This window comes from Pangasianodon hypophthalmus, chromosome 23 (genome assembly GCF_027358585.1).
Source record: "Pangasianodon hypophthalmus isolate fPanHyp1 chromosome 23, fPanHyp1.pri, whole genome shotgun sequence".
Lineage (NCBI taxonomy): Eukaryota > Metazoa > Chordata > Actinopteri > Siluriformes > Pangasiidae > Pangasianodon > Pangasianodon hypophthalmus.
Genome location: NC_069732.1, coordinates 11,673,978 through 11,786,436, shown reverse-complemented (window position 1 = coordinate 11,786,436; position 112,459 = coordinate 11,673,978). Strand labels below are relative to the sequence as shown.

Here is a 112,459-nt window from a genome sequence, read left to right as displayed (position 1 = left end):
AAAGCACTGATTTACTCAACCCAGTCTGGTCCAGTCCAGTACAGGCAGGGGCCAGGAGCAGAAGAGCTCCATCTGTGCTTGGAAAAGTCAAACAAGCATCACAAAAAAAAAAAAAGCTCCTCCACTGTTTACAGTGCATTTTGGCTCTTCCTAGATACCAGTCCATGTATCTATCTTATCTGTGTTTAGCTTTAAACCCAGTTAAATTTCCACTGACTCACATGAAATAAAATACATTAACTAACACCTCCAACATAGTTATGTTCAGAGAAGAAATATCAGGTTAGCACCCAGCATTAGAGGGATGCAGTCATTCAGCTGTAATGGCTAAAATTATAGCTGCTATACATCATCAGTGCAGAAGGAATGTACAGAGGACAGTTAAATCACAGTAAGTTGATTACAAGTGCTTAGGATGAGAGCAAATATTTTAACCTAATATAGCTGAATATATCTGAAGAATCCAACAAAACAAATCAAGCATTATGCAAAGGTAGTTTTTTTTTTTCATTTTAGAACTGTTGGTTCCAATAGTAGAAACTTGCAACTTTAATATAATGGTAAAACATTTCAATGTTAATATAAACCACAAATTATGTTACAATTTTTGGCTTTATTTTCAAAAATGATGGCTCTTGTGAAGCTTGTATGATTTGAGTGGAGAGCATCTATATTTTGGTGAAAATTACATAGCAGTATGGAAGGATCTATTAATAGACTCATTTTTAATATCAACATGAATGTAGTGTGGCATTCTTGGTAACAGAAAGTTTTCATCCTCATTATATCATTATATTTAGTTTTAATTTTGAAGACAGAGAAAAGTAACAGACCAGATGCAATGGCACATTTAGCCCAAGCCCAAGAAGCAGCTTGAGGTTGTATTCAAAACACAATGTAGGAAAAAGTACAATAGAGAAGTAGAACAAACAAAACACAAAAGTAGACGTGTACTAACTCAGGCTGTAATTAGAATAAAGAAAGGACTGGGTTAATGTCCGAATTGAAATTTTGCATAGAATGCAATATATTTTTCTTACAACCATTGGTGGTGCTATTATGCTTGGTTCCACAAATATTCAAAATAGACCACTTTAAGAAATTTATTAATAGCAAATAATCTGATATGGATGCTATAAAATAAAAGCTTACCTATATTGCTGTTTTTCTATCTTTAAAAGCTAGCAACACATAAGAATGTGCTTTTGACAGATACCAAAAGGTTCTTGTGAACAGGTTTACGAACTGCACTGCTCTGTACTACATAAACCCCACAACACTTATAGTATGAGCAGGTACACAATGGGAGAGCCAACATAGTGCTTTTGGCCTTCTCAGATAGTAGTGGCAAGCTCAGCTCTACACCATCATAACCCTATTGAAACCAGATGAGCCCTGCTCCATTTCCCCATCACTGACTCCCATGTGGTGTGCCATCATTCGCCTGCGTTATTCTTAGTTTCTGCTTTATAGCTTCACTCCACTGTGAAACAGCAGAAAATAGCCAATTCATGCAACGATGCAGTAAGAGTTCAAGCAAATTTTCTTTTGAGGTATTTTCATAATTGAAAATGAAAGAATTAATGTCCAAAGCAAACACACACACAATGCTTTATATCCATTTATAGAAGTTAATAAGTATAAACACATGTGTGATTATAAGGGAAGGAGATACTTTCTGATTTTGTCTGCTCCTTGGGTCTGTGCGTGACTGTGAGATAAGTAGGTTGTTAGGTCTTAGTTTGTCACGTGAAGTGAAAAGTGGCAGCTCATATTTCACCTGTTGAAATCTGCCTGTCATTCACAGAAAGTATGAGTATGTATTTTTCCTGCTCAATGAGCAATGTATAATCCTCTTGGTTTTCCCATCATTCCTTCATCCAGATTTCTGTTGCTAAAACAGAAATGCTACGTAAAGTTAATTATAAACAGATGCTAACCAGATGTCACCTGATGGTACGACAGGCAACTACCTGAGAAACCTGAGCAAGCCCTGGAAAGGAATAGTGAAGAAAAACAAGACATGAGACTGCCAGAAAACAAGGGGAACAACAGAAAAGCTCTGTCTGAGAGCGACGAGCAAGGCGGAGAGGGGTGTGTGTGGGTATGAGAGAAAGACAGAGAGAGAGAGGAGGGAGAGTGTGAGAGAGGGAGGCAGTCTGTCATTGTGAAACAGCACTGGCTGGAATACACGTGTGAGTTTGCAGTTCCTCTTTGCGGAGTTGAATAGAGGCCAGTGCAGTCCTGGAGCTGGAGCAGACAGAAGGGGGAGGACTGACCAGCATGGAGCTTCAGTCACCCCGAAAGAGCTGAATAAACAGCACAGCAAAGCTCCGACGAGACGGAGAGAACAAGGCAGACAAGAAAAGAAGGGAAGATCCCCTCAGGAGTGTTCTTGTATGTATGTAGTATGTATGTATTCATGTCCACCAGCATGTAAATGTGAAATATTTATGTTAGAGTAGAAAAGATCCTTAGTATATAATATATAGAGTCTGTAATATATCACTGTGGCTGTATTTAAGCTTGTGAACATAAGTTTTAGTGTTTACGGGTGGGTTTGGGGATGATTGTTTTGTACCGGGGGTGTGTTCAGGAGTGTGTTTCTCATTTGAGCAGCTCTCATTTTCTGCTTGTCTGATGCACACAATTGGATATTGCAGAGGTCGAGCTGTTACACTGTGTAAAAGCTGCATCACTCTGCTCTGAGAGATTTTTGCCACAGGCACTATCCTGCAAAAAACAACGTGCTTGTGGCAAAGCTAGGAGTTCTCTACTACATACCTCTGACAGGGAGGGGAGTTTTTTTTTTCCTGCATTTTTTTGTCCCTTCCTTTCTCCCATTTTGTTCTCTTTCCTCTGTTTTTCCAGTTTTCATGACATAAATGAAATTAGGAGGCTTAATGAGAAGGCATTTTTCTTTAGGATGACAATATTGCTGAGGCTACATTTTGCACATACTGGAAATACTGGCTAAACAAGGACTCACAATCAGCTGAACTGAACTGCATGTGAGCCATGGACAAAATGCCTGTCCCTCAGTCTCTCTCACATGTTCTTCTTTCTGTGGCGTAATACAGACATGACACAGAGCACTAACCTTTGGATTTGTGGTTATTGCTTGAACAAGCTAGCCACAAGTCAGGATGGACAGCATTCCTGAATTTTTGGTCCCTTACCACTCCTTCCCAATGTTTGTCTTGACTGTTCTGTTAATCTGTTATCCATAAAGATGAAGAAAAATCCTTGCACTCAGGCATTTTAGCCTGGGCAGCAGGTGTAGCGTGTGCATGTGAAGGGATAGTTGTGTTTTGAATAGCTTCCGTCTATCAATATCACTGACTATACTTTTACAGATGTTTACAGATGATTAAAAATAGACCATTTTTCTTTTTTTTCCACCAATGCAACTGCTATAACAGGTGACAGGATTGGAGTAAGCGACAGGTGAGGATGTCCAGGAGCAGCTCCACAGGGGACCTGGTGCCCAAGGACATCACGGAGATGCTGGCTCTGCAGAATAAAATAAGCAAGAGCAGGAAGAAGCGTGGCTCATCTCTGAGTCGGACTTTCAGCTGGTTTAAAGGCAGTAAACCAAAGAGAATTGTCAGTAATGGTCAAAGTCGGTCAGGGAGGTTGGGTGGTTGGACTGGAGAGTGTACTACATTCAGACAGGCTGCTGACAATCATGATGTTTCCAAAGGTAAGTCACATTTCAGATGGTTTTGATGTGTAATCTTCATAGTGGTTTAATTTGTCTTCTCAGGCCCTGGTACAGTATGGCAATGCCTGAGACATTTTTGTGACTTTTGAGAAAAATATTATACGCATATGAAGATATGTGGTTTGTTTGTGATCTGGTTGCTCATTTGGTTTAGTCTTGTTTCAGAATGTTGTTATGTCCCTTTAAGGAGCATTGTTGATTCGAAGTGCGCAAAGCCCGTATTTCAGCCAGTGATGACACAATATGGGGACCTCAGAGCTCGTCTTTGAGAGTCATTCTTAAAAACCTGCTTGGTGAGCTTGGTGGACTAACCAGAACAGTAGAAAACTATTCACAAAGATGGCTCAAGATTGTTTTGTCCTGTGGGGTGAAATATACAGTCTAGATGTTTGAAAAAGACATACATTATAAAATTACTGAGCTATTCAAATAATAATAAAGCACTGTCCATGGAATGGACGAAGAAGGCTTGAAGGTTTACCTGGATGCTCTCCATGAGTGTAAGATCATATTGGAGGCATTAGGTTTTTGAGTTAACTTCTTATACTGGATCCCGATCTTCTATTCAGGATGAAAACTTTGATCCAGGCATGCAGTAGAGAGCAGGCAGTGTGAGCCAAAATGTCGACAGGGCTATGTGAGAGAGGAGGGAGATTAAAGACACAATGCTGTATTGATCCAAAGAGATGAGAGAGTGAAGTCCATATTAAATGCTTTTTTTTTTAATTAGAGCACACTCTCTCTTTCTCTTTCTGTCTCTTTCTTTTTTTCCTCTCTGTTCTCACAGACATTACAACTCCTGAACTGCAGAATTACAGGGAGGTAGAATTACACACGCATACAGTTAGCCAATTCAACTATTCATTACTGCTTATTATGCTATATTGTTTACCCCACTGCACATTACTATGTTCTTTGAACCCTGGTGTGAGGTCTAATATGGTTTAGGTTGCTAATACACTCGACAAGCTTACACTGGTAAGATAAGGAAAGGAAATTGCTAAATAAAAGTCACAGCATTGACCTCAGTGTCTAAGCAGAGAGCATTTGTTTACCAACTGATGGAAGTGTTTGAGGCAGGATCTGGTTGATGATGTTTAGTAGATTATCAACTTATCCCTTTTTCTTCTGCCTTGTCTTGATAGTCAGGTTTATGGTTGTTGATGTTTAATAGACAATCTATAGGCTATCAACTTGTTCCTATTGTATAAATCTGTCTCCAAACTACTTACAGTTAGAGCCCATTACCAAGAGAAAGAAAAACAAAATCATGCAGCATTTCATTTTATAGAAATAAAAGAATGAGCATTTGTATCAGGGAGTAAGTTCCTTAATCATCCAACATTAAAAATTCTGCATTAAATTAATTGTTGTCTGGACACAAGAGTTTTAACATGGAAGAGATGTGTAAAAAAGTTATTACGGCCCAATGAAGCTAATCCCTTCTATACAGGGCTATAGAAGATGATTAACAATAGAGCATTAAGGTACAAATTGGACTTAATGACAACTGTTGTACCTTTAAGAGTACAGTATGATACTTATTTTGATACACAGTATGATACACAGTGTAAGCAGACCTGCTTTGTTGGTCATCTCTCTATCCTGAGAGTCCACCGCTCTGTCCTGATTCAGGCAAATGCAAGCACAGCTATGGGCTGTGGGCTTGATAATGCAGTGCTAAACCATTGCATCAGCCTTGTTTCATTGTGCTTGGTCTCCATCCACCCCTTTCCTCGCCTCAAGGGGCTCTATCCAGTCCAGAGGCTTTTTAAGGGGTGAGATCACTGTGTGTGGGATTCCCTCAGTCTCTGTCCAGGTTAGGACATGTTACACCCACACCCGTAAACACAGATCATTTGGATATACATACTGGTTGTTGTAGGGATTGTAGATCAAGATGTGGAATGTACTGATGACATCGTTTTTTTCTTCAACCAAGTAGGAATGATGATAAGCTGTAGGCGTCATCAGTGTATTGGAAATGTCAAATGGAGCCAACCGGAAAGGTGATAATGGCTTTTGTTACAAGCAAATGCAATATCTGTTTGTTATCAGTTATGGGAACGTCACCACAGGGAGGAGATCTGTGCTCAAATGGAAGTGGAGGAGGGGTGAAATGTGACCGCTTGATAATTACACTGGAAAAACACACAGCTGAATGTTTAATGATGTCTAGTGACAGTGATATAGATGCTCACAATACGTCACCGAAAACAAATATGTAACTGCATACAGGAGATGAAAGACTCGGAGAACTCAGAGAACTCCAAGAATATAATGTGTTTCTGTTTGATACAATGTTAAACTTGTTGTAGAGAGCATGTGGAAAGAGTGTTAACATTTATTTATTATGCTATTTAGGCCTAGTGTTTAAGCACTGAAGGACACTTTTGGATGTACTGTATGAGCAGAATAACATATTATATATTTTAAATATATGGAATAAATATAATCATATCGTCATTCCCCCAAAGTCTGTAAGGGGATGTGTTGGCTTATATTAAAAAGTAAGTGGATTGTCTAAGAATGTATAGTAATGTATAGGAATACCATGAGTAAAAAACGATAAGACTTTATACCTTTAGTGTGTTTACAGACAGAAATTGTTAATAATCAGGCCTAAAAAATTTAAAGTTGATAGTCTTTTGTAATTAATTTGGGATTTTGTGTAGACAATCTGAGAATTGAACACACTCTAGAGAGCAATAGAGATAAAAGTGATTTATGTTAAATTACCGTAATGCTCTCAACACTGCAAGAAATGACATCTAAGCAAGGGAAAATACCTTGAATTGAGTCAAATGTGTCTAGTATTTCCCATTAAAAGGTTACAACAAACCAAATATATGATTACTAAAACCTTTTTTTTTTTTTACTAATTTCAAGCTTGAAATAGTCTTGTTCTATCGGCATTTTTTAATTTTTGCTAATTTTAAGTATTTATTTCTATAAAGAAGCAAAATTATCTGCCAATAAATTTTTGAAGTGAGTGAATTTTGAAGTGAGTAAAAAATGTCTAGTAATAGGTTTAATAATCTTATATTTGGTTTGTTGTAATCTTATAATGAGGAATACTAGATAAATCTGACTATATTCAAGTTATTTTCACTTGCTGTCGTTTATTTTTTTGCAGTGAGGTGATTTGGAGGTGATTTACATCTTATATTTGCCTAAAAGTCAGTGTACACTGACTGTCCATAAGTGTGGATAACATACATTAAAGGCCTAAGGTTTTGAGCTAGGTGCCATCAAATCCCAGGACTGCTGAAAGACCACAATTTCGGACTTATTATCCCGTCATTCATCTTAAAGCCTATTATTCAGTACCTACTAAATACATTTTCAGTAACTACAGAAAAAAATAAAAGGAAATGGATATAGTTATGAGAAGGAGTAATGTGAATCAGGTCCTTCCAATAAAAATAGGTGAAAAAAAGCTAAAAAAAAAAAAAAAAAGAGGCTGAAAGATAAAGAGAAAATAATTGTTCCTTTTAAGTATAAAAAGCATATCCTGTTCTCTTTCTTTCTGTCTTTCTTGGAGTTTTACAATAACACAGACTTATTTGGAAGTTGGAATGATAGAGATGTACTGTATGTTTGCTGTGTAAGCTTTGGAGTGCAACTCCAGCTCATCCTGGTCATCTCATGTGTCTCGCTCTGTGTGTGGGGGGGTTTTGTTATGTAACTCTCAGTAATTAATACACCTGGTGACACATGCACTCTTACTATTTACTTCACCTGACCTCTCTCACTTTGCTTCTTTCCGCCACCTGCTTGGCAAATCGACTCGACTGTTGTCTGTAAGTGGTATGACTCACTCCACAATTACTTAGGAAGCCATTAAGTCTTCTTTTTACTATAAACCTCTAGTGGAAACAAGGAGTCAGGGCTCTTGCACACCTCTTTTAATGTCAACAGTGGGAAAAACTGAGTGGGTAATCCTTTTGTAGTTAGATTTTATGTGGCTTTAATCCATCGGCTGGTCTGGTGTTTGAGGTACGGTGACTGTGAGCTGTGATGTTAGTCCAGTGAGACAGAGGAGGTAACAGTGTGAACGGATTGAAATAGTTCAGCACTGCAGGGGATAATCACAGTGATGTGGAACATGTATTAAACCAAGCTGACAAGGTCACAGGCGAAGTGGCCTCAGACAGGGTCATGCTGGATACACCCATAATTATATGACACATACCCACACATACACACAAACACACACACTTTTAGACCAGGCTACCAGACCAGACCCTTGTGACCAACAATAACAGAGATCACCACAGAGACAATAAACTCCCTTCCTGTTGTCATAGCAATCAGTGTGTTACCTCAAAACCACCCTCCATCACACACTCGCTTTTTTTTCTCTCTCCCATTTTAGTTTCAGGAACATCCTGCTACTTTCCTATCTCAGTCATCTGAAACACAGTGGCTGTTAATGAAATGGGCACAGGGCCAAGACCTGTGGATAAGACAGAGCAGCACTGTCATGGCCTTGACAAATGTGCAATGAACTATTTATTCAATGTTTCATTTAGGGCCATTGAAACAGAACTGTAGACAAACTTTTAACTTTTATAACTTTTATATACACAGTGACATTCGATGGTGGTTTCAACTACTGTAATACACCAAGTTATGAAGTCTAACAACAGAATGGTCTATAGTGTGCTGTTTGAGCATCCAACAGAAGCAGAACAGACAAATGTCTGTAGCAAGTCTACTACCATGAGCTATTAGCTATTGTCAAAAAAGTAGGTTATTCGATTTCCAAACATTTATTTTTCAAAAAAAAATGTATGATACCCAGATATTTTTACATGCTGCTAAAGAAAGCATCCCCTAGATGCTTGTAACAACTTATGAAACTGGACAACACTTAAGAGAATAGATGCCTGTTTGAAAGGCAAGCAGTGGTCACATCAAATGTTTTAATTTTTTTTTACACTCACAAACACTACATTCTTTTCACTCACTTTGTACTCACTTTCTCCTGTCATTGCACCTGACCAGCTGTGTGGTTTAATCATACTGAATGCTGAACGCCTTGCCTTTCCTTGCTCCTGACATATCATATCACATCAACCTTGAGATTTTCCTACCTTCCTGCTCATAGCTCAGACCTAGGCATGCCAGGAATGGAGACAGGACACAATGGACACAAAGATTTTCTGGAAGAAAAAAAAAATCATGCTACCGGCGTCAAGCCAGAACAATGCCAGCTTGCGTTCAGGAATCTTACTTATCAGTTCCTGATTCTTTTAGTTACTCACAAATGCCAGTGGTCATGAATACCACAGCGAGCAGCAATGGAACTAGCTGAGAAACAAACCATTGTCTCTGAGCCTCTGAAGGAAGGCATGGAGAGGTGCATGCTGGCACCAGGTGAGTGCTTGGAGAGTCTGCCAATCTCTGAACCTGCTGGAATGCAGCTGGATGGAATTTCGTATCAATTCCAGCTGCGTTTCGACCCACATTCCAGCACGGCAGATTTCCAGCTCATTTAACACAGTAGCGGATTTGAGGGTGAGAAAACATTTAATTTACCTGAATGTTGTAGAAGGATTTCTGCCCAGTTTGATGTTCCAGAAAACAGAAAGCATTCTGTGATTTTAGATAACTCTGCCAAGCTGTGTGTGCCTCAACCAGAAGAGGGCAGTATGAATCAAAACACTCCATCAGTAGACTGCAACTATGCCAGAAGGACAAACTTCTTGTTCACAGCTCATTTTTCTCACTTGCTCTCCATGGACCATCTCTTCCCCTGGCATTAAACATACACTGGCTCAGGCTGTGTTCAGGTATTTTAGTAGCCTTCTGGATAACTGGATTAAAGCAGTGGGGTAGTGAGCTAGGGTTAGCATAGATATGGGTGAAATTCTTGAAATGTCATTTGTCCACTTTGATCATTGCCAGAGGATAATTCACTAGTCTTGATCACTATGGCTAAATAATAGATTCAAAGTTATCTGTCATAACCAACAGAAGTGCTGCTTTTCATGCATTTACAAAAGAATGACAATTGTGACTTCTCCATTCCACCTCAGACTTCTGCGAGTGTCTAAACTCTATAAATGTATAAAGCAATGACTTGGATACATATCGCTTTTAAATTTTCATGTTCGTTTTCAAATTTTCATCAACTCCCTGAACAATTATGCCTAGTCTTTAGAGGTATAATAAAAAAAAACTGCCCATAAAGCACACACAGCATATACCCCTGGGTGAAATTTAGATATCTGGCTGGCATTTTAGAGCCAGCATTTTTTTTAAAGAAGGCTTCATAAGTTAGATCAAGAAGGCTATTCTAAATAAAGCACCATGCACCCCTCAGGGCATTAAATCTTTGTCATGCAATATCCACTTCTTCAGATCACAAGCCAACTAAAATACCAGTGTGCATTTTCTGGGCAGGAAAGAAATCAATAGGGAAGAGAGAATTTAATGAAGCAGGCCTGCAGTGGAGCAGTGATAGGACTGAAGAAGGCTGGCCTTCTGGATAGAATGTAATGTAAAATCCTAAATAGGCAGCATCTAGGTTGTATTTATATTACAAGCCTGATTGCTTGATCCCCATTTTCTTTGTCAGATCCAATCTTTCTGTGTTTGTAAGACAAATATCTGGCTTTAATGCAAACAGATCCCTGCCCTGAAACAACACACAGGCTTTCAATTTACTAATCAATAACATCACGTGCATGTCCATGCATCAGTACATGTGAGGCACTCCATCAGTGCAGTAGTGAGAAAATCAACTAATCATCAGCACAAGCCTTTTCAAAGAATGTTCACTTTGGAGAAACTATGAGCTTACGTGCTACTACTGGAACTTCTTGTGAGTGTGGTGGTGAGGGTGTTTTTGTGTGGAAGAGGATCCAGAAGTGATATGTGCAGGTGTCATAAAAAAATCAGTACCAATCTGACCCTACTGATTAAGATCACAATCTTACGCCCATGGCTTCTGTCATGTAGTATAAACATCCGAATCTAGAAGAAGTTTATTGGTAAAGTAAATTATCGAGGAAAAATTTCAAGGAATGTGATTTGCCAATGAATTTGGCAGTTTCTCCATTAATGCACACTAAAATTAAAACAGTAAAAATGAAATAAAAGAAATAAAAATGTAGGAAAAGTGCAAATAAAGATCAGTATATACAATTACAGCACATGTACAGGACAATCATTTGAACAGTGGTGCAGATTGAACAGAGGTGTAAACATTATAAAGGTCACATTCGTACAGAGATTTGCAGAATTACAGATAGTGACCCAGTCACTGACTGTATTTATATTGAGACATGTGACACTTTAATTGCACATAGGTTGAATTCTTTCAACTAATTATGTTACATCAAATGGAAAATGGTTTTGAACAGAATTAATTTGATTTCAAATATATACCATTTGGATTGGTATAGTTTCTCCATTCAGATGGAGTATGTTGAGAAGAGGTGCATGTATACTTGTTAAAGGACTATTTTCTCAAGTGAATTTTTATTGCAAGTAGTGGTAGTGGACTACTGATTAAAAAAAAAAAAAGAGCACCCCTAGCTGACAGATCTGGGATGTTCCTGTGAAACAGCACCACATAAAAGCATTGGCTAACAAGGTCATTGAAAGCTGAAAAGCATATTAGATTACTTGACCACAGAAACAGATATGGACAGAGAGAGAGAGAGAGATAGAGAGGGAGAGAGAGAGAGGGAGAGAGAGAGAGAAAGGGAGGGAGGGAAGGAGGGAGGGTGGGTTAGGCATACAAGAGAATGGTAACAAAGATAAATGAAGGAAATACGAGATCCAAAAACAATGTTCTAGTGAACAGAGAATAAATGGATATAACCAGGAACAGGAACATACTGGTTTTATAACAGATAAGATCAGAATGACAGGACATAGGAACATCCTTGAACACACATGATTACTCTGATCTTCTTCTAAATGCTAGTTAAGCTAACCTGCATAACATGAAAGAAGTGTACATGTGTGGCATGTGTGTGTGTGTGTGTGTGTTATCAGGGGTGGGTAGGGCCAGAAAGAGCTGGCTGCAATCCCTCCTTCCTCACTAGAACGATCCGTAACTGATCACCGCTGAAAGGAGAGTGTTCTAAACAAGGAAGAGAGGGTGGTGTTCATACACACCATGCACACAAGCAGCCTGGATTGCTGGCACTGCACATAGTGTGACCGCACTGTCCTCCATCTGCAGCTGGAGTAGAGAGTCATCAGGAAGAGAAATGAGGAACTAAAAGAGTAGGAGGCTCCAGATGTGGCAGATGTTCTGTACACTTTGGGAATCTAGTGCTTTTGGGAGGCTACAGTACTGTCATGGGAAACCCCATCAGCAAAAAGAAGGCAAAGGCCAATTTTATCACCAACCACCACCCAAGTAAAGTTAAGGCTTTCTGGAATATTGGACATGTGGACAAGTTAAAACCAGGTAGGAACAGACTGGAAAGTGCTTGTTTTGGGGCATTTTATTGACTTCTTATCATCCGTTATCCGTTATCATTGTATTTGGTTAAGATAAGATAACATAAAGCTACCAGTTTTGTCAAAAATGAAGCCTGATCCCAATCCTTAACTCCCCCTTTTAATTCATTACCAAATTATTTTAAAACCCTAACAGATACATCCAGAAATTAAACTGGGAGGAGCTTAATGGAAGAGTAGGAATACCGAAAAACTAAATGTCTCATCACATGACTGTAGTTAGTCAAATGAAGATAAAAACAACTATTACTACATATGACAATAATAATAATTGAATGGCACTTTCACAACATTGTTGGCATCCATGAAAGCAGTAGGGCTCTCCCAGTGCCAGTGTGACCTAACATTTTTCATGGCTGTTGTTAATGCCTCAGGAACCTAAAGTAGTCACATTTTAATGTTACTATACAATATGCAGAGGCTCCTAGATTTTTGTGCATACTATCCAGTTGTCATATGCTTACACATCCTTAGTCAGCTCTACAAAGGTAAGACAACATCAGCAGTACCACATAGGCACCACTTCTATGGCATCATGGTGCTTGTGGTTAAATTAATCGATAGTCTAGCCAGTAATTCTGAATATGTTATTATTACTATGTGAGTCAGTCGAGGACACGTGTGTGTGTGGGTTTCTCTTTAAACCTGCCCAGTGTCCATCGCTCAGACTATCTCTTCTGCAGCCAAATAATAGCCAACAAACAGGTTCACACTTTCAGGCTACTCACACTATTGTCTTGCTATCAAAGGCCCTGTTTGTTCTCTTTTGCTATGTTACTTAATTAGCTTATTTACGAGGTTGTTTGTGTGTAAGTTGTGCTTGTAATAGACAGGAGATCCACTATAGTAAATCTCGAGAGCTGAGAGCCTCCTCTAAACAGAAAATCAAATAAAAAAAATAGAACAAATTGCAAAATCACATGACCATGACTCCAGTCTATACATAAAAATACTTTTTATTACTGTCTTTTTATGATGTCTTTCTTTTTAAGAATGCTTTGAAGCATGTGTGAGAATATTCCAAGCCTCAGCTGTAACGTTTTAGCCCTATTCTTTCATATAATTTACTTTCTAACAGGACTCACTGTTTTCACAGTACATCACAACAATGAGGTTTTTAGGAAATATCTCATTATGAGAGAACAAGTAGTAAAGCATTAAGGTTTGCTTCAATGCTTAGTGATAATTGTGTGTGTAAAGAGCAGTGTGTGGAAAAATGTGGGGTGTTTCCTGTGTTTTCACCACTCAGTTTCCACCAAAAGTATTTAAGGGAAGTACTTATTTAAGGGAAAATCTGACCTTTCAACTAGGCTCACCAAAAACACTATTTATTAGGCTTGCAATAATAATAATGATAAGCTCTGTTTAATGCCAGGGGCTGTAGTGTATAGATGTATCCCCTGCTTGTCTTTGTTCTCTGCATAGCTGATCCTCATTCAGAGAGAAGGGCTGAATCCCAGTCTGACACCTCACACATGACTGAACACCTCACACAGCAGAAGGTCATGTCAATATGTATACAGTATATCCTCAGAACATGAAACCAGAAAACAGAACATGTATAATGGTTTAATTGCCTGTAATTTCATCACCTTCTAAACTGTTCAGCTAATGATTGGCCTTTATCAGAGGTTGAATAGATGTTAACCTTAATAAGTTCTTAATGAAGACAGATGGCTTTTCATGGTCATGACTGGTTATGATAAACACTAGGAACACTAGCTGCTGACACTTTATCATTTTTTATGGCTTTAGTTAACATTAATGCACCATGAAATTAAGACATTAACAGTAAGAAATGATAGCAAAATAACTCTAGAATTCATTGTTGTTTGATCCTCTGAAATAACTACTATTTATTCCATAAGCTCACAATGATACACCAGTATACCATAATGCATTAATTAATTGACTTAATTAATTCATTGACTGTGCTTTTCTGTATTTCACAGTCCAAACATTAATATGTTCTTAGTCATGGATGAAATTAACATTAGCTAATTATGATGTTTGTTATTTAGTTACTAATTAAACAAACATAAAATATGTCTTAAGTACCTTGTTAACACACATTGTATTAAAGCTGATTTCTTTTAGTTTAATAAAGACTTAATATAAAGCATTTTCCATTATCTCTGACTCATCCTTATACTTAGTATGCAGAGAGAGGAGACCTTGAATGTATATAGGGAGGATTATACTGCCTTCTATCAGGAAGCCAGAGAGAAATATGAGGACACAAAGCAAATGGATTTATTTGTCTTTTTTTGGCAAGGTTAAAGATGGTGTGACCATGCTGAAATAAGCCACTATAAAAGACCATTACTGAGATTGCATCTTATCCAGATATACAAATGACTTCTGCAGGATGCAATACAGACAATCTGATCACCCTGAATTATATGTAGCACATCTCTACATTTGCATGTTTTAAAAGCCAATCTTAAGTAAAGGAATTCTTCTTCATTGATTTTATTTAATTAAACATGCAGTACTCATTATAGCCAAAATACTGCCAGAATTACAGATCAAGACATACTGAGAGAGAGAGAGAGAGAGAGAGAGTGAGAGAGAGAGATTTTACTTAAGGTTGGCTTTTCAGTAGAAACACATAGAAAGTGTTATTTGCAGAAAGTCCTCCTGAACAGTCTGAATAAATCCCAGGGTCAGCGTGTGTGTGTGTGTGTGTGTGTGTGTGTGTGTGTGTGTGTGTGGTCCACATTATGGCATTCCTCACAATCCAAATTCAGGAATTTCACTTGCTCAAAATCCTCCTGAAAATCTCTCTGGTTAGCTCTATAATATTCAGTGTTTTATGTTTCACTAAATATTAAAACTCCTGTAACAACATGCCTCTTCTCTAGAAGTGGGCAGTCATAAGATTCAATGTGACTCCAACTTAGAACCTGATGTTTGTCATTATTCTGACCTTATTTATCTCCAGTCTAAAAGTATAAGACTGAAAACATGATGCAATGCTCTACTGAGGTCTCATTGTCACTCTCTCATGGACCTATTCTCCAAAATGTCTTATTAAACATATTTAATACTGTTAAATGTCTGACACAAATGGCCAGCCAGACACTGACTGTGAGAAACACTCACTGAGCAACCAGCTGGACTGAGGCCTACTCTTAGCCATGGAAATGCACTCAAGAATGAGAAAGCCTGCTGGTTAATGTGTTTGAAAATTGATGATCCCTTTTAATGAATGTTTAAGATCACCACTTCCCCACACCGATAAAAAACATTTCGTATTTTCCCACCTGTGATAAACCCACCCTCAGAAAACTCTTGGATCCTCACAATAAGTCACTAAAGTTAGGTTTTAACAGGATATGACTAATGAGCCAAATAAACAAAGCTAATATATAACAAAGTAGTCAAAGAGGCTTATTCACTTAAGCATCTTAGTGAAGAATAAATTCTACAATACAGAGAGGAAAACATGTCCAACTTACTTCAGCTCAAACTTAAAGATTGCAAGAAAACTTTATCATAATTTCCTTTTACTCATTTGGTTTTCAGACGGCCATCCCATGTTTTTCACTCTGTACAACTACTTTCATTTTGTGAGTTAACTTCATGGATGTCTGAGGAACGTGGATGGCTGAGGGTGAACACATGTCCTCGTTTTGCCCTAGGATGTGTTCACAAAGTGCAGACAGGCTCCAGAGTTGTAAGATAAACAGTGTTCATTAGGGGGTGTAGAGAAAACATGAGTCATTTTTGTCTGGTGACTTTGCCTTTAGGAGGGACAGATATTTGTTCCTTTTCACACCCCGTCACTTTCTTGTGCTGCTTGGTAACGAGGCTGGCCTTGACCTGGACCTATTCAATACAACAGTATGTTTTCATTAACATTTTTCCAGATAAGGTTCATGGCTGTTAATGATAACATTTTTAAACTCTGTCTTGCGTCCTTGTGTATTAACTCGCATTAAGACAGAATCTGCAGTGTGTGTGATACTGTGTGTGTGATACTCTGGTTAGTCAATGCAAAAGATTACAAATTGAGAATAAAGGGGAAAAAGATGAAGGACAGTGTTGGGACAGATATTTCATTATCCTCTAGAAAAAAAATCTGGTAATATTCTGATTAAAAAAAAAACAGTTTAGGAGCTCATCCTTTAGGATTGCTGAAAAAGAAAAATAATGCATAATAATTGCCTTCAAGTGAAAAACTGACCAAGGAATACAGAACAGGCACTTATTACAGCAAAGTGAAAAAAAACAACAACATTAAAAGTCTGTCTTTTAACATTTTGTGTTATTCCTAAATGTCCATAAAAAACACATCACAAGTGATTTTACTCTGAAAGTCCTGCCAGTATATTTTTAATAAGCTAGAGTGCTTTTTTCTGCTTCCTTTTTTTCTCATTTTTATTGAGACTACCCACTAGTCATTAATATTCATAAAACACATCCAGTATTGCAGTACATTACATCAATATATTAGTTATGTTATGAATCTAATGTTATGAACCAATGTGCAATCATACTGATCTGGTTTATCAATGCTGTCCTGAAAGCATAAAGCTTTGCCTGAGTATAAGAACTCTGTATAAGGAGTATAAGGACTGCAGTTGGAGGACTGATGAAAAATTCACATTCCACACAAAATTGTTTGAGGAAAAAAAAATGCAGAGATTTATTTTCTGCCCCAGGCCCTTTTCACTCATAATTTTGAGCTAGTTGAGTTTGCTTGTGTGCTTACTGAATCCCAAAGCACACACAAGTGTAATAAATAGTATGTCAAATTTGTTAGTTGCCATCTGTTACTTCTTATGGTGAAGTAGCCTACTAGTTACAATAACAGTATGCAGTTTGTGTGTGTGTGTGTGTTGCATGTTCTGTATGTTGATTGACAGCCATGTATAGTAAGTTATAAAAAAAAATTAATCCCTAGTATGATGTAGATAAATTCAATGACTTTGAAGGATTTAGAAATTTTAGCTTTTCACAGCGCTAAACTGAAGAAACTACACTAGATACAGATTTTACATTTTCTATATAACTTCTATATATTCTAAAATGACCTGCAGACCCCCTCTGCACAGATTTATTTTATTTAAGTATTTTAATATTAGCCTGATTATTCATTTGTATATAATAATATTCCATAAAAATCTATTTATTCAGACATAATAGGCGTAAACCTATTATACCTATTTAATTAAAGGGACCAGTCTAATAAGCTATTAACTATAAGAACTCAATAATAAGTAAAACTTAATGGTGGGTTGTGATTTCCAGCGCTGTAGCAGTGATGATTGCTGAGTGTTATCAGTGGCCTTGGGGTTGGGTTTGTTTCTATAATGTTCCAGCTTAACAGAGATGGGGGAGTTAGCACACTGAGCAGTGAAGGAATAAAACACGACAGGGTATGCTGTCATCGGAAAATAATCAATGACGCAGTCATGTGTGTGTTTTATTCCTGTTTTACAACAGTAACAGTAATATTTTTTTATTTATTAAAGAATATCGCTGACAGCTACAGATTGCTGTCACTGGAGACAGTGCATGTTTTTTACTGTTTATTACTAGGCTTAGATTATGCAGAGTCCACCATACAAGTCCCTGTGAATTATCTGTTACTATAGAAATGATAAAATATTAGAATGACCACACTAATATAAACATGTGATTTGAATTACACATGGCATTACTGTCAGAGCTGCTGTTATAGAAAATGAATACCTTCTGACCAATCAGATTCAAGGATTCAACAGTAAATAAACAATATAAATACACATACACTATGCTAATAGGAACAACTTGTTTTTGGATATTTAGAATTATCAGCTGGATCTTTTCGGAGGAAGCAAAGAGAACGAGTGCTTAGCTAGAGAAGAAGGTTTCTAATGCAAAGCCCTCTGTGCCTGGCTGTAATGGTGCCCAGAGCAGCCGCTTCCTTTCCTCCATTACGCACAAATTGAGTTAAGATAGAGTTAGAGTCCAGGAGACAAGACAAGCACCAATTCATGATAATTTGTGCATTTGTACCCATTCGAATCATGCCCTCACACTGACAAAGCAGATCTTCTTTTTTAAAACATCTCCACCATGAAAATATAGCTGAAATATATATTTCATTTATGAAATGTAATCTAACACCAGATCTCTTGCCCTCTGCAGCTCTAGCAAAGCACAGCATTACTGGAAACCTCTTGATTTAGTGTTGTATAAATGGGTGAGAGGTGACTAAGGGAAATTCAGATGTTAAGGGTCATTTGCTTTTCACTTTTTCTCACATCTCTTGTCATTAGCTTTGCTGACTCCTTAAAGCAGAACCTGCAGTTTGCAGTTTCTCAGCATCACCAACTCACCCTGCTTACCTGTGAATGTCAAAATGAATCACAGGATTGAACCTGAACCCTGGAACAAGGCTGTATGTGATACTGTATGAGCTAAAGCTCTGAGAAATCTGATGCATTAATCAGGTTTATTTTTGTGTCCTGACGCAGATGAAGTGCAAATGTAGTTGTAGATCTGTAAAATATTCCTTCAGCACAGTCTGGTACTGCAGTGCTCTCTGTGTCAAGCAACCTCCACTGAGTGGACTACATATTAACCAGGGGCACTCAGTGCTGCTAGTCATCACAACCATTTGGATGATAATTCCCCCTCATTAGAACCATCTGCACAAGCTGGGGTGAAATTAGATATTTTACAGTTTTTTTTTTTTTATTTAACAATCTGTTTTCCTCATGTTTTAGTGAGCAGACTCAAGATGTTATTGTGTTACAGATGAAAAATGCAAAGACTTGTTTAAAGTTAATTTAAAGGGGTAATGATGAGGTTAGTTTACTTGGGCAAATAGGAATTTGGTGCTTTCTGTGGGATTGCAAATGCTGCAGTTTGATCGTGCTTCAACAGACTAGCAAACAAAAAAAAATCTAATGTGATTATTTTTATGTAGATCACTATGGCTTTTTAGCAAACATGAGCCACAATGTATGTGTGTGTGTGTGTGTGTGTGTGTGTATGTCCTGGATAAGAATCACACCATGGCCATTAGCCATGAAGATATCTAGCGTCTATGTTAACAAGGGAAGCTTACACATCAACACATACTCTTACACGAGATGGAAACAGAGGTTCTGTTTCTCATTAGCATAAGTGGTTGAATTTAATTTTCCTCTGCTTCTCTGAGTAGCAAAGGTTCACCAGATTTTGCCAAGAACTCATGGGTCACATGAGATTTTTTTTTTAACTCTCAGAGATACAGAAAATTTAAACCCTTTTAGAGCACACGTAGCATTTTTGAAAGATTGAAAAAATGTTTAAAAAGGTCCAAACTACTTTTATTACGAACTTGGTTGAACTGTATAACTGCCTAATTGCCTGGAAGCTTATGTAAACATAAAAGACAATTAATAATTAATAATCTAGCCTTATCCGGTTAGTCAGATCAATAATTCACCCATAGACCACAGCTATAAGCATGTGATTTTGTTTTATTTATATTATTATCGGACAGCTGATGCTGCTTTTGTGCTTTTTCATTTTTACCTAATTCTGTCATACAGGAGGAAATATTCAGCATAGTAAACCATGCCATAGTAAAGGCATGAACTGATAAGAAAAAGCACTTACTTCAGAAGCATTATGACTGTGTTTCCAAATTGCTGGTACATATGGAATGCTGTTAAGCTCTAAAAATTATTAGCTGACAAGCTCTAAAAATAATTTATACATATTTGTTGTAATTCTAATTACTCAGGTGTAATGCCATTGTGAACAACAGGCTTTCATTTATGTAGACTGTTATGGCAGTAGATAGGGTGTGGTATCATGCCTAGAGTTGAGCTCCTTTACTCATGCTCCTTGTGTGTTTTATTGTACTGTGAGAGGTTCACACCCATTACTCTCACTAAAGCTTCTAATTCAGCCTAGGAAGCTGAAGCACTCCATTAACTAGTGTCAGATGATTTTAAGGCTATGATTTGTTGAATCCAAATTTATCTTTGTTCCGCAGAGCAGGTCACCTCACAATTACAGGGTCTTAATGGTAGCATAGCTCTGAGCTTTCTGTACCAGTATTTAACTGTAAGTCTCAGACTAACTACCCAGATGTCTCAAAGACATGACAAGCTTAATGTCTTGTCTGTGTAGGGTAAAAGTTTAAATAGGCCCTGGGGAAAGACTGGGGGAAGACTAACAGTCTTCATTTTCATCGAACTAAAATAGCTTTGTGTTCCATACCACTGTTCCCTTTTTTTTTTTTTTTTTACTAAGTTTGGTACCCACAGGGCTGGGTGGTATAAATGGGTTAACAGGGCTAAGCCCTCCATCTCTGTCTAGGAAAAATACAAAAAAAAAATAAAGCTCATGTTTGGCATCCACATAATCTATTTGATGTTAACAAATGGCTTTTTTACTTTTGTCGAACCAAGAGCAATGTCACCATCAATGGTTATTATCAAAAATACACAGAATAGCATGAAGAAGTGAGGCTGAGGCTGATTTCTTTCTAGCCCAGACTGTAGATTCATAATACCTATCACTTACAGTTGTGTAAAGTGAATAAACATGGTAAAACCTACTCTAGATTTGGTGTTCCTCCTGGACTAATTTAATCCTGCTTTGTTGACACATCCAAAACAAGTTATCAGCAGTGATTGAGAAGGTCCATGTGAAATACAATAGTGGGTGTAATGAATATGAACGAGGTAGATCACTATTTCTGTCATTCATTTTCAAAATATCTTTGGAGGAGGAACTAGAAGTAAATAGACTAAGCATGCATTGTACAATCAAAGTACAAATTACACAAAGGGACAATGACAGAACTGTAAGTTTTGTGCATTTCAACAGCAAGCACACCTTTTCTGTTTTCCATGCTTGCTATTTAAAAGAGATATATCATAATAATCGACGTGAAACACTTGACTTATAACAGAGGAAGCATGGGCCTGTCATGTAATGAATGTGTTTGAGTTCCTGTGTGTATATGTATTAATATTATGCCTACAAAGGTATAAGGCTCAACTGCAATCATATATTTTCATAATAGTAACAGTGAGTTACTGATAGACAGTAGAATGCCTTGTTTGTGGCTTTGGGGTTGAGTGCAAGTTCTCTCTAAATATTAAAAAGACCCTAAGTAAAATATGATATAAACAAAAAACCTAGAAATAAAATAAAGGAAATGCAGCCTGCTAGTGTGCAAAAGCAAAGTCACATGCTAAAAGAACCATAGCCTGTCCACAATAGCTTGCTTTGGTGTTTATGAGGCTATAATTATCCCTGAATTAAAGTCTTTCTTAGACTGCTAGATGCCTAAATCTGCATGGGACAAACATTCAACCACCACGGAAGGAATTTCTTATACTTTTTATAGCTTTACAATCACTTTCTCTCTCTTTCACTTTTATTGTGTCTGGACAATATTGCCATGTGCATCGCCAAAGTGGCAGACTTTTAAAAGGAACTCCACGCAAGTAGATTTATGAGTTTGTTTGTGAAGGCCTGCATGATTGAACAAATCATGTTGAGTATCCAGTATCACACAATAACATAGACTACAGAGAATGTGGACTCCTATAGTTTGACAGGACTAAGAGGGTGATCTAAAAGAAGCACACAAGCGGCATACTTAGACGCTTCTGTTTATCTACAGTGTACACCTTCTATCTATGCAGGGGTGGACAAAGCTCATAGCTTTATTAGCTAACACACTGGCAGAGTGAAAGCTCCAGTGTACTTGCCCAGTCCCATGTTGTGCTTGCCTTGACTAAAAATGGTAAAAACTCGAAAATATGTGAGTAAATTTATTATGTTCAATAATACAGACTATGGAAAATAAGAAGATACCTGAGTGGGTTGACTTTATGTATCCATAGTCTTTATCTTTTCCTGATAATGTCTCTGCTGATGAAGCATATTCTGTTTGTGGCCTCGACACAAAGGCTGACAGTCTTTGGCTAACATTTCGTGTATGACCTGTGCTGTTCTCTTGTCACAAGTAATGACATTATTTGGGATTAGGTAATGACATTATCTGAGACTGGCTAGCGTCTTCATTTTGCTTGATGACGTGTTTAAATGCAAGGTGACTGCATGTTGTGCTAGCATTTGAGTAATATAACCGTTTTTCCATTTTTCCATACTGTATTTTTCTCAGTTTACTCAGTGTCTTCACATCCCTTCATATTCCTAATTCTGGAAAGATTGTCTAGCATCCATCCAAGCTAATTAATATGCCTAGCAAAAATGGTTCCTAACCAACAGCCAATAGCCAGACCACATCCTCATTTTGTGTGTGTAGTGCAGCAAGAGGTGGGATTCACCACAGAAGCAAGGTGCTTTGAATGAGTGGGAAAAGAAAAAAAAAACGGTGCTGATGTTATATAAATGGCCTACTGAACCGGCTTGTCTGCCGGGGAACTTTAAATGAAAAACTGATACATAAATCCATAGCCTGGGCTTATAATTTATCCTCCCCTGATATGAATAACTTGCTTAGAATAAACAGATTCAAGATCACTGACACACAAATGGACCATCTTTATCGATTATATCAGCGCTGTGGTGTTTGGTGGTTATGGAGATGTTGACACAAACAAGTGATGAACAGAGACAAAAGAAGCAAAGGAGTCATCACGCTGACAAACAACAGCCAGTAGTGCTGCTTAACCTGTGGAAAAAAAACCTTAAAATTTTAAAATATGCACTGTGGTGCATGGAGAAGAAATGGCAGACACAATGAGAGCGATAAAGGATCCTGCAGGATTAGTGGGTTCCATATTGAGGGTTTGGTGCCAGACTAGACAGCAGTGCAAATTATAGGCTAAATATAGCTAGTGAGTTAGTCCAGTTGATTTTGTTTGTGTATTTCTATTCTTTTCTTAGTCTTGGAACATCACACAATATCCTCCCTGACATACAATCAAAGATTCGTTTACACTGGCATACTGACATAATGTAATTATAAAATAGCTAGCTTTGTTTTTTTTCCAGTTACACTCTTTCCCCCCTAAATAAATGTTTCTTTCCAGTGCTCAAATTAGCACTACCGCCCTAAAGTAGAAAACACAGTCAGTGGCTTCATCCTGATTATGAATGCTAGCCTCTCACTACTAAAGTATATCATTAAAAATGGCAGAAAATGAGATGTGGCTTTCTCCTGCAAGGCTGACATTTACAGCATAGTTGATTTATGCACCTCTTTGTTATCTCAAAGATGCACAAGAAGGCTTTTATAATGTTTTAGCAATCTGCTCAGCATACATTTACAGAACACTGCCAACATCTTAAGTGATTGGATGCCCTTCAGATGTACACTATCAAATCAACTAGATGCAATATTAAAGGAATATGCCAGCACATTGTAAACCTAATCTCGACATACTTCATCTCTAGCATATGGATGTTTACAAGAATTTTGACATTACTCTGTACTGAGACCAAAAACCGTGTTAACTTATAATGGACGTCTAATGGAAGTTTTTGAAGTACACATTTCAAATACATGACTATATATTTCAAATCCAAAACTGTAGCTATGATGAGACCAGTGTGAGATAAAGCTTACCAAAGCTGTTCTTTTGTACTTTAATCCAACTTTGACCTGCACTGGAACCGTAGAGTAAAATGTCATTTTAGTTGAGTTTTATCTATACACCATCGGACCGACACAACTATGTATAAACACAGAGGTAAAGTTTACCAACATGGATAAGTATTCAGTGTGAAGGTTTTTTGGTAACATGATAAGCTGATTTTTTTTTGTTGTTTTATTCAGTTGTAAGTGATAACATTAACTAACTTGTTTCACATGACGTCATTCTTTAATATATAAAAAATGTTAGTATTGCTAAACTGTGGTATAGGAGGAATAAAAAACTTCAGAATCTGATGCTATTGGAAAATAATCAACTTTGTGTCAGACTGTATCACACCACCCTGTTGTTGATTTTTTTCCCATAACAGCATGCCCAATCATATTTTATTCCATACTTAGATTTCTTTAACTGAAGAAATTCTGAAGGCATATATTTTTAAATATATTTCACAAAAAAAGTTTCTTGTTTGCTCCAACAACTGTCCTTCCCTTATAAGTCAAGGTTTTTTTTTTTACTCATACAGGGAAAATGTTGAAGTTCTTGGCTTTGGTAATCTCCCAAAGGCTACAGAAGTGGTAGATAGAGATTAGGTTAAAATAATGCTGGGGCATTCCTTCAGATCATGTGTTTAAAAGCATTACAGTAAAACCATTCACCATCAACTTTCCAGGGTGACTCACCGAAGGAAGGATTTGATAGATACTTTTGAAAAATGAGAACAGGAGTATGAGTGTTTTCAGTTCCAATCCTTATGCTTATGGGTTGAATCTGGGTTTTATCTGCAGTACACCAGAAGCCACATTAGTAGAGTTTTTAGTGTGAGACATTTTGAGATAAAAAAAATTAAACAAAACATAATACCATGTGGAACATTTCAAGGCTAGAAAGCTCGACACTGATTGATTCTCTGTCTGGATGCAAGCCATGCTCAAATGTCACTCAGAGATGCACAGAAGATATCACCACCAGTCAGTGTCACAATACCAGTTATTAATAGTATACTAGTGATGAAGCTTTCAGCCTTGATTGTGTTTGTGTAGGAGGAATAGAATTAGGATTATGTTTCTTTTTTATGACATCCATAATATAGTTTAGGATGGCAGCCAGGTCTCAGTGAGAATAAACAACTTCATGCTGATAATAACTGTGTGCTGCTGTGGAGCAGGCTGAACTAAAATAAGCCTGATGACTGAGCATTATTGCTATAGAGACACTGTGGAGGAGGGAGTCGGTCAGAGATGTTTCATCTGTCCCCTAGGTATTGGAAAGTTGCCCTGATATATGCAATATGTCTCCTCCTATGGGCCTGGGAGTTGCTTTCAACATTACTGTCTTCTTCAATTTGCTAAAGACATGGTTTATGTAGTCACATGGAATGCATTTAGGAGAAGAATGACATCCAGAACTTTATATCTGGGAATAATGTTTGTTTAGTATTATTTAAGAAAGCCATTCATAGCAAAATGCAGTGCAATGAAACAAATAATAATAAAAGACACACCCTGGCAAAAATGAAGATGTGTCAGGTCTTCACCTGGTATACATACAGTGCTGTTTTGTAGTGCATAATGAACAAAACAGAAGGTATCGTGTGTTTCTCAGTAGTACATTAACTTTCTATTGATATCCCCCAGATTGTCCTCCATTATTACTCCAATGCAGGGTAGAAGGCATGTCCACAGCTTTCTGTTAGCGTAAAACACACTGGAATGTGAAGTTCCTGTAACAATGCTCTAACACAATGTGCTCATGGATTGGGATTTTTCCAGTCAGGGTCATGAGAGGGTGGAGATCTGCTTTGTTATGAGCTCAGAGTCAGAGCTCATCTGGCTCCTTTTCATCACCAGCAGATGTTCCTCTATCCCACTGCCTCAGTCTCAGCAACACTGCCTCATGGGAACACGAAGACCTCACCAGACCTTTCGCTCTCCACTAAATAGTTATTTTTTCTGGTAGATGTTGTTGCTCATATTGATACTAATGGATTTTATATAGAACATATTTGATAAAGGCTGAGAGTACAAGCTTATATGTGTGTTATATGCATCAGAGACAGAGAATTAGGTTAAATGTTGTATTAGGGGAGCATGATTCAGTGCTGTCTGCATCCCAAGCCCACTCATGATATAAAGCTAGTCTTAGCTCATTATGAGCTAAATAAACTGGTATGTGTGTTTGACATCATAGTCTTCCCATGAAAACTTATTTACTTAACAGCATATCTACATACAAGAGGTTTGATAGCTTTTGTCAAGAAGGAGGCCTGGCCTGCCCAATCAAAGAAGCCCACTCAAATTCCATCATATTCTCATAAACACAAGGAGAGAGAGATGGTTGAGCAGATCTGTTAGTGAACCCTTGAAAGCATGAACAGTAGTACCACCTAGTGGACATCTTCTGGTAGTCGTGTTAGTAGCAGTCTTTCTAATGAGCCAAATGTGATCAAAACCACACACTAACCTTGAACAGTCATGGACATTGCACTTTTGGGTAAAGAGGTGAGGCTCTCTTGAAGTTTGTCTAGACTGAAGAAGACCTCAGTGTAGACTTAAAGACTTAAGACTTAAGTAGACTTAAAGTCTTAAAAGGGCATTTTAACTTGTATGATTTTGAAAACTTAGTGCTTAAATTGGATCATCTTTAATGGAAGTCCTTTCAAAGTATTGTAAGTTGTGGTTAGAAATAACTGTGTGACATGTATAAACCTAGCAAAATGCAATGTAGTATTTGTATTTGGAAATGTGGTTTTGATTCTATGCTCAAGCACATTAGGTTTGGAATTATAGTTAACATTCAGAATGTCAGTTTTACAGATTTACACACAGACACACACAGACACACACACATAGAGTGAGAGAAAGAGAGTGAGAGAGAGAGAGAGAGAGAGAGAGAGAGAGAGAGAGAGAGTAATATACTGAGGCCAAGAACAAACCATCAAGGTGCCAGTGCTTATTATGGAGTCTGTACCCAATCTCAAACCATTCAATACATTTTCATGGCAATAGGTCCAGTTCTTCAAAACACTGCTGGTGTGGAGCATTTCCATTTTAAAAAGATATGAGCAGCACTGGAATTTTTAAAGGTTATTAAACATTGAATCCGTGAAGTGTGGTACGGTAACTGCTCAACCCAGGACAGCAAAGCCTTGCAGAGAGTGGTGTGCTTAGTTGAGCACATCTCCGGATCTGCTCTCTCCTCTCTGCACATTATCTGTACTAGGAGATGCAGTACAAGAACTGCTAAAATCATCAGGGACTCCACCCACCCAGCTAACTGTCTGTTCATGTTGCTGCAATCAGGCAAGCGCTTCCGTAGTCTAGCTAAAACTGAGAGGCTCAGGAGGAGCTTCTTTCCCAAGGCCATCAGACTCCTCAACATGGACATGTCCACCATATAGAGCCCTCAGGACTCCATAAAGACTCTCCAGTCACTTCGCGCTCGACTTACATTCAGTGCACTTTGCACTGTTACTACACCTAACATACTTGCATATTTTATACATTCATATTTTGCACATTCCCTGCATATCTTGTACACCCCTTTTTTTACATTCCTGTACATATATTTCATATTTCTGTACAGTCTAAAGAGGTAGGCCAGGTTCTCATTTCACTGCAAATTATATACTGTATATAACTATGTATGTGACAAATAAAAATCTTGAATCTTGAATTGAATCTTGAAGCAGTGATCCAATTGACAACTCTTTTGCTGGCAGTTGCACCAGCACCGTAAAAGGGATGGCAGACCCATGTTACAGTCATAATCAGTGGATAAAATTCTGAAGAGAAGTCTTTTAGAGAGATAAGGCAAAGATTAACCTTGGCAAATGTGAGAGAATAAGGAAAATTAGGAGGTGAAAAAGGGACTGCTTAGGATTCAAACCATACCACAGCATGTGTGAAACAGATGTATGGCCGCCAGTGGAATTAGTTCAATTCTCTTTATTTACCACAGAAGCAAAATGAATTCCGAAGTCCCCAGAATCATGGGGACAGTGATATTATTAATATAGCTAGCATGGCATTTTTCATGCCAAAATTTTAATGTTTTTTTTGACCAGCCAAGACAATGATCCGATCCCACTAAGCATTGTATTTCACCAACTAAAGGTAAAATTAAAAGTAAAAAGTCTGGAAAACAGCTGCACTACAATAGGAAATATATCCTGGGTCTGTTGATATTCTTGAGTCACAGACTTCAGGCAGTGTATGCACAATCAAGAACTAAATGTACATTTACTCTGCTGGGAAAAAAAAATAAAAATGGGCCAAGCCCAAAAAAAAAAATCATAAAATTGTTTGATGTAAAATACAATAGTAGTTTTTAAAAAATCCTTTAACCTTCACTATTTCATTTAAAGTAGAGTTCTGTGTGAGCCACAGCCACAGCCAAGTAATTTAGCATAAAATAGCCCCCATGGGTCATTTGCAAAGACTGCTGTGTAGACTTGGCTGTGTATAGAAACTTGGGGTCTCTTTGCTGGTCTCATAAGTATGCCCCACACCCTTTATCATGTGCCAGATGGTGGCTTTAGGATCTCCTGATAAATATTAATTGGGCTTGCATGAAGGGACAACAGCAACAGGAGGCACACAATTTGCATTTGGTGTGGCTCGCCTTCAGTTTTCAAAAATAACACCAACTGTGTAAGTCTTTATCAATAATGCATATCTGTACACTAGACCACAGTTGTTATATATATATGCTGTATATGAGTCACAGCTACAGACAGAAGTGCAACAACTTCTCACGCTCAGCAGAAAATTCTCTGAGAAATAGGAATTAGAGAAATAGGGAGCTAAAATCAGACAACACTGACCACACTGATGGCTAAAAGGATACAAGGTGAAGGGAGGAGTGAGACGTGAGAAGTGTGAGATTGAAATGGGAGGCGAGGCAGTGAAAAAAACACACAAGCCAAAAGGATTAACCCCTGGATAAACCAAGTGTTGGCAACACACCAACCCAAATACCTCCTTTTGCATGTCTTTTTGAAATGGTGCCCCTTTTCTGAGCCAAATCCACTTGAGCCCCAAACCAGTGCCAAAACCAGTGTCTGTGCAGCGGAGGCATTGGGAGGGTGGATAAATGGTTCAAAAGTGTGTCCCTCCTGTTAGGCTAAAGTAAACCACAGCTGTACCACCTGCAGAGATGCATCATAAGGAAAATTACATTGTGTGATGGCTAATGAAGCTCTGATACTACCAATGAAATTATTCCTTTACTATTATTAACTTGCAAAACAGTATAGAATTGTCACTAATTGGACTAATTTAGTTTAATTAATTTAATTTAATTCAAGACTAACACTAATGAAAATGAATCATGTGTTTTGTGCAAAAACAACAATGCGATATTATATATATTTTTTTCTAAACTGTAGTGCTTGTAAACTATCTTGTAAACGATAGTTATTATGGTATATCTGTCGAGTATTACTACTTAAAAAGGGTTTTCACAGGTTCTTTGGATAGTTTTTAGCATCCTAAAAGGGTTTTCCTTGGAACTCTCTGTTCTGTAGGATTATACTGTATATAGAAGAAATTGATAAATACACTCCGAACCAAAGCACTGAATATAGACAATGTTAACAAAGCTGTGGATTGACCAAGAAGGTCCCCCTATGGAATTTAGAAAAATAAAAGAAATATAAAAAGAAATTGGTTCTTCGTTGGGAAATCAGATCCCAAGTTCAGTTAGAGTGATCAAAGAAGCAAAAGTGGCCAAACCCCTCAGTGGTCCAGGGGTAGTTATGTGTGACAAAAGGAGGGGGAGTTGTTTAGAGGAAGGAGGGAGGGCAGGGAGGGAGCTGGGATTGAAACCAAGCAGCAGCTCATATTGTTTTCGCTTGGTTTATCCTTCATCAGTCTGCTGCAAATCAGCTACATCACAACATCCTTTCTGTGGCATCTCCAGTTTAAACTTTGTCATGATGATGGAAGCACCAGTTAGCTTTAGGTGGACCTTTGATGAACTCAGTATTTCAGAACTTTGATGGCATTCAGTAGAGTGACCAATTTGTAGTTTTTGGTCCCAAGGAAAGGATGGTGGTTTTTCTTGGTAAAAAATTTCGATCGCTACTGTCAGTCTTCAAGAAGAAGGGTGAGTAGAAAAATATTCCTAGAAACTTTTTACTTTTTACTACTACTATTTTCCTAGAAACTAGTTACTAAATGTAATATTGCAAATTAGGATTTTATATCATTATATTATTGATATATCTAAGTGAATCTGGACAACAAATAATTTTCTAAAATGTAACCTACTCTAAAAATAAGGCAGTTTTGACGAGAGAAAGAAAAAGTTTGTGTGTTAAGAGGGTAGTGTCTACGTATTTCATGATTTTCATCATAATTCATTATAATTTTTTTGGGGTGGGAGGGGCAGGGGGGATGATTTAAGACCTTTGTTTTATTAGGAGTTAGCTTAGGTTAGTGTTTGAGTTTGAATCCTTGGCACCACCGTATACACTGCAGTTCATCTCTAATCATCCATCAACTTCAGTCTTTTATCCCTGAGGCAAAAGGTTTGGATGCAGGACATAGAGGCCTGTTCCCTATTAGTTTTGCTTTACTGTTTCCTTGGTTCTTCAACCATTCTACTCCCTTATAAAGATCACTTAAAGCTGATGGATTTGCTACTTTAGGAAGTCTATAGGAAGTATTAATATAACACATAGTAATGTTGCGATATCCTTGTTTACCTTCATGTAACACACCTGCCCATATTAAGTTTTTTAAGCCCTGCATGGTATCAGAGTCACTGTCTTCACAGTTAAGTTACCTGACACCCCCATGGGGTAGCTGCTAATCCAGACACTTAAAAGTCGATGCCTGGTAGGCGGTTAGAGACTGTAATAAAAAGCCAAGGGGATTTTTTTTAGGGAAACCTCCCTTTTTAGGCAAAAGCCTTTCATCAGGTTTGCATCCCAGTGCCTTCACAAGGACAAGAGCTGAATTTCAGTTCTCAACAAGAGTTAAGGTACTCAGGGGGACATTAGGAAGCTGATAGGGGGGACCAGTATGAAGCTTCTTACTGTTTCTTAGACAGTGTCCAAAGGTCAACTTGAAGTTTCATGTTTCTCACTATTGTCCAACTAACAGTCAACTACCAGTCAGGAAGCATGGCACAGTGACCAGCAAGGGCAAGACTGCTAGAGTGATTAAGAATGAGGATGTCTATTTACTCTTCTAGTATGCATGTTTAACATGTCTTACAGTCTTATTTAAAAGTAGTATAACGAGAACCATAAATGCAGTATCAGTGATTGAACCTTCTACAGAATCATTAAAGGTCAGGAGGATCTAGACAGATTATTTTATGTAAGTGTCAGGGCTTATAACACGTTGAACATCTAGACAATTATCCATGCATTATTGATTTGCTAGAAAAACTTCATGCAAACAAAAATATATCTTCATGAAACATTCATTCATTCATTTATCTTTTGGAACCACATCATCCTGATCAGGGTCACAGAGGATCCAAAAAATATCCGAAGCAGGAGAATTCAATCCTGGATGGCACACCAGTCAATCGCAAGGCATCATTCAAACACATTCACACTAATGGGCAATTTAGCATTGTTAGTCATTTTTTGGCAATGGGAAGAAACTGGAGAACCCAGAGAAAACCCATGTGGACACAGGGACAACATGCTATATTCCAACATGAGCTCAAGATCAAAGACAAATCTAATGTTTTATCTAAAAAAAAAACAGCATGTGTGGTGATTGTTTATGAACCTGATTTATTTCACAACAGGGTCACAGAGGCAGTTCTGTGTGCTTGTGTATATTTGAATAAAGTGAAAAATCCCACTGACATCTAACACAAGCTACTCTCTCTATCTCTCTCTCTAGCTGGACAAAAGCAAGATGAGCAGACAAAACTGACAGTGCATTACACAGCCTCCCAACACTACCAGGAGAATGTGTTCATTGAAGGTAGCAGGCCAAAGTATCTGGAAGATCTGCACACTGAAGCCCAAGAAGGACTTAAGATACTACAACAAGAGGGTGAGCATCTTATACAACCATAATAATTCGAAATTCGTAATTTATTACATATTGCCATATCAGTGAAGCTGAGTTCTGATGTGCATGTTTTCCCAATTTTGAATACAGAGCATAAAATTGCAAGGGACCTTGAGGATGATCAGCCTGTCGTAAGTTTTCTTTTCATCAAAACAGAGTACAACTTTTATTAAATTATTTATTAAAAAGTGACTTCATATAACCTTACTCATTTGGTTCTTGTGCAGTCCACAATAACAGCACAGCAAGAAAATGATGTCAGCTGTGAAGAAAGAGATGGACATCTGAGATTTGACAGCAATGCTGATCAGTCCATTACATCAGTATCTACTGTATCTGCAGTGTCCTCAAGACCTGTGCTAACACGCCAAGGTATAGTACATGCACTGCATTAAGTAAGGAATAAAATGTGGTTATGTGAATATAATCATTGATGGGTAGTGTGAGGCAAAGCATAATGTTACCAACCCAAAGTTGATAATGTTGTTTCATTGCTGTTATAGAAAATGAACTCTGTGCCTTCTGACCAATCAGAATTGAATATCTAACAGTGGTAAAAACTGGAACAACAGATTATTTAAATTTCATTACATTTGTAAATGCATTCTATATACTTCTTAGGTTCGACATTTAAGCCTTTAAACACTGTGAAGAGGCTGGACAACCCCAGAAAAAGGAGTAGAAGAACAACAATTATGGGCATACCACAACAGGTTCATAGAGAACTATGTATGTCATTTAACTACTGATTTAATTACTACTCTATGCTGAAACAGTATATGGAAAATGTTTTACCAATTTTTAAAAACATTCATGGTTTTAATCAACACAGGTATGGGGAGGGGAGCCTTACTACAACTCCCAACTGATGAAGATGATGATTCATCTGGTAGAGTCATAATCCCAAGAATTGATGGAGAGGTGCCTATTACAAATAATGAAGGGGCACGTGTACACCTACAGGATATTGAAGCCCTTCAGGTTTCCAGAGATGATCAACTTCTCAGGCACCACATACAGGCTGTGTACAGAGATGACTTCCTTCTAAACACCAAATCTGGACTACAAATATCCCTGAGACCCAGGTCTCTTGCTGTACCAGGAATAACAACTTCCTCTGCCCTATTGCAAGAACCACAAGGTCCTGTGATGTCTATTTCACCACAGGCTACGTATTTATCCACAATTATTCCTAATGCAATCCTACCTTCTGCAATAGATGTGATAGAAATTGATAGAAGCTGCAACAGGAGGAGTGTACGTACAGTTAGCAAGAGCAGCTTAGCACCTGCAAGTCCAGTTTCTTCACGCTCAGGAGGTGGTACTCATGATGAACCAAATTCCACCGGCTCTAAATGGAGCCATTCACAATCTTCTGAGACTATTGTCTCCCACCCCTCCACCATCTCCTTCAAAGGAAGCATGCCATCTTCACATCTAACAGACAGCATGAAGGAAGTCACAGATTTAAATGAAGAACAGATGAGTCTTAAGAGCTCAGTCAGTTGGTCAAGTTCCACCAGTAAAGCAGGCAGTCAGAGACTGGATCAAGGGGAACTAAGTGATTCTGCCGAGACTGCCCAAAACAGTCGACTGTTCTCTCGTAATCTGTCAGTAATCAAGGCTAAACTACCACCAGCACCACCAAGGAGAACATACTCTTTACACCATGAAAACCTTAAGCAAAGGCCAAGGGAACTGGCAGACACAAAAGATTTGAAATACCTAGGATCCAATTGCAGGCAACCGGATGCAGATCTTAATACGAAAGAAGATCCTACATCATCCTACACTGAAAATATCTCTACCCTGTCTCCAGTATCACCATTGTTTGATGACTCTAACTTATCTGTGACAGCCAGTCCACACAGACCAGTTCAAGACTCTATTGAAGCTCAATCAGAATCAAATAACTCATCCCCACAGGACATATTTGAAAGAACACTATCGCCTTCAAGTGGATACTCAAGTCAAAGTGGAACACCCACCCATTCTTCTAAAGACATCTGTCCTACCTCTCCAGGAAAACAGAAGTTGAAGCCTCCAAAGCCAGAGAGGGCAGGAACACGAATTTCTCCTGCAGTATCCGTCTCATCATCCCTGGTTTCCCTGTCCTCAAATGTATCAGATCCAGCCAATCAGCTTACACAAACCCACACCACTCAATCACAGCCATCAAAGATCTCCCCTGCTGTAAAAATAAAAAACAAAGTGACTCCACCACCTATGGCAACCCTCAGGGAATTGTTTAACATTCCTCCTCCACCTAAGGTAAAAGCGCCTTGTCCCCCACCACCTGAAACCTGGGCTCACAATGAACGCACAGCTGAACTTTTATGTGGTCCAAGTCCAAATGCCCACAGAATATATGAGCTCCAAAAACATTATCAAACAGACATTTTATTGATGAGAAATCAGGCCACAGCCGATACCACTAACCTAACTTCTGCACAGGGACAGATATCAGTAGAAATTGAAACAAATGGAACTCATACAGAGAATAAAACACCAATGTCTGAGGGAAAGGATGAGCTCATGCCAGTGCAAGAACAAGCTCCTCTGGATGAAAGGGAACAAGTGAGTCATGTTGTACACAAGAGAGAGCATGAAAACTCAGAAAGGCTAAAAATAGAGCAAGAAAGTCCAGTAAATTCCGAGAAATTGCAGTCAGCAGACAAGGTTAATGAAATATTGCTGTTAAAAGAGCAATTTGTCAGTGAGTCAGGTCAGTCAGGTCAAACTGATGGTTTGCCAGAGAATGACTTTTCAACCCCAGAGACAGAGAGAACTGACGCAGAAGACCAATGTTTTGTCAAACACTCCACTGATAAAGAGATCTTCAAACATACACCCACACATAATCTAAGTGTAGAAGGTCCTAGAGCCAGTGGTATCTCTCCACCTCCCTCTCCACCTCCTCAACACTCTCCTCCTCCACCACCCTCTAAAATGTCTTCAGTATGCTCAGTGTCTGTACTATTACAGGAGGAAGAACTACAGCCTGAGACAGAAAAAGAACTCCTCACTCTGGAGCCTTCCTGGCCTCCACCACCTCCACCTATGGACGAGTCATCTGATTTGCTATTTGAAGGACAGGATGAGACAGACTTCCCTCCACCTCCACCACCAGACATGCAAGAATCGTTTATAGTCATGACACAGCACTACAAGGTAGACTCATCAGGACAGGGAGACAGTGTGGCTCCAGAGAAGTCACCTGATTTATCATATATAGACAGTCACACAAAGCAAAATCCAGACCCACAAATTATTCAGAGCACAACATTAGTGGAGAAAACATTAAATGAATCTCTACCAGTTGATAGCATTCCAAATGTGTCAGATGACAATCTCTTTGATCAAATACATGCCAAACCACAATCTTTTGAGAATGTTTCACAAATTTGCATTGATCTAGTTGGTTCAGAAACTACTGTATCTTCTGAAATTTCTCTGAAATCTTCCAAATCACAGGATATACCTTTACAAACTCTGCCTCAAGAAACCCCTCGTCCACCTCAACATGATCCTCTAAATCCATCAGCCATATTACCTAAAGATTTATCACAGCAAACGTCTCATGCACTCTCTGCCGATTTGAAAATTATACCTCCCCTTCCAATGGAAGATCAGTCCACAGTTAATTTCAAAAGACAACCAAGTCTAATAAGTAAAGACAGCAGATGCAAAGGACTTTCGTCCACACAGAAATGTGCACCTATTACAAAAGAGGATGCGAACATTCCCCTTGTCACACCATCCCTACTTCAGATGGTACGTCTACGGACTGTAAATGTTGAAGACCAAGTTAACCTTCTTTCACAAGAAGTTACAGCTGGTACTGAGACCACCCCAGACCAAGATCTGTCTGTGTCTAATCAAGTAACTCCACAAAAACCTATTCGCAAATCCTGCACAAAATCGATGGAGTCTCCTGTGAAGTCATTCTCTGCATCCTCGGGTCCTTCTATGCGCCTTCAAGAGGCTATACGTATGAAGACAGCTGCAATGTCTTCCAGTAGCTTTCCAGCAAGGCCCAGTCTACGTTTGCCAACCCCCACTGCAAACAGCAATGATGTGCCTGTACTGTCCCCTAAGACACCTGATGATTGTAAGTCCCCTGCCTCCACAGCCAGCTTCATTTTCTCCAAGAGCACAAAGAAAGTTGTTATTGAAACAGCAACATCTCCAGAGGCCCAGGCCAGCCTCAAGCAGAGCCTTGCAGCAGAGCTCATGCAAATTTCTGATCAGCATAAATCAGTGGTTACAAATGGCACAAAGAAGCATCACAAGGTGCCACCACCTGTTGCAAAGAAACCAGTATATGCAACAAGTCCATCAGAGAAAGTTGGAACTGTCACAACTGTTACAATAGTGGGCTCTTCAATTAAGCAAAAAAATGGAGGAGCAAATAATCAACAGACTGACAGAGTGCAACCTGCTGGCCAGTGAGTGCCTTCCACCACAGGTAAGAAATAAATATATTATCATTACTTATTGTATGTTTCAAATACATTGAACAAATGTCCTTAACTTTGTTTTATGCATTTATGTTATTTTATACTTATGATGAGTTTTGGACTACATATAAACAACTCTTTTTCAGGTGAAGAAAAGACTACAAGGTGTCTTGAGTAATGCTTTGGCAGAACTGTTCAACACCAGGAAAACAAAGTTAGCAAAGACAATGTGTAGCAATCATGGACAATGTCACTGTTCTATTGTAAAAGCCTTAGCCTGACCATGGCCTTCATATTTATGCAAAAAAATTGGAGTTGGTTCCAATTCTTTTGATACAATAGCTTTACTGTAGCTTTGGCATATTTTTCTACACAATAAATTTTTTTTTTCTCTTTTGGCAAGTTTTAAACCACCATATGTTATTAATGGTGGCTGCTGCAGTTAGATCTTGTAAATTCCTAAGTTTATTCTTTGACTGCAATGTTAATCTATTATCTAGTGGTTATAATGGGTAGTAGTCACTGCTGATCAAAGACCTCTTTTCCAACACAAGTACGCATTTTTATGCTCACAATTACATTGTTTATCCTCCATTTACATTATAAGGCCCAATGTTTGTAGACACCTGACTATCATACCCATATGTGCTTTTTGAAAATTCTATTCCAGATTCCCCCTTTGCTGATATAATAACCTCCAATCTTCTGGGAAGGCCTTCCACTAGATTTTGGAACATTTGCCAATTCAGCCACAAGAGCATTCGTGAGGTCAGGCACTGATGTTGGGCGAGGAGGCCTGGGGTGCAATGTGCCTTCCTTTTCATCCCAAAGGTGTTCAGTGGGGTTGAGGTCAGGGCTCTGTGCAGGCCACTAGAGTTCTTCCACTCCAACCTTGACGAACCTTGTCTTTATTGTCTTCACTTTGTGCACAGGGGCATTGCCATGCTGGAACAGGTTTGGGCCCCTTAGATCCAGTGAAGGAAATTCTATACATTTGTTTGCTTCCAAATTTGTGGCAACAGTTTGGGGAAGAACCACATATTGGTGTGATGGTCAGATGTCCACATACTTTTGGCCGTACAGTTTATATGTGAAGTGGCTAATGCTATACTAATACATTTTGAGTATGTATATATTTACACAATAATCAATTTTAATTTGAATCTTACAGAATTAGCCTCTTGCATCTGTATAATTGTGTATGATACACATGCTTAAAAATCACAGTATATACTGAATGTGCTTGAGAGATGGAATTAATGTTTATTACATTAAAATGACCTTTTATTATTATTATTTCTAGAAAAAGCACTTTGCAAGCTACAAATGCTGAACTATTTCTAATGAAATGACCAAGGCAGTAAAAATTTCTGTATGTTCCCTGTAAAACTGATGCAGAAAATAGCTGCTTCCTTATTAATGTCACAGCACAAATAGTACTGACACTTTGTGAACAAAGCTGCATTAAAATATTTGGCTGTTAAAGTATTTGGCTATTTTGGGTTTACAAGGTAAATCATGAATTATTTCTGGAATTGTGGAGCCTATTTTACAATCTTTCTTTTGAAACTTATTTTAGTGAACCACTTCTTTTCAACACCACTGAGTATTTTCCAGTATTTTCAATTATATGCAATGTATTTTCTCTACTCAAGTAAAAATATCATTTCATATTCTATAAAACTTGTTGAATGTATCTTTTGACATTTTTTTATTTCTTGCTAAATTGATCTTTGTCTTTTACACTGTAAATACAACTAACAAAAATTCTCAAAATTGTTAGTGAATAACACAGTAAAACGTGTGCAAAATCATTTGAACAGGAAACAGAAAAACAGGGAGGAATCAAAATGGAAAAATGGAAACAACTGTTATTATTTTTTTACATATTTTTTTTATTTTACTTTATGTTTATTTCATACTCTAATAAAAGCAAGTCAACATTGCCATTACTAAGTTTTTAGTAGTGACAACATGTGATCAAAATCACAGGACATCACAGATGTAAGGTCATGTGGGCGGGCAAGTTCTACATACCAAAAGCAAGGTAAGATGAATGACAACACTAACTTTGCTAACTTTAATTCTAAGGTTGTAAATTTGCCAAAAAAAAAAATTACATACATATAACATTCACATACTATAACATAGTGAATTGCTGAGATTATGGTTGCTTTTTTATTCTTTGAGAGGTAAAATACAAGAGTTTATTAGACAGGAAATGAGAGAACAAAAAGTCATGTTTTGTTTGTAATGTTACTTTCCTTTCTTTTTTTATGTAAACATACAGTTTGTCATTATATAACCATAATATCTTGTTTGCATTTGAATATTTAGGATCTTTAGAATCCTAGACTAGGTACAAGGAGTTTTTACTGCCAGTTTATGATGTGCACCAACCTTGTTGTGTTTGCGCCTCCTTTGGCTTTCAGAATTGCATAAAATAATCTGTGAATCATGGGTTCTACAAATGCATTGTGCAGGAATGTTGTACCATGCAGAAATAACTGAAGTTGTTATGAATAATTATGCAGTTGCTGCAAATTGAAAACAGCTGCACAGTCTTACTGTGGAGGACATTTTCAACCTCACTTCAGATATGCTCAATGGGGTTGAAACCTGACAACTAAAGCATTAGACACTCACTGTCATATTCCTGAAACCATTCATTGGCAAGGTACTATGCATATTATGCTGGAAATAACCATTCAAGTGTAAATAAACTGTAGCCACGAAGGGATATTGTTTGGTAAGATACACCATGCTGGTTAGACTTCATTAGGTATCAGGGTCCCTGACAAATACAAGAAAATCATTCATCACAGCATCACACTAACACCACTGGTCTTTAATTTTTTTCCACTAAACTAGGTGGTTCCTGATTTAAAACCTGAATTCAGCTGATCAGGCTGCTTTTTTAACTTCAGTGGTCCACTATTGATGCTCTTGTGCCCACTGGAGATGTGCTTTGCTTCCAACACCGACACCTAGCATGGTCTTTGGCTGCTGTAACCCATTCAAGGCAAAGTATGATAAGGTGTGTGCTGAGATGACATGCTACACACCAGAATTCAATTCTAATGTGATTTGCATTTCTCTGGCCATTTGATTGCTTGCATGATTCATTATATTGTCATTTGCCCCCCAAGATTTTGTCAGTAGGATCACCAGGCACTGGTGGTTCTTTTTTCTTTACACACCAGTTATAATTTACCCTTAACATTGCCATTGTTATGAGGAGACATAATGAGGCATAAGCGTATCCTTTCCCTCAGACATGGCTGAATAGGTTCCATTTGTTTCAATTTCTACTGATATATCTTTGCCCAGAAGTTAGGTTAGTGGTATCTGCTCAATGCAATAAGCAATATTCTCTGATTGACTGGAAATTTTGAATTACTGTGTGCAATGTTTATTTTAGGTGAAGGATGAAAATAGGTCTGGAGGGCAAGGTATGTTAAGACAATTGTGTTACCACTTAAAAATAATATTAAAATAATAATTATATATTTATTATATATATTTATATATAATTATTATAACAGAATATCCACATATTTATGGCTTAGGACCTATGAATATCTCACAAAATACAAAGAAAAGTAACTATGTATTAACACTAGGACATGTAACAAACATATGTATTCACTATGATTAACTGAAACTTTAAAAGAAAAAAACTTTACTCACCTTTACTCTCATAGTCTGAGGTATGAACTCAACCATAAGCTACAATCCACATACACTCACGGTTGTTTACTACATATTACCAAAGATGCTCTAGCAGTGGGCAGACGTACCACTGAGTGTTTGGATGCATTTGCAAATATTAGTTATCAACATAGAAAGGTAACTTCCAGATTTTTGTACCCCGATTAAACAGATCAATCATCATACTTTCAGCAGCTATTAATCCCTTTGAACAAAAATGAGAAAAATAGCATTTCTTAATTGAACATATTTATTTTGTATGGGTTTGGTTACATTATGATTTCATATCTTGAATGTAAGTACGCAATGCTTCTGTTTCCCTGTACTTTAACATCTTCATACCTTTATTTACTCATTAATGGAATCTGAGGTGACTTCTGATGTAATGCCACTATAAGAAAACCTGTCATGACAAGTAACAGATTACACATATTACCTAATCCAAACACGGGATATTATGGACATCGGTACAAGCGATGTGTGGCATAGAGTTTCAGCATGATGTTCAGATCAAGTGCTCTTAGATTGTTTTAGCAGCAAGTGACATAACAGTATGTGAGAGATGAACGAAGCTCTATGAAGACACTTTACCTTCACCAAGTTATTATCCTTGATTTTCATAAAGGCCTGAATGATGTGCATTATTATGGAAATGAAAGATTTGAAGTTTTGAAGATTAGGTGTTTTGAAGAAAAGGGAAAGAATATTTAGCAAATGCTGCCACCCTTCAATGTTTTACAGGTGATTTTTCCTAGTTTGGTCATCAAATCTTTCTTGCTCCATTGAGCTATACACTCATCTGAGATCTTCATGTCCACCTGAGGAGATACGGACAGACGTGTAAAACTCAGCACCCTGCCCACCATCGTCAATGCAAGGTCATAGTTTGCTTCAAATTTCACCTTCACATACCTGAATCTTTTCAAACACCTTCTTCTTTGGCTTGAGTTCATCATCTGGTGTCCCTGACGAATATCCGTCTACAAAGACACGTTCCCCTGGTGCTGATCCTTCAGGTGGATCCAAAGGCTCTATTCTTTTGGGCTCACCCTCACTGTTATATGCAACGTAAACAAATAACGTCTCAACATACTGTACATCATACATTTAATAGGTTAAGACAAGTCTACGAAAACACAAGCCAGACAACATGGGCCTTATTAAATCAAGAGGTTGTTTGAAAAGTTGAACAGCATCAGCTTGTTTTAACCTGGATATCGGGAATACTCACACTGACGCACAGAGCAGCATAGCCTGAGACTCGATCCCCCGCATCTTCTGAGGCTTCAAATTGCACAGCACTACCACAAGTCGGTCCTGTAGCTCCTCCTGGGAAACGTAGGCCACCAGTCCGCTCACAACAGTCCGAGGCTGCTCTTCTCCAACATCAATCTTCTCTAAATAAAGAGTGTCTGCATCTGGGTGCTGCAGAGTTGAAGACAAGAATTGAAAAGCATGTAAAGCACTGTAAAGTAAAGCAATTCGCTGTCAATACTCTGCTCCTCAATCAATACTCAGTATTCATTTAAACCATTATATTTAAAGCTATAAAGCTCCAGTGGAAATGTGAACAATTGATTGGTTAACTCTGGAACATTTACTGTGATTAACAGTCTTAAATCAAACAAAATACTAGATACTACTAGATACATCGGACATACCTTCTCTACACCAACAATTTTGCCCACTCGGAGATCCAGTCTGGATGGGATGATCTCATCCTCCTCTTCTGCCTTTTTGGGGTTCACTTTTGCTGCCGTCTCTATAAAACAGTTACAAACTCTCCATCAGGCTGAATGAAAGCACCTTACTCAGAATGAACATTATCCACAGATACTGTGAGTGTATACTACATTTTTGTGTTGTATTGTACTTACTGTTTTTTGAGGGATAGGCTGAACTGGACAGTTTCTTCAACTCTGGTGTCTCAAACTTTTTCCTGATGGGATCCAGAAGTTTGTTCAGGGCCACCTCTACTGATGCCTTTAAATCACCAGGATGGATTTGCTATGGATCAAATGTCCAGAGAGTGTTACTACAGAAGACACACCAAGCACAATATGCAGTCACCTTGCAGTGAAACATAACAAGAGAAAATAAAGATGCTAACTGGACACAACTAACATTTTTACTTGAGAGTAGAAAACATCAGAGCTCGCAAATGTCTGCCAATGGTGTGCTACATGAAAAGGTTTAACATTAGAGGATATGAACTATGGACACTCAGTTGTTCCCCTGGCCATATATTATTATATTATGTTAGCTACCACACATCACCCTGGTCATTTAGGTTTCTGGGCCCTGGACACTGGAGCTTTTACTTGCCCTTTAGGCCTAGCTAATAAATTTCTCATTGGTCCACCCCTGGGTATGTATTTATGCTGTCCTCTCAAAAATAGCTGCACAACCTCATTCTGAAAATTAAAAAAAAAAACTATTTCTACAAATACAACCTAACATGAACAACCATACTTGACAAAAAAAAAAGGAAAATATGAACTCCACCTACCTCCTCAGCAAAGTCTTTCTCTACTTCCTCATATGACGTGTAAACTTTGTCTCCACCCCATTTAGGATCTCTTTTAATCACAAATTCTAGTGAAGAGAAAAAAGTAGATCATTAATGAACCATTTTAGTGCAGACTAAATATTTCTAGCATTGTGAATTTGCTCACCAGAATGCAGCGGGAAGAGGACATGCTTGACAAAAGAAAGGACTCCATTGTTTTGGATATTGCCAGGTTCGCAGAAGGCCTTCTTCAGTTTCTTCTTTACATCCTCTTTCTTGTCAAGTAGGTCTATCTTGGATTCCTTAGATTGTCAAAGCAAAGGTATGAAAATGAAATATTTCCAAAGTTTATGGAAGAGCAACAGTAAAAGGTTCTCCAAGATCCAGATATGGCTTTAGTTATACAGATCTGTACCTCACCTCTTCAGAAGAGCTCATCTTGGCTCCAGTTAGGCCGGGCACCATGGGGTTCATCATGTGGATCCGCTTAGCGTAACCTAGAGAGGGGAGGTACTGCAGAAAAAGAGGAAAACACTAAGTCAATTTAACTGTACATACAGCAACCACAAAGAGAATTTGTTGTGAAGGACAACTGTGTCAAAAATTATGGCTTGGCAAGTTAATAAAGAGCCTAAAAATTCATACCTTTTCAGCCAAAGTGAAGATCTTCCTCTGGTCCACGCCACCAAACTGAGCATCTACCTTTAAGTACTCCTCATCCAGTGCCTAAATACCAATATAAAACTATGATCTCAGGATTCTGACATCAAATTTAACAGAGTTTGTGTAGAAATTTATACAAGCTTTACATGTACAGTATCAGTTCCAGCTAAGTGAAGTTAAGCACCTGTAATCCGGGGTAGAGCAGGCCGCTCAGGAGAGGATGCTCCACCTGCTTCACTACTTCAGCCCCAGCCTTTTTCGCATCATGCTCAGTCACCATGGATGAGAGCCGGTACACATCTAGTGTGTAATCCCTGCATGACAATGAAAATAACAGTGCAGGAGGTGAGACAGAATGAAAATATTTACTGCAGGGACAGCATCATGGTGCACGTTGCCGCCTCAAAGCTCCAGGGTTCTGGATTCAGTCCTGAGCTCAGGTTATGCCCTCTCCGTATCCGCATGGATTTCTCCACTTTCCTTCCACTTCCCAAAAAAACACAGGAATATTGTCTATGCTAAACTGCCCCTTTGTGTGAAAGACCATCCAATTCAATCCAGGGTGTAATCCCGCCCAGTGTTCCTGGGATAGGCACTGAATGCGCCACAACCCTTACTAGGATAAAATGCTTACTAAAGATGAAAGAATGAATGAATATTTATTTCAATGAGATGCACACACAGAGTGCCTTATCATATGCATGTTGGGATTTTGAGTTTTTTTTCCTGTTACAAAACTCAATGTGTGACACTTTGTCTAGTGCAGCATTCACCAATTTTATCCGCGCAAATAGGAGTTTTCAATCCAGGCAAATAGAAGCTGCAAGTGATTCCACCTCAGTATTCATCTTCTAGCAACTATTATGTGCAAGCCCTATTTGGATGGAATGAAAACTGGCAACCACACCAGAATATACACCGATCAGCCATAACATTAAAACCACCTGCCTTGGTGCTGCCAAAACAGCTCTGACCCGTCGAGGCATGGACTCCACAATACCTCTGAAGGTGTGCTGTGGTATCTGGCACCAAGACGTTAGTAGCAGATACTTTAAGTCCTGTGAGTTGCAAGTTGGGGCCTCCATGGATCTGATTTGTTTGTCCAGCACATCCCACAGATGCTCAATCAGACTGAGATCTGGGGAATTTGGAGGCCAAACCTTTGAACTCTTTGTCATGTACATACAAAAATTCCTGAACAATTTTTGCAGTGTGGCATGTTGCATTATCCTGCTGAAAGAGGCCACTGCCATTAGGGAATACCATTGCCATGAAGGGGTGTACTTGGTCAGCAACAATGTTTAGGTAGGTGGTACACTGCCTCTGCCAGTGCACATGCACCCGTATGTCCACATGATGTAAAAGAAAACGTGATTCATCAGACCAGGCCACCTTCTTCCATTGCTCCATGGTCCAGTTCTGATGCTCACGTGTCCATTGTAGGTGCTTTTGGCAGTGGACAGGGGTCAGCATGACCCACTCATCTAGCCATCACAATTTGAACCTTATCAAAGTGGCTTAGATTCTTATACTTTCCCATTCTTCCTGCTTCCAACACATCACCTTTGAGAACTGTCTGTTCACCTCCTGCCTAATATATCTCAACCATTGACAGGTGCCACTGAATCAAGATAAACAATGTTATTCATTTCACCTGACAGTGGTTTTAGTGTTAGGGCTGATCAGTGTATGATTAACTCTTATTATATTATTATAACTATTGTAATTTGTTTAATTTTATATGGTGTGTGTGGTGTATCTTGAGCACAAGACAGCAGTCTCTCACCTGTTCAGCTGGTAGTCTGTGCCTTTGACAAACTTTAGTTTATCCAAAGGAACTCCAATACTCTCCAACATGGCCTTAATGACCTGCTCATAGTATTGAACCCGGAGCTCGAGCAGCTCCCAAGGCGCCTTCATGTTGTCCAAGTAGGCATGAAGGTCAGCAAAAAGGATAGTCACCTATCAATCACAAATGAATGATAAAGTGTGTCCACATCAATAATGCATAATCTGACATAGTTACTAAATAATAATACTTTCATTTCCAATATAAGAACATAAAAAATCTTGTTAATGATGATTAATAATGTTAATACATGCTAATGCTGGTAGAAGTAGAAAGAGAGATTAGAGTCTGCTGAATTAGCCTTAAAGATTTATTTGTAGATCATTTATGTTCAAAAGAATTACGATTAAAAATGTCAGCTGAACATATCCACGACTGACTGGCTGACTGATGCTTAAAGTCCTGGTAATCTTGATTTGTAAATTTTTATTTAATTAATGAGTGTTATAGAAATAGAAACTGCTGAATGTTACTATATCTATAACACTCTAACACTCTATAACATTCCATTGCTATAGAAATGCAACGGTCTCACAATAAATGCATCATTATCAGTCCAAATGATCAGCGTGACTACTACAATCATAAATAAATTTATAAAGTAAATCCTCCAGAGAACACATCACCACATCACAACCCACCTCACAGCCAGCTTTCAGGAAGTCTGCAATCTTAGACATGGGGACAAAGTAGGCTACATGAGGCTTGCCTGTGGTTGCTGTGCCCCAATACACCTTTAACTCTCTTTCCTTAAGAATGAGCTTCAGCTTCTCCTCCCCCAGAACCTCCTGAAGATAAAGTGACCCATAAGTTTTGTTCACATATTGCATATAGATGCAGAAGTATAAATTATATCCTGTAAGCAGGACATTACATGCATGCCATACGTTAGGACAGAAGAGTATGTAGCAGTAACACTGTATAAAATTGTCATATTTTATTAAACAACACCATCGTGAATTACGTAAATCATAGTATAATTTGCTTTAGGTGGTCTCACCTGAAGGTTCCGAGTGATGAGGTTAAACTTCTCATCAGGACTCAGCTCTTCGCCCATGGTGCCCTGCCTGCCTCTACTCGCTGTAATATGCAGAAAATCATTATTCACTGAAACCAACTGCACTGTACACTTTAGTGTTTAAGCTCCTCTGTCCAGATTTGGTCTTTCTCATACTGCTAGCAGCATTATTTCAACACGAATAAAAATTCAATATGGTATGAAAAAAAAAAAGGGATGCACCCCGTTTATTATAAGCTGCTTCACAGCGGTAATGACAGTGAAGGCACACAAAGCATGGACAATAAATCATCATGATGTGTGTAAAATACTTAATGATAAAAAATGTGGAAATGAATGCATGTGTGTTCATATCAAAGCTTTTATACTACTCTCATCCCACAGAGTGTTGGTTAATTTTCTAACAGCAGCAGCTCTGACTAGTCTTGGCTGCAAGGCGTATCATACAGTGGATATAAAACCTCCACAATCCTGTAAAAAAAGGCAGGTTTTTGTGAAGTAAAAGAATAACACAAAGATAAATCACGTCAGATCTTTTTCATCATTTAATGTGAAATTGCAAAGTATACCAATAAAGTGAAAAACAAATCCGAAACTTTTTAGGGAAAAAAGAAAAATAAAAAAACTTACAATAACCTAGTTGCATAAGTATGCACACCCCTAAACTATTACCTTGTTGAAGCACCTTTTGATTTTATTACACCACTCAGTCTTTTTGGCTAAGAGTCTATCAGCATGGGACATCTTGACTTGGTAATATTTTCCCACTCTTTCTTGCAAAAACATTCTAGATCCATCAAATTGTAAAGGCATCTCCTGTGTACAGCCTGCTTCAGGTCACCCCATAGATCTTTAGTTGGATTCAAGGCTAGGGCATTCAAAACATTGATCTTCTTTTGTATGCTGTGGGTCTTTGTCATGCTAAAAGGGGAAATTCCTTTTCATCTTCCTTACTAGCAGATGCCTGAATGTTTTGCACTAAAATCGACGGTGAACATGAGCTTCGTGCTTAATGTGATTGGCTGATTCTGAACACAGCCACATCCCAAAATATAAAAGGGCGTGCACACTTATGCAACCAAGCTACTGTGACTTTTTTTTTCCCAATGTCTCCCTAAATTTTTTGTGATTGTTTTTCACTTAACTTCACTTAATGACATGATTTATCTTGGTTTCATTTTTCATCACCAAAACATGCCATTTTAACAGAGGTGTGTAGACTTTATATCCACTGTATATTTAGGTTATTGTTTTAATAAGTTGTTTCTATGGGAAAAAAATCATTCACAAGGACTTTTACATCAGATGCTGCACATAATCTAAGGCTAACAATAAATATATTTAAAAGACCTTGCCATATAGCCATATTCGCTGATATGGTAAAGGTTCTGTAAGGAGACGGTTATTTAACATTTTTAGTAGGAGTCTCGAGTGTCAGCACTTCGTAATTAGAAAGTAGTCCTCCGTAGGAAAGTCTTCAGGATAGAAGACTTTGCACTTTATGATTTTTCGGTAACATAACAACCTGCATTTATTCGTCTTATTAACTTCAAGAGATTGCTCCTATAACGTGTTAACGGAGACTAGCCAGCTAATAACTGCTGGTTTCCAAAACATTTTTGGGATGATAGTTTTTGGTTTCTGAAACACACTGAGAACACATCTTTTTGGTTTTCTTTTATGTTTTTTTTTTATGGAAATGTAACATCCCCATATAAAAGCCCTTGCTCATTATGGTTCAGAGAATGTTCCCATAACTTTTAATCATCCTTGCAGTAACCTGCAATGGTTCAGAGAACATCCCTAAGAAAGTAGGATTTTTTTTCTCTATCCTAAATATCCAGTGTTGGCTTTACAGAATACACAATCACGTCTGTAATACAGAATATTGGATTGTACTATCTATTTTTAGTTCTATGTATATGTTTTTCTGAATTGGTCTTCTGTACCTGGAACGTTAGTTTGTATACAAAATAATAATAATAATGATAATAATGATAATGATAATAATAATAATAATAATAATAATAATAATAATAATAATAATAATAACTTTGCTGAACTCCTTAAGAGAACATTATGGGAACGTTCCTGGAATGTTAGTCTGTAGTTGTAGTCATCTGTCATATAACCATAAGAAAACACTGTGTTTTAAAGTTCCCAGAATGTCTCACACCACTGACTTTATCAACCAAAACAGAATGTTCTCAAAACGTTATGAAATGGTTCCGATCCAAACAGTAACTATCAGACAGCTAGAAGCAGGTAAAAGCACGACGTGTATGAACGGGTAAAAGCGAATGCTGTGGTATAAGACAAAATGCTGTGGTATAAGAGGAATAAAACACTTCAGGATGTGCTGTTATAAGAAATATAATTACTCCATTGTGAATTATTCTTTACTTCAATGTTAATCTGACTTCACTAAGCATGATACAGCTTTCAGTTTAGACAGTGGATTACAAAATTCTGCTCTGAGAGGCCAGGGTCAGAGCTCGAGTCAGCCAAGTGAAACAACATGAAATAATATGCACAAATGTAAAAGTAAAAGATGATTAGAGCTTATAACATTGTAAGCAAATATGATATTGTTACATAAGTGGCACTCTTTTCCTCTCTGTTTTATTTTATTGTACTCTGGCACCTGTTATTTTCTCTTAGATTTTTTTTTTTTTCACATTTAAATGAATGTTTTTCATTGTATTTGTATTGTATATGGTAATAATAATAATAATAATAATAATAATAATAATTATTATTATTATTATTATTATTATTATTATTATCATATTAATATACTACATAATTAAAAATCATCATAAATTCATAAAAGACATAATATGGCTAAATCCCAAATGCCTCCCTATTCACTGCATAACATAACGGTTTAAAACCCCTATTTAGTGCCCTACATGACAAACAGACAGATTTGGGATTCAACCTATAATCACATCTCATTCATACGATCCTACTGCACATTTCCTTCGTTTTCTTTCGCATTTCTGATTTTTTACATCTTCTACATTGCACTTATTTTACAGTACATGTATTGTTATAAATCATAACAATCAGGTTTAAACCTGCTGAACCTTCATTCAGTTAGCATATGCTAGCTGGCCACAAAGCTAACAGTCCGCCTCTACGCTATTTAGCATCAGATGTCTATATACAGTAACTAATTCAGTAAATATGTTATGAAAACTGATATATAATAACTTATATGTAACACACAGATAAGTGAGGAATAAATCGTACCTGAGCCTCTGTGGTTTAGGAAAACGTGTAGCTTAAGCCGGTGACACACGCTTCCGGGTGTGTTACGTCATCGCCTTCAAAATAAAAGTCTCTCATTGGTACAGAATACTTATAATAATAACTTTTAAGTAAATATCCATAAGGATGTTGTGGAAAATATCCAAGGTATACACGTGCTTTTGTGACAGTTTAAAAATCTAATAATTCTATTTATAGCTGGATAAGTGGATATTTATACGGAATGGTTTGAAATCATGATAGTGTTGCATCAGCGCTGTATAATCAATTGTCGAGTCAACTAGCCAGGGTGACTAATCGATGAAGATGCTGCTGCTGCTCTGCTCCAGCCACTAGATGGACCCCAAATGCAAAATTTTGATCGTAAATGGCTTCAATCACTTGAATAAGTCAGTTTGTATATGAATTGATAATGATTAGCATTAATAACAACACAACTTGCCATATTTTATGTCTGTCAGTCTTTATATTTATATAATTTACTTTTGATTAGAAAAAAATCCATTGGCAATATTAACTTGGGAATGTTCAGATATTATCACTTTTACCACAATCTGAATATACAGTATGGCTGTCTGCTGATGCTCTACTTCTGCTTTGAGCTTTCTAAACTTGACTTATGACTGAATGATCACACGTGGATATGGGGGGAAAAAGTGCTTCCTCATAACAGTTCATGAAGTAATGGTGTAGTGTCACCCTTACTTCAGTGGATAAACTGGATAGTGTAGATTTGGACCTAAGAACTTCTGCTGTAATCATAAAGATTGTCCTGTGCTCGTGCCAGGATTCTTATTCACAGTAAAGTTATTTCAACACTTAATACTGACTTTATAGTATACAGGATGATTTATAATAACCCTACTAGGTGTACCCCAGAAGAGGAAGGGTTCTTTTGAGTCTGGTTTTGCAACTTATGAGCTCCAGTGTATATTATTAAGGATAACTTGAAGATCATTGAAGATCATACACATACGTATAAGCAAGATGATTTTAAATCAAATGGCACTGACATTTGACAGCAGCACACAGCATCTGCATTACTTAAATCAATATAACAATCAGAAAGTCGTTTTATTTCTAGACGCAGACAAATTCTTTAGATTTTTTTTAATAATAATTTCTGAGTGTGGTCTTGATGAAATTATATATATACATATATATATATATATATATATATATATATATATATATATATATATATATATATATATATATATACCATATATATATATATTGCTGATTGAAATACTCAGCAAACTAAAACTGACATGTTCAAACTTTAGCAATCTACTAAAGTCAGATTACTTAGAATGTGACATGAAATGTGACATGAAGCTAGTCAGAAATAAAATTGTGGGTTAAGGTTAGAGTTTGAATAACAGTCAAAGTCTCCACTCTCCAGACATGATTCGAAGAAAGGAGGGAGTGACAGCAAGAACTTTAAGACAAGTAGAATTCATAGAGGGAGATACTTTTAAAATGATATGGTTTTGTTGAACATTTTCATATTTTCTCTACTTGTGATATTGAAGGGGCATCTGTGAAAACACACATACTAAAAGGTCTTGCTGCTATGAACTATATTTGTTGCAAATTTTTTGCACTTCTTTGTAATATACATAGAGGAAAAACTACAGTTAAAAAAAAAACTTACAAAGATCATACAAAACTATAAAGAGTTAATTAGCATTTATTAATCATTTCATTGGCAAAGACTTTAAATAACTTCACAAATGAGTTATCTCTTTCCGCAATCATTAACACCTAATACATTTAAACACTGTACAAACATTCTATACATATATACATATAAATATGTACAAAAACAGTCCTCAGTTGAATTCTTCTAGCAGTAAACCATTATGAACCCCATCGCTGGTTGAAAGTCAGCAGAAACAACAAAAACAAAATCTTCAAGAGATTCATATGACATGTGACAACATACAAATGTATATTCAGAAGTCATCTCAGGTCTGAACAAAAAGACGAAATGCACAAAAAAATAAAAAATTCTGCAATTTAGGATCAAATCCAAAGTTGGCTTTTAAACGTCACAGCAGATGCTTTCCTTCGGTCCATGTTTACAAAATCACTTTTAAATAAACAGATACAGATAATGGGATTTGAATCCATTATAACAATACTTAAATAAAACACTAGTGCTTCCCTTATGGCATCTAAGAACTTTTGGCAAGCCAGCAGATTCACATGTACATGAAGAACAAACACAATGAAATAACAGTGATGAGACGCCACAAGAATCTTAAATGTAGAGACATCAGTTAACTCCGGGAGCATTTTTTTCTTTCCCTTCGAGAGGCATAACACAGATGTTGACATGACCAAACCAACACAATATTAAAAATATTAAATAATTAAAGAGCTTCATTCTCCTCATATTAGAGGCAGTCGACTATGCAGGACCAACACTGTCCAAGTCAATACACCAAGATTCAACATCCTGGTAAATGAACTGGGGGAAAGAAACTGCTTTAACTGTGCAAATGCTGGAATTTAGCCCACAGCAGGGTGCGGTTTAAACTTGTCTTTTGTTCAAATCCCACAATTGCTATTTGCACAGAGATCAAATGTTGTTTTGGAGTCCAAACTAGACTGACAGTGTACTTTGTTTGTCTACAAAAAAGGTTGGGGATTTGAATTAAATATGCACAGATACTCCGTCCTACACACACACACACACACACACACCCCTTTATTCTGTACACTGTAACAATGTAGTGTAGTATACTGCTTGTATTTTTAACACTACACAAGTGCTAATTATTCCTTGTAATGTATAAAGTTGTTTCATGTATTAAAAAGAGGTATCCTGGATTTGATGAAATATACTTGAATTTCAAAAAAGAACCATAATGTTAAGTTTCTCCCCATCATCAGCCAGGTGGAGAACAGGTTAGTGCAGTGTGAGTGCTTTGTGCTTTTCGAGTTCAGGACACTTTATAATTCCATTCCGAAGAGTAGCACTGACATAGGCAACATAAACCTCATATCACATTTCAAGCTTTTGTGCATGTTTACAAGGGAAAAAAAATTAAGTCTTTTGGATTGCATGTAGTTGAGCAGCTTTCAGACACTGAAAGGCAATGTGACCTGGATCTTTCAGACCCTCCATTTGAGGTTCTTAAGGAAGCAGTTGTCACGTGAACACCATTGGGTAAACACGATTGGCCTGAATGCCTCTGTGGACGATTCATTTGCCTCTGAGGGTCCCGTAGGTGGTCGTCCAATTTGAAGGCCCTCTTTAGAGTTCTGTGATGTTACAATACATTGACCAGCTCAGTTTCTGACGAGTCTGCTTCTGACTCCATCTCCCTAAAGCAAGAGATAGAGAAATCATCAGATAATGTTCATAATATTCAAAATTTGCAAAATGAAGTAACATTTTAGTGGTCCTACAACTGATACAGCTCAGCAGTAACATTATCTTTCTAATCGCTCTAAGAATGCTTTCACACATTTTTGCTTTCACACTTTTTTTTATTTGGACAAAAAAGCTAGCCAGAGCACCATCTGTACTGATATGCATGACATGCATACTATAATCATAACTATCTTATCAGCCCAGCTAGTACTGGCTAACAGATTTATTAAATATTTATTAAATATGATTAAATAAAATTGGTTTAACTCTGGCAATGAAAAAGCAAGTGTGAAAGCACCGCACCATAACTCTAATATATACAGTGGAATCTTTAAAAAAAAAAAAAAAAAAATGTAGGAAAGGCGTGTGTGTGTCTGCGGATTTTACCTTTGCTCGATGAGCAGTTTGCGGTTCCCCTGCCTCCTCTCTTCATTAATGGGATAAGTGGTAAATATGATCAGTCCTATGATGATTAGTGCAACTGGAGCAGCAGAAACCAGAACTTTCAGTGTAACATCCACCGCTGTTGGTTGTGTGCAGCCTCTCGTTACATAACCAGCAAAACTTTTGGAAAGAAAAAGAATGATTTAAGAAGGATTAGTTACATATTAATGCTCATCCAGTTTAAGCTAATCTGATGATGAGTCATACACAACGGTGGGTTTCGTGTGAAAATGTCTTCACTGAGATGCAGCGTACTGATCGCATCTCACAATCTTGCATTTTTCACTAATCTGATTGAGATCAAAATCAACTGCCCACGTTTTAAAAAGAATTGTGATGAGCCTCATCAGAAAGACAGCCTTCCATGTAAATGCTTTTAGAGTAGTTGTATTTCTACTAAAAAAAACTGGATGGGGCTTGCATCATTTTGCAGTAATATGCATTTTCAAAAATTATATCATAACCTGATAGAATTTGACCACATTAAATCACGCAAAGACACATGTAAAAAACAATAAAAGATTTCTGTGAGCAAGAGACATCTCTTGTTCCATCACAATTACTATGAATAAAGCTTGTCGTTCATGTTGCCTCCTTTGGCAGAAGAAAATAATATGTATGATAGAATAAAATAGCAGCGTTCTCCAATTCATCCAAAAACTGGAGTCCAGCAGAGTTTTGTGATTTTCCTGCTCAAAGACTTCTGATTAGACTCCAGGTTAAGCAGTGAAACTAAGCTGGACTCTGGCCCTCAAGGACTGGAACTGGGGAACCCTGGTCTGTGCCAATCCTACTTTTGACATCTAATTGACTTCTCAGACCTAACCTAGCTAGCATTTTTGCAAATAATACTGAAGCATTGAGAATTATGTATGTTTATTAATACAAGGTCTAAATGCAAGAGCCGATCTTTCATTGCCCAGAAAAAGATTGCGTGTGAATACGAGTGTAAATTGAGCCAAAAGTTGAATCACACAGCTTGTCAGAACAGAAGTGGCATAAAAGGCTTTTCATCTGCTCAATATCCCTGTAAAATCTCATTTCAAAGGCTCTTGAAGGCAGAGAAAATTAGAAGAATTGTTCAGGATGTGTGATTGTGCAGACTGACTCACTCGAGGCTTAGAGTTGAAATTCCCAAAGAAACTCCTGAGGCAAACTTTGTGAAGAACACGTAGAAGGAGTAGAAGATGGCTTCATGCCCCTGAGATTCAGGATTCTGCACTTTGAAGTCATCAACCACATCAGGAAGCATGGACCTACATACACACATATACACAGATTAGTTTACGGCAGCAGTCTTGGTTAGCATCAACGGTTCCCTTACTGACTGACACTCACCAGGGTAGGAGGAAGGCAGCAGCAATGCTGACTCCAGCAGCAAAGGCATTAATGTATGTCACGATGAGATTACTTTTCAAAAGGACCACTGCGATCAAGAATGGAATCACGATCTGCAGACATCACAAACATGAGCACTGAGAATTACTACCTTCATCAGGCATGAAGGCCACCACATAGTGCTCCGAGATAATTAATCTTGGCCAACTGCAATATAAACAATCACATCCAAAACTACGCTCACTATTTGTAAACACTGCCACACCTCACACCTGTTAAATGGTCCTGCCAATACTTACTGTAGTCCCAACATAGACGGCGGTTTTCTTTCCAAATCGAGTAAGGAACCACTGCCAGAATGGGATGGTGAGTGTGGCGGAGAGCTGGAGACAAAATGGAGTAGAAAAGTTTAGAACAAGGCTAAGACTGTTCATTTCCCAGATCATGAATTTACTTTTAAGAGCTTCATAACTGGCTTTTCATACTAGTAAAGCCACTGGGAGGAAGACAGTAATCACATGGTGAGGTTAGTAATGTTGATGTACTAGAACTGGTGCCTCATTCTTGGTGAAATTATGCTCAGACATCGGCTGTGCGTTTCCTTTGACTAAAACCTTTGTGTCAAAAGTGTCCGTGTCTACTCAACATGCGGCACGCAGGTAGAAAGGATTCTGTTGTAAACAGAGGTCCGTGAATCCAAATTCCATGCTGAAACACTACATTCGCTGTTAAATGGCTTTAAATCAGAAGTAGTCTTTCAGCAAGTAGTCGCTTGCAGCAACTAGCCAAACCTGATGTGTCACTTAGAGTTTACAGTATTATAGATCTACATGACATGGAGAGGCTAGAATTTAAAGTGAACCTTGATGGAGTTACATAGAATGATTATTTAATGTGTTTAATGGCCAAATAAATATCCTTAACTTTCACCAGGAAAGTCTCTATTTTACATACATATTTTATTGTGTTAAGATATTTGATCCAAACACTCATCTATAACCATCTAAGAGCAGTTAACCAACTAAAGTCACATTTCTGAGTTCAAAGGCATCCTATTTGTTTACTCCTTGATTTAAAAAAAAAAAAAAAAAAAAAAAAAAAAAAAAAACCCATGGTCTCAGCTTCCTATACACATGCACAAGATGGTCACAAAGCAATATGTTCATTTCATCAAATGCTGGCTTCAAAAATTGTGCTATGAACTTAGGAATAGCGCTTACCATGACGACTAGTAGGATGTTCTGAAAGTCATCTCTGAAGCCAAGGGTGTAGGAACAGAACAGAGCAAAGTTGCCCTCCAGGAGCTGCACAAAGAAACATTAAGACTTATAAAAACCTACTTGCAAATCCTAATTAAATAAAACACCAGCCAAAGATAGCTAAGAGGTGCCATGGTGGTCTGAGGCTTTTGCCCCAAAAATGAGGCCAAAAAGTGGCTGAACCAAATCCCACAAAAACAAACACCTTCCTGTAAAGCAGGAATAACACTCACCATAAAAGCCAGAGAGGTGAAGAGAAAGCCCATCACCAGCTTGGCGTATGGACCATGGCCCATTACTAGACGGATGCCACGGAAGAAGGACATGCGCTCCGTTCGGACCTTTGCGGTTTCTGCCAAAACAAGACAGGACATTTTAGAGGCTGCGGTTGTGGTTATGTTAAATGTAATTAATGTCAAATGTAATTGAGTCTCAAGCTCACCCAAACTCTCTTTATAGCATAAATACTAACACACTGTGTATGTGTATGTGCATGTGTATGTATATGTGTATCCATCCAACAGCATGTGAATTATTCAGCAGTAAACACTCTTGACTGAAGGTATACAGATCCCATTCTGTGCTCTCCTTTGCCCTGGGCTGATCCTGCTCTACAAAGACTACTTTGTTAAAAAGTTTTAGCTCAAAGTGTCCTGAAATAAACTAGCAAACCGCAGCACTATCTCTTACAGTGGACCCCTTTTTCAGATGCATCTCTGTCAATGAACTCCTCTCAGTTTTCCCAGTGCCATTCTTAGGCCCCAAAACTGACCGAGGGCCAGCCACTGCCTCAGAGTAACCTGAGACCTGTGGAAAAGCCAGAGTCCACCAAACAGAAGATGCGGTCTGAATTAAACCAAACTGATCCCTACTTTAAACCTGTGGGTATGACTTACTCTCTACGGAAACCATCTTTGTTGATGTCCAAAGAATATCAGGGTGTGGATGGGTACACTGAATGAGAAATAATGCTGTGGAAACATTGACAAAACTTCTGGCTCACCTTTGCATTCCTTTACACCACAGAAGAGTGTGATGGCACAGAGGACATACATGGCACAGATAACTCCTGAGGCGATCATGTAAGCCTGTCTCTGAGAAAAGAACATGGGTGGGGTTACGTGTTAAACATTTCCAAGCAAGGATAATACAAATCTTTAATTCAGGTCACTCTTCAAAAACTCATAACAAAGCCTCAAAGCTCTGGGACTTACTGTGTCTTCCAGGGAAATATGTGGTTGGCTGATGTTGACTTCAAAATTCTCAGAAGTGGAGTTGATATCATTTCCAACTGGTATACAGGGTGCATTGGCCATTCCCACGATCTGGCCTTGGATTCCAGTGCCAATGACAGTTCCCAAAACCTCCACAGTCATACCTGAATGGGAAACGGCAATGATGAGGCTATGTATGGAGCAGAAAGCTAATGCATTATCACCGTGTGATATCTATATATCTATATATATATCTATATATATATATATATATATATATATATATATATATATATATATATATCTCATATATATATATATATATATATATATATATATATATATATATATATATATATATATATATCTCTCATATATATATATATATATATATATATATATATATATATATATATATATATATATATATATATATATATATATATATATATACACACACACATAATTATATACACACATATACATACACACACACACACACACTGTACGTATAGATCACATTCTCAAATGTGATGTCAGAATCACCAGATAGTTTATATTAATGTGCTCCTTCTAATAGCTCTTCACTGGTAGCATTTCCATAATAACAGTGTTTATAACAATTATTTTGTGAATCCATTTAAATATTAATGAGCCTACAGAATGAACCTTTTTTTGTAATTATGCTACACTATGCTTCTATATCACATAAATCACAGAAGATGAAAACTGTCACTTATTCAAGCAAGAAAAAAATGTCACTGATGACAAACATACAGACTTCACATGTCTTAAGCTACCAGTCTTCACATAGTTAGGCTAAATTCTATATGGCGTCCTATTCACTACAAATGTAGGGAGCACCGCACAGCCATTGTAGAAGTACACTATACACTCATACATACTATACAGAACATCATTTGAGATTTAACAGAAAGATTCTGTTACGTACCTGTTGGAAATTGTTAACTACTACCACTTACATAATTTTTTTTTATTATTATTATTATTATTAAATTAGAATAATTAAAACTGCAAAACCTATGCAATAAATGACATGCATTTACAAATGACTTTTGGCCAAACGGTTCAAAAGACATGCTTCAGTAGCAGAATAGCAGAATAATGTGGAATCTTAAACATCTGAATGTGGGTGTGCTGCTCTGAAATACATAAAACATGTTCTGACTGCCCTGTCTCAGCGTAGTGTTTTATGATGAATGAAAACATTGGGCTTTAAAGGGTGGCTCTCTGAATGAAAATTGTATTTAAGCATGACTCAATCCCTCACTGTTACTGGCACGTTGAAGTACTTACGGTAGGCTGTGGCTGAATCTCTCTCCTTCTGTTCTGAACTGATGAACATGGTGAGGGCTGAGTATGGCACATGGAAGCACTGTAATGCAAAAACAGGAAAAGAGAAGAAAGTTAGTTCTCATTCAAGCATGCACTACAGGTAGTTTGCATGCAGAAGAATAGCGCTGGATGATACACACCGTTTGCAGACTCTGGAAGAGGCAGTAGAATATGAGGTACCAGAGGACTTTGCCCTGATCAACAGGAGGCACGTACCAGATGAGAAAGTAGGATATGACTGCAAATGGAGTAGATAGAATAATCCTGCAAAGAAATGGATATGAGTACATTGCAACACAAGTTGTATGAGCATTGCAATGCAAAACCTGAAAACCATTCAATCTTCAGACAAATCAGGGTTTAATTGTCAGATTTAATTTGCAGATGTAATAAATCCGCTTTAATTTGCTTTACTTCCATTATACAAATTCAGGAAAAATTCACAGACAGCGCACAGCATATATCCCAAAAAGGAGAACCGTCCAAACCCACGTGACACTAATGCACAATACTGTCCATTTTGTCATGTCCTGTGTCTACTTAGATTCAGACGTAACATGGTCAAGAACGGTAACTGAACATTTCATTATGAGAAATGTCCTGAGTCACATCCTGCAATTGCTGCATATTTCCGATGGCACAACACTCATCTCGTTGTACGTGAAAGTAGAGGATGTAGGAAGTAAAGTGAAGGGTGGACTCATTTCACCATGAGGAGCAAACGTTTAGGTGAGTACAAGAAACTGGTTTAGTGAACAGGTTTGTAAAGGATGTATTAGGTCAGGGACAGAAATTAACATACAAGCTTGTGACTCACTTGCTATAAAAGGATCAAAAGATATTCTCTAGCTGTTTTTGGCTAATACACACAGACACAAAAACCCCACAATGACAGTACTGTCTAGCATCTGTCTGTTTCACATAAAAGCAAGTCTGCATTTCCCTATGAGTTTATCCTCAGTCACATATAAAATAACACAAGCATGTGTTAAACTGATTATTGCTTTATTGAATGCACTGATTTATTACAGCTCCTGTAGTTTCAGACATTGTCCTGGCATTCTGTGTAAAAATTTGAAGCACTACAGTTGCATATCAGCCACACCCACACTTTTTTGTTCTCCACCCTCCTCAAATTCCACTGCAGCATGCAGATTGGAGCACGATGGTGCATTTTAGTTTTCTTTTCCAATATTTATTCACTAAACCCTTAAAAGGTACCTAGTATTTAATAGATCCTGCCCTAAGAGAAAAAGGCACAGGACTATGTTTAATTGTTGCTACAGCTACTCGCTGTTTGATGACTAACATCTATGTGTCGTATTATATTTGAACTAAAGTAACCCTGCAGAGGCTCCTCCTGCCTTTCGAAAGTCCATGGCTTTGACTGCCTCTGGTTGGAGGAGAAGCAGTGGTGTGTTGTAGGCTGGACCACTCATGGCTTTGGAATTTGAATGCCGTCACAGTGCTCATCCCCCCCTCCAAAATGTAAATCTCTCTCTCCCCGCTCCCCCTCCCTCTCTTTCTCTTTCTCCCTCTCTCTCTCTCCTAAACCAAGCAGCCTTAGTGTAGTATCTTGTATCGGTCACATGACTTCTTTTCAGATTTTCATATGCTGATGTAGAAAGCTGGAAATACCATATTTTTCCTTTGCATATTAAATACTTTAAAGTAAAAAAAAAAAAAAAAAAAAAAAAAAAAAAAAAAAAAAAAGCTAGTATTACAATATATCTAATCAGAATTATTCACCCTTATTTAAACCGCATTAATTTCAAACAGTTATTCCTACAACCATAAATGCGATTCCATAAAACAGGAAAGAAAATCCTATTTGTGCTTTAAATCGTCTTGTCCTACCTATGGAAAATGAATGGAGCAAGTGATTGGGAGAGCTTTGAGAAATCATTCACTAATTTTTATGCCCGTCCATTCCCCAGAAACAATTAGCACGCCAACGGCTAGCTATATGTTCCATGAGTCTGCTAATGAAACAGGCGTGTTTCTGTGGCTAGAATGAATCAGAGAAAGGGGGATGGGCACTTCCAAGGTCGGTGACCTCGGCACAAAATTGGAAGCAGTAATGTGGAAAAAGCATCAACCCAAGCGAACAGCTCTGTCCTTATCCAACTCACAAAGCCAGGCAGGTCCTTTTAAATGTTCCAAGAGCATTCCAGTGTTCTCCAAACCAGATGGTGCACTGCCTCACGACTTTCCCCACATTTTTTGTGCAAAGGATTAGAAATTAACAAAGTTTGTTTAACTGCCACATTCCATTAAAGTGGACAATACACCCATACTCTAGCAAAACTAAAGGCTATATCCAATCCCTAAACAGTCTTCTCACGCAAGTATCAGGTGCAGATATTTATTTTAGCACTAAAAGATCTGGCAAGACCCAGTGACTTGGCAAAACCTTTGTTGCCCTGAATGCAATTTAATCACTACTAAAAAATTCCTTTCCCCATCTCCAGTCCTCTCAACCTTCCAAAATCTATAACTCAGCCTCTAATGAGCTTTTAGTCTTTTTCACAGAGTCAAGGCCGCCAACTAACACTCTCCCATGACATTTCAAACCCAATGGAACGTATGAACATATGTCAAGTTTGACAGAATCATGTGAGAGATCCTGCAATGCCATCTACGTACAACCCACGCCCCCGAAGCCCTGTTCCACTAAAATAGCCTCATGGAGCGAGTTCCGTTATTACCCACAGTGAATCGAGGGGATGGTGTTAAACTTAGTAAACCAATCATTCAAAACAGAAGCTTCAGCAGGGGCTCATCCCAAAAATAGTCCTGCAGGGCAGCTTTACACATGGGAATTCTTCTACAGACACCAATTTGAATCAGGAAGGGAGGGAAAATTTAAATCTTATTCAGACACCAATATGAGGGTTAGAAAAGCACCCAAGATATTTGAATAAAAGGGGAGTAGTTGATGTCTAATGAACTGCCCATTTGAAAACAGCGTGGTAACAAGAATGACATCAAGAAAAGAAGAAGAAAAAAAAAATTACCATGGCATCATCCTCCCAAATCTGGTCCATGGAGACCGGCTGACCAGGAATCCCACGGTGGGGTCGGTGATGGCATCCCAGGCTCGCCCCACAAACAGGATAATGGAGGCATAGAATGGATCCAGCTAAAGAGCAGAGAGGGGAATGATCAAGGCCTTACACAAACGGAGCATTTGAGCATCAATAAATATAATCAAAACAGACAGCACACGGGTCATAATCCAGAGCACATTAACGTGCTAATTGAGGAGAAATTTAGAAGGAATGCGTAATCATGCTTTAGAGAAGCAGACACAGCATTATGCACAATCCCACTGTAGCCCTGACTAGTATTTAACTATTATTAGCATAAACAGAAAATACTTATAGAAGTCTATATTGCACAAACAGTTATTACAGCTCTAGCTAAAAAATAAGGCCTGTTTGATGAAGTTAATATGATTAACCTTATTGCCTCACCTCTGTAAACAGTTACTGTTTACTGCATCAAGAAAAAGTCCAACTGAACAGTATGACTTTGTTCAAGGATTCATCAGACTTTTTTTGAAGCAATGCTGTGAAATTTCAGTACCATTTTTAGTCAAAATTCCCATCCATGAAAGGTGTGGGGCCTGTTATCACCTGAAAATGATTAGGAAGCACCCTTACATTTTATACTCGGAGATTGGATATCAGCTTTTGAGTTCTTGTATGTAAATGGTGTGTTAAGAATAACCTGTGTTCTATTTAATGTTCAGGGCCTGGCACATTTTTGACTGAGAGTTGTACTGAGAGATATATATGATCCTTAATAACACTTCTAAAAAGTGCCAATCCAAGTGAAATGCAAGACAATGATAAAGATTTTAATAAAGTATAACTACCCTGAGCACAAGGACTTATTCGAATGGAAATATGTACATCACACATGCCCTCACATATGCAAACAAAGTGCTTCCCACGGGTACAACTGATCCATCTTTTATTAATACAAATGCTTTGTTCATGAATTTCCCCCAGAATATGCTACCATACTATCATAATGCACAGCCCTGATTGACTAAATGTTGTGACACAGCTGTACAAGGCTGAACTGCAAATGAACTATAGTGACCTTTTGTAAAAGTCAGAAAGTACCCAGAGCTCCAGTGTGACCTTGAAACATTTGTTCACCGAGTGTTCAGGGACAAGTAGCTCAGTGGGCTATTTTTCCAAGTGTATTTTCCCAGTCTACAGTGCCAAACTGACTGGACTGACTACAGTTAAACATTCTGTCAGTCTGTACAGCATAATTAGCAGTTTCTCAAAGTCCTGAATGGACAATCGTAACTCACGCTGTAGGAGGGCTTTGCTTGCTTGCCCTTGGAAACATAATAAATGCCAAACTCTATTACAGTGCTCTGTGAGCCACTGGTATTTGTGTGTAATCTGGCCAAGAAGTCTGATAATTCCATAGTAGTTTCCTACGTGTTGATTGCATAGAAGAACTTAATTCAAACTTATTAATTTTCCATCACAATGCCTCCATTGTGTGTGTGTATGTGTGCGAGATGTGGCTTGTTACTTTGTTGGGAGTGGGGCCAAGGGGCGTTATTTGCACAAACTCGCTGGCCCCTCAAGTTAAAATACAAGCTCATAAACTGGAGTATGAGTGCCATTGGGAAGTCCAGAAGTCCATTAAGAACAAAGAAGGTGTAATAGGAACAAACTATTGACTTTTTGCTTTTGTATTATAAATGTGTAACTTTATGGTTCTAGTATTAGTACATGAACCAACTAACAAATTACAAATGTATATCTTAGCCTGACCTCAAGCATCAACGTTGGCCTAAGTGCTGAGCTGACATTTCACACGTGAACAGGTGTTCTTAACAATATGTGATCGTGTTTGAAAAACCACACACCCCAAAAATTCCCATGTGAATCATGTCATTATAAAATGTGTTTTTTCTGGATAGGGTGCTTCAAGGTGGTCAACCTGAATTCCCTTTAATACTTCTTCTCAGCATTTCCATAAGCACATAAAGTAGCTCATGGAGATGCATGCTTTCTCTCTGGAGTAACTAATGACAAAGCTTTAAAGGAGCATTAAACTCACCAGAGCAACATCCAGGAGATAGATCTGGAGGAAGAAACCCAAGGCACATCCTGTGATCTGATAAGGCGCTCCGCCTATAGCATAACACAGCTTATTGCACACCGATAAGCGACTTTTCTCCTCCCTCTGGAAAAAAGAAACATCACAATTCAAATAAATTTCAAGTCTGTATGTCGAAAGAAAAAAAAAAATGTACAAATAAGACTCAAAAAGAATTATATATAATACTGGATGTATTAATGATTAATGATGGCCAAGTGCTTGGTTTGCTATTAGAAACACCACTGCCGTGTAGATTAGACACACACTTTTCAATATTTTCAGTTGAGATAACTGACAAGTTGCAAGGCAAGATACTTTTGTAACAAAAGCCAAATGAAGTTCTAATCATGCTGTTCAATCAGCATTATAACACTGTAGGTGTTAGCCAAGGGGGTGAAGAACGTGTACAAGCTTACAGGTGTCACACTATTCTGAACTGATTATAACTTGTGTGCATACTTGTGACTCGTGACAGTTTACTGAGCTCATATTGACTGGCAAACACCACACACACTTTTTGTCACGCAGTACACAAACACACACCCTTGGGGACAAAGCCAAGCAAGATCCAGAATCAAGGGTAGGTGTAGGTGGTCTGACATATTGCAGAACATATCAGCACGGATAAAAATTAACATGACGATCATCACTATAAAGTCAGTACATCTTTAAGGTGCACTGAACTGGACTTAAAATTCGAAAGGCAGAAAGGAAACCAGTAAACCAAGTTCTTAGCCTAAAGAGGAACTAATGAACCACGTTCCTAGCCTAAAGAGATTCAACACCCTGCTGTTGGCTTGCTGGAAATTCCTCACTTCTGCGTAATGTCCGAAACAGATGATCGAACTTACATAATTCTGTCTCAAATGTTGAAGGAATAGGAGATTAACCAGTCCGTAAACAACAAAAAAGTACCACGATCCATCATAAAACCACTAATGAAATAGTTATCACTCTGACTGATCTGACCATCAATCTGCAATATGGTGTGACTGTCGCACGACTACATTGATATCAATGATGCCAAACTCAGCCTAAGCAATTTCAAGCATTTTGACATTTCACTACTATTTACACCAACCACAACACACTCTACACACATCTTTCACCACAATGGGGGCAAAACAGCACCTCAGAGCACATGGAGCCTATACTGATTAAACCTGGAGTGGAATATTAACCTGAAAAGCCTCAGTTACGTGGAAGGGTTTGGTCATGTGCAGTCACACCTTCACATCACTGTAAATAAATATTTGCAGAGGTATTATCTCAAATTCTGTGATTAAAAAAATAAATACTACACACTTCATTTAAGCGGGATAAACGTCCTTGCGCTTGCTTTCCATTGATAAAAAGAAAAGCACGAGGTGTTGCAACAAGTAGATTAAACGCCCATGCAGTTCATTCATTCATTCTCTTTCCTGGCTGACTCGGGACAGGAAGGGGTTCAAAAAGTTTTGGTGACGTGAGCGCGCGCCACTCGGGCATATGACACGTAGCACATCATCTGTGCCTCTAAACCACATCTGTACACGGAAACAGAGCATCACGTGGTTCGCTTTCTACATACACATATATATACACACACATTTATATATACACACATACACATTATATATATCATTTTAGATAAGCCGAGGTGTGTGTATGTAAATAGAAACGATAGCTATTTTAATAATAATAATAATAAATAATAATAATAAATAAATAAAAGCTGAAAAGAAATAAAAGCATTTCAGTTCACTGATGGAGATAAAGAAAGCGCGGCACTTTTGAAGTTCAAACGCCCAGTGATCACATAATCAGTTAAATAAAGAAATAAATGAATGAATAAATGAATAAAGAAAGAAAGAAACAGGGCTTATTTAGCAAGCTGATTAATCGGAGCTGTATTAAGAGCTCTGACTTGCTGCCTGCTTTGGCAAACCCCACGCCCATCCGCACAGGGCTGGAAAATCAATCAACCACTGGAGTCCTTCAGGAATCCTGTTACTTAAAACCTCTGGGTTAAACCCATGTAGATGAACTTTCATTCAGCATTTCGCTGTTAATCAGTGTTCGTGAGCCTTATGTTGATGTGATTACCGTCTTTGCTGAGATCTGTTGCGACTCGGCTTTCTTCAGCAGACTGGCGTTGGAGTACTGCTCAGCTCCCTCTCCTCTGGCCATCCCAGCAACACTGCTCTCTTCTAGTGCTTTAGAACAACGTGTAAACGCAGCGAAGCGACCGCTGAAGCTCCACCGTCTTGTGTGTTTGTTTTAAGTGTAACTCTCCCGTGAACGCCGCCTGGAACCTACTACACGTTAAAGTGAACGCCTCTGCGAGCCGGCTAATTGAAATACACCAGGGTCCGTCCCTCCATTCGTCTTACGCCTGTAGCTCCGCCCACTCACACATCGCCCCATGCATCGCAGCGAATCGTCACAGAGGCTCGGCGTCTGGAGCGCGCTTTACGCAGACTTCCTGTGATTTAATGGAGCATGGTGACGTCAGGTCCAACGCCACGTACTGCCCTCCAATAGAGGAGTCATGTTTGGGGCATGTTATCTATCTATCTATCTAACTATCTATCTATCTAACTATCTATTTCAAGTTTTTTGACTGATATCAGGGTGTGCCAAAACTCATACACTTCATACTCTTAGCAGGGTGATGTTCATGGCAGTATTTATTAATTTATTTGTTTATTTGCTTGTTTGTTTGTTTGTTTATGTGGCCATGTCCTGGCCTGAGCCTCATACACTAGCAGGGTGGTGTTCTTGTCAGCATTTGTTTGATTGATTTATTTGTTTGTTTGTTTAATTGATTGATTAATTCATTCATTCCATTTTTTTTGACTGACATCCGGGTGTGCCCTGACCCAAAACTCATGCACTAGCACGGCGGTGTTCATGACAATATCTATCTAGCTATCTAGCTATCTGACCCTCATACACTAGCAGGGTGGTGTTCTTGTCAGCATTTGTTTGTTTGTTTGTTTATTTATTTGTTTTGTTCGTCAATGTATCAATTGATTTATTTGTTTGTTTGTTTGTTTAATTGATTGATTAATTAATTCATTCAATTTTTTTTTTACCAACATCCAGGTGTTCCCTGACCCAAAACTCATGCACTAGCACGGTGGTGTTCATGACAATATCTATCTATCTATCTATCTATCTATCTAAGCCTCATACACTAGCTCGGTGGTGTTCTTGTCAGCATTTGTTACTTACTGAACAACTGTCCTCAACAGTCCTTGTACACTAGCAGGGTCATGTGAAGGGCTGTATGTATGTGGGTTTTTAATTTTTGTATTTATTTTTTTATTTTTATTTTTTTAAATCCGCATCTGCACATACCATGGTCTGAGCCTTGTCTACCGACTCCAAATACATTTCTTCATAACCATATTTAAACTTTATTTCTTCATTTGACATTTATTGAGTTACATTATCTGGCATGACACTGACTGCAAGGCCATTCCAAAAAGGCAGGGTTATTACAGTTCACAAAAACTAAGTGCAGTTAAAAGTGTGCCAAAAACAACAACTAAACTAAAGCTAGAAATATTGCCTTCAAAGCAAATAAAATGAAAGCAAATATAAATAACATGGCCCTGCGATGGGTTGGCAACCTGCCCAGGGTGTGCCCCGAGTTTCCTGGGATAGGCTCAAGCTCCCCCTGTGTAGGATAAGCAGTATGGAAAATGGATAGATGGATGGATGGATGAATAACATGAATTTTCATTTTAATTTTTTTTGTGCAACATTCACATGAGCTGAAGTTACACTCAAATGGCATAGCTGGCTTACTTTTGCTATGAGTATTGTGTTTACCCTGGGAAACTCAGGGAGATCTACTGTATTATCACTCAGATGATGTACTAAAGCCACCACGTAATGATTTGTGTTCTTATGTTTACACATCATCAAACAACCATTTAAGTATTGCCCAACACCATGTGGAAAACATCAGTCATCAGTTTTCTGCAGTAGTATAATTTTGAATAGACCTGCATATTAAACTGCAAACAGCAGACGTGACACATCAGTCCACACTTTACTAGTAACCCATGTTAGATTATTATGGCACCTATGGCAGTATGAACTATAACATGTAGATATTGGTTATATCCATATATACAGTCAAGTGAAAAAATCAGGACACCCCATGAAAACCTGTTTTTTTTTTTAACATAGTTAAATATATGGACATTTGATCTTCATTTTAACAATATTGGGAGATTCAAGTAATATAACTAAACAAATAAAACCAAAGAAAAGTCTTTTTTAAATGATCTGTAACATGTAATTTGAAAAAAAAAAAAAATTCTTGTGAGGAAAAAGTAAGGACACCCCCACATTTATTTGTACTTAAAATGGCTAAAATTACCTACAGGTGTATCACATCCAGTGCAAACTATTAGAACATCGTTACAGAGCATTTTGAAGGAGGCTTGCCTTATATAAACCTCAGACATTTAGTTTGGTTTTGCTCTTAATTGTTGAAGTAAGAGGTATCACCATGGTGAGATCCAAAAAGCTCTCTGAGGCCTTCAGAAATAAGATTGTTGATGCTTATGAGTCTGGTAAGGGATATAAAAAGGACACAAAAGAATTTGTAATCAGCCAGTCCACTGATGAAAAATCATTTACAAGTGGAGAACATTTAAAACAACTGCGAACATGGCCAGATCAGGCCATCCAAGCAAATTCACCCCTAGAGCAGACAGCAAGATGCTTAAAGAAGTCTCCAAAAACCCTAAAATATCATCACAGGACCTACAGCAAGCTATGGTTTCGGGGATGTGGAACATGTGAGACCATCTGTCAAAAACCTGAAGCTGAAGCGGAACTGGACCTTGCAACATGACAATGACCCAAAACATTCCAGTAAATCCACCAAGGACTTGCTGAAAAGTAAAAAATGGAGAGTTCTGGAATGGCCAAGTCAAAGCCCAGATCTAATCCAATGAGATCCTGTGGGGTGATTTGAAATGGGCTGTGCATGCAAGAAACCCCTCAAACATCACACAGCTGAAAGAATTCTGCATTGAGGAGTGGGGGAAACTTTCTTCCAGTCGATGGCAGAAACTGGTAGATGGCTACAAGAAACGTCTCATTGAGGTTATTTCAGCCAAAGGGGGAAACACTAGCTATTAGGGTGTCCTAACTTTTTCCTCAGTTGAAATACTCATTTTTGTTGATTTTTCTTTTATTTAATAAGTGAAAAAAGTGATTTCTTTTTTTTGTTGTTGTTTACATGCAATTACGTCACTTTCATCTACAGGTACAAATTAAAACAAGATCAGAAATTGACATGTTGACATTTCTTAATAAAAAACTGAATATTTAATGGGGTGTCCTAATTTTTTCACATGAGAAGCCTAACTATCTAACTAGGTTAGGACATTGTGTTCAGGAAGATTCAGTATGGTGTGAATTATGCGTTTGTGTTCTATATATTAAAGCTTTGTTAATGTAATGGGGCTCAGAACTGGGATATAAGTTGTTTTTTATGTAACTTTAACATCACAGTTCCAGTTTAAACTATTAGTTATATTTTAAAGAATTAATACATTTTTAAAATGTGAGCAAAATTGCTTGAGAAAGAATTTTCAATACTGAGACTTTGATACTTTGTTTTTTGTCTCACTCTGATTTTCTCTAGCTGAGAACATTAGTGTTCTGCTTCAGTCCAGCAGTGACTATTCATTCCTTACTCATTCCAGAAAACATGTATCAGAAATGTATCATGTGCAGTGATTTTCCCAAGCAATAATGCCAATAAAACTTTAATAATAATAATAGCCCAACTTGATTTTTAAATGTATATTGTTATGTGGGACATCCTCACTATATAAAGAATTAAAAACACTTTGAAGAAGAGCTTGGTCCATGATCCATGGTCGTTCAAATTCACTCATTAATCTTAAAAGACTTCAATGAAATCAGCATATTAGGTACTGAAAAGCATATCAGTCTCAAAGCAGTATCACCTGTCTGTCATGAACACAAAAGATTTCTCCTTTCGAGTATAATATTTGAGATGTTTTGCAATGTTTGACCAATAGAGGCAAACATAAGGTGTTAGTGTCACCCCAAATTAATGTATAGATTGTTAAGAATTTATCAGTAATTCTTTTTTTTCCATCAATATCCACAATTACATTTCTAATGTGAATGTCAGATACAATTACTAGTTAACAGAAATTAAAATGGACTACGCTGTTACTGAATTACTGGCTGGAATACTAGATACTTTTTAAGTTAAAAAGTTTAAGAAAAAAAAAGACCATTAAATTGAATAATGACTTACATTGCCAATGAACTTTACTATTACTGTATTGCCTGGAGCAAAGTCCATAGCAATCATCAGACGAGGTTTTCAGCTGATAAAGATATTCATATTAAAACATATTAAATTTTAATTCCATCCATTTTAATTCTATCCATATATTAAGTTTTACTCCAAGTGACTTGTAGATATATGATAGTGGTCAGTAACTGATCTTTTTTAAAAAGAAAAATAAAAAACAAACAGTAACTGATATTGAAGTATATTTGAGAATACATTTTCAGAAAATTATTTTAATATCTATCAAATATCTAATATTTAATATCTCCTTAAATTATTCATTAAACCTTTTATAAATGTACATACAAAATGATACAAGAAAACAAAGCAAACCCTTGTTTTTATTAGTCTTAGCCACAGCAAGGTTCACATGTTCACCTTTTAGTTATGTACATAACCTCGAGTGAGCTATGAATGGCTGTCAGTGTTAGGCAAAGCCTAGATGTCCACGTGGAGGCAGCAATATTTACTCTCTCAGTTAAGATCTGATGTCACTGAAGAGACAAGATCATGCGTCAAGTTCATACAGACCAAACTAATCAATGTGTGTCAACAGAAGATAAGATAAGTTTAATCAGAGCGTCTGTTAGTGTTGATACCGGTAATGTTTTGTCATAATATTGCATCACTGTCTTTGGGTATTTGTTTATTCATTCAGATTGCTTAAGGAAAGACAGCCATTAAAAAAAATGAATTTTTAATAAATACCACTGATCCTGCTTGAATTGACTTGGCAGATGCCATGAGGTTTTGGTCCAAGTTACATTAAACTGCAGTAGCATTAAAGCAGCATCACCTGACTCCAGTGTAGTAAGTAGAGCTTATGAGTGGGTGGGAGTCAGAGTTATAGTGTGAACATCATAATAAAACTGTGCTATTTCCAGTAATCTGAAGTCTACAGGGAGCTGAAAACCATTATGTATTTTATAACAGCGGTTACATTTGGTCAAGGTCCTCTAGTGACTCTTGAGGCATGCGGCCAAAAAAGACAGAATGCACTGCACATCGTAAGTGTTTGTGGTTAAATAGTTACATGCAAGAGCAGTTCGCCTGGAACTAAAGATATCAATTTCAGAAAATTTACTCTCATTATATTTGCCCATTGCATTGTGTATTGCCCAACTACAACAGAATATTGACCTTTAATGAATTACAGAACATGCAAAAGAAAAAAAAATTCCCATTAGGTCTGACCATGAAAAATGCTTTCACACTTTAACAGCCTCTATTATAATAACATTGTGCCAAGGCTGTACTATGTGTGTGTGTGTGTGTGTGTGTGTGTGTGTGTGTGTTGGTGTCTGCTCAGTTGTGTGCATTCTATACGAATCCCCCAGTTCAATTCAATTAATTAATTAACCCACAGCTTATTATTTACCTACCCATGTTAAAGCATATTAAATTAAGAGGCATGTGAAACTAATACACGGAGTAAAGGAGGTACAGTTAAGTGCAATAGTTTGCATTTCTCATCCCTTAAGAAAACATTTCAAAATTAAATTAAATTATTTTTAAATTTACAATAAAAAAATAAAAGAAAGATCATTTTAATAGATGATGAAAGACGTTTAAATAAATGATGAAAAATCATTTAAATAGGTGATCCTCTCCGCCTGCAAACCTGATTTGACATTTGATTTGATTCAACATCTGGCCTTGCACACAGGTCCTGAGAGTTTAAGAGGTTAAACTAAATTACTCCTGCAGGGGATTTTTGAGGTAGACCTGAAAATATAAATAATAGAAGTCATAAGACATAAAAGCATTAGAAATGAGAACAATAATAGGAAGCCACACATTAATTAAACCTATAAAAGTTAAAACAATAAGAAGAGGCCAATATACTCAAGACAGTTAAAATCCACTGATCTTTATATGGTTTATATGGTTTTATTATTAAAGCTGTTACTGAAAAAGAATGAATGGATGAATTCATTCATTCATTTTCATTATTTGTACTCATTAAGTACAGGATCAATGGTTTTTATGTGACCTTTCACCTACTTTGAGGCGCTGAGTGTATCAATGTGACATAACAAGAATAGTCATGGTCTTTTATCATACAGTACCTTTTATTGCCTTTGCTCACAAGCCACTGTATGCCAACACACAGCAAAGGGACAAATCATGGCAGTGAGGAGGGGTGTGTGTGAATGTGTCTGTGTCAGGAAAGCCAAGGGCCAACGCTATACATAGACACAGGTGTTATGGAAACTCACGAGGAAAGGTTTGTGTTTCTGTGTGTATGGTATGTGCACTGTATCCCACCATGACCACATGGAAAGCACCAGCTGTCTTTGTTACTGTGTGGGACAGTATGTACATACTGCTTTTCATTTGACAATTGAAAAAATATTGTTTATTTAACTATTTTTTTTTTGCCATTAATAATGTTCTGCGTACCAGGTCAGTGTGTAGTAACCTGAAGGGTAGGCTGCATGTAGATGAGATTACCCAAAGTATAAATATATTCACAAAACAGGTAGGCAAAACAGGAATAACCATCCTCGAATAACAAGAAAACAAATCAGAACCAAAACAAAAGCACAGGAGGAGGAGCAGTAGCAAAGTATGTCCAACACAAGCTGCCTCTGAAAACAGAAAGCCTAACCCTTCTATCCAGAAAAGCAATTGCGGGCACCTATTCTGCTGCCTAACATGCAACACAGGAAAATAAGTCAAAGCATAACAATATATATAACACTATATGGCCAGAAGGGTGTGGACACCTGACCATCACACCCATATGTAGTTCTTCCTCAAACTGGTGCCACAAAGTTGGAAGCACACATCTGTATAGAATGTCTTTGTATGCTGTAGCATTGCAATTTCCCTTCAGTGGAACTAAGAGGCCCAAACCTGTTCCAGCATGACAATGCCCCTGTGCACAAAGTGAGCTCCATAAAGACATACTGTGCCAAGGTTGGCATGGAAGAACTCAAGGGTAGGGCCTGCACAGAGCCCTAACCTCAACACTAGTGGGATCACTTGGATTGCTGACTGTACGCCAGGCCTTCTTATCTGATCTCACAAATTCTTTTGTGTCTGAATGGGCACAAATCCCCACAGCCACGTTTCAAAGCCTAGTGGAAAGCCTTCCCAGAAGAGTGGAGGCTGTTATAGCAGCAAAGGGGGACCAACTACATATTAATGCCCATGGTTTTGGAATGGAATGTTCAATAAGCACATATGGGTGTGACAGTCAGGTGTAAACATACATTTGGCCATTTAGTGTACAAATGTCTCAGGCACTGATGGCTAAAATAAGTGGACTATAGTCTTTAACTGTGCACCTACACGGTGGACAAACAAGGTAGGAATGTCTTATAAAGGGGTATACAATATCCTTTGATGGGTGGGGTAGAGGTGGCTGACATCTACATACCTACATAGTCAGCATCAGTAATTGTATACCTACATAGTGCAATTATATAGTAAACATACCTCATAAAATGGCAAATCATTGTAAGTTAACGACAGGTGAACCTAATAAACTGGCACTGATTTTATACTTGACAATGATTTGTCAGATGACATACACACACTTTTTTATACTTTGCCCACATGAATGAGAATCTCAGGTGATGGGATCAAAGTATGCCAGCATGTCTATGTGGCAGGTCGAACACACACCCACTGTGCCAAACCGGTGCAGTCTAAGTCATAAAACGTTCAGTTTGACCACGGAGAGTCAGCGATGTCACCCTGTTTGTTAGTGCAATAACATGTCTCTGCAGATAAGAGCTTTGATGGTTTCATCATTTCATGATAGGTCACATCTACCAAAAGTTATAGCCATCATTCAAGTTTAGCACCTTTAGGTAAGAGTAGATTATTCAGTCTTGACCTGTATATGGACTACTGAACCCTAAGGGTTAAGGATTTACTGTATATTAGATGGGACTTGCGTGGTGTAAATTAACATAAGCTCAAGCATACTTATATAACTTAGGTAGAGCCTCTACATTCTCAGAATTTTTGTAGACATAAAGAGTGCATTCTCTAGTACAGGGGTTCTCAAAAGTTCCAAAAGGTCAGGGTTGGTGTTCACTATAAACTGGCAGGTGTTTTCTGCCATGCGCAGCAATATAGTGAAAAGTTACTGGAGAACTTTTGAGTTACTAGCAACTCATCTCAACACACTTGTTTACCATTGTCCTCTAGTAGATTGTGGCAGTTGGCCAAAATCTTGCAATTTTTTCCATTAAGAGGTGAGATAGCTTGAGGAATATTGCTTATGTTTTACCTGACATAATTCCCAAAAGAGCTTTGTCATATTTAACACAATTTGATTATACAAAATGTAAACAATTTAAACATAAAATTAGGAATACTTTTATTTAAAGCACACAAAGATGATGCAGAAACTCTTCAGGGCAATAAACGTGAGACATGCATGAAATTATACACTTAAGTGATAAAAAGGCATATAAGGCTTAAAGCAAAAAGTCCGTATTTACTAAACAGCAGATAGCGTTACTGCCTCACAGCTCCAGGCTCCCCAGTTCAGGCCTAAGCTCAAATTAGTTTCTGTGCATGTTCTCCTGAATGTTTCCTCCAGGTTCTTCAGTTTTCTCCCACCTCCTAAAAACATGACAGTAAGCAAATTGGCTATGTTAAATTGCCCTTAGGTGTGTATATGGTGCCCTATGAAGGACTGGCCTCACATCCAGGTTATATTCTCACCTCATGTAGTGTTTCCAGGGTTGGCTTCAGATCTGCCAGGACCCTGACCAAAACACTACTGTTACTGATAAAGTTACTGAAGATAAACAAATGAATGCTGCCCTTTTGCACCTACCGGGAAGGATTTTCGCTCCAGCTGTGTGCACTTTGATTTCTTGGATCAAAATCTGCCATGTAAAACACAGTCCCTTTGCCAAGAGCAGTATCTCTCTGGGTGAGGCTGTTGTGGCTCTGACCAATGCGGGCACTGAACAATGTGGGCTGAGAGATCAATTTTGATTTCAGATAAGTTACAGGGGATATCTTTTAAATTCATCTGAAGGTCCATTTGAAAATTTTCTGTCTTTGTATGGAGTACAAAGATAATTTCTTTCAGCTTGCATGCTCATGCTATGACATTGATAGGTATTTGACAAAAAGCAGACAGAAGTACTGTTAAGCATGCTCAAGTTCAGGCAAGTCATAGAAGTCACACAGCTCTTTTCCTTCAGCAGAATCTGATATGTGAGTGCCACACACAACAGTCCACCAACAATCTCAGTTACTGTAATCATGAGATCATTAGTTGGCCCAGTCACGCAAAGTTCATGTTAGATCCAGCATCCATAGCTCATATTAGTGCCAACATGTAGTCACAGATAGTTTAGTTACTGAATAAACACAATTACTTTGCAATATATTCTTACTTTTTCTCATAAATCAGGACTTCTGATAAATTATACAGTCTGAACTACTTAGTGCTGACAGTTTCATGTTTGTTTTTAGGCTTGGTAGCATGCTAACGTTCTATTTAGACTGACAGCATGATGGAACAACAGCTGTTAGCTAAGCAAAATGCTCACGACCCACCAACTATTATGCACTCTACTGTAAAATACACCTGACAGTTCATGTAACACTGAATGAAATGATGGTTATTCACAATTCACAAATGGTAAGCTACTCAGTTTGAAAACGTATATCAGCAAAAGTAAGCATTCTTTTTTTAATCAGTGATCTAAAATGATGGACGGTAGGTGTTATTCTATTTTTGTATCTCTTGGTGGTGTGGCCCCATGTTAACTACACCAACCACGCTGCTGCCATAGGCTTGACCATTTTATCCTGACCCTTGTAAGCAGTTAAAGCAGATACACACGCATAGCCAGCACTCCATTCTTCATCTATATAAATTACAGTACACAATGTCTAGTGCATTTAGAAGACTAGAGTGGGTTGATTATAGGGCTGAGATTAGAGATTGTTCTGACATGTTCACATAAGAACCCTGATTAATGACAATAGCAATTTATGCTGGAGACACCAGGGACATGCCCTTACTATTACTTTTTGGAAGTGCAACCTGTTAAAAAAAATACCCTACATAATAGCAACAGGAATTTTCCAGATATATGTTTTCACTATTACATTGACATGTGAAGCACTAGAGGCTATTTAGTATGTGTTGTTGTGTGTCCTGAGCTAATGCTAAGGGTTTTTCATACAGAGGTCACCACTGGTTTAGTTTATGTCATGCCCTCTTTAGCTCAAAGCCACAAAGATATCACTTATATCCTCTGGCACATCTAATGCACACACATACTTAGCTTATCTGCATAGCAAGGGGTCTCTGACATGTTGCTGTAAGAAGTGAATGGTCTAGCACTTTATAAATAACAAGGACACACAGTGGCACTGAATGCAGAGGCTGGTTTTTCACCATGTTCATCTCCACAACTGTGGATATAAGAAGCATATTTTTTGTTGAAATGTATATTTGGTTTTGCATTTTAATGAAAGTTACACTGTTGGAATAAAGGAAGCTGTTAAATGTGTATTATTCTTGAAGAAAGATAGCTGCATCTACAGTGTGAGAAACTTTCCAGTACATCTTGATATTCTTTAGGCTATTCTTGCTGAGTGAACGTTGCCAATATCATGGGGTTTCACATTCCACTGTTGCGGTAGAACATTTGTGCACTGCTTAGAACCTGCTGGTGCAGCTTCATGCCAGTTTCACCTGTTCAGCCATGACACACACAAAAGGAGTTTTAGTTGTTGAAATATTTCCCCAGAGCAGAGATTGTCTAAACCACTCATGATACTTTCTGCTCTGATAACATTCCAGTAACCAAAACTCATGTTGGTGCTCCACCTTGTGGAGATCATCTGCCAGCAAAATATGAAAGAGTGTGTGTCTATGAGTGACAAGCCAGGCCTGTAATTTACATCTGAAAATGGAGAAGTTACTGTGGGTGAGCAGGATTAAAATTTTACTGAGGTCCACATTACAGAAATGTGACCCACGTCATAGTTATATATGTAGTATATAATATATGACAATGCTGAATATGGACTACAACAATTGCTAATTTCTAATCTCTGTTATTCTTTCATAAACTGGTTTGACTCCACTTAGACTGTTTAATTTGAAATATGTTAGTTTACAGTTATTGCTTTCTCTGCTATGTACTAACACTAACACAGCTAACACAGGGTACATCAGCTAACTTTACAAGCGTTACAAGCAGTTTATGTTTTACAAACCACCATTTACCCTCATAAACACTCACATTCTATGATATGTACTCACATAAACTCAAACATATATATCATAGCCATGTCAGATGTTAGACTATAAAATGTGCATTGCATACCTCTCAGCAAGAGGTTGAGGTTTATGGGCAAACATAAAATGTAAAATGTCCCACTCTGAGGTCATCTGAACACCAGGCTTCACTGCTGATTGGGTAGTCTTGGAAAGTAAGCATTTCAACTTTCTACACAGGAAGTCAAAAAAACAAAACCTTCCAAAACTACAGAGGTCTGGGACCCTGTGCCCTCACACTAGTTATAGCCATGTGTAGGTTCAGAAGGTAACTAAAGGCAACATATTAATAATGCTATATTAAAATATACAAAGTGTCACAGAAACTGTAGCTACATCACACACACACACACATAAATGGCCACTGTACAGCTGTGTCAGCTGTTTTAGAACTGTGATATACATAAGGTACAATAAGGCCATTACAATTTTTTATACCTGGAAGGCTAGAATGAATTCCTGTAGATGGTGCTGGATAATGCTTCTTTTGCCACATATTGTAGTTATAGCTACAGACTCAATGTTCAACTGAAGGTAACATATACCTTGTATTAGGACTGATGGTCATGAAATCCAATCCTTGTTCATAGATTAGTGTTTCTGGTTTTGGTTTCCAAAGATATGATTTGCTTTTCAAACTATGTATTATTATGGGTATCAAAATAGTCAGCGATAGGTAACTTACATGGAATGTTAGCTGGTTACATATACCATTAACTTTAATTACTCAAATTACTCAAAGTATTTAGCAGTATTTTAATATCTTGCTGCATAGTTGCTGTTTCCACAGATTTATGAGTTGCCCTTTTAAAATATGTAGGTTAGCTTGTACTGGTGATGGATGTCAAAAATAGTGAGCACTAAGTGACCTGGAGTGTTAGCTGGTTATTTAACACTAACTGTATGAGGGGAAAACAATGTGCTACAGTTGTAGGATGCTTCAGGAGACCTGTGCAATATTTATTTTTAGGCAAATAACTAACTAGGTGCACATAAAAGCAATGAAGCTGTAATACTGAAAATTTCTGATGTGCATAAAAATACAATATTTAATACAATATTTAATACCGTATTGATTAACCAGTATTCAATCCACCAGTGATGTAAGTTCGGGTATCAGTAACATTATAACTATATAAATTGATCATATAAGAATGTACATATGGAGCAAGACTTTAATTCAGTTCAATTCAATTGTATTTATATAGCACTTTTAACGATGGACACTGTCACAAAGCAGCTTTACAGAAGTCTGGATATAAAATTTAAATTTATTCCTAATGAGCAAGCCAGAGGCGATGGTGGCAAAGAAAACCTCCCTGAGGTGACAAGAGGAAGAAACCTTGAGAGGAACCAGATTCAAAAGGGAACCCATCCTCTTCTACGTGACACCGGATAGTGTGATTATAAATCATTTCTCTTCAGTAACTGTATACTATAAAAGGAACTTGAATATGAGCATCATTAGAGTTTTAACTTTAGGTCTATCGTATCAAACTGAAGTTATCAGCTGTTCAATGAGTGTAAAAGGAGTGTAAAATGTTCTTAGCAGTTTAGTCTTTAGGAACATGACCATGATAAATAAGGGAGTTGTGATTAATCATTATGCACTCAGCCAACTCAGCTAGAGATCCCAGTACAACAAAAATCAGTTGAACAAATAGGAAAAACGCCAACAAGAAAGGAAATTAATACACCTTCTATTGGAGCTTCTGTGTATGTGCTGAGTAGGCATATTGTGACAAATTAAAGGAAAATACAATGGCTTTGTTATACTGTGGGAAGCATTTTTCTGGCATGACTTGGGTGCACTTATTCCCAGGGGATGTCATATGATGAAACACTTCTATCTTGATAGAAGTCATTTTTTCAGGACGACAATGTCCCCAACCACAGGGCACAAGGTCTCACTGAATGGTTTGATGAGGAAAATTATGTAAATTATATGCTGTGATCTCCACAGTCACCAGATCTCAAGCTAACTGAACACCTATGGGAGATTTTGGACACCAACTGTGGGAATATCTTTTGGAAAAATGGTGCTCATCCCTTAAGTACAGTTTCAGAAACTTGTTGAATGTAAGTCAAGGCACATTTAAGCTCTTCTGGTGGCTTGGTCCAACGTATTAGTAAGACACTTTATGTTACTTTTTCATTTAATTTAACATCAAAAAGTACAGCCTTCTGGGCCAATATAAACAGTCAGGATTGTCTTTTGACAATTACTAACTGCAGTAGCAGTATTAAAGTCATATTAAACTTTATTTAACATCTTTTTTTTATGATTAGGACAGATTAGGGAATTGATTTGAATAACCAGAAAGTGTAAAAACTTTACTGTAGCCATTTTGTCCCATTCTTTTCAGCCTCATTACATTACATTTGGGATATTTATACTTTATTTGTCTGTTACTGAAATTGAATACTTGTACTCTTACTTTCTTATATTTAAAAACTAACCACATATTTACAAAAAAAACTACTTTTTATTCCTTACATTTTTTATATAGACCTTCAATGTACTCCTTTCAAAACTTGAAGGTCTCTTCTTTGATCTAGCCAATGAAATGTATGCAATATATCAGTTTAAAGAATCCAGTTAAGTACATCAGTGTAGAAAAACTACCAACAATCATGCCAATTCATCATGTGCTGTGACCGTCCCATGCTACACAGTGTAGTTAGTGCAATAGCTATCTGTGTGCATTTTGTAGACGGATAAGCCACTGGACTGCAGGGTGGAACTTGAGGATGAGTGTCCCCAGCCCTACCTCAGTAAATCTTTCAGTATACTGGAGTAAGCAAAAACTCATCTAAATTTCATCTAGTTTTAAAACACATATTGAGGTATTGCAAGTTACACTAATGTGCTAACTTTAACTGGCTATATTTAACTAAGTTAATCTGTTTTCTAATGCCAAGTTAGACTAACCAGATTCCAGTTAATTGGCTGGAAAGCAAATCAAGTTCTAGCTAATGGTAAATGTTGGTTTTCTACAGTATATTTTACTTCTGATTAATCAATTAGCAAACTATGTAGTGTTATTCATACATATGACCAGCAAATATACACAGATTGTATGATGTTTTCAGCCAAAACATTAGAGTTATATAACAGTTTGGATAAGTAATAAAAGTTAGTTTTCACATGAAAATATGATTAATTATTTTCACCAGTACTTATAATAAACTTAAAGGCTTTAACTTATTTACTTTTAGACTTTTGAGTACACTTTTGGTTGGATACTTTCACTTTGAGTAAGATTTTGACACATTATCTTTCATTATACTTTCACTTGAGTATGATTTCTGGGTACTTTTTGCACTCCGATTATCTTCATGTAAGTTTTCCAAGTGAAATGAAAATGTGTGCTGTAATTTGTGCTTTGGCCTGCAGATGGAAACATTGGGCTAGAATTGATGTTCGTGTGCTCACCAGTGCCTCAGTGTACAAGCACCATGTTCCCATTGGCATGAAAAAGGAAGCTCAGATGGCTTAAATGGTGTGATGTCTCACAACTTCATGGTGAGGAGCTCAGTGTGGCACAGACAAACTGATACCATTGCTCCGGTACTACCAAGAGCTTATATTCCTTCACATTTTGGGGGGATTTTATTGGGTACTGAGGTGCAGGTCAAACACTGACACTCTTCCCACTTCCCCATAAACACATCTACACATTTAGACACCCACCCACCTACACACACACGCACACACACACATCCCACACCATCCTCCTCAGACCCTTCACGCATCATGGTGCAACTCTGTTGACTGTGAAACAGCGCAGATGGATCTTACACAAGCTACAATCTCATATGAGAGATTCCAAGAAACAAAAAGAAAGTGGTGGTAGAAAGATCATTTCACACAAGTTTTATGAAGGTGTATTTACTTTTGGAACAATTGATCTATCTAACTGTAAATAATAAATAGAAATAATTCACTCTTAAACAAGTAAAAATATAGGCGTGATTGTTGCACCACAGGCAAAAAGTTCTTTTTTCTTTTTTTTTTTTCTTTTTTCTTTTTTTTCTTTCTAAGATTATATATCTATAACTTACATCATTCTACAATATGTAAAAAGGAATGTATAGTCATTAATATAAATACTATATTTTTAAATGTTCATCATATTAACCATATATAGGTGTAAAGCTTATTTCCTAATAGACAATGCTATGTAGTTAGTCCAAACATTTCCCTAGATTATGCGAATGATTAATGCTGAAAGCTTGTGTCTTCAAATGTTTACTGACATTATATTTATTGAATTTTTTTCTCAAAATTATTTCTTTTCAATGTTCAAATTCAATTTTCTCAACTTTCAAAGGAGCCACATGCACATAATCTCACACATTGTTTCATAAAATGCCTTAAAGCCAGATATTAGACATAGTTTATATAGATGATATAGTTTAAAATCTTGTGTAGTTTGACTTTAAGTGACTGCCAGCAATAAGGTGACTTTAAGTGACAAGCCATAAAACTATTCAAACTTGGACTAGTAATATATGTGAAGTGTTTTTAAGTAATATCATGAAGTAATATTGATACTGCTATGTGAATGATCACTGACAACAAACAAACAAAAAAACTGTTAAATCCTTTTTTTGAAAAATGTGTGTGCACAATTAAACATCCATTTGTATGTTTTTAAGGTCAAATTCCATTCTGCTATGAGTTAAGAAAAAAGAAAATGCTGTCGTTGAGGTGCCTTCCTTAACAAAGCTTTAAAATCTCCTATGAAATTATTATTATTATTATTATTAGTAGTAGTAGTAGTAGTAGTAGTCAATATTTTAGACTGTAATATACTTAAATACATAATATTATATTTCAATATATTATTATTATTATTATTAGTAGTAGTAGTAGTCAATATTTTAGACTGTAGTATACTTAAATACATAATATTATATTTCAATATAATATTTATTTCAATATATTTCAATGTATTTTAGTAATAAGTGTTATATACAGTATACAGGAGCTCATTCACATCAGTACTCCTTCTTGATAGTATGGTAATTTTTAAATGCATATGGTCAGTAAACCTGAACTCCCATTGTAACTCTCGCTCACTTGCAGTGTGTGACTTACCGTAGTGTGTGATCAATAAAGTGGTCTGGACCCCCCGTACAGTGAAAGTGTAAGGCTGACCGTGGCAGTTCCTCTGGGGCAAACGCAGACTCAGCGGCTCTTTGAACTGAGCTGACGGACAGATGAGCCAGGCCAACTGTCCGCAACGTTGTGGAGTCAGCTTACAGAAGCCTGAAAGCCTCCCTCAGGAGACAAGAACAAATGGACCACAGAGCATGGTTCCTTTAGCACATGATACAGGATATGTTCATATTAAACTCACATATGCACATGCATGGACACACTGCAGTAAGTTCACATACTGTGGATATCAAAAGTCTACAGAGAGACTTCTACTTAGAAAAGCAGTAGTGTTTGTTTGTCAAAGCCAATCTTTTTAAACGTTTAATTAAAACTGCAGCACATCCATTAAAATGAAACATATTGCTTTTGGAAGCTCCAAAGATTTAGTCTTCAAGGACTTGGTTGCATAAGTGTCTATAGTGTTTATGGTGTCATATCTGTGCTCAGATTGACGCACTCAAAGGGCAAACTGTGTAAAACAGAAATTTGTTCAATTAAATTGATTGTGAGTAGCCCTAAATGAAAAATCTGCTGTCCTTGTAGGCTTTCTTTGAAGGTTTCTTGATTGAACCTGCATGATCCTAGACGATCACTATGAACAAACTGAAGGAGCTTTCAATATCAAATTGAAGTCTGGTATGATTTGTCTTGTTTTCAGTTGTTATACTAACAAAATCAGATTTTGGATAGTATACTGCCCCAGAGAGCTGCAGAAACTAGTGGAATGAATGTTTCTAATGTGTAGATGTATTCAAATAACAAACACACATCCTCCAATACAAATGCACATCCACACACACTGAAAAGCAACAGCTGATTCTCTCCTCTCCTCTGAAAGCCTCTTTGTTTGGACCCAGGTCCAGTTGCTCAATGTTTTTTGTAGCACTTCGGCACTCCAGCTGCCCAAAGCGTAAGTATGCCGTACGTGTTGGGTACTTTGGACATATGTTCCGGTAGTGTTACACCAGCCTTTTGGCAACAGGCCTGCTTCCATTAGCTTCACACTACACTGCTGTCAGTCTCCAAGCTCTGTCACCTCGCTGTTCACACAATGATCCATTCATCCTCCCTGCTCCTAAACTGTATCCATGTAGAAGTCACAGAACAGGACACTGAGCTACAGTTGTGTTACTGAGGTTATTGAGGACTCCTTAAAAGAGACCGTACAGTAAGAGTGTTCTCTTTGGCATGAGAAAAAGATTTTTTTCATCGGTTTGCTCATTTTCAAAATTATACAAACTGCCAATTGTCTCAGCATTTATAGATTTATTTAATCACAGTACACACACATATGTATATATATATATACATATATATATATATATATATATATATATATATATATATATATATATATATAAAACACACATATATGTATATATATATATATATATATATATATATATATATATATAGAAAACAGGATTTACACTTTTTTTTGGCAAGTTGAAAAATGATTTTTTGGCTATAACATGCTTTGACACCTCATATTTTAAAAATCGTAAATATATTCCACCAGAACGAAATGTTTTTATTTACTTTTTAATCTTTCCTTCCTGTAAAGATCGCATAAAAGAGCAGATGTAACTAAGGGTATGGTTAAAAAAAAAAACATTCAGTCAGTCTAAAGATGCAAACAAGAAACTTTTTTTTTTTTTTAACTTTAGTTTTTAAGCACTATATATAGCAGAAAATGTCTAAATTTCACCATGTGAAGGGTATTCCCAGGCCATCACACATATGCTTCTAAGGAATCATATCTCAGGTCCTAAGTAGATTAAGGTTCTAAGCTGAATCATTTTACAAAACTAGCACCTTTAAACATCCAAAGTATGTTTTAGTATAGGTAGCCCTAAATAAATTCTGTGCAAGATTCCATAAGAGCTTATATGATCTTAATGGAAGCAAAAAAAGTTCTGGTGTCTTTACATCAATAATCTTTAAAACTTCAGACAGAAATTATGGGTCTTATGGAGTTTTTTGGATCAAAATAATTTGAGCCACATAATACGAGCCTATCATTCAAGAAAAGGATTCAATATAAAAGAATTTTATATCCCTCTCATCTCACCATCTTAATGATATGTAATACTCTTCTTCAATTTTTCAGCTCATCTGACCAATGTTGTTGAATTTGCAACTGACTGCATTGGGTCAAGCGTTTGATTATTCAGAAGTGTCTCACTGTAGGAGGTGTCAGTGCAATTACGACAGCATTTTACAGCTTTCCAAACGAACAGAAGGTGTCTCTTCCCTACCTTACCTCCACCCCCTTTTTCCTGTTCACAGTGAATAATGCTTAGGTCATGTAGACAGTAATGGATGAGCAGTTTGTTCATTTTACACACAAATTGTGTGTGTGTGTGCATTTGAAGAAAAAAAAACAACAGAAAGCAAGAATGTCTCTTAGTTGTCAAGATGGGGCTTAGGATGAGCAGAAGGGCCAGATCTCCCTAGGGAGCTCATGCTCCACTCAATCATTGTGGTCAGGAGAAGAAGCTGAGTGTGTGTTTAGCATCATGCTGACTCAACATTTGTAACCACTCTCTCTTTCCTTCCTCCTCTTTTGACTCGTAATATTGAAGGAACTGTCGGAACAGGAGAAATGCGTACACTCCAATCAGATACAATCAGATTTACCAGCACTCCTGTCTCACTGGATGCAAAACCCACACTACTATGCCCACAACACAAAACACCACATATGCTACACACCATACTTCATCCACGTTGAGATCACCAGGGTCTAAAAAAAGATATTTATTTAGCATTTTTAGAAGGAGTCTTCAGTGTCAGCACTCAGACATAAACCTCTTGCATTTTTTCCCCTTATTAACTTCAAGAGAGAGAGAAAAAAGAGAAGCTGGTGAGGAAACAACTGTTTATAGCTGTTATAAACATAAGTGATAACAGGAACCAACTTTCCCAGATGTTTCACAACAATAAACATGACTATAAACTAATAAAACATGCAACGTGTCATTCTTTAATTAATAAAAAGGGTTATTTTTAGCATTGCTGTGGTACACAGGCTGTTCTTGGTGTCACACCACCCTGTCGTTGATTATTTTCCTAAAACAGCACACCGCATTGTGTTTTATTCCTTACATACAGTATGATACACTGCAATCTGCAGCAGGTACAATATTCTCAACACAGGCATTGGAAAGTGCTCAAAAGGTTTTTCAAATTAGAAATAACACTAATTTTAAAAGCTGATCTGGTAAAATAGCGAGCAGTGAAACTACTGTGTGGGTGAGGAAGTGATTTGAAGCGTGTGAGTGTACTCAAAGCTGTTTATTTGGATTATTCCAGTAATTGTCTTTGGCTCACCAAAATACAGTTTGGCTAAATCAGACCATAAAAAACAACAAAAGAAACAGACTGATATGAGTCAAAACCAAAGAAACCTAGGAATGGGAACAAAGACAGTCTCAGGAAACCGAAACTCGGTAGGAGTTTGTTGGCAATCTACATATGTTGCCTAATCTACTGTATAGTCCTGCTGCAACTGCAAGATCTACTGCAGCAAGCTAGCTAACACACCAAACATAATCAGTAAAAAACAGTGATAATAAATATTACTTATAAACACCTTTTACATGAAAAGAATGGTTGACGTGACAGAAGCACATCTCGCTTGCACAGCACACTAGAAGTGATGATGCTCAGTGAAACATGTATTAATTATTTTGTTGTTTTTCATACAATATGATGAAAGCATTGTGAAGAGTGATGAAATGTTAGTCAATTATCGTGATGCAGAAATGTAATAAATGTTAAACAATGGCTCAATGCCTTTTGGAAACATCTACACAATTGAATAATCTTTTATCGACTAGAAAGCTCTAAGCTTAACACGACACAAGGTTACAGTGCATAGATTCTCGTTAGAGGCTCCTGATTGATAGCCTCTTAAGCCATGGCCAAGACAGAAAGCTGGACTGTGATGTATTGGGACTCATCCATACTCATTACAGCTAATTGACTCAAATCGAGTGAACCCACAGTGAAGATTTAATCTTTGGCCAAACTCAGCAGTCACAGCGACAATAATAATCAGCGTTCAATAATTGTCTATTTCAACTGAGTGCATGTATTTTAGGCTTGGACTATTTAAGGCATATCCAGTTTTTCCTGACTCGTACATAATCAGACAAAAGTATTTAAAGAAGCTATTTTTATTTTTAATCCAAACACATCCAACTCATTTACATTTGAGTGAATTATTCATGAGATCTGGTTCCTTTTTTCATTAAAATATCTATAAGTCTAAAGAGCATGTGAGACAATCCTTGTGTAAAAGTTATTGGTTGTGGTTTCTATGCAAATTAATAAATAGAGTTAAAATGCACAGACGCATGAGTGATTTGCTTGGAAACCAGACAAAAAATATATGTGAGTCATGATCTCTGAGATTTGTAATTTGTATATTTGGAAGGTCCAAATGTAACTGTATTAAAAATCTTTTTTTTTTTTTTTATGGTAGTGTATTTGAGTTAGAGCAGGGGTGGACAAATCACAACATTAGCTAGTAAAAGCTCTGGTGTGCTGCCTAGTGACTAGAAGCAAATTGACTAGACAAAAATAAATAGCTTACATAACTAACATAATGTAATAGTGTTTTACAAGCTAGTTAGCTAGTTAAGTGCATTAATACAAAGGGAAATGAATGAATGTATGATCATGCAGCATATCCATGTAGCACAATGCATTTGTGTAAGTCGTTGGCCACTGTTTTGACTATAAGTTTTAGTTTTCTGTCCTTGCATTACACATAAAAGATATTATTCTAGTCTGGCTAGCGTCTTTATTTTCTCTCAATATGTGGTTAAATCCAAGACTGCATTTTACTCTAAATGACAGCTTTGCACTGGACTCCATTTTGTCAGTGTTTCCACATATCTGCGTGTTTATAATTATAAAAAGTTTGTCGTTCATGCACATTAATTATTCTGCATAGTAAAAATCATTCTACTGTCAAAAAGATTGCGCTTCAGCCAATGTAGTGCAGCAGGCGGTGGGATTTGGAAGGAGAAGCGTAGGCACTCAGTAGCCTGGTCATGAAATCTGCATGTCCCAGGCACCTGGGCCAACCAGAACCAAATGGACTGCTCAATCTGCTGTATTTGTGAAAAGATTAAATGATACTCTTAATTCTAATCACTCACTCAATCACTTTCAATAACCATCTTATCCTGATCAGGGCTGTAGAGGTTCCAGAGCTTATTCCAGGAAACTGGGCATGAGGCAGGAACACACCCTAGATTGGACGCCAGTCCTACGCAGGGCACAATGCACACACATTCACACCTAGGGGGCAATTTATCTTAGTCCGTCCACTTACTAGCATGTTTTTGGGAAGTGGGGGAAAACCTGAGAACCCAGAGCAAACCCACACAGACACAAGGACAACATGCACATATACTCCTGATCTCAGGCTCGAACCCAGGACCCTGGAACTGTGATGTGGCAACACTACTCTGTGTGCCGCCATGATGCCCTCCTAATTCTAATATATCTAATGTATCATAATACAACCTATGTGTACTATTACAATTATAGTAAATGGACTGTTGCTAGGCTTCCGTTTCATGTGTTATGTAAGAAACAGATGTATTCTACTCCTTCTTTCGCCACATGCTTGAAGAGCTGAGTGACTGATCAGTGTTCTACAAGACAAACCATGTCCATCTCTTTGCCTCATGGATATGCCTTATGGTCTCCCTCATGGCCTCTCTGTGTTCCAGGACAACAGGAGTACATGACAGTACTGCGCATGCTCTTGAGACCAGTGTCTAGCATCCTTATTTCCCCCCTTTCTCTCTTTTTCCTTTTCTATCTCCTCTATTTCTCTCTCTCACTCTTCCCACCAGCATGGCCAGAGCAAGCACTGACCCGGGTAGACCCCTCTACACAACCCTTCAACAGACATTCTCTCAGCTGCATACATTACAAAGGAGACAGTGTCCCTCCCTGCCAGTAATAAGAGCCTCCTCTCTCTTCAATCTGTTCTAGATTACATCTTTAGTGTAGAGGGATATAAGAGGTGATTGGGGGTCAAAGAAGCTGAATTTTGGTAGTAGGGGGCCATCCTGAGTGAATAATGTAGGGGCGGGATCAATAGATCAATGAGAAGGATTCTCTGAATGATCTGAATTCCTGTGGTGCGTCTCCAGTCCCCCTCACCCCCTAACCCCATGTAGACTCAGTAGTGGTCCATCTCTCTGGGGTGACTGGCTGCTAATGTGCTAATGTGCCCTGCTTGACTTCTCCCTAATGGTAGCGATGCCCTCTGGCCCTCACTGTTTCTGCAACATATGCTACAGACACAAAGGAGACAGGGTGTGAGGGTGTGAAGGGATGCAGCATGAGGAGGATGAGTTGAGTTATCTTCAGCTTCAGTTAACCTGTAGAGCTCCTCAATGTGAAAATAAGAATTGTCTTGAGCATTGTCGTGGCTGAAGTGTGAATGGCGGAACACAATGATCGGAGATCTGAGCTACAGTGGGCAAAGGACGAATGGCTGCTGTGGGTGGACAAGATGCCAAAGGGTCTGCCTTTCTCTCAGACACTGCTGAATACCTCATAAGAGCAACAGCTTGTGGGGTGGCTCCAAAACAGTGAAATTGTCTCATAAGACAATAGGTATTAAAGACAAATGTAGCCACGATGTAAAGGAAAGGCTACAACAAAGGCAAAGTGGTATTCATGAGGTTTATTCATCCTCCCCTGAGAACGGCCAACTTAAAAAAAAAAACAAGTCACATGAATATTAAGATGACATTAACAATGAAAACACAACCTTGGCTTAACAGCAAAGGAATGACTGGTTTATTTAGATGCGATTATGCTAATGGATTTGTTATTTTCACACTTGAATCTTTGGTAATTTGGAATCCAAATAAAGACATAATCTGTTAACTAAGAGAGGGTTAAAGAGATTATACAACACAAAGGACTACTTCTGCCTAACCACTGTCCATTACATCTGCACCATATATGTGATTGCTATGGACAAAACATTTCAACACCTTTTTTGTGCCAGTAAGAAACAGAAAACTTGTTTATTCGGTATTTACTTATAATGGAAGCCTTATGGAAGTTGCTGAATTCTCTCAATGAACATGTAAAACACAGCTATGTAATGCAAATTCAAAACTAAAGCCATTACACTCCAATTTGTCTTAATGATCTAGACCTAGGTCATTACTCGCTAGGTCTTAGGATGAGACATGGGACATGGGAGGATGAGAAACGACATCTTATGGAGTTTCATCCAATAATCGAACTCTGGAACAATACAGTAAAAAGTTATTCTGTTACTGATGCCTAACCTAAGCATTTGTGGTATCCATGTGCAATTTAACCTATATGACTACACTAGTAATTACTAACCACAAGCTCTTCCCTCCTAAAAAGTAGTCTGAAAGATTATTTGTCAATCGGCACAATAACTGCCCTTAGACTTCAAATATAAATTAGGAGTATAATGCAATGCCACTATCTGTTTCTGTATCTGTTTAGTGCCCCAAATATTCATATGTGTATCTGGATTTGGATTTAAACATAAAGTGGATGTGGCCTAAACAGGAAGTTTTTTTAAGCTGGCTTGTGTCCACATGAAACCAAAAACCTCTCACTAGCAAAACTTTTTGTTGCATTCTGCAGTATCCCAGTCATGATACACACCTTTAGTGTGATGCCCTGGATGCCCTGTGGATCTTTGTGGCAAACTAAATAAATAAATTCTCTTTTTTGGGCTTTTCCATGATTATTCTCCCTAAATTTAGTCTGGGCCAATTCCCACCCATTCAAACTGCTGCGTAACAGGGCGGCACAACACACTCAGAGGAAAGCGCTATCCTCCCCCTTCCACATGCACAAGCTCACAGATGCCCTTGATTGGCTAGTGTCACTGTGATTGATAGTAGAGAGTATGCCATCCCTCCCACCCTGACATCATAGTCAATTTTGTGCTCTTGGACTCAAAGACACAGATGGCTGTGGCATCACTGGGATTCAAACTCTTTTCGATTTCTTGACAACAGGGTGAATGCTTTTCTGTTGTGCCACTCAATACCCTATAAATACGTTTAAAAAAATATTGTGTGCTGCCTATTCGTATCTGTATGTGTTTTTCTGGTATTCTGGTAAACAGTTTTTTCCTCAATATAGGGAAATGTGTCAAAACTATTGTCTTTGGTAATTGCACATACGCTACTGATGCAGTAAAAATAGATTAACTTGAAAAAAGGCAAGAATAGTCCTCTAAATAAATCTTAGCAGCTTTTACGGATGACAGATTGAACCCTTGTACCTTTCTTTTGTTAAATTACTTAGCTAAGGGATAAACAGGAACATACTGAATGTGCACGCTTTCCCAACAAATCTTTGATGTACCCTGTTTAGTCCTAAAAGCTAAGAATGTCTCTGCTTTACAACAGTTGTTTAGTGTGAGTATCTACCTGACATTTGTCTGATTAACCAGAACTTAACACAGAGAAGTAGGTGGCTGTTGGAGCAGTATACACAGAGGAAGCAATAGACTTTTAGCACCAATCACAAAACTACAGCTGTTTTCTTAGGCACAGCTGGGTCTCTACTGTGCATGACAAAGGCGGAGTCTCTCAGGCTTAATCAAAGGAAAGAGGCAACAAGGATACGTTACCATTCGCGTCACAGAGGAGAACTGTGAAATATCCCATAGCTCCATAGACTCAGGCTATACTCGAAATAAAATACTCAATAAAAGATAGTGAGTGCAACCCTGACTGTTGATTCTTGTTGTCTCTAATCCTAAAGCTGTGGAAGTAAACATTTAGAGTTAGGGATACAGCAGTGGTCATCAATTCGTTTTGTCCTGGGATCAAATTCACTTTCATGTGAAAATTCATGAAAAAATTCACTCTGAACAAGCCACCATACCCCTCTGATCAATTTTCAAATGTTTATTTTACCGACAAAATTTGACTGGTCACATTAACAACAACAGCTAGTTAAGCTAACTTAGAGTGGGACACAAAAAAGCCATGTGAGTGGAAGGTTTTTAACTGTATGCAGGCCTGAGCGAATGATCAGATATGAAGCTTGTGGGACAAAGAAAGACCATGTTTTCATTCATCTTTAGTAACTTCTTGGTCAGGGATGCAATGGTTATAACAGGCTGTTAATTTGTTTATAATTTGAGAAAAATTGAGCCCAATAAATAAATATCATGGGCAGGTACAAACAAAATTAATAACTGTATATAATCTAAATAAATAAATAAATAAATAAATAAATAAATCTGAGCATGATTTCATGCCCACAGTGACAAGAATAGCTGCAGCTTAACCATCCCGAAACAAAAAAATTTGAAAATCATCATCAACAACAACAACAACAATGTAAATTTGTTGTAAATTTGATTTGTTATGGATTGTCAATTTTTTTAGCTTGATTTGCAATTTCGAAGAGCATGGTGTTGCATTCATGTATATGTAGTTTTGACCGGAAAAAAAATTCCATTCAAAGCTCCAATACTGTGATAAGACGTCTGTAGCGCTTGATATTATCTGATATTGTACAAATTAAAATAATCGGGTTTCTGTTTATGCACACTGATACCTCATTCCTCACAAGTGCCACTCACATTCCTTCCTCTTGACGTGTGGTGTTGAGTTTGGAGAATTCCCCCCTTTGAAGTAGGGAACACGTCTGTGGCAACAGGTCACGGTGGGTCATCCAGACCTCCTGACTCAACATGGCCCTTTGTGCTGGCCTGCTAATCTTGATCTTGACCAGATAACAGACCACAATGTACACCTCCTCTGTCAACGAGCATCACATTCCATCAGGCCATTGCTGAAAAGCCTGACAGAGTGCAAAGGACATGGATAGTTCACTCATTCACCTGGGAAACAGCAGACAGACTCAGTTTGCCAAGGAAACTGTGATGTAGAAGTCTGAAGATGTCAGGATTTTAACATACTTTAACACCTCACCATAAATATATTTCATTAAAATTGGAAGTGTTTTATTTACTTTATAATCTGGCTGTGTTCCTGCAAAGATTATATTGAACCAGTGTAACAAACACAATAATAAAATAGTCGGTCTGCTTGAAGATATCTAAAACCTTGCTAGCTAAGCGTGATTTCCTCACACAGTGAATGTCAAGCTTTGATCAAGTTGTTGGAGAGCTACAAGCGATAGCGAAATGTACATAAGCCTAATCAATTCAGTTTGTAATCAGATACCGTCTGTCAAAATGTCCACAATGCTCAGGTACCACAGTCAGAATGGAATCTTTAAATGCAATTTTCTTTTTCAAATTAACCACACGTTAAAATTCTATATCCTGACTTTTGAGTGAGATATGCAAAAAAGAGAAGATATTTCAAGAAAGCCTGTAGTTTTCAGAGCTATAGATAGTAGAAAATGTCAAAATATGACCACGTGAAAGGTTTTCCAAGTTCACAACACATATACACATGACTCTTTAAGGATACAAATACTTTTCCATTTAAGAATATTAAATGTTTTATGGTTTCATTTGGCTACAGATACATCATCATGTCTCCTTATCAGAGTGTCTCAGTATGAATAAATAAGTATTTTATCCACATAAATTAATGAATAATTATTGTTGAATTTCAATGATTTTATTATTTGGAATCACAGTTCAGTGTGTCTATGATAGTTTCCATTTGCGTCAGATGGAGCGACTAACTCTAGTAAACACAATGCCTAAACATTTAACTATTACATACTTAAAATGTTCTTAAAAGTGCAAGAAAAAATGTGCTTAAAGTGTGCTTAAAAGAGATGCATAAAAGGGTAATAAACTACATATGTATTGGATTGGTATGATGAGCTCTTTGTGCGTGTTTGTGTGTGTGTGTGTGTGTGTTTGTGTGCACGGGCATGTAGCGGTGCGGTAGACTGATTGAACAATGATTGCAGAGGCAGCACAAGTTTACAGATGAGTGGGCGTGAATAAAAGAGGGCCTTGAAGCAAGGCCAGGACACTGATCCTACAGTGCATGGGGCTTTGAGCTCATTTCCTACCGTACAATTCAGTCTAAACACACATAAGTTATACAGGTTCAGCCTTGATCACAGACTCACAAGAAAAGAAAACCCACCAAATGACAAGGACATTCTATTAGAGTGAGTGGGAAGACAGTCAGCCTCCCTTTGCGAGCTCAGCTTGGTATTGAAATGTAAATGTTCTTTGGTGAATGTAGTAGGCTTTCTGCTTTGTGACTCAAAGAAAGTGCATGGTACACTCTTTTGAGTGCTGCCAAAACTATTTGCTCTTTTGAATTTTTGGAGAAACAAAAAAGATGAACTTCAAAATAACACCAGCCTACATTAGTGGATCAGGTAAACATCTGCAAGTTAGATTTATTTGAATTACTTTGTAAGTATACAGAATGTATTTTCATTGTTCCACCGCTGGGTGTCCCTGCTCCAAACCTTAGTCATTCCCACTTACATCAAACCACAAAAAATGATCCAAAAAGGATCATTTTTTACATTTAATTTTTTTTTTCATTACATTTCATTTTTCTTTTCTTTACAGTACTGTTGTCTTTTTTTGTGTGTGAAATGGCTGCCAGATGGAGCAAAGAAAAATTGTTGCAGCATGGATGAGGTCTTTCAGTCCCCCACTATAACAATTACTGTGCTGTAGACATATAAGTGTTAACATTTTTAAACCACCCTGTATTAACCAGCCTTAACACAATATTGCTGTAATATTGTTCATTCACTGTTGCTTGGAGCTAAGTGATTGTCAGAAAAAAATGGGATTGTGTCAAAAGATGACTTCCACAGTATGACAGTTACCTAGCATCTGTCTGTCAAGAAAAGAAAGCAAAATGATCGCCAAGAGATTTAGCAGCAGCAGTCCCTCAATCAGCTTTCATAAAAGCTTGCTCTAAAAATAATAAAGAAAAAGTGTCCTATTCAACGCTGAAGATTCAATAATTACTGTGCTACTGTATTTAAATGTGCGTCAGGACTGTTGGTGTTGTTTAAAACTTGTTGCCAAGGCTGTAGATTGCTATTTATGTGTTACAGCATGGCTTCCAATTCAGGAATGAGACTTTCAGGGATTTATATTGTCATGTTTTGTCATGTGTAACTTTACCACAACTTGACTCATTCATTCATCTTCAGTAAACGCAATAACCTCTCACACTTATTTACTCTTTTCACGTTTCAACCCTATGTTAATAAAGCAGTGCTATAGTGCTCCATGGTGGTGCAGCAGGTAGTGTTGCAGCCTCACAGCTCCAGGGTCCCTAGTTCAACTCAGATTACTGTCTGTGTGGAGTTTCACACATTCTCCCTGTGTCTGCACGGGTTTCCTTCAGGCCTCCAGTTTCTTCTCACCTTCCAAAAAAAATGCTGGTAGTAGGATTGGCTACGCTAAATTGCCCCTAGGTGTGAACATGCATGTATGGAGTCCTGAGAAGGTCTAGCGTCCCATTCACCCCATTCCCACCTTGCACCCGGTGCTCCAGGGATTGGCTCTGGAGCCACCACAACACTGAGCAGGATAAAGCAGTTACTGAACTTGAATGAATCAATGTTTGTAACATTTTTTTGTTCAGGTTTTAAGGCACTTTTCATGAAAAAACTCTAATATAGTAACGATGGTAAGACATCAAAAACTATGGTAACCATGATTACACTACAATGGTAAAACCATGGTTAATTTTCCTAAGGTATAACCTACACACACAACCTACTAATGATCAAGTGCAACCACACACCCTACAACAACACTTATAATAAAGATCAAAACAATCTGTTTGTATTATTATGATGTGTACATACTACTCAGAGAATATTTTGTTTGATGACCATGAAGACACTCCCATCTCTGTGGCTTATCTCATGTGACATGTTGATAAAAGTACACAAAAAGGCCCAAGTATACACTTTCCGAGGTGGAGTAAATAAATTTGCATGAGAACAGCAAAGTCTGTGCTTACAATTTATTGCAAGGGCAAATACATGTAGGATCAACTTCTTTGTGTTTCTTTGTGGAATCCGCACAGGGTCACTACTATGCATTCTTGACTTTTGGTAGCAAATATGCATAGTCCTGAAATTTTAACTTATGGGATGAAGAAACATGAATGACCGGTAGGAGGGAAAGAAGATGAGGACAGAATCAGGGCAAGAAGGGAAACAGGGAGGAGTCTGAGGGATAGTGGCAGATGTTGGGCCACTTGGCCTAGTCCACAGGATAAAACAAGGAATGGTGGGTATTAAAGCAGTACTCAGCATGAAAGAAGGGTTGGGGGATGATGACAGTACACTCTCAATGCAGCCTCTCTCTCTCTCTCTCTCTCTCTTTCTCTCTCTTTCTCCCAGTGGGACACTCACAGAGGGAAGTTAGGAGTGTGTTTAAAGCTGAACTCTACTTTTGTCTTAATATTTGATTGAAAAGGGAAGTGTCTCCAAGCTCCACTAGAATGTACTACTTTAGCAGGAAACACTGAACACACATTTTCTCCACGTACACTCTGGAAAATGTCGGGGTAATTAAATATATACAAATATGTATTGCAGGTTTTCTTACTGACTACATTAGGAGTGCAATAGCAATGCAATTTAAATTTCATAAAGCTTATACTGGATACACAGAATACAGCCTGCATTCACATAATACATCCATGACACTGAGTTTTGTGACTGTGATATTAAATTTCATGTAAATCCATGTTTCCTGTTTTTAGAGGGCAGTTGGTTATTTGTCTTTCATATTTAGCATTTGAGGCAATGGACCTTTGTTGTTTACCATCACAGTTGGATAGACATTGTGTTTTTTTTTTTTTTGCTTGTCTTTTTGCAATTTTGCAGTTATTGGCTCACATCTTGTATTCAAATGGATAACTTTAAATTCATATTATTTCAGTGAGCACTGGCAACAGGACACAGCAGGTGTAGTATAGTTGTGTTGGTAAAGTAGAAAAGCAGGTGGCCAGTATTTCCAATGCTGTTAGTTATCCATATGTAAATCTGTCATTAATGGATATCATAAAGCATTTAATTTTCTCAGCCATAAGTACAAATGCATATGCTGCCAACATAAGGAGTAATTGTACAGTCTGCATGTTTAACATAATGACATGCCAACACTCTGCGTGTTCTGCCTTCACAATTTTTTCATCGCCAGATAATGATTATGAAATCTTTTAACAGAGTCTGTTGCTGTGAAATACACCACCTCCTTCTCCACCTCCCTCCCAACTCTCAGTCAATCTGTATCTGTATCTTCTCTCTCTCTCTCGCTCTCTCGCTCTCTCTCTGTCTCTTCCTTGCATTCTCTAACTCTCTCTCTCTTTTCTGTCGCACTCTTTCTCACCCTGTCACTGCCAAGGCACAGTTTGCAACAAGAACAAGCTGTACATAGAGCTGAGCTCATGCTCTTCTCTTTCTCTCTCTCTCTCAGGGTTGATTTGGCCAAAAATGCAGTACAGACCTTGCAGCTTTCAGGATTAAGGATGATCTATCAATCAAACCGGCCACATCACTAACCCACTCACATTCTTCTGTTCTGGTCAATTGTCCAGGCTCTCAACCCCCTAGATGACACCAGTCACTCTGCAAAAGATCCTGTCCTAAATGTAGCACATAAGGAGTAGTATCGATTCAACACTGCACTACCAAGCACTGCTGTTCCAGTTCACAGAGAATCCTCTAAGGCATCCTGTAAATTGATTACTCAGAGGAGATGTGACACAAAGTCCACACCCTGAGATTCAATACACAAGACACATGTGATAAATCTGAAAGAGAAAAAAATCTATTTTTCACTCTTCTTACATTGCATGTGGAGTAAAAGCGAAAGGGTGCAGTTTGCAGACATTTTCTGTCAAACAGGAAGGGTGTGTGTTGGTGATGCTTCACACCTTGTGTAAATCACATGTACTGATCTGTCTGGCTGTCATACACTTTCAGGACGCCACAAGGGGAGTACTACATGTCTATGATGAGAAGCTTGTCCTGTGCTTTTGCTGTTTGGTGTTGCCACAATAATCGGAGACTGGGTGTGGTGGTTTTCTTATCAGATCAGGCTGTAAGGTCCACGTTACCTCTGAAGTGACGGATCAGCACAACTATGCAGCACCCCCCAACCCCACCCCTGCCTTGCTCTACATGCAGCCCTCTCTCTCTCTCTCTCTCTCACTCACTGTCTCCACACCTCTCACATACAGGAACATAAGCATAGAGATGGTCAACAACATCTGTACATTTACTGAAAAATGGATGACCAGCCAGCTACACTACACCGGAATAGTCATAGAGGTCATATATCAGTATAAGGTTGCTAAAAGTACTGACACATTTGCTCTTGAATATGAGATCAGAAAAGATATAAATGGATTGATGCAGTAATGCAGTAATGTAACCTTCCTTATATGTATATGAATTTATATATATATATATATATATATATATATATATATATATATATATATATATATATACATACATAGTATGTTGAGCCACTATGAGTCACCAGAGCTGTTTCAGTATGTCTTGTTATAGATTGTTTTAATGATAGTGGGGGTGATCAGTGTCTAAAACATCTCTCCAACATCTCCCATAGGTGTTTATTTGGGTTTAGATCTGGTGACTGTGAAGGCCATAACGTATTTACATCATTTTCATATTTCTCAAATCATTCTGCAAGCTCTCATTCCTTGTGGATAGGGGTGGGGTCGTCCTGGAAGAAACTACTCCCATCAGGAGAGAAATGTTTAATCATAATATAAAGGGGATCAGTCAGAATAACTTTGCATTAATTTCCAATCACCATTCAATCTAAGTGGACAAGTGAAAACCAAAAAAATGCCTCACATGCACTTGTTGAGAATAGAGTAAAGAGTAACTCATCTGATCATATCACCTTTTTCCACACGTCTTTATCTATGGACTGTCACATATGCATTTGTCTGTTATGAGTGTTTATGCACTGCAACTCTATAATATCCCTCTCTGTGTAGTAGTGAATTGATGTTTCTTGCTGACAGTCTGATCACATACAGCATTATTTACTATTTACGGATGTCTTTACCATAAATCTAAATGCAGATGCAAGTTACTCCAACTCTTGCTATCTGACAATATCATGCTGGAAGTAATAATTATAAGATAGGTAACTTATGGCCATAAAAAGATGCACGTGGTCAGCAATAATACTAGACCGTGGCATTCAAACGCTCAATTGAATTTAAGGGACCCAATGTGTGCCAAGAAAACTTTCCCCATTACAAAACCACCACTACCAGCCTGAACTGATGACACAAGGCAGGTTGCTGATGCCAAATTCTGAGCCTAGCTTATGCATGTTGCAGCAGAAATCAAGATCAGACCAGGTGACCAGGTTTTTCCAGTCTTCAGCTGTCCAGTTTGAGTGAACCTGTGCCCACTGTGGCCTGAGATTCCTGTTCCTGGCTGACAGGAATGGATTTGATCTTCTGCCGATGTAGCCTATCCACCTCAAGGTTTAACATATTGTGTATTCTGTGATGCTTTTCTGTTCACCATGGCTCACATTTCCTCTGACCTCTCTTATCAGCAAGGTGTTTCAGAATGCAGAACTGCCACTTTTTTTTTTCCGCATGGTTCTGTGTAAACTCAAGAGATTCAAGAGTTTCTAAAATAGTCAAACAGCCTGCCTGGTACCAACAACCATGCCACAGACAAAATGTTTGATGTGAACATTAAACTGAAGCCTTTGACTTGTATTCGGAATGGTTATTATTATTATTATTATTATTATTATTATTATTATTGTGTGAATGAGCAGGATATACATGCATTTTATATATACAGTTATGTATGTATGTATGTACAGGATATATGTTAGAGGATATGTTGTTCCTACAGAGAAGGCCATAAACTCAAGATTACTCTTGCTTTGCATTTGGAAATTGCAGGGGACAAGGGGGTCTCCCCTAGCTGTGCATCTTTCAAAAGTCAACCAATCAGAAACAGCAATGACCTCCTGAGGAGGAGGAGGAGGAGCTCAAGGACCCTGAACGCTCCCCATTCACACCCACCTCAGGAGGAGGCTTTCTCTCTCTCTCTCTCTCTCTCTCTCTCTCTCTCTCTCTCTCTGTGTGTGTGTTGTAGGGGCCCCAAAAGGGGCTTGCTCAAGCTGCTCTCTGCATCTCATCAACTTTAATGTCCTGTGAATTTTTTATGAGATTTATGTTCTTCATGTACAAGGTTATCAAGCGGTTCCTAATTTTATGATTAATGCTTTGGTTTCAAAGTATCTGTAATCTGGTATTTGTAATCCACTTAGTGCATTGTTTCCTCTAGTGGTTAACATTTTGCATTTTAGTCGTTATAATCTTTTATGTTATGGATACAGTAGGGGTAGTAAGAGTGTTGGAGAATTAGGCATGGAGGATTGTTGATAAATAAGATTTGACATTCATGTTGGTAATATGACAAGGTTACATAACATTTCCCCCTGCCTGTACACTGTAAATACACTGTAACATTGTGCATGATGTCTCCATTCTCCAATTTGTATAGTCCATCATGCATGTGGGTCATCTTGTATTTGACATATTTGCAAGAATAAATTGTAATGCTTTACATTAAGATTCCCTTAACTAACATTATTTGCTGCATATTTACCATTAGCACGAATAATCCATGGGTATTAAAAAATAAAAAAAATTAACACATGTATTAACTGGCATTTGTTTAAATAGTAAAGATATGATTATATGACTAATGTGTCTTGAATCCATGTCTAAAAATAAATGCACATAAATTAGCAAAAAATTATATGACAGCGCCCACACACACATGTATTAAGGTGTTGGTTCATATCAGCCATCGCAGGCTTAATTTGACTCATCGTTTGTATGAATATTGGATTATGTAGGTGTTCATTATTTGGATGTTTTTGGTTTATTATAAAAAATAATTAATAAAAGTGTTAGGATGGTATATTAATGCTAAAGTACATGCTTTGTTCTTATTAACTAATATATTAAATAAAGTCACAATCCTTAATTTAAAGCCTTTTTTTTTTTCAGACAAATTAATCACATATGATTCTAAGACTATTCTATTCTTTGTTTTTGGTGTGGTAACAGTCTTATTACCCTGCCCAGCTGAGTCATGGAACAGCTTCCCCAAAGGACCAAATGACTCTGGGACCATTCTGTGTGTGCACTTAATAGTTATCACTAATAATAGTGATTATTAATTAAGTTTGTTATGAACAAACAATATCAATAATTAAATAAAATTCCCTGTCAAGGAAAACTTTTACAAAAATTAAAATGACCCAACATCCAAGTAAATAAACTTTTATGTCAGGTTAAATTTGCTATTTAAAACAAATTTAGATGCAAGCAAATGGTATAACATGTATAAATCTTAGTTTGTAAGGTAAGTGTAAGTATTTAGCTGTAAACTTTCTAGGTTAATTCTAACTCTGATTTACATTTCTTTGTGGTAGATTTACATTTCCTTTGAAATAGATCCATGATGATAGGGTTACAGGAGCAGGCAAGAGTGCTATAACTAACACTGATGTTGCTGAGGTGCAAAGACACTTGATGTTGGGATCTTGTGGCTTGTCTACGTAGATATTTGGGTCATTTCAGGCCATAGAAGACAGAAAAATCCAGTTCTTTGAAATAGGATTAGCAAATGCATGATTTAAAAAAAGTACTTTGGATAATGATAAAAGAGGTGTGAATATCCAGCTTTTGGAAATCAGCAATTCCCATCTGCTCTGTTAAGTAGTGTAAGAGAAGGAGAAGTGAGTTAAGAGGGTGGCTGTTGTTGCAGGGTTTTTTGGGTGGATCCATGGGTCTGTGAGGAAACTGAGTTGCAAAAGCAGGGATAGAGAACGTTTTGATGACAGCTGACTGGCAGTTCAGCTGACATCCAGTTCATTGGGTAATAGGGTGACATTTCTGGTCTCAATCTGCAAAAAAACGGCATAGATGTGTTTGTGGTAACTTCACGCTACATGCATGTGCAAATGCTTCTAGAGCTTTAGAAAAACTAAAACTGATGGCTCATCACATTTTGGTGTTCTGGTTTGGTGGACTTGCTGTATTAGTGTTTGTTGTCACTGAAAAAGGTTCACTATACATATTGCCTGGGTCTAGGACAAACCGTCTAAAATGGGCCCCCAAGGATACACGGGTACACAATCAGTGATATGTAAATGGCTGTAACGCATAATAAAACTATAACATATTTTAATGTGACAATCAGTGTTACTGTAAGAATTTTGCCATGCACTCCCTTGAGTTTACCAGTCCTTCTTCCCTTTTTCTTTTTCGTGCATCTGACTTATGCAACATCTTAGCAAACTCGCACGAAAGAAAGTAACTAATAGCTGGTTACACACTGTAATTAGTCATAAAATTTTCAGTGGACTGTGAAATGCCCCAAACTAAATCATTTCACAAAATAGGAGAAATATTAACTTATCTAATGAGTTGCAAACAATGCACAGGCATATTTCAGATGGGTTTATTCTGCATGTCAATGCATAGGATTACTAAAGCCTCCTGGGCCCCTCACCCAGCCTGGGCCCAGGACAGCTTCCTTGGTTGTACTTTTGTGACGGCTGGGCTGCTGAAAGCTATTATACATATACATCCACATGCACATACACATACATGTATATGTACGCATACATAGACATGTACATATACATACAGGGTATACATATTGTACATATGACTATACAGGAAGGAATAAGAGTTAAATATAAATATTGACTTAATTACTTGAATGTATAATTAAAGAAAATCACCTTGGCACTATTTCATATTAAATCTGGGTTTTAGAGAAAGGAAGGTATGAACCACCCATGTTGCCTTTAGATCCAATGGCCAGATCACAGTCTTAGAGTCATGAGGTTGAAAGAGACATTACCTCTGGTTTGACCTCTTATACTATATCTTCAGGGCTTGAAGGCACCAGATGGCATTCAGTGCACTTTGTCAATGTGTCCTTTTGAGCCTCGAGCTAAAGGCAGTGAGTGATCCTTGAAATATACACACCACAGTGAAGATAGAATAACAGATTCATCACAACCAGAGTCAAAATACTTTATTTATTATATGCCAATTTAAAAAAAAAAAAACTACACACACGTACACATTTTGCCATTCCTCACTTGCACTTTATAACCAGACTACATTAATTAATTATGCTTACAGTTACAATTAAAGCTAAGTTTCAGAGTAAGGATTGGAAATGATTAGCTAGTATTTATATTGGTATTGTTCTTTACAAATAGTAATACAACTGACTCATTGTACGTTCAGTTTTTAAATAATAGATGGCTATAAATGAAACACACTTCCAAAGGTTAAAAAAAAAAGACAGTGTTTCAGTGCATTGACCAGTTGAGACAGCATAAAGGAAGCAATCAGATATAGCATTAGTTTGAAAACAATAAAAAAAGAATTATATATATATATATATATATATATATTTTTTTTTTTTAATGACCGTTACTCCGTACATCAATCCTTTAAACATCTTCAAGATACCAGATCCTATCTGAGGCTGGAGACTTTTTTGTGTCTCTTCCTCGCTCAAGGTGTCCATTCAAGTTTTCCTTTTTCCAATACTGGTGCACAGCTTTGTGGACAGACTTCTTAATTAACACCTCGAGTATCATAACTGAGATAATGTGAAAGAAATTCACACACACACATATACATACACACACAGACACACACACATACACACACACACACACACATGCTTATTGTCATACAAACAACTAGCACCATCTCCTAGTTCCTCATTTTCCAAATACAAAGGGGGATTATAGTCAAAATTAGAAGTTCGTCTTAGCAGGATGTAATGTGGCTCTGCTGGTGTAAAAATCAATTGAGATACAAGTTGCATGAAACACCTATGCTTAACCAGAAACTTAGTTTTTAATTCTGGATTTTGTATGGCTTAAAACAAACATTCTTTCATTCATCTCCAGTAGCCGGTCTATCCTGATCAGCGGGAAAGCTACTGGACTGTATATAATCAGCTGCGTGTTATATTAACCACCCACGAATAACAATTTGGAACTGTCATAAATTATTTGCTGGGGGCGTGTGTGTGTGTAAAGGCGGATAGTAAGAATAGTAATAGGTAGAAAGGTATTTATAATAACTAGTTTATCAAATTAGTCAAGGAGAAAGAAATTACAAGTATTCAATAATTGATCACAATATGACAAGGGGTCCTATATTCTTGGATTGTCTGTGTTGCACAGTTTGAAGGTTGCATCACTCCAAACACACCAAACACAGCTGTGTTGGGAATATTTCAAACTCTGCAGGTCAGCGTGTATTGGAGAGGAGTGTGTTGAAAAATACCTGAAGCTGGACAGATGAATAACTGAAGAAATGAAGATTTTTGCTGTGATATAACAAACAACAGACTGCATATCCGTCTCAGGGTGTTTTCACACTTGGTCCACTTCAAGGGGTCTGAGTTTGGTTCTTTTAAAGAGGACTCAAGAGTGAACACACCCTCAATCACTTAACCATACAGATCTGATTCCAGAGCTGTCATCAACCACCAGACCCAGCAAACTATTAGTATCAGCGGACCAAACTGAGTACCTGAGAAAATACTGTAGCAGATAAACATATTTTAAAAAACTGGCTGTAGTTCAGCGACTCCAGTTTTCTAAACAAACCAGCATGGCTTCTGTAGCTCTGTTGCAGCTTATCCAGTCACGTGAATTTATGTAAATCATTTAGCTGAAGGCACATCATCAGACCAGAGACTAGCGACTGGGGTAAAACATTAGGTAGAAGATGGGAGAGTTTTCACAGTTATTTTAAGTTTATTAAAAAAAAACTTGACAATGAAAACTGAACGTTTATATTCCGTTAGATTGGAAGGAAATGGATGTATTTATTCTCTCTGCATCAAATTCAAACCTCATATCATCTTAAAAAAATGTGTTTACACTATGAAACAAAATATAACTGTCTTATTTATAGCTATAAACTATTTGTTAATGGTTAAGCATTAGAAGGTACTTGGTGTTGGTTGCTTATCCAGACATTTGTAAGCAAGGAATTTTATGTAATGGACCTTTACCAATTTTAACTGGGTACCCCTGATAGAGCAGGTAGGTACGGAGCCCCTAAGGGGACATGGTGATGGAAAAAAATATGAGATGGGAGGAAAATTTGTTTTTCACTGCTTTTGTGTGCGCTCACAAAACTTTTGCGTTCTCCAAGAAACTTTGCGTTTGCTTGCAGAACTTTTGCGTTCTCTCGCAAAGATATTTGCATTGTCTCGCAAAAAAAAAAAAAAAAGTTTCTTGGGGGAACACAAAAGTTTTGTGAGAGAACGCAAAGTTTCTCGGGGGAACGCAAAAATTTGTGAGAGAACACAAAGTTTCTTGGAAGAACGCAAAAGTTTTGTGAGAGAACACAAAGTTTCTTGGGAGAACGCAAAGTTTTGTGAGAGAACACAAAGTTTCTTGGGAGAACGCAAAAGTTTTGTGAGAGAACACAAAGTTTCTCTGGGAAACGCAAAAGTTTTGTGAGAGAACGCAAAGTTTCTTGGGAGAACGCAAAGGTTTTGTGAGAGAACACAAAGTTTCTTGGGGAAACGCAAAGGTTTTGTGAGAGAACGCAAAGTTTCTTGGGGAAACGCAAAGTTTTGTGAGAGAACGCAAAGTTTCTTGGGAGAACGCAAAAGTTTTGTGAGAGAACACAAAGTTTCTTGGGGAAACGCAAAGGTTTTGTGAGAGAACGCAAAGTTTCTTGGGGAAACGCAAAGTTTTGTGAGAGAACGCAAAGTTTCTTGGGAGAACGCAAAAGTTTTGTGAGAGAACACAAAGTTTCTTGGGAGAACGCAAAGTTTTGTGAGAGAACGCAAAGTTTCTTGGGAGAACGCAAAAGTTTTGTGAGAGAACACAAAGTTTCTTGGGAGAACGCAAAGTTTTGTGAGAGAACACAAAGTTTCTTGGGAGAACGCAAAAGTTTTGTGAGAGAACGCAAAGTTTCTTGGGAGAACGCAAAGTTTTGTGAGAGAACGCAAAGTTTCTTGGGAGAACGCAAAGTTTTGTGAGAGAACACAAAGTTTCTTGGAAGAACGCAAAGTTTTGTGAGAGAACGCAAAGTTTCTTGGAAGAACACAAAGTTTTGTGAGAGAACGCAAAGTTTCTTGGGAGAACGCAAAGTTTCTTGGGAGAACACAAAGTTTCTCTGGGAAACGCAAAAGTTTTGTGAGAGAACGCAAAGTTTCTTGGGAGAACGCAAAGGTTTTGTGAGAGAACACAAAGTTTCTCTGGGAAACGCAAAAGTTCTGCGAGACAACGCAAAAGCATTGAAATATAAATTGTCCTCCCATCTCATCTTTTTTTCCATCACCATGTCCCTTTAGGGGCTCCGTAGGGTAGCTGAATGTTTATACCCGCTCATATGAGTGAATGATTTATACCCGCTCATATCTTTCTCTCCGAGCCTGTCACTTTAAATGGGCGTGGCTACGCGAATACTACCAGCCCTTTATGTAAATGAGTGCGCCTTCTCGCCCGGATAATACAGAGCTGTAGTTGTTTCACGGATCCATAGTGAGTTGAAGCGGCAGCGCCGGTTAGATCCAGCCTTAATACTCTGCATCAGCTTGGACGAAAGAGAACTGAAAACACGGATCAGCTGCACCGAGAAACCTGCACGCAAGAAGGACATTTTTCTCCAGGACGCTGTAAAGCTTATTTATCGGGAAGCTTCTGTTGGTGAATTGAGTTTATGACACTGAAAGCTTTGTGAAGAAACTGGGCTACACAAGGAGAGCTATTTTTCGGCGCAGTCACTCGGGAATTTCGCAACTCAAATCAATGTCTTGCGGGATACAGACTCTGGAGGATATCTTACGGTAAGCTTGTGAAAGGCGAGAAATCATTAGCTATGTGTGCTGCTTGGTTGAATGACTTTGTGGTTAGTAAAGTAAATGGTTCTGCGGAGGGAAGAACGGTGTTTTCCTGCATCAACTCTGAACCCCGGTTACTGTACAAAGCCTGAGCCCACTTCCCGGTGTAGCCTGTATTGTGTAATCTAAAAATGTGTTGCGAAACTTTTCATTTAACATTTCTCAGAGGCACGCTTAAGGGAGGGGGCACGGTGGCGTAGTGGTTAGCGCGCTTGCCTCTCACCCCTGAGCCGCAGGTTCGAATCACGCCTCCTCCCTGTGTGTGTGGGGAACGCATGCTCTCCCCACCTCGGGGCTCGCTCCAGGTACCCCAGCTACCTCCTAATATCACTCCTTCTCTAGCCAAAGACGTGTTGTAGGCTGACTGGCATCTCTAAATTGTCCGTAGTGTGTGCAGGTGTGCCTTATGATGGGTTGTCTAGGGTGCCCTGAGTCCACTGGGATGGGCTCCAGGTGACCCTGTGTAGGATAAACAGTACAGAGGATGAATGGATGCTGCACCTAGCTCATCTGAATAACAGATTTAATGCTTGTTTAGCTGCTGCATTATTTTAATAAACAAATATCCTCCAGACAGTGAACCTGTTACAAACCTGCAATGGAAAATTGTTCTCTTGGCAGACAGGCTGCTTTAGGACACACTGATGACTGATGACTTTTAGCGATCATCAAGTGCAGTTATTAATGACTTGCTTGTCTTTCCTCTTTTAGATCTTGTTTGTTCTGACTTGTGGCTGGTGCTCACTTCTGAAAGACTCTAAATGCCAGGAATCAGCGCGAGCCCTTTTCCCTATACATGCTGGGACATGGAGGAGCCGGATCAGTACCAACACTACTTCTACGACGACCATGATGCAGATGAAGACTTCTTTAAGTCCACTGCACCCAGTGAGGGCATCTGGAAGAAGTTCGAGCTCGCACCCAGTGAGGACATCTGGAAGAAGTTCGAGCTCGTGCCCACACCGCCCATGTCTCCTGTAAGGAGGCTGGATGAAACATCTGTGTGTCCATCACTGGGGGACAAACTCGAGTGGGTGTCCCACTTCCTGGGCCAGGACGATGAGCATGAGGCACAGTGCAACCTGAGCTCCATAATCATACAGGACTGCATGTGGAGCGGCTTTTCAGCCTCTCAGAGGCTCGAGAAGGCTGTCAGTGAGCACATGTTGTGTCAGGGTGGGGCCAAGGTGCCTCTCGTCCCCCAGATTCCCTCCTCGAGGTCACAGAGTGGTCATGTGGAGTCGCTATCTCTCAGCAGTCCGATGGCGGACTGTGTGGATCCGGCGGCTGTGTTGACCTTCCCACTGAGCGGCTGCAAGAAGCAGGTGTCCTCTGGCTCTGAGTCACACACTGATTCATCTGGTAGGTGCAGAGTCCTTGACCTTGTTTAGATCTGTGATGGGCCAGTACTTTTCACAGACTCACTCAGTGAGAGTGAAATGTGTTACTCTCAAGTGATCACTTGCTTAAAGAGTCATTAAGCTTTGATGCTGCGCTGAATTTTAAGGAATCTAGTTGTTCAGGTCTTGAAGACCTGTTAATTCTGATTAAACCTCTGAAAAGAGCGGTGACATGTCTTAAGATTAAAGCACAAGTGAGTCAATAATCTGGACAGCATTGTCCTTTTCAGTGTAACATGCTGGTTCTTTAAACAGTTAAGGTAATGTGTGAGAATCTTGCAGAGGTGTTACTCCATTTATGCACCGATGCCCTGCTTTTGAGGTTGACATCATTCCGGGCTCCTTGTGGAATGTCTCTGTGGACTTGTGCCATGGTCCTACATTCCTGAGCTTGAACAACAGGATGGGTTGTTTTACTGGTGGGCGGGGCACAGAGAGTGAATGGCTGTAAGATGAGCCAATGGGAAGTGGCTGAACTGAATGAGTTGTGGAGGACCAGATCCAGAAAGGTCCGGGATAGGTTTAGTGGAGGATTAAAGTATGTTTGTGAGACAGATTAAAAAGGCTTTTTCTTAGCCCTTTAAAGCCTTAATCACAGAAAATACCTGCCTTAAAGAAGAGTTTTGAAACTAGGCGGTTCTTTTAGAGGTCAGCAGAAGTGAAATGTCCCAATGAATATTTCAACAAGTTACTAATGTTCTTTTGTAACTTGTGCATGATTTTCATGTGATTCAGTTAAGCTGCCTTGTGTCACTGAATAAATCCATTTATCAAATAGTGTAGTAATTTTGGAAACTTGAAAGTTATCATGCAGCTGTTGGTTTGAATGCATTTGGATTCATACCAGATGCTTACTATAGGAAAGAGAACTATTTTGGCCAGTGTTTATTATTTTGGTATTCTATAGTAACCCCGACCAAGGCAGTGCCACATCCCACAGAATAGCTATGTTGCTGTATGCTTGATCAGGAGTTACATGGGTCAATGGATGCAATAAGACCATAAGACCAGGATTAAATAACCTATTTTATAGCAGTCAATACATCTTAAATGGATGTTGTATAATTTATTGTAAGTGGCTGAAGGTTAAATGGTTTGTAATGTCTGTTGTTTTAGATGAGGAGGAGATTGACGTAGTGACGGTGGAACACAAGCATGGCAAGTCCCGGCCAGTGAACTCGCGCAAGCCGGTCACCATCACGGTGCGCGCCGACCCACACGACCCGGGCACAAAGCGCTTCCACATCTCCATCCACCAACAACAGCACAACTACGCCGCCCCGTCCCCCGATTCAGAGCCCCCTCGCAAGAGGATCCGCCAGGAGACCTCCCAGACTCGGCCAGGCCCCACAGTCCACACACTCGAGAGCAAACCGCACTCACCTGTTGCATCCGTTTCCATTCCAGCACACTCCATGACCATCTCACCGCCTCTTGCCTCATCCCATCATGGCCCCAAATCGCAGCCAGCCAGCCCTCAAAGCTCAGACAGCGAGGACATGGACAGACGCAAGAACCACAACTTCCTGGAGAGGAAGAGACGCAACGACCTGCGTTCACGCTTCCTGGCCCTGAGAGATGAGATTCCTGGCCTCGTGGACTGTCCAAAGACGCCGAAGGTGGTGATCCTGACCAAGGCGACTGAGTACCTGCGTCTGCTGCATGTCACCGATAAGCAAAAAGCCCAGGAGAAGAAGCAGCTCAAAAACAAGCATCAACAGCTCCTTCGGAGGATAGCAGAACTGAAACGCTCTTAAAGTTCCAGGCCAGTCGAAGGGACCTTGTGAGAGTGCTTGGTTAAAAGTGGGGATTATTTAAGATTTAAGACGTCTGTACATTTTGTTTTATTCTCCAACAATCTTTGCACATTTGATTCTGTAGTTAGGGGGAAGGATACTCCTGGCGTGTTGTGGATTACATAAACTTCACTGAGTTTCCCAAAGAATGCCCTGCTGATAAAATGAAAAGGGTCTACCCCCAAATCTCTTTATTATTAAAACCATCCTAATCGGGGATAGTCTATAAATTTGAATTGCTTTGCCATTTGGGCGTTGCTTGAAATGTAGCATTTAGCTTGTATGCACGTTTGACCACCATAATAAAGGTGGATTTGTGTGAAGAAATCTTTTATTATCTGATTTAATAAGTCTTTGCCCTGCTGTGCTGTTACTAATGTTCAAAATGATTTGAACAATTTGAAAGTGAAGTTTGTGTGGCCCTTGCAATACTCTATCAGGATTGGAGTTCAACGACAGGAAGTTGTTACTGGTTGCCGTTTGTCTATAAAAATCACATATATGGTTTATCAGTTTTCTAAATGTTCTTGTACTGGTGCACATCTGAGTCCATGCCTTACCGACATATTTTGTATATAAACTGTGAGATCTGTAACCATTTGTACATAATAGCTCAGCTGTATAGGTGTGTAAAGTATATTATATATGCTTTCCATTTTAAATACCAAAATCGAGGTTGTTGATTTTAACTTTTTTGTTTTTATATATTTTTCCTTCATGTGTTCTGAATCTTGGTTGGCCCACTTGGCTTAATCTTATCTCAGAGTATCTCAAAGCTTCTATTTTTGTTAACAAAAGTAAAAACAAAAAAAGGTAAACATGAAAATGACACTATAGAACCTTACTTTGCATTGCTAGTCAGCTTGATGTTTCCACTGCCTAATCATCTTCTGTTTTTTAAGGGGTATATATAATATTTGCTTAGTAATTCAAAAATGCTGAGAAGAGACTTTTATAATCTATTTTCTTACAAAGTTCTGTGTTTCTTTGTAATGTTAATGTCTTTTTCTGTGTTTTCACCCTCTTTTTACAAAAGCTCTACTGATGGTATATGCCTCTTTATTCATTTACTAAAGTCCCATTTTTTATTACAGTACATTTATTCTTCCTCGTGCAATATCCTTCGAATCACGCAACTTTACAGCTCTTCTGGAATAATGTCATCATGCTGCATGGTGCACTGCTTTCTCACACCTAAACTTTCCCCCACTTAACTGAAGAAGCCTTTTAGAGTACCGCTGTTATTCCAAAGGCTGATTTGCACATCATCTTCTGCCTTAATCCTTTTCAGATTCAACCTAGTCACTATAAATGGCAATTCTCCATTGAAAATCTCTTTCAGTGTTGGACTAGGCCTAATCGGTCTGAAAAATAATCCAAAGAAAAACTATGGTAGCTCATTGTTGTATTTCATTACTGATCACTTTCTCCATTCCTGAGACTTTCAGGCCTCTTTATCTCTAAAATGCATATACCATCAGCAAGCTTAACACTCTCAGTCTTATTTATGTTTATTTTCCGGTGGAATAGCCAAGCTTTAAGAATGCATTTGTTACTGTTAAAATTGTCACATAACTTAACTTCTTTTTGCTGATTTTTTTTTTTTTTTTTTTTAATTTTTTATTCATTGCTCTTTTTTCACTTTGTCTCTCCTAGTGGCTAATTGTTACACTTGGAGCATAACAGCAGCATTAAGCACTTTGTGTTTTCAGTACCTCATGAGCCCGTAGAAGTCAGACAATTAATAAATTCAAAATCAAAACAATCATGTCTCAGTGTTTTCTTTCACTAAAACATCTAAGTAATGAATAAAACACAATGTAATGTAATAGCAAAATAATCAGTGACGGTACCAAACAGCATGTACCAACGTGTTTTATTCCTCTTATACTACAACTTTTTATCTGTTTATAGTTGTAGTGGTTTGCAAAAGTATTCAACCCCCTGGAATTTATCAGATTTGTCTGAATAATAAATGATTAATATACATATTCTTCCTGTTAGTATATTCACCCAACTTGTATCTCTCAAGACAGTACAAAATTGAAAAGTCAAAATTAATTGTTGGTCAGCAAGTACAAAGCAAATCATAAACTGAAAACCGGTGCTTGCATGAGTATTTAAACCCCAGATTCCAGAAGCTCCGGATGAAAAATATTATATTAATGGGGACATAATTGACTTACAAGTGGTCTTCACCTGTGATGTATTAAAACAGCTCCCATTTTCAGAACAGAAAATACCTCAGTTGAGCTGTCAATGAAAATCCTGTCAGTCTGAAGGAAGGGAGTGAGAAAGGGAGTTAAAGTTAAGGTAGTAGAATTTCATAAATTAGGAATAGAGTGTAAAATTATATCTAAGAGGTTGGACATCTCAGTTAGCAGTGTAAGATCAATAGTGAGGAGGTGGAAGCTGCATCACACCACCTACACTACCTAGACAAGGCTGTCCCTCAAAACAGCGCAAAAACAAGACAGAGACTAGTGAGGGAAGCCACAATGAGGCCAGCAGTCACTCTGAAGGAGTTAAAGGGTATAGTGGCTGAGAGCAGTGTGAAGTTGCACCACATAACCACTTCAAGAGCTCTGTATAATTGAGCTCTGTATGGGAGGGTCACTAGAAAGAAACCACTGCTCTAGAGGAGAAGCCCGAGAGTGACCCAGTGAAGAAGTGGTTTTGGGCAAGTTGCAAAATGCTGTGTGGTGCAAACCTAACACAGACCACACCTCAATTAACACCATCTCTACAGAGAAACGTGGTGGTGGCAGCATCATGCTCTGGGGACACTTTTCATCCCAGAACCTGCACTTCTTGTCAAAATTGAAGGGACACTAGACGGAACAAAAACAGGGGGATATTACAAGATAACCTGCTTCAGTCTGCATATATATATATATATATATATATATATATATATATATATATATATATATATATATATATATATATATATGGCTTGGGAGAAACTTTACCTTTCAGCAGGACAATGGTCCTAAATCTGAATCCTACTGAGAATCTGTGGTGGCACTGTTTGAAAATAGCAGCCAACAACCAACATCAAACCAACCTGAAGAACCT

The 112,459-nt window shown here is 38.0% G+C and overlaps 4 protein-coding genes across 9 annotated transcripts; 2 read left to right on the top strand and 2 right to left on the bottom strand.

The window, feature by feature from the left end:
• The first annotated feature begins 2,134 nt into the window (after nt 1-2,134).
• kiaa1522 (KIAA1522 ortholog) lies at nt 2,135-38,428 on the top strand. Of its 6 annotated transcripts, none has more exons than XM_026930009.3 (8): nt 2,135-2,397; nt 3,423-3,703; nt 31,647-31,802; nt 31,911-31,951; nt 32,048-32,192; nt 32,442-32,549; nt 32,653-36,288; nt 36,951-38,428. In XM_026930009.3, exons 2-7 carry the CDS (start codon nt 3,454-3,456, stop codon nt 36,270-36,272), a joined length of 4,320 nt encoding a protein of 1,439 aa, XP_026785810.2. In that variant the 5' UTR covers nt 2,135-2,397; nt 3,423-3,453; the 3' UTR covers nt 36,273-36,288; nt 36,951-38,428. The 6 variants fall into 6 exon arrangements, with proteins under 6 accessions (XP_026785810.2, XP_026785807.2, XP_026785808.2 ...); XM_026930006.3 differs by having other exon boundaries at nt 2,136-2,397; nt 36,427-38,428; XM_026930007.3 differs by having other exon boundaries at nt 2,136-2,401; nt 36,427-38,428.
• A 1,795-nt stretch (nt 38,429-40,223) lies between these two features.
• yars1 (tyrosyl-tRNA synthetase 1) lies at nt 40,224-49,370 on the bottom strand. Its single transcript, XM_026929625.3, has 14 exons — nt 49,286-49,370; nt 46,013-46,092; nt 45,654-45,800; nt 44,950-45,125; nt 43,348-43,477; nt 43,146-43,226; nt 42,921-43,013; nt 42,667-42,802; nt 42,501-42,586; nt 41,869-41,998; nt 41,653-41,753; nt 41,223-41,416; nt 40,904-41,045; nt 40,224-40,809 (listed from the first exon to the last, which is right to left on the bottom strand). The coding sequence occupies exons 2-14, from the start codon at nt 46,067-46,069 to the stop codon at nt 40,699-40,701; spliced, it is 1,584 nt and encodes a 527-aa protein (XP_026785426.2). The 5' UTR covers nt 46,070-46,092; nt 49,286-49,370; the 3' UTR covers nt 40,224-40,698.
• A 1,610-nt stretch (nt 49,371-50,980) lies between these two features.
• On the bottom strand, nt 50,981-65,849 carry mfsd2ab (MFSD2 lysolipid transporter A, lysophospholipid b). The gene is made up of 14 exons (XM_026929626.3): nt 65,521-65,849; nt 63,394-63,519; nt 61,317-61,441; nt 58,440-58,563; nt 58,261-58,339; nt 56,944-57,107; nt 56,733-56,823; nt 55,963-56,081; nt 55,691-55,774; nt 54,770-54,853; nt 54,471-54,583; nt 54,245-54,388; nt 53,076-53,252; nt 50,981-52,639 (listed from the first exon to the last, which is right to left on the bottom strand). The coding sequence occupies exons 1-14, from the start codon at nt 65,602-65,604 to the stop codon at nt 52,585-52,587; spliced, it is 1,569 nt and encodes a 522-aa protein (XP_026785427.1). The 5' UTR covers nt 65,605-65,849; the 3' UTR covers nt 50,981-52,584.
• Nucleotides 65,850-105,793: 39,944 nt separating this feature from the next.
• myclb (MYCL proto-oncogene, bHLH transcription factor b) lies at nt 105,794-111,407 on the top strand. Its single transcript, XM_026930183.3, has 3 exons — nt 105,794-106,131; nt 106,897-107,547; nt 108,702-111,407. The coding sequence occupies exons 2-3, from the start codon at nt 106,947-106,949 to the stop codon at nt 109,340-109,342; spliced, it is 1,242 nt and encodes a 413-aa protein (XP_026785984.1). The 5' UTR covers nt 105,794-106,131; nt 106,897-106,946; the 3' UTR covers nt 109,343-111,407.
• The last annotated feature ends 1,052 nt before the right edge of the window (nt 111,408-112,459 follow it).

Bases quoted from the DNA above. Each gene is read 5' to 3' on its own strand.
- kiaa1522 (XM_026930009.3), top strand. From the start codon at position 3,454: ATGTCCAGGAGCAGCTCCACAGGGGACCTGGTGCCCAAGGACATCACG. The intron at 3,704-31,646 runs GTAAGTCACATT...CTCTCTCTCTAG, and splicing joins CAATCATGATGTTTCCAAAG to CTGGACAAAAGCAAGATGAG. The intron at 31,803-31,910 runs GTGAGCATCTTA...TTTTGAATACAG, and splicing joins TAAGATACTACAACAAGAGG to AGCATAAAATTGCAAGGGAC.
- yars1 (XM_026929625.3), bottom strand. From the start codon at position 46,069: ATGGGCGAAGAGCTGAGTCCTGATGAGAAGTTTAACCTCATCACTCGG. The intron at 43,014-43,145 runs GTATGAATTTTT...CTTTTTCTGCAG, and splicing joins TCTTCACTTTGGCTGAAAAG to TACCTCCCCTCTCTAGGTTA. The intron at 42,587-42,666 runs GTGAGCAAATTC...TCTCTTCACTAG, and splicing joins CCTCTTCCCGCTGCATTCTG to AATTTGTGATTAAAAGAGAT.
- mfsd2ab (XM_026929626.3), bottom strand. From the start codon at position 65,604: ATGGCCAGAGGAGAGGGAGCTGAGCAGTACTCCAACGCCAGTCTGCTG. The intron at 63,520-65,520 runs GTAATCACATCA...TCTTTTTTCCAG, and splicing joins AACAGATCTCAGCAAAGACG to AGGGAGGAGAAAAGTCGCTT. The intron at 58,340-58,439 runs GTGTGTATCATC...TTTGCATTACAG, and splicing joins TCTTCCAGAGTCTGCAAACG to TGCTTCCATGTGCCATACTC.
- myclb (XM_026930183.3), top strand. From the start codon at position 106,947: ATGCCAGGAATCAGCGCGAGCCCTTTTCCCTATACATGCTGGGACATG. The intron at 107,548-108,701 runs GTAGGTGCAGAG...CTGTTGTTTTAG, and splicing joins GTCACACACTGATTCATCTG to ATGAGGAGGAGATTGACGTA.